The sequence below is a fragment of the Puntigrus tetrazona genome, chromosome 4, assembly GCF_018831695.1.
Source record: "Puntigrus tetrazona isolate hp1 chromosome 4, ASM1883169v1, whole genome shotgun sequence".
NCBI lineage: Eukaryota > Metazoa > Chordata > Actinopteri > Cypriniformes > Cyprinidae > Puntigrus > Puntigrus tetrazona.
The window spans coordinates 13264742-13373135 of record NC_056702.1 but is presented as its reverse complement, the minus strand read 5'-3'; the positions used below and the strand labels follow the sequence as shown (position 1 = coordinate 13373135).

General features: G+C 39.6%; 8 protein-coding genes and 1 long non-coding RNA gene across 28 annotated transcripts; 4 read left to right on the top strand and 5 right to left on the bottom strand.

The window, feature by feature from the left end:
• The first annotated feature begins 11197 nt into the window (after positions 1–11197).
• tmcc3 (transmembrane and coiled-coil domain family 3) lies at positions 11198–56204 on the top strand. 5 transcript variants are annotated; one of them, XR_006250597.1, is made up of 8 exons: positions 11198–11455; positions 18940–18984; positions 22513–23465; positions 24239–24374; positions 40993–41125; positions 47502–47725; positions 47823–48003; positions 55965–56204. XR_006250597.1 is itself a non-coding variant. In XM_043236432.1 (5 exons), the coding sequence occupies exons 1-5, from the start codon at positions 11393–11395 to the stop codon at positions 25884–25886; spliced, it is 1500 nt and encodes a 499-aa protein (XP_043092367.1). In that variant the 5' UTR covers positions 11199–11392; the 3' UTR covers positions 25887–27181. The 5 variants fall into 5 exon arrangements, 2 of the variants coding, with proteins under 2 accessions (XP_043092367.1, XP_043092368.1); XR_006250598.1 differs by lacking the exon at positions 47502–47725; XR_006250596.1 differs by lacking the exon at positions 55965–56204 and having other exon boundaries at positions 47823–48611.
• On the bottom strand, positions 28075–46771 carry lamb1b (laminin, beta 1b). 2 transcript variants are annotated; one of them, XM_043236430.1, is made up of 33 exons: positions 46580–46771; positions 45647–45819; positions 44612–44747; positions 42733–42806; positions 42324–42512; positions 42142–42205; positions 41790–41989; positions 41565–41685; positions 41285–41473; positions 40079–40255; positions 39853–39965; positions 39700–39779; positions 39487–39622; positions 39074–39232; positions 38858–38979; positions 38660–38780; positions 38259–38448; positions 37871–38014; positions 37551–37782; positions 36903–37066; positions 36589–36813; positions 36237–36451; positions 36057–36153; positions 33973–34342; positions 32833–33017; positions 32507–32748; positions 31524–31724; positions 31098–31242; positions 30711–30915; positions 29743–29884; positions 29486–29662; positions 29062–29221; positions 28075–28980 (listed from the first exon to the last, which is right to left on the bottom strand). In XM_043236430.1, the coding sequence occupies exons 1-33, from the start codon at positions 46680–46682 to the stop codon at positions 28844–28846; spliced, it is 5388 nt and encodes a 1795-aa protein (XP_043092365.1). In that variant the 5' UTR covers positions 46683–46771; the 3' UTR covers positions 28075–28843. The 2 variants fall into 2 exon arrangements, with proteins under 2 accessions (XP_043092365.1, XP_043092366.1); XM_043236431.1 differs by lacking the exon at positions 44612–44747.
• Positions 28879–29410, top strand: LOC122342564. The gene is made up of 2 exons (XR_006250599.1): positions 28879–29019; positions 29123–29410. It is a non-coding gene; the product is annotated as an uncharacterized LOC122342564 (long non-coding RNA).
• Positions 47177–67392, bottom strand: LOC122342559 (bile acid-CoA:amino acid N-acyltransferase-like). Of its 6 annotated transcripts, none has more exons than XM_043236442.1 (12): positions 67372–67392; positions 66678–66783; positions 50535–50737; positions 50306–50405; positions 49998–50188; positions 49700–49863; positions 49399–49518; positions 49228–49310; positions 48878–48971; positions 48716–48796; positions 47801–47942; positions 47177–47688 (listed from the first exon to the last, which is right to left on the bottom strand). In XM_043236442.1, exons 2-12 carry the CDS (start codon positions 66692–66694, stop codon positions 47585–47587), a joined length of 1299 nt encoding a protein of 432 aa, XP_043092377.1. In that variant the 5' UTR covers positions 66695–66783; positions 67372–67392; the 3' UTR covers positions 47177–47584. The 6 variants fall into 6 exon arrangements, with proteins under 6 accessions (XP_043092377.1, XP_043092375.1, XP_043092376.1 ...); XM_043236440.1 differs by lacking the exon at positions 67372–67392 and adding an exon at positions 67013–67035; XM_043236441.1 differs by lacking the exon at positions 67372–67392 and adding an exon at positions 66861–66883.
• Positions 55066–59244, bottom strand: LOC122342558 (bile acid-CoA:amino acid N-acyltransferase-like). 2 transcript variants are annotated; one of them, XM_043236435.1, is made up of 12 exons: positions 59136–59244; positions 58943–59047; positions 58216–58418; positions 57989–58088; positions 57703–57893; positions 57405–57568; positions 57104–57223; positions 56933–57015; positions 56642–56735; positions 56466–56546; positions 55762–55903; positions 55066–55649 (listed from the first exon to the last, which is right to left on the bottom strand). In XM_043236435.1, exons 2-12 carry the CDS (start codon positions 58957–58959, stop codon positions 55519–55521), a joined length of 1326 nt encoding a protein of 441 aa, XP_043092370.1. In that variant the 5' UTR covers positions 58960–59047; positions 59136–59244; the 3' UTR covers positions 55066–55518. The 2 variants fall into 2 exon arrangements, with proteins under 2 accessions (XP_043092370.1, XP_043092369.1); XM_043236434.1 differs by lacking the exons at positions 58943–59047; positions 59136–59244 and adding an exon at positions 58519–58790.
• Positions 62718–66783, bottom strand: LOC122342560 (peroxisomal succinyl-coenzyme A thioesterase-like). Its single transcript, XM_043236443.1, has 11 exons — positions 66678–66783; positions 65902–66104; positions 65666–65765; positions 65348–65538; positions 65063–65226; positions 64768–64887; positions 64597–64679; positions 64307–64400; positions 64131–64211; positions 63416–63557; positions 62718–63307 (listed from the first exon to the last, which is right to left on the bottom strand). Exons 1-11 carry the CDS (start codon positions 66692–66694, stop codon positions 63177–63179), a joined length of 1326 nt encoding a protein of 441 aa, XP_043092378.1. The 5' UTR covers positions 66695–66783; the 3' UTR covers positions 62718–63176.
• A 3789-nt stretch (positions 67393–71181) lies between the features above and the next one.
• On the bottom strand, positions 71182–80148 carry il15ra (interleukin 15 receptor subunit alpha). Of its 4 annotated transcripts, none has more exons than XM_043236448.1 (10): positions 79757–80148; positions 77173–77367; positions 76664–76693; positions 76490–76513; positions 76075–76098; positions 75446–75544; positions 75154–75357; positions 72607–72645; positions 72098–72164; positions 71182–72012 (listed from the first exon to the last, which is right to left on the bottom strand). In XM_043236448.1, the coding sequence occupies exons 1-10, from the start codon at positions 79824–79826 to the stop codon at positions 71793–71795; spliced, it is 972 nt and encodes a 323-aa protein (XP_043092383.1). In that variant the 5' UTR covers positions 79827–80148; the 3' UTR covers positions 71182–71792. The 4 variants fall into 4 exon arrangements, with proteins under 4 accessions (XP_043092383.1, XP_043092384.1, XP_043092385.1 ...); XM_043236449.1 differs by having other exon boundaries at positions 75154–75354; positions 79757–80147; XM_043236450.1 differs by lacking the exon at positions 75154–75357 and having other exon boundaries at positions 79757–80142.
• Positions 71807–91953, top strand: rbm17 (RNA binding motif protein 17). 4 transcript variants are annotated; one of them, XM_043236444.1, is made up of 13 exons: positions 71807–71941; positions 83864–84011; positions 84236–84352; positions 84632–84798; positions 85364–85476; positions 85610–85660; positions 86410–86536; positions 87316–87467; positions 87728–87775; positions 89066–89142; positions 89364–89462; positions 89550–89622; positions 91575–91953. In XM_043236444.1, exons 2-13 carry the CDS (start codon positions 83889–83891, stop codon positions 91676–91678), a joined length of 1251 nt encoding a protein of 416 aa, XP_043092379.1. In that variant the 5' UTR covers positions 71807–71941; positions 83864–83888; the 3' UTR covers positions 91679–91953. The 4 variants fall into 4 exon arrangements, with proteins under 4 accessions (XP_043092379.1, XP_043092382.1, XP_043092380.1 ...); XM_043236445.1 differs by lacking the exon at positions 71807–71941 and adding an exon at positions 83430–83535; XM_043236446.1 differs by lacking the exon at positions 71807–71941 and adding an exon at positions 83471–83587.
• A 5708-nt stretch (positions 91954–97661) lies between these two features.
• On the top strand, positions 97662–105061 carry pfkfb3 (6-phosphofructo-2-kinase/fructose-2,6-biphosphatase 3). Of its 3 annotated transcripts, none has more exons than XM_043237036.1 (16): positions 97662–98487; positions 100167–100295; positions 100408–100504; positions 100588–100654; positions 100959–101033; positions 101114–101170; positions 101536–101660; positions 101735–101942; positions 102199–102345; positions 102436–102540; positions 102624–102753; positions 103324–103386; positions 103473–103537; positions 103624–103803; positions 103944–103966; positions 104323–104602. In XM_043237036.1, the coding sequence occupies exons 1-16, from the start codon at positions 98406–98408 to the stop codon at positions 104375–104377; spliced, it is 1608 nt and encodes a 535-aa protein (XP_043092971.1). In that variant the 5' UTR covers positions 97662–98405; the 3' UTR covers positions 104378–104602. The 3 variants fall into 3 exon arrangements, with proteins under 3 accessions (XP_043092971.1, XP_043092970.1, XP_043092969.1); XM_043237035.1 differs by lacking the exon at positions 104323–104602 and adding an exon at positions 104785–105061 and having other exon boundaries at positions 97669–98487; XM_043237034.1 differs by lacking the exons at positions 103944–103966; positions 104323–104602 and adding an exon at positions 104785–105061 and having other exon boundaries at positions 97755–98487.
• The last annotated feature ends 3333 nt before the right edge of the window (positions 105062–108394 follow it).

Here is a 108394-nt window from a genome sequence, read left to right as displayed (position 1 = left end):
GCTTGTTATTATCTATATATTATAAAATGAAATAATTTATATTGAAAAATACAGGAAATTCTAGAATATTAGAAACAAGACATGATGTTGGAATACTTTAAAACTCCAGAAGTTGCCAGTAATGAACGAGTCATTGAGTCGTTTATTCAATTCGATTCGATGAAAACTTTGACTCAACTGATTCGTTCAAAACACTGAATGCGCCGTGCTTACGTCTAAAATATCAGTGTAAAATGTAAGTTAATATTAGATACATTATTAGATTTACATTTGGGAAGTCCCAAAAACATGTTGATTTGCATGCAAGGTAATTTTATTCCATAATATCCTTTTTATTTGACATTGTTTGTTCAAAGACTCCCAAAACGATTCGTTCAACGATTCGTTTCCAAACCCCTCCGGTGATTGGTCGGTTTCATTTAAAGCACCTGGCAGAGTCGACGCTTTCTTTTCAGCGACGGTATTTTTAACTATACACGGTGAACTGCGTTTTCATTCACGACTGTACGTCTTCAAAACTCGGTAAAAGCGAAATGGACGCGAAAATAAGCAAATAATTGTGTTTTTCATAATCTGACGTGAAGCCTCTTTTTAGGGGCCCTCGGTCGTCCAGTGAGAAGATTCTGCTTCCTGGCCGCCTTGTTTCCCAAAAGAGGGGTGAGTGAGTTTATAGTCGCTTAACTTTAAAGGAGCTCGAGGTTGACCAGCAGAAGGCGCTGGTTTTACGTTTTTCCGGATTTTGCTCAAAGTTATGAGGCGAGGTTGAAGAACCAAAGGTGAAGTCCACTCGCAGGTCACGCTGAAGACAGTTATAACATCTGTTTCCTATCAAGAAACACAGGGCCTTCTACGGGGGTTGCTTATCTACCCATCGCCATGTATCGTGCCACTCATAATGTTTTTCTTTCCTTTTTTAAACGTACCGTGGTACATATCATTGTGTTGCTTGGGGTACATTGGAATATTTTTCAATACCGTGAATATGGGGATCAATACTTAGACCTAAGTGCCGTGATACCATCACTCTGCCGTGGTATCACCGCAGGGCTGCAGCATTATCACCAAGTTTACAATTTTGCAAGAGTAATGTGACACTGCAAACAGTGTTAATACACTGTGAGCTTTTACTGTTCACGCGAGAAAAAAACATAAGAGGAAATTGACACCAGCAGAGGCTTATGGTTAACACACTAATAGGGCAAAGCTGTTTGTTACTCGTCTATGTAAAACAGACAATGTCTAGTTTTGTTATCCATTGCTCTCTCTCTCACACACACACACACACACATATGCGCACACAAACAAGTTCATTGCAAAATGGATTGGGGTAATGAATTATGGATACGCACATTAGCATGGTGTCATTTCACACCGCCGAGTGGTTTAAATTTTCATATCCCCGTGGATAAGCGGCTGTTAGAGTAGTGTATAGGGTGTATTCGTATGTCAGATAAACGCCAGGTCTCTGGATTACAATGTGCCGTGCTTTACACATGCGTTTACTGTTGTTGTTGGTGAATATTTAATCCTGTCTATGTATAATAGTTTTTATTTATTAGCTCTGTCTGCAGTTAGTGGTTGTCACTATTGATATTAGATTATGCTGTGTTCGTGCTGTGCTTTATTACCCTAGTAACTATGTGGAACACCCTAGCAACACCCCAACAAAAGCATAACACTCTTACAACTCTATAGCAGCATCCTAGAAACCGTCCAGAACACCCAACTGTATATTACCCTGTAAACACATAGCAACACCCTAGAAACGACAACAACTCTAACTGTATATTACCCTAGCAACACCCTGACAACCACCCTGAACACACTAGCAACATCTTGATGACTACTCATGACACCCATCATAGTAACTCCTCATAACATAACACCATAGCAACTATCCAGAACACTACAATCCCAAATTATTACAACCTAGTAGTTGCATAGCAACACCCTAGAAACAACCAGAACACTTGGGCAAATGTATATTGTTATGTATATGAACAATAGGGATGCACAATAATCATCAGCCGTTAAGTAGTCCGCATTTTGTTAGTAATGCCGATTCTGTAAATCAGCTGTAAATGCTATCAGGTACCCAGAACACCCTAGCAACCACCCAGACCACCCCAACAACACCCTGACAACTACTCATGGGTCATGATACACATCACAGTAACTCCTCATAACATATTCTTATAGCAGCTATCCAGAACACACAACCACATTGTAAGCAAAATTTATCACACCCTAGTAGCTGCATAGCAACACCCTAGAAACCACAAAATAAAGACCCAAGTAGCCATATATATGCAACACCCTAGGAACAACCAGAACACTTGGGCACCTGTAAATGATCCTGGTTGGTATATCAACAATACCAACACCAGAACTCCATAGCAACACCCTGGCAACCACCCAGAACACCTGGAACACTGTATATTATCCTGTATATCAACAATACCAACTACCTAGCAACACCCTGGCAACCACCCAGAACACCCTAACAACACCCTGACGATTATTTAACACACTTCTTTTAATATAGCATCTATCCAGAACACAACCACGCTGCAAATCTGATTTATCACACCCTAGAAGCTGCACAGCAACACTCTGGTAGGCACCAAGTGCATTCAAGCATCATTATGGCCATTCATATTCGCTTCATAAACGTAAAAGACTAGCATTTGTAAAATACGGTGGGTCCGGTCCTGTGTTATTCCATCAACGTGCGGTCAGAATGGTATCGGTTTTACAGAACAGTAATTATGCCATGCATATTTTGAATCTCACCGTAATGCTGGGTCATGTTATGAGAGATTCCATATGTATTTTGAGACGCCTAACGTGATAAATTTAGCGCTGACCCAGATAGTCTGTAAAAGCACATCTCTTTTTCTTTTTTTTGTAGCACTGAAGGGCGTAAGAGCCTGTGGGATAGGAACGAGGTTTTATCAACAGGAAGAGGTACAAAACAAATAGCTTTTCCAATCTGGAACACGCCGATGGACGCCACACACTCAGCAGTCTCTGAACACGTCTAAAAAGATATATTATTATAGTACGGTTTCACACTGTTGTCGGTGCGACACAAAGACTGCTTTTAGATGCGAGCTGTACTTCATACAGTTCGTCCCCAGAGCCCCCGCTGCCTCGCACAGTCACAGGAAGCGAAAGGAACACAGTGTCAAGTCTGTTTATGATCTGTTTAGATCGCACGCTGTTTCGTGTCGTTGGTACGTAATGTACCAAAAACCTATCAGCTGTATCCATGTTGTCACAGAAAATAATTATGACTCATTTCTTATAACAACTGCAACTGCGTTCTAAGTAATACGCTTAAAGTGGAAGTGGGGCTAGGTAAGTTAAAAAGTTAGCTTTGGCCTAACATGAGGGTCAGTAGTCAAATGCATACGCTTTATATTTATTTATATTATATTTCTACCGTAAGTGGATTTCTATGAATGCGATTTTTGCTTCGGAAACCTTCAGGGCAACGCAGGCGGAAACTTCCCGTTGTGTTTCTTCCCGCTGTAAAGATGACGTAAACCGAGATTAGGTGTCGTAACCCATTGTCAGCACTAAAACGACAGCCAATCCGTCCGTGTTCGAGGAATCACAATGCCAGTGACTTTGTGGAAGTTAATTTCGTCAATTAAAGGGGAGCTATGTTTAGACCCACGTCTTTGGTCATTTCACACACACACACACACACACTGTATTCATCAATAATTCACTTCTGAATGGTAGTCAGGAAGATGAATCATTAATAATGTGACAGCAAGACTTCCAATGAAAGCTCCTCTAGAGACTGCGTGTGCTGGTTATGCCCGTGTATTAGATTTATTGAGCGAAAGGTTGCGTGACATGTCAGATCTTTAGTTTTATTTCAGTTCTTCTGATCTTCTGAGTGCAACAGCAGGGTTCCAGAACTAAAAAAAACGGATTTCTTGAAAAACAAAACAAAACAAGAACTTTCAGTGAACTCTGAGATCTCATCATTCTTCTACGTATTTCTGAAGATCACGTGGAAAGATTTGGCAAAGCACTCTCAATGTGGACAATCAAAGCGTACCTGATAAAGTATTAATAGATTATATTTCAGTGGTCACGAAAGCATTGCGGTAACCCTGAGAAACGCTGCAGTCGTTTGGATTCTCTTGCAAAACTATCGCGTTCTCCCGAGAAACTCTTCCTTCGCTTGCAACGACGCTGAAATAATTTTTCGGCAAACTCCCATTTCCGTCAAAAAGGCTGAAATAAACCCTCCTGCATTCAACTTTTATTTCCAGCACATTTCTTACCATGTTTAAATGAACTAAACATGATATTCGACTGGTTACATCTGCAGTCCTCTACGCAGCTGGACTATGCCATCATCCTCCTATACAGGAAGAGAACCACACTGAAAGAGAACCCGCCAAAATATCCTTATGGTGTTCGCAGTATAGTATATTTGGTCTTTTTCTGCACCGATGTGATCTCAGACCCTTTCTTGTTTATGCGAATACTTTATAGCGAGCGCTGTTGGTGAAATTTTGATGATGAAGTAAACAGGAAAGTGGGTGACGAAGATGTCTGAGATCACTTGGTTTGTTGACGTATAAGAGATGAACCACTACGAGAACTCGAAAGAAAGGTCGTAAATGAACTATAGGCGTAAAAACAAGTTTTAATGTTCTAAGTTGTAATTGCATAATTTTGGAAAAAGAAACTGAAACAATAAATACCATTTTATGGCTCTTTAATGTGTCACGAGTCATAACAGATGACTCATAAAGTGATCATCTTCTCATATGTATTTAAAGCACAAAATAAACACAAATGTAGAAATACGTCAATACAGACCATTTTTCAAGTCTAAGTGAAGCGAAGTTAACGCCCTCCTGTTTGATGTGATTGTTGGACAAAATGTCGTATTCTGCGTTACGATTGGTCAGACGGCCTGTCAATCAAGCTCAATGCTTCCCAGTGGAACACAAAAGCATTGAAACATGGCCATGCTCTGTAACGTTTCTCTTTAGTTTACCCCACAATTAATATTTTGGAATTAAAAATCATCTTGCTATCCTAAACCCATACTAGAGCAAAACAGAATAAGTGTTTCACAGCAGCAGTCACGGAAAAGATCTATTTTTGCTTTCAGAGAAGGAAAATGGTGGCGAAATTTCCATTTTTAAGTGCACTATCCCTTTAAAGTGGATGCTTGTTGTTGCGCTCTGCTCTTTATAAATAAATAAGGGAGGATTTGATGATAGCTGTCGATGGAGAGTAAAACCGTTTCTCTGCTTCTTGGTCAAAAGGGATGAGGTTTTTGACGCTAACTCCGGCATGTGTCATGAAAGAAAAAGCAGTTATTGCCTGAGATGAAAGGATGACCAACTGATGCATTCCTGTGTGTGTGTGTGTGTGTGTGTGTGTGTGTGTGTGTGTGTGTACCAGTTCTTTTCATCTCATCCTTAGAGGATCAAAACTACACAGTAGTGATGTCATTTCCAGCAGGGGGGCTGAGCGAACTGAAAGGGCGAGGGTCATTTTTCTTTCTTTTATCTTTCAGTTCTCCGCGTCTTTGTCTTTCTGTTTTTTTTTCACATACAAGAACAAGGGAAAGGACGAAAGAGACCTAAGTGGGTGTGTTAGAGAGACTAATGAACAGGACAATAAAAGAGGGATAGAGATAGAGAGGGAGAGAAAGGGAGTGGTATGATAAAAGGTAACAGAGTGATATTTCAAGATCCAACTCATAAGCTTGCTTGACCTGTTGTAGTTGTTGCTAAAGGAATAATTCGGCCAAACTTACATTCACTTATATTTTCGGTGTAAAACGAAATGAGAAGCTGTGCAAAATGTCCGTGCCGCTCTTTTAGGTGTAATGGAAGTGAACGGGGACTAGGGCTGTTTGGGTGTTTTTAAAGCTTTGACATTTTTGAGTCGAGACGTGGGTCAGACTCAAAGGAACTACTTTACCTCAATACCTGAAAGAAAAATAATGTACACTTACTATGCTCTTACTATGTACTTAAAACACAAATTAAACGTAAATGAACATTAGGATATATTTCAATCCAATCCGCCATCGTTTTACAAGTTTAACAATTTTCGAACAAAATGGTGGATTCCGTGTTATGATTGGACAGACCACCCGCCAAATAAAACTCTTTGCCTGCCACCTGTAAACCGTTAAACTCGTGCATGTGAAATAATTATTAACGGATCATAGCACGGGCACATCGTTTAAACACATTCCGATGAAGCTTATTCGAATTTTACACAATTATCTTCATAACAGGGTATCCCGAAACATGAACATTTCTTATTTTGCTGAGTTATGTTTTTCTTCTTCCACCTACAATCCCGTGTAGGTTTTAAATCTAATTTGCACGCACACGAGCTTGGCGTCGTGGAAATGGTTGAAAGGTTAACATTTAGCTAAAGCCTCATGCCGTCTGTACGCATTTCCTCTGTGGAACACAAAAGAAGAGGTTTTGAAGAATGTTCATCCTGCTCTTCGGTAAATGAAAGTGAATGGGGACTAGGGCTGCATGGGAGATGACGGCCCCAGTCTCCATTTACTATCAATTCAAATGACATTATTCCCGTCCTCAAGGTTCAAATCGAATTTGCGCTCACGCATGCTAAGATCAGAAAACTTTAGAATGAAATTAGCCTGAGTAAGTGATAACGGAGCTCTATTATTTTGGGTGAACTGTGCCTTTAAGACAGCCGAATGCTTACGTGATCCTGGACTATCTGCATAGCTTGACATGGAAGTGTTCATTCCAGAACAACGAACCCCACTTTCTGCCCCTTTTTTCCATTTTGTCCCGTTACCAAACCTGATTTTATTGTGCTCTTTTAATGCGGTTTCTCCACGATCAGCGCATCGGGCAGACTCCTGTTTCGGCTTGTTTTTTTTTTTTTAGTAGAAAAGCTTTCAGCTAGACAGAAACAGCCTGTGGCCGTTCTCATGGATTAGGTTTTCCACTGATTGTTAAAAATAGAAGTCATGGCCTTTAAAGCACCTATTGTCACACTTTGACATCTGTGTGTGTGTGTGAGTGTGTGTGTGTGTGTGTGTATGTGTGTGTGTGTGTGAGTGTGTGTGTGTGTGTGTGTGTGTGTGTGTGTGTGTGTGTGAGTGTGTGTGTGAGTGTGTGTGTGTGTGTGTGTGTGTGTGTGTGTGTGTGTGTGTGTGTGTGTGTGTGTGTGTGTGTGTGTGTGTGTGTGTGTGTGTGTGAGACGGGGCGAGAGAGCGGGGACACGTAATTTAGGAACAGAAACAAAAGTCTCTTCGGAAGTAGAAGGGAACAAACTGGACCTGTTGCATAAACACCGAGCTAGACATGAATTTATACACTGGCTTACTTTTAGCAGCAGTCTCTTAAATCTGTCGAAACCTCCCCTGAACATCATCAAAACTGATTTATAAATATCATTCAGAAACATCTCTACTTTAAATGTTTTCTTTTAGGGGTAGGGTTATTTATTGATTGCAATAGAAATGACCAAATAAAAGCTGACATCTAACACCGTTAATGCGAATCAACCTCTTGGACTGTAGTCGACCTAAAATGTGCTTATTATATAAAACATCTACGCATCTCTGCTTTAAATGCGTGCTTTTTTTAATTTTTTTTTTAGTAATAGCTCTGTTCTACATCCAGTTATTTAAAATCGACGCTGTGGGCGTTGCGAAAGGAATGCATTTCAGAGACATCCGCAGACTTCGGAAGCAGTTGTGAGTTTATGTCAGGGCAGATGCGATGATTCATTCATTTAATTATGTTTGGCAGATACAGTCTGTAGGTCACTAAAACAGCTTCATTTCCATCTGTCTGCGTATGAGTGATTTAGGTCATGATATTAAAATGCAGCTCCGCTCCGCTGGCTGAGAAATACGGCTGCTTCAGAACAAAAATGGATAGACGATTCACAAAAAACGATGACGCCGTATCACCAACAACCAGCCAGAATGCTTCAGCAAAGCGCATGACAACGATCTAGCAATCGCAGAACACGTCAATGATAGCAAGGTTAAAGTAATAGCAATGCAAAGAATGTAAAACTAGCATTAATAATAACAACAAAATAGTAAAACATGGGGCCAAGATTGACCCCTAAAGTGCAATTCCCTAAAAGCGCTCTGATTTCCTAACACTGCGCACATTAGAGAACGAAGATGATGACCGGAGCAAGAGCAAACGATCGGCCAAATTACAGCCCGCTTTAAGAAACCCTTTTTTTTTTTTTTTTTTTTTGCTGGTTAAAAAAATAAGCCGCAAATACCGGTGCAGTTCGACGAGCGCAGACGTCAGTTTCGATGCCAAAAGACAGCTTGCAAGCTGACGCAAGTTCAGACATCGCACAGTTAAAAGTTTTGCCTTGCCAGTTTACGCTATTTCAGACCATTCAGGTAAAGAATCGGGACTCTCGCACCGTTTTCCAGCGAACACACTGGTTTATGTCCATGCCCAAGTTAATGTGCAGGTGCTGACTAAGAAAGAAACTATTAATGTGCATTTGATTTTAAAGAGACAGCAGCCTAGAAACATCTACATCAAAGATTAATCGGCCTTTAACTTATGCAGTAAGAATTGTCGTATTGTTAACTATTACATTTTTGCACCTCAATACTGTTACTGTCTTTATATAGCTATGGCTCGTCATTTAAACTGCTTCTGCTGGATGTATGAATGAAACGAATCTGAAAATGATCCATCGAAATCCACGGGCTCTTGACGGTCAGCCATTGGCGGTCTACGCTGTGCTTTGGGTCGACGTCGCACGTCGAAATGCTACTTTAACGTTACGGTAACAACATCTGAATAACCCGCCTGCATTTTCGCACACAGCTGGCTCTCGTACGAACGTGTGTACAAGCTCTCACAAGCAGGATAAGTGCCGGCGTGATTGTGCGTGTGTCTCCAGCGTGTGTTAACATCAAGTTAAAAGGCCCAAGTGTGTGTGTGTGTGTGTGTGTGTGTGTGTGTGTGTGTGTGTGTGTTACCGGCGGGGCTATTTCACACAAAAGCAGGCCTTTGGGAGCGGCACACTTTCTAACGGTGAATATTTTATGCTTCTGTTTTCGAAAGCTGCCAGGGGTTAGATGCCTTTTGCTGTAGATCTTCCCTAAATAAAAAGGAGGAGGAGGCTGCGGTCGCATGCTACAAAACATTTGATGTAGTGTAAGCGAGAACATTATTTTTATGACTTAATGATAAATCATTTACAAGACATTAACCTGTCGCTGATCTGTGAAGGTGGAGCTGGGGAAGGAGGAGGGCCTGTGAACGTGATCTGCATTTAATATCCTTCTGATTTTTGGCGTAAAAGAAACGTTTAGCCCCGTATTTTCAGCTACTGCTACATACAGCCCGGTGACGTCTTGCGGTCGCAAATGAGAAAATGTAACAGAAACACGTACTACACATGAGCTGTTTCGTTAATACAAACTTTTTTAAACACCGAGTTTAAATAATTGGCTATATAAGTGTGTATATAAAAAATGAATTCCAGTTCTTCCCAAGGCCAGTGTCTTATTATTAACCAACATGTCCCTGTTTCTGCATAACATCTTTAATGAGGCAAAATGCTTCACATCACAACATTTTCTTTATATTATAATGCTGTTTTGGCGCTATTGTAGATAGCTCTCCCTGGCTGTTTACAACATCCAACTGTCATAATGCAAGCATCAGCGTTTTTTTTCCCCATAACCGCACATTACTTAAGCAAAAACGACATCGTTCTACCCACGGAAGCGGCGAATCAAACATTTTATTGTTTTATTCACGCCTTAAGCAATGGTGGATCTAGGATCTAGAGCCTGCTGTGACCTTCAGCCATCAGAACCGCATGCTTGAACGCAATTAGAGGAGCGATAATTCACTGTCGGGGATTTGCGCGTATAAAAATGAGATTATTTAGCTTCACAGCGGGGCAGATGAGAATAATTGTAACAGTTCCTCTGGGGAACACATTACTAAGCCCATTAAATTAATGACAGTCTCATACAGCAAAGTAGCTTTGGTGTATTATGTCATTATAACGTGTGAGGCATTCTAAGCTGAACTATTATTATTAAACGTTAAAATGATATGGGCACTGATATTTTAAGGTTTTGACCTTGTGGTATTGACCTTTCACCTTGACATAACATTGTATGTGTTTCTATGAGAGACAGAGATGCACAGCTGACGCACCCCGAATGAGCTTGACGTCTTTCAGACCAGAAGATGTTTAAATATTCAGGACTCACTTGAAAAGGGTTCTCCTCTGAAACACTAATGCCGTAAGATATGATGATTATTTATGGTTCGAGTGACGTGTTGGGAATTGCAGCTGCTGTCCAGGTCAGATAAATAATTACTTGCTTGAGAGATGCTGCAGCTTATATATGGTAACAATTTTTAGTTTTATTACTGGAATATATGTATACATACACACACACACACACACACACACACATAACATTTGTTGTGGTTTTGAACAACCACAATAAAAAATGAATACACTTATACAAATAATCTATTTCCAGCCCAAATTAATTCGCTCAAAAACAAGAAAGAATAATAAATGGCTAATATTCTAATAATATGCATGTTAATAAGCAACTAATAGGTGTAACTGTAAAATAAAGAAAAAAGGACACCATATATGTGTATATGTGTATATATATATATATATATATATATATATATATATATATATATATATATATATATATATATATTTTATAGACTTTTATTTTAATATATATATTCTATTATTTATTATTATTTTTATATATATATCGCGTGTAATTATTATTTAGTAGTTGCTAAGGCAACGCTTCTAATTTTGGGTTAGGATTTACGCCCGTATTTCAGCTTCATTTCAGGTGTTTTGTTTAAAACCGGGATGATTTATATTTATAAAGTTTTTTTTTTACATTATATTATAAAACGCATATTTTTATCGTTTATATATATAGTATATATATATATATATATATATATATATATATATATATATATATATATTTTTTTTTTTTTTTTTTTATGTACCACCTGATTTATACCTTTTTTTTTCATTATACTCAAATTTTTATCGGATGTGAAGTAATATTTGATCCCAAAACGGCTGTGACGTAATGATGCGCTCGTCCCGCTCCTCCCTCCCTCCCTCCCTCTCTCTCTCTCTCTCTCTCTCTCTCTCTCTCTCCAGATAAATGCTCACGAGGGCCGAGTGAGCGACCGAGTGAGTGAATGTGTCGCGCAGATTACAAAGAGGAATCCACGCACCGAGAGCGCGCGCGGCGGCGCCCCGCAAACCCGCGACACAATGTAGCTGACCGAGCCGCTGCAATCACACGCGGAGAGTCCAGTTCGAGCGGACCCGAGTGAGCTGAACTATGCCCAGCGCCGAGAGAACTTTACCCGAACTCGAGAGGAACTCTTTCTTACCCTGCGAAATGGTAGTTATGCTTCAAGTCTTTCTAATCCATCCGTGCGGCGCGTTATCTAACCCCGACACTGTGCATGATATGTGTGTGTGTGTGTGTGTGTGTGTGTGTGTGTGTGTGTGTGTGTGTGTGTGGATATCGTACGATCAAATGCGTTCATGCTGTTCTCGAAAAGATGTTTTTTTTCCGCCTGCTTCCCCGAAACATCTACAATTTCACTCAGGCGATGCTGAAGTAACCCGCATTGTTTCGACGTAAACAATGCTTTTGTTTACATACGCGACACGGCGCCGCTGTCTCATTTGAATAATTATCCTTACTGTCGTTTTGATGTAGCAACGATCTTTTATTAACGTGTGCATCTTTAACCTAAACGGTGCTGTGTATGTGCACCTGCAACGATATCAACGTGAAACCCTCCAAAATGTAATACAGCTATTTACTGCTCGGTTTGGTTTTTCGAAACATAGCGCTTCAGGTCAAATATTATAGTTTGTATATGGTTATAAAATCGCATTTACCTCGAGGTTAGTTGACATCCCGTAACGTAATGGCACGGCGCAACCAAAAGTTTTGGGGTCAGTAAGGTTTTAAAGAAGAAATGTGATTTTGTAAAAATGTTTCGCAGTGTTTTTCAGCAAATAAATGTACACTTATCTCTTATCGCCCCCAAAACTATGCTGCTCAAGCAAAAACAAACAACAACAATCCAAAAGGAATGCTAATGGAATTTCTATCGTAAATTGGAACCGGTCCTAAAGGCGTAAGGTGGGATTCTGCCGTTCATTTCCTTGTTAATTATCTTGTTAAAAAGTTTTTTTTGTGTGACTAGGACGGGTGTAAGCGTCATAAAATATGCTCGGCGTGAAAGTGCTTCGGTAATGCTGAAACCGTACTATTGAAACGGCATCTCTCCCGTAAGCGTGTTTACAAGTCATCAGATCAAATGGTACTTAACCCCCGGTTAAACCGGTTCTGCTGGTGTTTGCCGTAACAGAATGAGTTAACGGCGGGGCTTCAGCGTTCGTACAAATAACAAGTATCTGTTGCACACACACACGCCTAAACCGTGTTGAAATGCATTTGAAAGGCTGGGGTGATGGTGGCGTGCTCGGGTCTTGAGTTGGTCCGTTGTAAGCAGAACAAGTGCTTCTGTGTCCCATGTGTGTGTGTGTGTGTGTGTAGACCCCCGACCCCTGGCACCGAGGCGACGTGCCAGACTGATGCCGCTGCTGCTTCGTCGAAGGCCCTGTTGGTTTTGTCACGTTGAACCACAAGAGTGTCCGTGTACTTTTTTAAGTTTAAAAAAAAAAGGACATTGGCATCAGTCTGTGTCTAAACGAGGTTCTTGGAGGAAAGGCGTCCACACGATTTATCTCTGATTGACTTAATTGATTGTTTTGAATGTTGGATGGAGAGAAAGAACGTAAAACGCGTCCGATTAGCCTTTCGTGATTAAATCGCTGTGTGACGCGTTGGCGAAGCTGCTTTTATGGACCTCCCCATTGGATGAAATGACGGAGCACTGATTAAATGACAGACCAAACGGAAGCTGAGTCGAGTTCATATGAATTATTTTTTTCCGCGTGACAATATTCTACATTTCCGAACTACTTAACAATTACCTTACGGACTATTAATAAGCGCCAAATGAGTAATTTATTGAGGGCAAAAGTCATGGTTATCGGTGAGAATTGGACATTAAGTACGTTGTGACCAAATGCGAATACATTTTTAAAATGGGAAATTTAATATTTTCGGTTTTTGGAGCGGTTGGAAAATGTTGGCAGGCGTGTAGGAATTTGGCCTACTAACCCGAATCAGTCAGCGGAAAAAAAAAAATCCAGTTTTCTGCTAAAGTCTAAAAAAAATGTAATCAATTATTTCGAGAATGTCTCCAAAAGGAGACGACGTTATTACTTCTTGAGACGATATTGTCCCTAAAATATAGCCAATGTGCCGAGGACGTTGTGGTGGTCATGGGCATTCCTGTTGTTTCCAGGGTAACCCGTAGAATCCCCCCCTCAACCCCCTCGTCGGCAATGTGAAGCATGTCTGGATACTGCACTGATGCAATGCTAAGAAAAAACTAGAACGCTCCCATCAGCGGTGCTGTTCACGTCAAGTGCTTGCAGTGCTGACACGCTCTCTCGGTCTCACTCAGAGTTATTAGTGTTCCTGTCCCTGTTGTGACACTGTCCGATGTGGCCATAACTTACTGCTGTACTATTGTGTGTGTGTGTGTGTGTGTGTGTCACAAATAAGATTGTGGAACTGGCTGTGCCCCAGAATGCTTTCTGGAAAGACCAGAAGATTTGTGGATGAGGGTGGATTTTATCTTCCTACTATATTGGAAGTGATATACAATGTGTGTACTGGTGAAAAACAAATGAAAGGAATGTACCGGGCTTGATTAAAATTGAAATCCCGTGGACAGAATCTGACATTGTCGATCACCAAAGTTCGTAAAGGCAAACACAAAGGGGGGCTTCGCATATTCATTTCTCTGGGATGTTTAAACATGTATTTTGTGAATTGCGTACATATTGTGGCCATGTGAACGCACAAATTTATTAAATTAAAACGTCTTGTTGTGCGACGATCCAAGTGATTTCAGCAATTTGTTATAAAAACTTGGAAAAATAGATTTAATGTGTGAGGAAAATGTTAATGCTCCTTATATTTGGTTATGCCATATGACATTTTAGTCAACATTTGGAAATCTTTCTTGACAATGATAGAAGTGTATATTTATTTATTAAGCAAGTAATGCAAAAGCCACCTGAATGCATCTCTAAGATCACGAACGGAGAAATCTAAACGATCTCGATCCTCTGACATGTGGCCGTGGACCACAAAACCAGTCATAAGGGCCATTTTTTAAAATCATAAATAAACTTTCGGATGTGATGTGTTTTTCGATGCATGGTTTAAGATATAGCTATTTGAAGCTGTGCAAATAAAAATATTGAGAAAATTGCCTTCTGAAGTTCTTGGTAATACATATTACTAATGGAATATGTAGGACGTTTACAAAATGTCTTCATGAAACATGAGCTTTATCTCAATGGTTTTTGATATAAAATAAAAATCAGTAATTTTGGTGTATTGTTGGCTGTTGCTACAAATATACCAGTGCTCCAGGGTCACATATAAGAGGTCAGCGTACTATAAAACATCCTGTTTTAGAATTCAAAACATCCTTGTACGTCTAAAAACAACTTTTATTGAGGGCAACCTGTAAAAACGACAGCTTGTGGAATCTACCACTTCTTGGTGTGGATGGGCGCCACCTCCACCGACGATCATCAACACCTGCTTCCACAGCGCTGCCTGTTTAGCCCCGCCCCCCTGATGAATGCTTACCAGGGTGCGAACGCTTTAAAGACGACAAGACGCTGTATCTAGTTAAAGCAGACCCAAATTGCGTCGATAAGAACTTGGTCCTTTGCTTCACTTAAAGATCCTTTAACTAACAAGACACAATTCCACGCGGGGTTTTCAGAAAGATTAAGACCGAAAGACGACGCTGAAAGGCGACTACAGATCCAACACGAGCGTGAGCAACCGTTAGTGCTGTCGACCGATTAATCGCATCCGAAATAAAACCGTGAGCGTGACGCATTCAGAGAAATTTGAACATGAAGCGCAGTCAGCTTTGAAGGCAAACGTGCCTTCGCCCTCTGGCCCTCGAGTTCTTGTGCGTTTAGTCACGTGACGAGCAGACGGAGCAAGTTTCTGCAGGACCCGCATGCTGGACACACCCGAGTATTTATGTGCTTCTTCATGCAGATACGTGTTCGCAGATAACGGAGCGCTTTTGACCTGTTGTTTACAACACAGAATTTAAGGCACTCGCGTTATTTCTTGCAGTTTGGTTGCCTTTTCTTGCGTTTATAGTTAGTTTAGAGAGCCACATGCGTCTGTTTTTACTTTTGACACTTCAGTTGAAGGCTTAAAAGATATATTTAGTTTCTGAGCATTTCTCCGTAGTTTGAGCCAGTGTGTGCGATCCTGATGAGTCCGATGTGAGATGAACTGACCCCATTAACAAGTGCGACGGTGTACCGCGCCGCATGCTTCATACTGTTTGGTATTTTTTTTTTTTATACTGTGTGACAGATGGGACGTGCAGAAAATCGAACTACGTCTGTCACGGCCGTTTAAATGGAAGGGGCGCAATTTTGCAAATAAGTTGCTATTTTTATTGTAAAAATTGTCTTTTTCTAAAGAGCAGTAATCATGCTGTTACGTGTCTATATAATATGTGTGTGTTTGTGTGTGTGTGTGTGTGTGCTGTCAAGTGATTATATGCATACATATGTGTGTAAAGCGTGTGTACATAAATACACACACACACACACACACACACACACACACAGCTTAGGTTATTAACGTTTTTACATATTAGCGCGTATGTATTTATCTTCATGCCATTTTATATTTAATATATAATTGTAACATTTATATTAGATTTTCTCTTTTGTTTCTCTCTTGTTTAATATAGCAAGAAAATCAGACTGCTGTCACTTTAATTGAATTAACTGGGAGGAGACTAAATGTAGATCAAGAATCGCAAGATCCCACAATCGGATGCTTTCCCACCTGCGTGTACAAAGTATATTTGCAAAGATGGCCACTTTTGTATTTTTAACACATTTTTGCTGGAAGCATTTAACCATTCAACGCCTATAAAGCGTCTCGGACGAAATACTCCTTTAATTCAACATTTAAGTGCATGTGATATCAGCAATTACGTACACCCCCTACAAAAACAATGGAATTCTGTAATTAAATGAAAAGACATTATTAATCTCAATTGCTTGTTCAATTCATTTTGAGCAGCCTTAACGCTGTAGTGAAAAATCTTACCGTAACCGTAAGACATCTAGTCCATTATTAATGCTTCTTCCTGTTACGCTAAAACAACGCTTTTTGGTTTTTTTTTATGCGTGTGTGACTTCCGTATTACAACATAACCGTTTCCTGCGCATTCCACAGTTGGAGAAGAAACCAAGGCATGCCAAATAAACATTTCAACTACTAGCGTTTTTTTGAATTTGACGCTTTTCTAGTTCTTAATGCAAGCAGATATAAACCGGGTTTGACGCTCGGCGCCCTTTCCTTGGAAAAAGGATTTGGCTGTTTGTACGCGTGCGGTTTTGCTATTGGTTTTATCACATTACCTCTAAAGCAGGGCTCTTTTGACTGGATTAGTGCTTAGCCGACACACACACACACACACGTTAAAACACAGCCGCACAACTCTCTCCCGCTCAGTGTGTGTGCCTCTTTCCAATAAAGTTAAAGAGAATAAATCTGCTCGGAGGGGATTTGGGAAAGAAGTCAGAAGAAAGCGAGTGAACGCATCTTTTTGGGCTTTTTGTTTGTGGGAATTATGTTATGGACTTAGCTGCTGTGTGAATATAATTCTTGTTTGCCGACATGATGGGCTTGTGAATTATGCAACTCCACACTGGGTTGTGCTAAATAATTATGATGGCGATTAATCGTTACCCTCGCCGACTTGACGCAAAAACAGGGGCTGCAACTGATATTGCATTATACGTAGCCAAAAAAACGACCGCGAAAACAGTATTGTATGTATTCCCGGTATTCTTAAAATACTGCTACTTATAAAAAAAAAACCTGTTACTTCCAGCGAGATACTGAAGTGTGTATTCGCGCTAAAAACCGACACTTAGTTGGAAATACAGGTCATGTGACAACGACAAGAAGAGGTCCATTTGTACTACAGACATTCACTTTACATAAATGAACTTTTTCTAGCATCGCAAGTAGGATCTCTTATTAGCATGCATATTGCTAAAATATCAGCCATTAGTTTTAATTAAGCACATTTATTCTACACGACCTTATTCTGCATCCCTGATCCTACCCTTTCCTAATACCCAAACTTAACAACTACATTACTAACTATTAATAAGCAGCAAATTTGGGATTTATTGAGGGAAAGGTCGTAGTTAATAGTAGGAAGAGTTCACCTAAAAATGTAAATTCTGTCAAACTCGTACGAACAAACTTTCTTCAAAATATCTTCCTTTGCAATCGACAAAGAAATTCATTCAGGTTTGGGAACGCTCGAGAGTGAGCGAACGATGACAGTATTTAAATTTTTGGGTGAACCATTCCTTTTAATAAGTGTTAGCTAGTCTAAAGCGTTATCGTGAACCGCATTCAAAAAAACGAAACAAAAAGATCTTACAAACGCCGTTGTTTCGTTCAAGTATGTAGGATGAGGCAAATGCAGATTCGTGTAGGAAACCTTTTCAAGTATGCGTAGTCATGGCCCGCGTATGCAGTTTAACCAGTTCAGTCTTATCGTTCATCTTTAGGGGATTGCCAATAGAAAAACTCGTTCTACTTCTACATCCCTGGCCTTTGAACGTTCGATTTCAGATTACGCCGGAGTTTACAAAACACCGGCTCTCCTACGAGGGCTGAAAACCGACACTCTTGTCTTTGTTTTTCGTGCGCGCTGTAAGTCAAGTGTGTATGCAGCTGCGTTCGAGATGAGGTTTAGAAACTGCCGTCTCAGCCCTTTGTCATTTTTACAGTATTGCTGGCTTTTTCATTTCCTCATCTTCTCCGTCTGACACTCAAACCGCGTTAAACGCGAACGATGAAGGCCTTTTGCGGTCCGCTTGTTTTGAGCGCGTCACAAAGGAATTTCCATTACTTGTGATTTTGAAATTTCACGCAGTTTCATTTCGGCAGCGCTCCTTCTCATAGACATCAGCATTATGTAAAGCTTGCGAACGAGCATCTCGCGCGCATGCACAAGGGGTTTTGTAAGTCTTCTGTGCACAGAGCCGTTCTGTGCTCAAAGGCTGAGAGCTCTTCACATGATGTGAGGTCACTTCCACCGGCCACATGCTAACTCTAATCTTTTTATCTTAACCCTCTCTCTCGCTTTCTCTCTCGAGTAATAATCCAGGGTTGGATTATACAATCTCAGTACACACATTCTTTGTCCAGTTTGTGGGAGTGTAAACCTCAGTCAGGCATTAGTTGTACGGAGATATGATCTTTCATAACCCACAATAGGCGCACTTTAAATTTAAATTAATTGGGGTTGAGATACATGATGCACACGTGCTTCATTTAGACGTTCCTTGATCATTTACTCACCTCCATGTCATCCAAGACGTTCACGTCTGTCTTTCTTCAGTCGTAAAGAAGGAGGGAAAAACCTTCTGAAGGTCCAAACTGCAGTTTCTGTGCAGCGTCAAAAGCCTTTTGAAGCTGCAATTTGGACCTTCATCCCATTGGTCTCTGTTGAAGTCCACTATACGGGAAAGAAAATCCTCAAAAACCTTTTAACGAGAGGAAAAACTTGAATGTCATGGATGACGGAGTAAATTAAAAAGGGGGAAAATATTCTGGAAGTGAACTAATCCTTCAGGTATTATTATTCAAGAACAAAGTTACATGCCAATAACATTAGATATATTTGTGTGTTTTTAAAACTCCAGATTCCAGATTTGCAGAGATACCGGATGACGCGAATCAGACACCAGGTGTGTGTATGTCTCACAGGAAGGAGAAAGTAAGGAAGGTTAGATGAGCAGAAGGCCTGCTTTACACGTTTGATCCGACTGACCTAGTTCTCCAGAGCACCGTTTCTGCCCTGAAGACACCGATACAGTCTGGTCAAAGTTAGAAGAGGTTCAGAGTTTCTTCAGTGACACGTGTGCAAACACGATTAGAGCTCTTTTACAAGCATTAATCATTAAACGCCGTTTGACAGGAAAAGCCTTGTTCTTTTCAGAAAGGCCAATTAAGTGGATGATATTGAGCTGTTTTGATATTAAGAGCGTCATGATCGTGCTTAAGTGCACACATTCATGCTTTTTGAAGTACGTATTGAATAAAACAACGAATGCATTTAGTCAAACGATGTTGGCATATATCCTCACATAAAGACACATTTTTAGATTTACCGAGCTACCTCGTCTACCCACAAGTTATAATGCTACCTTGGTGACAAATTAGTTGCGTTTTAAAAATATCCGAGGCATTAAAAACAACACTATGACTTAACATGTGGTTAAGTTACAGTTCAGTCCATTTCGAAACCCACACACTGTCTTCAGGCTGAAGAAATAGTGAAATGAAACCGATGAACGGCCTTGGTTGGGTTTTCAGAAGTCCAGAAGTCATCATCGCGTCAAATTAAAGAGCTTTCAGAGTTTCGAGCGTGAAAATGCCCGTCTCCGACGCACTTTTTGATTCGCTGGATGCGTTTTATAGACTGACGTCTGGTCAGATTCACAGACTTGAGTCGACATGGATTCTCTACCCGTGTTCTGCAGCTGCGCGTCTTATCTTCGCCCTCCTCAACCGCAGTCGAGTCATAAAAGCCTGCGTCCCTGATCTCTGTCGGCCTGTTGCCGCTTGATGGCTAGCTGCCATGGTAACAGACAAATTAAATTTCGTTGCAAATATCTGACATTTGGACATCTGAATAAAGTTTTATATAAGCGTGCGGAGATAATTCGCCCCTAAGAGCTGATAATAATAAGTATTCTGCTCTGAAAAGAGCTTTTCTAAAGCCACGGCGATGGCTCACAAGTTTGAAAATTGCAGCCTCCATCTGTCTCTTGTTAGTGTTGCTTGTACGTGTTGGGATGCTGAATGTAGCTCTTAGTAATGCTTCAGAACGGCCTGACGAAAACGAAACAGAGATGATTCATTCATTTAAAAGGAGAATTCAACCAAAACGAACGTGGCGTCATCATTTATTCGTCCTCGTGTAATTTCTGTTTCAACTCGTTAGCTTTTGATTCGTTTCCACTTTAGCTCAAAAATCAGATTTCTGCTTTGAAAGATATTTAGACCCAGCAGCAGGGAAGATTTTGAGAACTGAATGAATGAAATGAATGAATCATTTAGATTGAAAAGAAAAGCTCCACTTGTTTATAAACTAGGCTCATTCTCCAACTCCCCCAGAGTTAATAAGTTAAGTTTTTTAATGTTTTTTTTTTAATCCATTCAGCCGATCTCCGGATCTGGCGATAGCCCTTTTAGCGTAGCTTAGCATAGATCATTCAATCTGATCAGACCAGAAGCATCTTGTTTAATACAAAGAGCCATAGTTCGCTAGACAGACCTGTTTGACAGTTGTGTTTTTCGTCTTTGGCGGTTTCACACATGTTGTCGTTGATCAATCAGAAGAACCCGGAGGCGGGGCAAGCGTTTATTTACAGTAGCGAAGTTGCCATTTCTACTATTGCATCACGTTCCAAAGTGGAGTGCTGCATTTTTTTTTTTTAGCATTCCTGAGTGCCGTGTTTGCATTTTTAGAGGCAAAAACATGTTTTGTGTTGACAGCCGCTAACATTGGGATCTCTGACCTAGTTCATTTGCTCACTTCTATGGCTGGACTAAGGCTGTGGCAACCGGGACTATCCAAGTATTATTGGGCAAACCGGCCCAAAAAAAAGACGTGAAACACACATTTCAGAAGAAGAATCGCTGTATTTCCCACTGTTTTCTCAGAGAAACACATATAGCAACTTAACATGCTAACTAATCATCTGTGAATAGCACAGTTTAAAAAAATTACATACAGTCTCTATAGGTTTTTTGGGGGTTTTTTTTAGTAGGTGTGCATACAGAACATGGCGGGCCGCTAGGCTACTTTAACCTGGATTGACTTGTAAATTATGTTTTTTTTTTAGCCTTTTAGTTTGCCTGAATGAATTCATGTTCTTCAGGACTCCGGGGATGGCTTATTATTATCAGCCCATTGCACAGGTTCATAAAGTGACCTTATGAAGGGCTTTATTCATTTCCTCATTCTGAGAGGAATTCCTTCCACACCATTTGGTCCGTGGCTTATTTCGGTCTGAAAATTGTTGACCCAAATCTTTATTTACTACTTGGGTACAAAAGAACCATTTTCTACGTCCATGGCCGTTATATTGCATAGCTCAACATTTAAAATAGCCCAAATGGATTTTTTTGAAGGGAAAAGTGAAAGAGAATTTTACTTGCTAGACAGGTGTAGGCTGATTTAAAACGTAAAGGGCTTCTCTGTAATAAAAAAGAACTCGAGGTACTAAAACTTTGACAAGAATGTAAAGGTAGAGGTAAATCGGTCATGCACTAGTCAAAGGATAAGCACATGACAGGGCTTGTCAAGCTCTGCATTGGAGAAATGCTGAATCGCTTTGTGGATTTCAGTTCTCTGTAGTGCCATATGACCGAGTGACTGAACAAAAATGTCTACTTTGCTTATTTCCTGTTCCAATAAAGTACGCCGCCTTTGGTTCTTTTGTTGCTAAGGCAGTTTAATTTTTAATATATATATATATATATATATATATATATATATATATATATATATATATATATATATATATATATATATATATATATATATATATATATATATATATATATATATAAACATTCAAAATGCAGTTAGTAATCAAGGACTGATTCATTTTTATGAACTTGTATTATGGTACTTTAAAGAACAATTAAATGTTTTAATGTTTTTTAAATAAACTGAAATGCGCAATTTAAAATAATACTTTGTCAAAATCAAATTAACAATATTATCTGTATCTTTTTAGAGGTTTAATTTATTGACCGTTTAAAAATCATATTAGTTTTTTTTTTTTTTCTCTTAATTATTTTTGACTTTTTATACAGATTATAAAATAAGATGCAGACTCTACTCACATAAGAGTGCTAATATAAAAGGATATTCCCTTTTTTACGGTAACTAAAACTATTACACATTTTTGGGTTAATTTAGATAAAGCTGAAATAAAGTGATTCCAAAATAAAATGTAAATGCTTCAACTTAAATGAGAATTGTTTACCTTGGCATTGAACAAAACATAGTACATTTAAATGATTAAAATATAAAAATGTATTTATATTCAAATTAAATAATACTAAAACATACACAAAAATAATACTAAAACTATTTTGTATGGCCAACAAAGCACTTGTAACAAAGTACTTAATGTGAATGCAATTTTTTTGTATCCATCCAAAAAGGTATTTATTTTATTCTCTCCGTTTGTTTTCAGGCGGAGAGAGGTGGTGGTGATGTGAACACCCTCAACGTGCCAATTGTCATGCGTCGAGGAGGCTCGGACACGTGTTTAGATCTGGATTCTGATCTGGTGGTACGGGACGCCCCGCGATCGCGCAGCGGTCTTGACACCCTGCAGCAGAAAGTGCTAAAAGTGAAAGAGCAGCTGAGAATCGAGCAGAATCTACAGGATGAGAACGTGGCCGAGTACCTCAAACTCATCAACAGCGCGGACAAGCAGCAGAGCGGCCGCATCAAACAGGTGTTTGAGAAGAAAAACCAGAAAACGGCGCACAACATCGCCCAGCTTCAGAAAAAGCTCGAGCAGTACCAGCGCAAGATGAAGGAGTGCGACATCTCGAACGGCACCAAACACACGCCGCCGCACTCCAGAGAAAGCGACCCGCTCAAAGACCACCTCAAGGAAAGCGTGGTCACGGGAAGCGGCCGCCACCCGCATTTGGACAAAGTCAAAACGATCGGCCCGGGTGTTTCGCTGTCGCCGCCGTTCTTCTTCAGCAAATCCAGAGAGATCGCGAACCTCATCCGCAACAAATTTGGTAGCGCCGACAACATTGCGCACCTGAAGAGCAGCATGGAGGCGGGCGGCGGGTTGCAGGCGGAAGGAGGAGCCCGAAATCTGAGCGGCAGCGCCACGATAACCCCCAAGCCCAAATACCCGAGCGATGACGAGTGCTCCACGGAGACGTCGGTGTCGGTCGAGAGCAACGGTCACGTGACCGGATCCGGTGTGACGGGGCAGCACAGCGCGTCTGGGAGAGAAGGAGGTCAACCGGAAAACAGCAGCCGGCTGGTGGAGGCTTGGGAGGAGATCAGGGAGCTGAGGGAAGCTCAGAACCTACTGTCAGAAGACATCGACACCCTGAAGACCCAGTTTAGATGTGAATTTGACAGTATTATGCAAACACTACAAGAAGAGCGGTTCAGGTAAATAGCCTTTCCTAATTACATCGTGCCTAAACCGATAGATTGATGGTCAGTGGTCGACGTTGGATTGGATTTTTTAACGTTTAATGTTGTTTCGTCGTGACAACTCTCGTAGAGTTTAACGTGGTGACATACGTGGCAAAGTTAATGTGTTTTGTCTTGGTGGAATAGATCTGCTATGCTCCTGCTGCGGCAGAGCGAGTACCGAGACTTGCTACTGCCGGCACAACCATGAGCATGTAAGAAATATAATTCCCACATACGACGCATGCGAAATAACCAGCCATTTTATAACGTACGTGAATCACCCCGTGGGAGGTCTATGCAGGTGGAGCTGGGGAAGGCGGGGGGTTTCTGAAGCGCACTGCTACAACAAACACTAGCTGAGCTTTTATATGTTGAGCGGCGAGCTCGTTAGACGCTGATATAGGAGAGAACCAATCAGCTGTGCCATATGATAAAGATCGAGCTGGAACCTATCGGCCTGCGCCATCTAGAGTCTCATGATAATGTCGTTGCGCTAAAATCCACTTGTAACGCTTTTATTGTTATATTTATTTCACGATATCAAATGTGTGTTTCATCATCGGCCATACCGTGTATGCAATTATTAGCTTGAATATCAAATATCATATGTCTTGCGTCCGTTTGTAGCACGATGCGCCGCTAGAGACCAACGTATAAACCTCAGTGTCAGACGGTCTCTTCAACTCTTCGTTTCCGCTCTCTGTATTTCTCACGCACTCTCTCTCTTTTTCCTTGTTCTTCTTTAGGTGCGAGCGCTTGGAAGAACAACTGAACGACCTCACAGAACTCCATCAAAATGAGACCGGAAACCTTAAACTGGAGCTAGCCAGCATCGAGGAGAAGATGGCCTATCAAGCCAATGAAAGGGCTCGGGATATACAGGTACAGACCTTCGCAAAAACACTCACAAACTCTTCAAACGTAACAGGATTTATCCTAAACTTATCCAGATGCAATGTGATAAAGCAATCAAGTCCTTTTTTTAGCCCTATCCTTACAAAAAGTAGTATACTTCAAGTTTATTTTATTAAGTAAAGTTCAAGTATATTGTTAAGTATACTTTATGTAGTAAGTGTACAAATATGAGTGTATACTTCTAAGCGTACTACTATTTCAATACTCCTTGGGACTAAATATACTTTCTAGTACACTCTTAAGTATACTTTATGTAGTAAGTGTATAAATATGAGTGTACTAGTAGTATACTTCTAAGCGTACTACTATTTCAGTACTTTCTAGTGTACTAGAAAGTAAATGTACTTTCTAGTACACTCTTAAGTATACTTTTAGTATAACAATAGCAAACTTTGAGTGCACTTAACAAGTGTTTAGCTTGTACTGCAAATATACTAAAAGTGAACTTATAGGTGTACGGATAGGTTACTAATGAAGTATTTTTAGTACAGTTTTAGGTATAGTCTCAGTAAACTACTAGTTTAGTAGTTTTCTACCGCAAGCATGCTTGTTTTCTTTTTAAGTGAACTTTACATCATACTTAAAGTATACTAGTATAACCCTATTTAGGTATTAATCCTACACGAACAGGGTATCTGCTTTTAAACAAAAACATTTTATTCCAGCTTCATACATTTCGTCCTAAACACTTGAACGTGGCTAGGTTTCATACGTAAAAGAAACAAACAACATTTTGAACAAAAAGCCGAAAAGAAGACCATGATGAATGATCTTCAAAATATAGATGGAGCCGATCAACACGCTTAAGCTCGACCGTCATTATCGCCTCTTGATTGGTCAACATTTGATTCCATGAGGTCAAAAGCGTCTGTTGTTTTCAGGTTACTTCTTCACTTGGGTTTTTGGGAAATTATGTGTACCAGCGCCCCCTGCCGTATAACAATGAAAACACACACAAGTACAACTCAGATATGTTTAGGCAGTTTCTATTAGTCAAGTACACTTAAATGTCAAGCACAAGTACGTAAAAGCACTTCTGAGAAGTATGTAAAGGGTGTGAGCGGCACAGTTTTCATTTCCGGGCGAACTGTCCCTTTAAGCATCTGCATTTTTGTGTTTCAACGCTCGGCAAGTCAGAGCTGAAAAGCGCGCCTTTTTCCGTCTCCCTCCCGGCAGGACGCTCTAGAGGTTTGCCAGACGCGAGTGAGCAAGCTGGAGCTCCAGCAGCAGCAGCAGCAGGTCTTGCAGCTGGAGAGCGCCGACGCCAAAGTGCTGCTGGGAAAGTGCATCAACATCATGCTGGCCATCGTCACCGTGATCTTGGTGTGCGTCTCCACCGCCGCCAAGTTCTCCGCGCCGCTCATGCGGAGCCGTCTGCACATGTTCGGGACTTTCGTGTGCGTGTGTCTGCTGCTGTACGGCTGGAGCAACTGGGAGCATTTGCAGTGCGCCTTGGAACGAGTGCTCCTGCCCAGATGAAGCGCTCCTCCTGGGACGTTCCCTTCATAATGTGACTGTCCCGAGATGATGGCTTTAACACTTTCTGTGTTTTTTTTGTGTGTCCTACGACGTACTGTAGCAGAAACGGGTCCATCTCTTGACTATATCGCGTTATTTCAAACAGCTTTTGTTAGCTGCGTCTTAAAAGTAAAGGCTGACCACCTTTTTTATATACGTTTTATGTTTTGTTTTTTGTTTTTTAGATGGCGACGGTCGTCTCGCAAAAACGCATCCGGGTAATATTTCACTCTACATAAGAAAAAAAATAGTTGGCATAAAGAACATGAAGACTAATTAGAGACCGTAATGTTATTTTATTATAATTTTTTTTATCACTATTAAACTTTTTCATGGGTGGTGAGTAATTATTATTATTCTCAATATTCGTTATTCTCATTAGATTCTTATTACTGTGATGCATTTGATTCTGATAACAATAGTTTTTCTGATTTTAGAATATTTTTTTTTTATCGCAGTAATGAAAATGTGTTGAGGAATGCGTTCGATTACATCGTTAGAATACAAAAAAAAGACGATGGTCTTAAAAGATGCTTCATTTTCTTTATGCGGTAAAATGTACGCTTTTTTTTTGACATTTTGGGTGAAATACGAACCAACGCGCACACGTTTTAGACGGGCTCTGCCGTTTTCTAGCATCATTTGTACTATTGAAATGGCCTGAAGTTCTTTTCACTGGCACTTTAAACACAGCGCCCAGGTTTATGAGATCCTGTGTGGGGTTTTTTTTGTTATCATTATACTTTTAGTCTGAGCCGTGGAGCTCTACAGTGACCACAAAAGATGGAAACGCCGTCTTTTTGTTTGTTGTGTAATAAAAAATGCCTTTGGGGGGGTTATAGAAACTAGAACATGAGAAGGAAACAAACGTCTCCGTCGAGTTTATGTAACGTATTCTGTTTCTCGTGGATGTTAGAATGACTATTTTTATACGCATTTTTAATTTGCTTTGTTCAATGTACGCTTTTAATGATTCCCACGATGCAAACTGATTTCAGCGTTATTACCACTGTCCCTCGGAGTGTGTGCCTACCTGTGGTTTTGACTGAAGATTGTATAAGCCACAAAATCTGAATTCACCCATCAACCTAAACGTGGTGTTTAACTAGAGTTTTAGAGGCCTTTTTACCTTTTTAAGCATGGGGGGAAAGTGATTTTTATTTTATACATGCTTCAGTGTCCCTGTGGTAGGAGACTGGTCTGATCTCAGATGTGATCTAAACCTAAAAATAAAAACGGCCTCATTTTTACTGAAACCTGACTTTGTTTATTCTTTACGTTACATGCATTTCTCACTGGAGGGGATCGTTCTTCTAAGCGGCTTTTTTTGTGTGTGTGTGTGAAAAGGCACTCGTTGGGTTTGTTTTTATATGCGCTTTTTGACATTAGCTACCCGAAAGATAATCATTTTGCGAGATCTGAAGCGTTGAATGTCTTTCGTGGTTTTCAAAGGTCGCTGATAAGGCGCCGCTTCGGAGAGTTTTAAGATGGTCGTCGCCCTCTTGTGGTCGAGGAAGGAAACCAAGCATGATGAAACTACAGAAAAAAACATGTTATCAGACTCATAGGAATGATAAACTTAGGCTACACTACATTATATTTATCAAAGCTCTGAAAAGGCCTTATACTCGACGTATGACTTAAGCTGCTTTCGTTCTTATAGTGAAACTGCTTGACTTTTATTTTTTTTACTTCCGGTTTTTTGACTTAATTAGTTACCTGCGTTTAGAGTTGCTCTTCTACTGAGCTTGCCAAGAAGCCGGAAGTCAAGTGATTGGAGTTTTAACTTTAAAATTAGAAATATTTATCTTACAAAAACCCATCGATGTGCTTCAGAAAACACGTGTTTACCCCTCTGAGTCAAATTAGGGTAGTTTTACGACGGATATATCTGGTTTATGGCGCTTCAAAATAATGGCCACTGTCCACCAGCATTAACAAGTTAAGAGTTTTGTTTTTATTAAGGAGAAAGTCATACACACCGAGGATGGCTTGTGGGTGAGTAGATTATTATGAGGTAGATTTAATTTTTGAGTTTATTTATTCCTTTAAGTCTGAGCCTCAGACAGATAGTTGACTGTTTTTGAGAAGAACTGACCCAAAAAAAGCAAACACTGCTAAAATATATCGAGTTATTCTGACGACGCTGTGAAATGGTTGGTTGGTTTATTGGGGAAATAAAGTAACTATAGTCCTTTCCTTGTACGTTTAAGATAACAGCGTAGTTTGCTGCTTCACAACGCTAACGGTTTTCAGTCAAGGCTATCGTTTTTGTAGCACAGCTAGCAAACCTGTAACCTTACTTTTCGAGTTAATCTCTCTTTGTTTTCTATGTTTTAAATAGGTTTCGTGTCTCAAGTCGATAAAAAAAGTCCATTAAAATCGAAAAAAACAAACAAACAAAAAAACGACCGTTAGAGATGATTGGGTCACAATGTAATTGATATATTCAGTTTACACAAGCTTTATTATTACTAAATGCTTATTGTATCATCAATTAATGCGTTTAAATATTTAATAACCGTCGTACAGTAGGCCTAGCTGTTTTCAACATTTCGCTGTTTCATGAACGGATGGGCTAAAATAAAAAAAAATAATAATAATTTTCCCATTTCATTTGTCACCATTAGTTTTATCAAGCAAACCCAAACTGATTTGCTGTTCACAGCGGACTGGGCTTCCTCTTATTCCACCCAGAGGAATGTTTAAGTAGCACAAAAAAATATAAACCACGAGAGCTTTTTGTAGTTTCATAGAAAAAACCATATAGCTACGATGAAGGGTCATAGCAAAACCTTGGCTTTTCAGTGCGCTACACTACGCGAATTGTATTCAAGGCGACATATTTGGATAAAGCTGATGCATCTGGTTATAATCTCAGGTTATAACGGTGTTTATTAGTTCTTGGTTATAGCAGTTTAAGCGCAGGTGCTGTAGATGGCGACTTTCTGACTGAGCTCCTGCAGAACGTCTCTGGCCTTGTCCTCCAGTCCATCCAGATCCTGAGCTTTCTCCGCCAGAATGTTCTGATTTTCCACGAACGATCGCTCCAGCTCTGGGAGAGTTAAAGGGGAAGAAAAGTGAGGAATCGCAGGTGAATGCAGCATCTAATCTTCATATATGGGAGCGGTTTTACCTCTTAGTCTCTGTAGTTTGCTTGTGGCATCCTTTAATAGATCTTTTGCCTCCTGACGTAGCTGCTCGGCCTTCTGACGCGCATCAACTACACCTGCTGCCTTCTGATCTATCAGACCACTGGCCAGTTGGTACTTCGGCTGCACAAGTGAGTCAAACTCCTAAAATACGCACACACAAAAAATCCACCTGTGAGGCTCGAAAGCGTGCAAGAGAGTATAATATGTATTCAAGAACATCATGTATTTAATGCCTGTGTCATTTCTCATTTTTCAACATTTTCCTAACACTTTATGTTCCCCAAAACAATGTTTTCCAATACCTAAATTAAAACCATGTTCAGCATAGCATTCAAGTGTATGTGTAAATGTCATTAGAAAGGATTTTTGAATTAACAGAGCATCACTGTTAAAAGCCGGTTTTACCCCTTCCGTGCGTTTGATTTCTGCTTCGATGTACTCGGTTTGTCTCTGAGTTTCATCTGCACTCCTGGAGGTTTCCGGAGTTTTCTGTTGGAGTTCTTCAAGCTTTCTCTCAAGATCCAGAAACCTTCCTGTGCTGCTGCTCAGTTCGAACTCAGTCGCTTCGATTTTTGACTGTACCTGTAGACGCAGACATTTTTGTTAAAAACACTGATTGTGTTTAAAGGATGCATAGGGATTTTAAAGGTATAAATACTCACGTCAGCGTTTTGTAGTTTCGTTTGGTTCATGTCTCTCTCGACCTCTTTGAGTTTTTCGCCGGCAGCGGTCTGAGCGCGCTCGGTGTCCTCCAGGGTTTCCCTCGTCTTATCTGTGGCCTGTTTCAGTGCTGTAGCTCTCTCACTGTGATGCACACAAAACACACGCAGTTATGTAATCCAGGATCTTTTCATGATGCAGGGGTAGTTTTTATTACAGTACAGAGTTAGACTTGTTTCTGGTTTGTAAGGTCACATTAAAATATTTTTATTTATTTATTTTGGGCTTTTTTTGCCATTGCATTGTGTATTTTTTAGTGATGTCAAACGATTAAACGAAAGTAATCAAATCCAAAAATCTGTTTACATGATATATTTGTGAATTATTCATATACAAATACACACACAGGCATGCACATATATATATATATATATATATATATATATATATATATGTGTGTGTATATATATATATATATATATAAATAAAAACTTCTTTTGGGATGCAATTAATCATGATTAATTATTTGCCACCATTTATTTTTGCTACTTTTCAAATGCTTTTAAGCTTAGACCGCTTCAGACCCAGTTATTATTTTAAAAAAATCAATCTGTGATGCTCGTTAAATTATTCTATCGGTTAAATTATTCTAACTTTTAGTAAAAAGGTAAAAACTAAAGAACAACACTAATATAGTACAAAGTACAGCATTAAACAGACATTTATATATATATATATATATATATATATATATATATATATATATATATATATATATATATATATATATATATATATATATATATATATATATTTTTTTTTATTTTTATTTATTTTTTTTTTTTTTTTACCAGAGGTAGATCTCAACACAGATAGAAAGATTGAAGTCCAAAAAACCCGAGAATTTAGTTGTAGTTTTTAAAAGTACATTTCGAAAGGTTTATATCTAATAGTGTGCGTGATCACTCACTTGGCAGCCTGTGCTTCTTGCAGGAGTCTCTCTGCGTTATACGCATTCTCTGCCGTCTGGCTCAGAATATCATCCACCTGGGTCAGTCTGGCCACATGGTGGCGGATCTCTGTGGTCACGTTCTTCAGTGCACCGGGTGACACGGGCAAACTCAGTTTCATCACCTCATCAGCTACTTCCTCTATACGCTTCGGATCAGTTTCATCTACACAAACAAACAGATTCAAGTTTCTAACATATCTAGATTTCGACTACATTTGTGACACTTATGCATGATACATTACGGTTCGCCAATAGTAGTACACACTACACGTACTATGTTTTTAAGAAAATTTGTTAGCGTGCTATTCTCAAATGCGAGCGTTTACTGTATTTGGCGGTTCATACTTGTGAGGAAGTCACGTATTTGCTGAATGAGGTCTCTGAGATCCTCGTTGGTCTGTTCCACTCGTGCTTTGCTCTGATTGGCTCTCAGTAACACATCCTGAGCGCTGAGCTTAGCCTCATCCGCACGTCCTCGAGCGTCTGACACCTAAAAAAAAAACACGTCCACGTTCTTAAACATGCCCATGCTTATAGAAGTATTGTTAAAAGGGTCATAAATACGTTGCAAAAAATAATTATTTAGTGTATTTGGTATTATTCAATGCGTTTATGTGGTTTACGTTCGTATTGTGATGCGCCAACAGCACTTCCCTTAACTGCTCAAAACCCGTGAGAACGTAACGTACTTAAAAGTTGTGAGTCAGAAGCGCCAAACGGTTATTTATATATACATAATAAATATACACAGTACACATAATGGATACCTACCATCTTGTTTAGTTTGTCCACTTCGTTTAAAGCATGCAAGACCTCTTGGTCTGAGGTTTTGGCTACAGTCAAGGCCTTTTGGGATCGTGTCTGAATAGTCTCACATCCTTCCCCGCCACACTGGGACGTGCCATCCTCGCTCACACATCCCAGACCACCGCAGCTACCGCAGCCATCTACACCTGACGCCCCTCCACACACCTGCACACACATTTACACATCCGATATTATAACTCATCAAGCACATTTTTTTGACTATTCCTCAGAAGGCTTTGTTTCTGAGAACTGATTAGCATAGGTTTGTCAAGCACCAGAATAGTAACACATGCTGATTCCTTTAAAGTTGCTCAAAAATAAGTCTAGTTCAGGGTCATAATCAATAATAAAGTCGAACAATTCTAAAAAGTTCTGAAATAAATACTAAAATGACTAAAACTTCTTCAAAATCTTCAAAATGTGCTAATGTCTACATGTGATCGTTAATAGTTTCAAATATTTGTACTATATTCGTACACTCATTGTATCGCTTCAGAAAGCATTCCTACATCGACAAAGGTCATACAGATTATCGTCATATTCATTTTGCATGTTTTTTGAAGCGGCAACGTTTAATGAAAACGTAGAGGTAAGTTAACCCAAAAAAGTGCGGCATTAATTGCTTCCCCTAGTTTTGCTGCAAACCTGTAAGACCTTTGTTCTTCTTTGGAAAACAAATTAAGACATTTTTAATGAACTATGACAGCTTGCTGACAAAAACAATAACTTAACTTCTCAAATTCTCTGTTGTGTCTGTGGAGTCAGAGAGCTCTCAGATTTCATCAAAATATCTTGAAGATGAACAGGTTTGGAGCGACACCAGAGTGAATAATTAATGGCAGAATTTTCATTTTTGGGTGAACTATCTCTTTAAGACCAACTTCTTGATTAGCCATTTAGATAACCCACTTACTAGATCTTTTTTTTTTTTTTTTTATGTAGTTTACCTGATGGCTTAGTCTTGAAAGGTCTGCTGAGTCCAGTTCAGAATCAATTTTCTCCAGCCTCTGTAAATGCAGCTGATGTTTCAGGTTAAATTCTTTCTCAGTGCTGTCTAGTTTGGCCTCTGCGGCTTTCCGTATCTGGGCAGACTCTTTGACTGTGCTTCCCGGGTCAGAGACGGCTTGATTGACGCGAAACTCTGCCACACCGGATTTCCTGAAATATTCTCTGATGCCGTCAGCAGCACCTACAGGAGATGAGAGAACTTCAGATAACACCACATGCGTCTTAAATTTAAACCCGTACGTTTTGTTTCGAGCGCTCTGCTCACCTCTGGGGTCCGAATGTTTAATATTCAGAATCTGCTGCTGTTTGTCAGAGGAGATCTCTTGTAGGTTTTGGGCCTCCTCAGTCAGGCCTTTTAGGTTCTCCACGGTCTGCTGATGGTCAGCAGATACCTTCTCCAGATCTGTTTCAGATCGATCAATAGACTTTCTCAGGAGGGATGTTGTCTCACTAAAATAAGAAAGAAAAACTGTGATTGAAAATAAATTCCCCTACAGAGACAATGAATGTGATTTTTGCTTCAGGAAATTTGTCCCTGTCTGATAAAAACAGCATATAAGCTGGTTAAGTAGGTTTTGAAGCATGGATGCTTTGGTTTAAGCACACGACCAGCTACGGACTAGCTTAAACCAGCTCAAACCAGCATCTATGCTTCAAAACCTACCTAACCAGCATACGTGGTTATATAAGGTTTTCACAGTTTATTTACACTAAAATCTCTAAAACTGTATTTGGCTGAAAAATCTTTTCAACGTTAACTGAATAAAACATTTTCTCACAGGGTTAAAACCAGCACAATCTAATAAAACATGATTCACGGATAAAGGGCTTTGGCAGAGAGAACATGTTGGAGGATCTTCTCCTAGTATTAAAAACTTGGAATGAGCTATTCTGCAGCGAGTATAAACCATCTGGTCCCATCAGTTGGAAAACCGTGACCCTGAACCACGTCTTAAGTAGCTCAGGTACATATGTAGCAATAGCCAAAAATACATCGCATGGGTCAAAATGCTAGATTTTTCTTTGATGTCAAAAATCATTACGATAATAAGTAAAGATCATGTTCTATGAAGATATTTAGTAACCATGAATATATTAATATGGTTATATATATATATATATATATATATATATATATATATATATATATATATATATATATATATATATATATATATATATATATTTATATATATTTATGCAAAATATAAACGTAATTTTTGAATTTTAAATTTAAAGGCCAAATATTATCCCATAGTTCCCAACAAACCATACAGCAACGGAAAGCTGATTTTCGAAAAACTGACCCTTACGATGGTTTTGTGGTCACAATAGCTAGTTTCTTTTTCTGTTTTAAAGGCGAGACGAGAGATGGAGTGATTTTAGTGCGAGTTGTGATACACACTTGGCTTGCTTTAGCGTCATCTTCACGTGCGTGAGCGTTTGCTGAACTCTGTCGTCTTCCAGAATCTGCCTGAGTTGTCTAGTTTCATCGTCCAGACTCGATATGATGTCTTTGTAGGGCGTAGCCACACCGGTCTCTTTAATTTCCTCCACGGTATCCACCAGCCTCTGCGTGTGATTGGTCAGCTCTCCCACGTTAACGTCCCATTCGCGGAAACACAGATGGCAGGCCTCGCAGTCGGGAAAGGTCCCGACGTAGCCTCGTCCGCACGAGTCACACCTCCGCCCGGCTACACCCTCTACGCACACGCACTCGCCGCTCGTCTTATTACACTGCTGAGCAGCAATGCCTCGTGGGTCACAGTCGCATGCTGGAACGCAAACATGCACAAATGATTTAAAAAATGAAACGATGCCAAAAGTCTTCTGGGACCTGAGTGCTGGAAGGAACGGTGAATTCTTGTGTGTGTGTGTGTGTGTGTGTGTGTGTGTGTGTGTGTGTGCGTGCACTAGAATGTGTGAGAACACATCTGCTTTTTACCACGCATGATACACTATGTAAAGAAATTTGGGTGAATCTTCTGACTGAATTTTCAGGATCATATTTAAACCCAAAACTATAAAAAAAAATTAAAGGTAAATTATAAAGGCCTTAGCATTAATAATAATAATTATAATAAATATTTTGAGATTACATTCATTATGATACGAGATACAAAATGTCCCAAAAAAATTGCACATGTAAATGCAGTTATTCAAACCATTATAATCTATTTGAATCACGAGATGATGCATTAGTGCTTAAAGTGTACCGGGGGGAAAAAAAAGCAAGAAAAGAGATGGTTTGTTTGATTATAGTTCAACAAGACTCATACACACTTAAGCTTTAAAGCAGCAGCAGAGCCTTATTCAAATAAACACTGGGTCTCGTGAACTCTATCTGTAGAATATTAGAGAGGGGAAAATAAATCACACTGACACAAATAAACACATTTGCATACACTTTCCAACCAGTTTAAACTTTTTTTTTTGTAGCAGCCCGGTCTCACAAGGGAAACTTTGTCAGCGTACAATGGAAACATTGTCTGGTAACTTTTTAACTGTTTATGGGAGAAATCCATTATGACTTCAGTTGCATTTGAGTAGCACAAGTATATGAAATACTGAGAAACCAGATAAAACAGATGACATTAAAATCAAGTACTTGCAAAAGTTTTGGACATGATTAAGATTTTCTGGAATTCTGTGATATAAATAATAATATAAATTGCATTAAATGCGCGAAATAAGCATTTCTATCTTTAAGAGAACAAAAAAAAATAGCTTCCAGAGAAACAATTGTCATTTAAACAATAAAAGTCTAAATAGGGCCCAATGGATGGACACACCAAGACATGACTAAATATCCAAGGTAAAATCTAAAAAAAAATAGACTAACATTTCTATTTTGGATCAGTTTCAGGAAGTCTCTAAAAACTTCACCTAGCGTCCAAGCAAATTTGTGAATAAAAAAGTTTTAAGAAATAAAAAACAGTTGCGAAAAGAGAAATAAAAATGAAAGGGATGCTATTTTTCAGAATTAAAAAAAAAAAAATTATTTGCTTCTTGGTGTTCCCATCCATAAACAAATTTGCATACAAATGTGTTCATGAAAATAAAATGTGTGTAAATGTTTTTGGTTTTTTTTGTTTTTTTGCCAACCGTTAGTTTAGAACATTTCCCCTTACTGTTTCCATGGCAATGTGTCGTGACATACTGCGACCACAATAACGCTGTATGACGGATGGGTCGCTTTTCTATAATTTTTAGTAATTTAAACACCGCAGTTCAATGCGATCTTTAAATTTAGTTCCGAGTCCTGTCATCAATTTCTCCAGAAGAGTGAACTTTATAGTTTATAGTTACTCTATGTGCGATTGATATAAATAAAACGCATAGACGAAATAAATGAATGGATGGATTGTTACCGTTGCATCCATAGACACATGCGTGTCATTTACAAGCTCTAAATGTATTGTTTTACTAGTATTTAAACGTGAAACCTGCATTATTTGGTTAAGAACAAGCTAGCGCCGGCAAACTCACCGCGGCACTGGACCTCTGGGTTCCCCCAAAATAGCTCCCTGCACTCCTCGCACGTCCTGCCTCCAAAACCGGGCTTGCAGGAACACTGACCGGTCAGCTGAGACGAGCATGAACGCGCGGAAAATGATGTTTAGTTTGCGATCCGTATGTGATTTGAATGAAGATGCGCGGCGTTCGTACCAGATCGCACGAGGTCGTGTGAGAATGCTGGGGGTGGCACCGGCAAGGTTGGCATCCTTTGCCGCTGTTGATGTCCCATGTGTTGGGGGCGCAGCGGTCGCAGTGCAGACCCACCACGCCGGGCAGACACGGGCACTGGCCGCTGACCCGGTCGCACTCGCACAAGCCGTCCACGCATCTTTGCCTGGAACTTCCCACGAGATGGCACATGCATCCTCAAGTCCAAAACGTTAAGTTAATAGAATTGGACAATCGAAATAAAGTGTAATCCAACTAACATATACCACATATTACTGACAAGCAGATGGATTTTGAAACAAAAACACGCACTCGTTTTAGACCGTATACTCACTCCTGCAGCTCTGAGTACGGGCGTCTCCGTAATAACCGCGGCTGCAGTACTGGCACGCATCGCCGTCGGTGTGAAACAGGCATTTGAGGCAGGCACCAGTTCGGGCGTCACACGATTCGGGGTCCTGCATGTTAATATTTCCGTTACACTGACACGGATGGCATCTCCTTCCCGGTACCTGGGGGTTGCCGTAATAACCAGAGGCGCATTCCTCACACTTGAGTCCTGTAGGACGAAACGGGAGCGAGGTTCGTTTCATGCGAGTTTTAAAAAAATAACTTGTTTTGCTCGTTTCTCAAGACTGCTGCGTTCACCTTTGTAGCCTGAGCTGCAGACGCACACCATTTGGAGAGAACTTGGATTCTGATAACAGCTCTCAGCGAACTGCATCCCACTTCCTGGTCCGTTAGGACACATGCAAGGGCGGCACTGCTCGCTTGAGCCCAGTAGTGTGTTGCGGTGATAACCGCTTTCACACCTGGAACAGAGGGTTGAAGAAACGCAAGCAGCTTTATTAAATATTCAATGTATCAGTAATAAAAACAATTGATATAGGATATATTTGAAATAACTGGCTTCTCAAAAGAGCTTACTGAGCCCAGAGCCAGAGCTGCACTATGTGGCCCACTGGGCCCAGACGCTGAGCTGCACCATAGAGCCCACTGAGCCCAGAGGCAGAGCTGCGCCATAGAGCCCACTGAGCCCAGAGGCAGAGCTGAACCACAAAATACAGAAAACAGTGATCTTTGTCATTGGTTTTTAGTAATGTATCAAATTCTACATACGTGCACAGCGCTGTTTTTTTTCACACTTATATATGGTTAAAAAACATTATTTTAAACATTATGTACTTTTTTCAATGATGTGTTGTTTTATTACACTTCGAAGAAATAGTCTTGAAGAAGCCCTATTGTGGCTTTGGGATAATATTTAAGTTTCTTCAGCCATTTTGACAGCCCTACCTCTCGCAGCTGTGGCCTGTGGTGTGACCCCTGCAGTTCAGACACTCGCCCGTAACAGGGTGGCACTGCTCACTGTTCCTGTTACAGAAGCAGGGCTGGCACTGAGGGAAGCCCCAGTGGTTGGGCTTGCAGCTGCCGCACTGCCGCCCGTACGCCCCTGGCACACATGGACACTGGCCCGTGGTGGGGTGGCAGAACAGGTTCTGAGAGCCCAGGGGGTTACAGTCACATGCTAATGAGGAAGTGATCGGAAAAAACATTGTTGACGTTATTCCATGCTTACAGCTGTGTTCGCGTACGCATAGTTTTTTTTTACTCACGTCTACATCCCGAGGGTCCGAACAAGTAGGTGGCCGGGGCACAAGTGTTGCAGTTCCTTCCTAAAACGTTGGGGCGACACTGACACTGCCCGCCGATGCCGTCACACACGGTGCTCAGTGAACCTTGGGGGTCACACTTACATTCTGCCAGGGATAATATAGAGACAAATGGCTGTTATTCAGCAGAACTCTGAAAAAAGAACAGCAAGTTCATTTCGGCATCGCTAGCTAAACACTAACGATTAGTTTTAAAATAGTTTACCCAAAAACTGCAGCCAAAGACTGTGGAAGTATGGATAAATCCAAAAAGCATAAACGGCTGCTTCGCTCGAAAATCTGGAGCATTAAATGCATTTAGCTGCATTAGTCATTCTGCTGTCTTTCTCACCCAGAGCTCCATTGTGTAGCAGTGCTGACACGCTGAAGATGTAATCTCTGCAAATATCCGTCAGGGGGATTTTAATAACACTCTGGCTGCGTTCCATGCATCTGTATTTCTGGAACATCTCCCAGTCTTCCTGCTGCTGGGGTCCGCCAGAAAACAGATCCAGGTCTTGCACCTCTGGCAAAAGCACTATCTAGAAGTCGGAGGTCCAGGTTTGAGTCCAAACGAATAATTAAAAGGTTTTTGTTTACATAATGCATGCGTGCACTGTGTATAGTTTATGTATGTAAAGTTAACCATAACCATTAACCCGATTAACCATATAAAAATTACAAAATTCTAAATGCTGTTATGAATAGTGTCCATTAAAACCATATATTAACACATAAATGAAATGCACCTACTGAATCAACAAGTGTGTGAGGAGAAGAGTGATAGCTGTATGATGAATACTGTGGGAAGCTGATTTTTACTGTGTAATTCTGACCCTTTTCCAAACACACTGGACCGGGTAGAACTACATATCTGAAACACACAAACACATCAGAAGGTTATACATAACCCATAACCTAAACTCTGTAAATGCATTAATGCAACCTTACCTAGATCCAGGGTGCAACGAGACGGTCTGTTCATCATCGTACGTAGAAGTGCAGTGTGCTGCTGGGTAAGTGCCTCTGGGCCGCTCAATCTGCACCACAACCTGCTCCCATTCATCTGGCAACTACAATAAATGCATCAAACGCACGTTTTCACTTGTGCATGCCGCCTCTGTAGCAGAGTTTTACAGTGAAAACGGTATGGTCTGTGTTTATTACCAGTGGTTCATAGCGGATCATTAAGTTGTACTCCATAGATCGTGGTAAATTGTAAATGTTGAACCTCAGCGTTTCGCCCTCTGGTACATTCGCAAATCCTTTACCCGTCCAGGTCGGTTTGCGATCCAAAGGCAACGGCCTCTGAAGCACTTTTACTTCCTGCATACAACCAATAAACACCAATAATCTACTCATACAAACTACGCACAACGGTTGTTTCAATTTTTTTACACTCGTTTCGTACAACCGTTCTTATGTAAATGACCAAATGAAAACTATCAGAAGTTGTTTTGAAAAATTACACATTTTTATACAATCGTCGTTGCATTAATTGTCACGTTCAAATATATAAAAACGCTAAATTCTTTTTCTTTTTAAATGCAAAAAGACGTCAAGCCAAACGTGGCATTTACCGGTCCGAAGGAAGCATCCTCGGCTTCGTAAATATAGTGGTCCAGTCCCGCAAAGTAATACCCAGAATGCATTTGGTCACATCGCCTACCAAACATATGCTTCTTACAAGCACACTGTCCTGTCTCCTGAGAACAACTGTAGAGGGAACGAAAATATAAGGACGAATGATATTGAAAATTTATCGACACTCGGTTGTTATTGTGGCTACTTACTTATTATTCAAAGCCCCGCCTACGTCGCAGTCACATGGTCTGCAGCCATCCATATCATTACTGAGACCCCAGTGCTGCGGCTGAACAGGAAAACCGTGTCACGCGCGAGCGCAAATACCCATATTACATAAACGTGCAATACCGCTCTCTTACCAGACACTGGTTACAGTTTCGTCCAGTCACAAGACGTTTGCAGTAACAGCTTCCTGTCTGTATATCGCAAGGGCTTCCCGCAGGGAGTGTGCCTAGAGGATTACAGCTGCATGCTGGGTTTACAAAAACACGCGCAAAAGAAAGGATAAAAGCCAGGGGTCAAAGCTTTGAAAAGAAAACAATGAAAAAAGCCACGGGTATGTGAATATGTCTGGGTTTTACGCACAGCGACAGCCCAATGGGTCGTCCCCGAGGCCGTAATGTCCCTTTTTACAGTGGTCACAACGCTGTCCCTCCACGTTGGCTTTGCAACGGCACTGTCCGGCAATCGTATCTCTCAGAACATCCGTGGCGCTGTCGCATAAGCCTCCGTTCAGAGAACCGCGTGGGTCACAATCGCAGGCTTAACGCAAATACGAAATTAAATTCAGTTGTTTAAAGAAACACCGAAATTTATAAGTAAATTCGTAAAAGGGTGTACAGTATACAGAGCCACTCTACTTTTAAATTGTTCTTGTTAGAGTAGTTCACTTCCACGCTAACTTACTCGCTTTCATGTCATCTACGATGTTTGTGTCTTTTCTTTCTTTGGTCGGAAAGAAGTAACGTTTCGTGATTCCAGAAAAGGGCTCCATCTGAGGAATATAGGTCTTATCTAGTGAAACGATCTGTCGTTTTCTAAAAAGAAGTAAAAACTTAGTCTAAATGCATCTATCCCTAAGAAAATATGCTATTTTCACTTAAGGTAAACAGCATCTATTGCAATTTTTACTTCGTGCACAAGCTTTGCGATGCCCGTCCACAACATCGCGCCATTTTCGTAATCATGTTGGAAAGGTCACGCAGTCTCAAAAAATGTTTGTACTCCAACTTAAAAATCTTCCAACGTTGTTGTTGTTTTACTTTTTTTTTGTAAAAAGTGTGTTAGTTTTTTGCATGTTATTGCACGTTATTTTGTAATGCTTGAGGTCGACCTAGTGCAAGATAAGCATTGGTGGTTAATATATATATATATATATATATATATATATATATATATATATATATATATATATATATATATATATATATATATATATACTTATGTTTTTTAGAAACTGACCAATCGATAAATAAGACCCTTGCTTTATTCCTCTGCAGTTTGGACCTTCAACCCACTGGGCCACCTTTGAAGTCCACTATATGGAGAAAAATCCTGGGAGGTATTCCTCAAAAACGTACATTTCTTTTCGAATGAAGAAAGAGAGACACAAACATCTTGGATGGCACCGGGGTGAGTAAATGATCAGGACATTTTTATTCTGGAAGTGAACTAAACCTTTATCCCATAAAATGCTTTCAAGCAACGCATATCATGAAAAGCTTTAGAGCGTCCCTTCTGTTATTTCAACTAAACAGAACCCATCCACTTGAAAGAGTTAAACACACTCACGCTCGCAGATCCTGGGGTCTCTGATGTTTCTGCCAGAGTGCTTGTAGTAAAAGGGTTTGCAGTTCTCACACCATTGGCCCTCTGTGTTGTGCTGACAGTCATCGCACACTCCTCCGCTCTTATTTCCCGATGACAGATACACCGCCATGTCAAAGTGACACGAATACGAGTGATGGTTGCACTCGCATCCTGAGAGAAATTAAGCAAACGTAAAGCGGTTAATTTCGTCTCAGAATGTCAGTATGTTTAGCAAAAAAAAATACTGTGGGGGCTGTCGTACTCTTGCACGCATTTGTCTCTCGGCCCACTGCCGGTCTCCAGGGCAGATCTTGGAAAAATTCCTCACACTCTTCACAGTTCAGTCCGGTAGTGTGGTGATTACACATGCAATGACCGTGAACCTGCGCACGTAAACACACACACACACACACACACACACACACACACACACAGGTGAAGAGTGTAAGTGAATCTGGACTGCGATTGCTGCTGCTGGTTTACTCACCATGCCCTCGACCCCTGCCTCATTGCCAACTGGTGCACACTTGGAGGCGTGGCCGTAGCAGAAACAGTTGCCACGGACGACCATATCGTAGAGGGCATAATAGTATTTCTCTTTCACCCCGTCTCGGTCGTCAAACAGATCATCACCTAGAGTGTGCAACTTTTCCATCCGTACGCGCAGGTTTGTGATTTTCAGCAAGTCTACATGCAGGTAACGCACATATATACAAATATCAGCGGTCAGATCAAAAATATATACACGCGCTCAAAGAAAATTTGCAATCATTCTCGTAAAATTTTGCAGAAATCTTTCCAAAAACAAGAGGGTTGCCGCCAGTACTTTGAATACTTACTCTGAATACGTGGGCTGTAAGGGTCAGGAATCTTAAACGCGGGATCAAGCGCCTTAAAAATGACCTGCGTACAAGTACACAAGAACAGTGACTCAGGAGTTACTACTAGTACGTGCTACTTTTTGCATAGTATGTATAAATACGCGCGCACGCGTGTGTGTGTCTGAATGAGTACTACACACTTCTCCTTCTGTGGATGGCTCAATGGCCGAATAGCGGCTGTCACAAATAACATCATCCACTTTTCTGATTGGCCCCTGAGGGACGCGCGGATAGGATTCAGCGCAGTTGAAAGCGTAGTAACGGTACACCTGCCAGCTTCGGCCATAATCTGCAGAACGCTCAATCAGCATGGCTGCCGGCCGAAAGGTCTGTGGAAAGAAGCGTTCGGTTTTAAATGTAAGATTAGATACTAAAAGTTTCTTAAAAGCATAGTGGCCGCTTAGCGAGGAGGTCAGTGGCTTCTGCGATACACTTAGAATCAGAAACGCAGCTGAGGAAAGAACTTCAAACATATCTGCACGTATGCTCTACATTTCTCAGGAGTGCTCCATTTCGATGTTTATGTGCGCGTGAGAGCGTCTTTCTCACCTTAAAGGTCATGATGAGGTGCGTAAAGTGGAATTCGGCTTCCAAATCCAGCTGAATGGTCACATTTTCAACTCCTAATACAGAAGAGTGGATAAAGAAATGAACAGGGTTAGAAAGGCATACTGAAATTTACTGGACTCTAATATTTCATGCAACAGTTCGTCTAATTTGATTGGCGAAGTCCGTGCTGATAATGCTCCCTGTTGTTGATATTAAAGTAAAATGTTCTAAACATTACATTGAAACACGGAATATATTAAATATTTGTTTGTATTTGCAAAAGATCTGATACGGATGGTTTCCTGGTCCAAAATATCAAAGCCAGTGGGTTATTTCGTGAAAAAAAGAATTTCCTTGATCTTTTAAACAAAAGGCTTCGCTGTCTTGTATAAACACACTAAGTTTCAGAAGTCTAAACATCCTCTTGAGTCTAAAAAGATCCCTTTGTCCAAATATGCCTGCTTCTCTAGCATGTAGTAAGCGAAAATTAGGAATACGTCTGAATTCATTTTAACGCCCATAACTTTTTAAGCCAAGAACTTGGAAGAAGTGCAATCAGTGGGTTTCTAGCACAGAATTCCATATGAACACACGACAGCCCACACTTGCACACCGACGACTCTTGTTTCGCGTTGAGAAACACCCAGTCACAAGTAGGATAGAAACCAGCAATCGAAAACCCCAGAAGAGGATAATGTAAGTACAGGGAAATGGAAACCATGCTCGGTGAATCATGCTCAGGAATGCCGAACTCCAACATAGTCAACATGGTGGTTCGTGGCAACTTAGTTGGACCACATTTTAAATCGAGTTTGCAAAGAAGGAGGACCAGGGCTGCTTTAACAATAATAGATGCTGTGGGTGTTTCCATCGCAAGTGAATAAATATTATAAATGATTTTACGTGCGTAGATACAGAGCTTTTGCATTCACTCAAAACTTGTGCGTTCTCTTCCGCGTCTTCTTCTTTATATTTAGTGGGAACAAGGGTGCAACAAAACGGCAGCGCGATGCCAAATAAAGCATCCAAAGTCATAAATTCCCTGAATTAGTGATGCCACGCCACACCCTTGCATTCAGTTCGGTAGCGTGACTGTTGAGGAAGCCGGTCGCTAGGGAGAGAGCAGGCCAGCTGTTTCCCACGCCCAGCGGCTGCATTCATCCCAACTCTTACTTTCTCATTCCCACTACTTCCTGTCTGCTCTTCTTCTCAGCTGTACTTTTTTTTTTTTTTACTGCAGGGATACACAGTACTGTACGTTCTTCCAGCGCATATTCTTTTGGGACCAATGATAACAGTGTGTTTGTGCGAGCCGCGAAGACGCATCTTTAGTTTTTCGAAATATTCGAACGATTCGCATTTTATTAACTTTTCGTTTAGGGATAATTCATTCAGATGTACATAGCAAACCTCAGATAATTTAGTCTTTGAAAGGTTGCGTATGTAGGATTTGGACTCTCCTAAAGCATAAAAGTACTGTAATATGTTTGCAGTTATTACATAGTTAACATGCTTGTTTAACTGAAAAACTATGCCGCAGTCTGTTATTTTTCTTTGAAAATGCGCGTTCCGGCCCGGAATGTCGGCCTCTGGTTTGGTCTGTAAAACCCGCCCACCTGCAGTTTAACCAATCATGTTTCGGAACCCCGGGTTGCCAGATGGTGGAACAAAACGTATTTCATTCCAGTCATGGAAGCTGGCAAACAAAAGGGGTCAGAACGGGAAATCTGGCAACCTGCGTGTGCAGGACAAATTTAAGCTTTGTTGAAACTCTGAAACGCTGCAGGAAATAAATTAGACGACTGAGAAATCTGTCTAGAGGAAACCGACATATTAACGAGATGCCGAGTGTGACAGTTACTGTTGTGTTAGAACGTACCGTTCTCGGACTGCCACCAGGTTTTGAGGCGGTTGGGAGTGAAGGTCGTCACCACATTCTCAATGGTGTGGCTGTCGGGGTTGGTGAACTCATTGTACATCCGCCGAGAATCGCATTCAAAACAGTCTTTCGCATCCTGACGGAGATCGAGATGCAGATGTTAGAAGAGCGTGTGAGACATACAGAGCCTTTTGGGGTTCGGCGAAAAAAAGAAAACACATTCGTGCAGACAGCAGGAATCCAGATGTTCTGGACGTGCACCTGTTTTCCTCACCCTCTCACACGCATGACTCACTAACGTAAACGCATGTATACACAGAAAAACTCACGCAGAAAAGAGAGAGTTCTGTGGTTTATCCATTGGTATCACACACATTAATGAACACAGACACAAGCCATTTCCATAGTGACCAACGCGAAGTACCAAGATTAGTTCACATCAGTGGTGGGTTTCTAAATAGCTTCCAACTTCATTTAATATTATTGGATGGAAAATAATCGCAAGGACATTCTGAAACAAAGTCTCCTTTGCCACAAAGAAAGTAAGTCATAAGGACTTGCAATGCCATTACGGTTTGATAGCATCTTATATTGGACTGTTTAGATTCGTATCAGAGTCACAGTTGAGATCGAACGCATATCTGACGTTTACAGTCAGACTTTAGTCTGAGCTTCTCACCATTGCTCAATTCAACGCTCACAATACAGAACTCAGAATAGACCAAAAACAACGGGCCACACAGATAACGTAATGAGCATAACAGTGGCCTAAGGGGGTCGGGAACATCTGCCATGGGGCCTTCATGCTCCCACCACTTCTCTTCACACAGAGATCTGATTGTTTATCCGACAGTGGATGAAAGCGTGGAAAGAAACCCAGCCGACAACATGGAGAGATTATGACCAAAGCAGACGATTTTAGCTTGTATATGTCATGCATAAAAGATGGAAAAAATAACTAAAAAGTATTATTACTACAATGCGTTTAGTGCAATAAATTAAGTGTATAGATTAAGTGCATTAACTACGCATTACCTGTAAATGGCTCACAATGCAGAATCTCTCGGCCCCGTCCAGTCCGCAGGTGGAGGAGGCTGCAAGGCGGTGTGCTCTTCCTATCAGCAGGTCGCCTGTAGCGGGGTAACAGCTCCCCTCTGCACACTTGTCATTGTGATCGGGTAACTGCGCCAGGGCGCGCAAAGCAATAGCTGTGGGAATCACATTTATCGTATCCGTCAGATTGCATCCTAATGCTTTTGAACACGAGAGTGTCACGAATCTCAAATGACAACCAGATTCATTAAAAAAAGCAAAATGAAAGTTAATTTATAGGAAGGAATTTGTCGTACTTATCACTCCATTGAATATTTCTCATGGTGTATATATAATATTTTTATATATAGGTTTATATAGTTTATGTGTCCCTTAGTTATGCAACTGGTACATTATTGTTATTCGACTTTAACGTGCATAGTATTTCATCACTGAAACATTGGTGAGCTATGTGCGTGGTTAATCATTTTGGCTTCTGGGTACAGTCTCTGGAGTCTGTTTCTAATTACTGAAATGAACATCACATGAGGACGTTTAATGACCCGATGCTTGGAGAGCTGTGGCATGCAGGGAACCAGAAGGGATGCACACAAACCTCTAGACACCAAACAAGTATATAACGACAAAAAAAAAAAAAAATGACATGCATTGATACTGGATGCTGGCTTTGGACCAGTTAACATTTACAAAAACAACCATTCACATTTAGGTCGAAATCGCGGTTTAAGTTCTGAATCATGACAGGAACTCATAAACGACTTTTATTCTCTGGCTCCTTTAAAAATCCGCTTCACGGAAAACCAAAACCCAACACACACCCGATCTGCGTAAAAACAATAATATTTCTGGGTCGCCGTCAGAGCCTTTTATATCATTTGCGTTACAAGCGGAAGAGTACCGATAAGTGAAACTTACATATCGAGAGAGCTGTAATCTGGAGGATCCACATTGTCGCTGTCGTTCTCCAGTAATGTTTTCCAGAGCTGAGGAGCGTGGGAGAAGCGGAGCTCCCGCCCATGATATATTAGACGACGCTGGTTTACTCGTGTGGTGAAGCTACGGACCCCGCGTTACTCCAGGCTTTCTCTGGCACGGTCTCAAATCCCTGTAAGCCGCCTACCAAGACCGCTTTTGGGGCAGCACTTTAGAATAAGCGCGATTTTTTTTTTTTATGGCGCAAGCGCGAACTTTGTTTTGGTTTAGGGTTTTTTTTGGCGTCGCACCGACGTTTATAGTTTAAAGAACAGTTAGTTATTACGTTCAAACGTTTGTTTCTGGAGGGAATAATACGTGATAAATTACGTGAAACGTTAGTTATTTTCGCTACTTTGAGCCTCGTGTTGAGAGAAGAAACTGTTAGTACCTAATAAGTGATTTTATGAGGTAATATTTGAAAAAAAAAAAGATCATGGTTAATCAATTGAGCTGCTCTGCTGTTTAGACTTTAAAAAGCCAAATGCTACAGTGCTGACATTTCTGAAATAATGATAATTATTAAAAACATAGGCCTAATTGTAATTGTAATTAGAAAAAAAAAAACCCATAGCAAATTTATTCATCCGCAACTTTGAAAAAAGCAAACGTATTACAATTGAAGTTAATCAGCCTACATTACAATGTCACATTGCTATATACCTTCTATAATTAGGTAATAATTACAATAATCGCTTTGGAAAATACTTTTTTTTTAATCAAAATTAAATTAGATAATGGATTAATATCAATTTTGCAGAAAAAGTTGGATTAGTGCATCAAAAAATACCCTGCTTTAAGCTATTGTCATTATAATCTCTATACATCATTACAATACTTACTGTCCATTTTTTATGTCCTACAGATACCAAAGTGAAAAGCAACAAATGCTGGCATTATTTGAAATAAAGGATGACACAACTACAGTTTGGCTTTTACGGCAAAGCTTCAAGTGAAGTATAGGTGCTGCCGCAGAAATGCTAAAATCTTCTCCCATGCGTCCTCTTGAGCGTATGCGTGTGGTTTCGTCTGTCCACCCCACAGCATGACAACTGTAGGAACAACAACACATAGAGAGTATTCAGACAGGTACATACACATATACAGCATTGAGGAGGTCTAAACATATTGATCTTGTACAAGACTGAAAAAAAAAATGCTTACTCTTCTCCTTCATATCCTGCAGGATGTAGTTGGATGCTCTGACGTGAGGAGAGTACGGAGGTTCGATCAGATGACCTGCGCCAGGATACGTCAGGGCCGTCAACAGGTGTCGATTTCCTGCTTTCTCCATCATCATCTCCATCTGAGGGTACAAGACTCGTATCAAAGATCCAATTCAGAGCAGAGGATTTCAGTTATAGCAGGTGAAAGCACCACACCAAGACTGACTGCTGCAAATAATTTAAAGGGACAGTTCACCCAAAATGGCAATTAAGTTGCAACTTGTATGTATTTTTTGGAATACTGCACATTTCAATGCATTTCTTGCATCTTTTAATGGTTAAAATGTTTTGTAAACATATTAAGTTTTTTTTTAACTAATAATAATTTCATTTTTGAATAATTTTTGTAAACAGTAAAGCCCAAGTCACACCAAAGATAATAACTATAAGCACACTTAAGACAATATTCACACCACACCATTGAAAGATGTTGTCTGTATATTCTGAGCACACACAGGTTTTTTGTCACTTTAAATTCTCAAGCTTACTGTAGAATGGATTCTGATTGGCTGTCAATATTTGTATCGTTCATCAGCTGAATTTTTTTTTTTCTGAAAGTGAATTTCTCTGTGCCTTTATCTTTATAGTTGTGGTGTGGCCTCTGCCATTCTTCTTGGTGTAAATGGGCCTTACAACTGATAGAATTAAAAAAAATAATAATTTAATTAGCTCATGTGCATGTGCATATTCAAATTCACAAGAATTGTATTTTTTTTGTAACTATTTCATTAATAAATCGGCTAATGTTTTGTTTATTGTCTTACAAGGGCTGTCATTTTCAGGTTGTCTTCTAAAATCATAGAAAATGTTTAGTAATATGTTACATTTGCCCAAACTGAAATATGGGACTCACATCTTCAGCAGATTCAACAGAAGCCCAGTTCTGATCATCATCAGCATTCACCAACAAAAGAGGACACTTTATTCTCCCAACCTTTGTGTATGTGAATAAAAAAAAAATCTTTAAAAACGACAACAATAGATGAAGAAAAAGACTATGTATGATTGTACTCACATCCACTTTGAGAGCTGGGTCTGAGGGAATGGGCAAGATGATGTCTCTGTATATTACCTGGTTCTCTTCATTCACACGTACCCTATTTCTATACCTGCAAAAACATTTCTAGTTACTGTTTATCATTAGGATCAGTCTTTTACTGTAAAAGTTTCATATGGATAATTTTCTATCTTGGTAGATGAAATGACTTAAATCTAATAGTCTAGCAATTAAATGCATGGGTAAATATTCTTCTATTCTGTTTTATAATACATGTTTTTGGTCCTACTGCACTCTCATTAAACAAGAATTGCTATAGCTTTAATTAGACAAGGCTCAAACCCTAAATATGTTTAAAGTTCACTCACTTTCTAATTTCCTCAAAGACTTCAAAGATGGATTTATCTACAGGACACATGTGACTTCCGCTGATACACACACAGCACCGGAGCTACAAACGAGGAATGTGACATTTAAAAACCATAAAGCTGTGTTTAAATGTACATAACTGTGCGTGTGTGTGTTTAGGTCAAGCAAACCTCGATGACTTTGGAGTAGGCTGCCATACTGAGTGTGATGGCACTTCCAAAAGACAGTCCAAGCATTGCCACACGGTCCCTCTGTACCTTCGGATGATTCTGCAGGATCTGGTATGCTTTCTAAAGGAACAATGCATATGCACAAACACAAATCTGAGTATTGTATGAGTATGGGAAGAGGGAAAGCGGAAGTGCAAGAGAAGGCATGGGTAACAAATCCAATGACAGTTTGTTAACAGTTGCAGATCATCAAGGATGTTGTGTCAGAGTTGAGACGGTCAAAAGATTTGTGTTACAATACCTCAAAGTATGACACATCGACATCAGCTGTTCTCAGCTCTTCTGGAGCGAGGTATTCAAGTGCCATGGAGGCAAAGCCGTGAGATGCAAGCAAGCCAGAACGATACTCAACCAAACCACCACCTCCTCCCCATAGGTCCAGCACTCCTGGGTACGGCCCTGGACCTTTAAAAAAACACAGACACTTCAAGATATTTACAAGCAATTTACAGGATGCAAAAGCCTGCTACGTGACAGTTTACAATCAAAGCATCAAATATATATATTTTGAAGTATCATCAATGCATGGTTTTGTTTACCTGGAGGAAGAAGTAGAGTTCCTCGTACTCCGTTCTCCCTGATGTTTTCCCTCTGAACACCTGGTGCAACATACCAGCGCTCAATGACACTGCTTGTCAGTGGTGTTTGCTGCCTGAATCCTTGAGATAGATGTCCACCATATACTGAGATGTGAACTACCATCGGTGTGAGCATATTCATCTTACGCAGCCTTCAATAAAAGAGACAGTGGAGGTTAGTGGAGATTACTGGAGGAAAATGCTTGAAACTGATGACTTTTTCAAGACTTATCTCACGCTTATCATCAGATTTTGCCAGCCTAAGTTACCTGAGTCCAGGTCGACTTCCTGGTATGGGCCTCATGCTCCACAGCAAACCCATCTCTTCTGTGCCTTCATAGGTCCCTCCCAAACTTTCATCTTTGGCCACTAAATTTTTTGAAACCAAAAAAATCATTTTATATGTTGGTCAAAGAAGAGTATTCATCATCATTCAAGGAAGTTTGATAAACTGGATTATTATCTGGCCTGGCTGTAATAAGTTTATGGGTCATGCACCTGTCACTGTCCCCTGTTCATCACTGATGTAGTGTCCAAATGCCTCCCAGAAGTCCTTGTCCTCTGACTGATGTAAAGAGTGTAGCGTCACCTTTTGATTTGGCAGTAAATTCATTATGACAATCTGAAATTTCTCGTCCACCAGTGCTCGATTGGGCCGAACAGACAGCATGGGACACGCCGCCCTCTCAGTGCCCATAGTCCTGTACAAAAAAAATGAGAGAATGAAAACTAACCAATGTCTTGTATTCTATTTCAGCATGATTATGTATTACAGGAATTTGTGATTGCTCTTCAAACTACTGTTTTAAAATGACTTTCGATGACTTGGAATACAATGAGTCACGTTGACCAGATTTATGCTGCTTCTGTGGTACTCCTCGTCCTTTTTGAGGTAAGTCGTAACATTCAGTCAACACTGACATTTATTGGCAAACAATTTGGCAAGGAAGACTTGGGGAACAAAGATGAGTAAATGATTGCAAGGCCTGCTGAACATGATGTGATAAGTGTTTCTGAATTAACTACACCATGACTGTGGTAAGTTATTTATTATATTTCCTGCCGCAACATGCTGCCATTTAGCCTGGTATTAGCCATCACTGTCTCATCTTTGTTTCATTGTATCCTTTCTTTTTTTTACAAACTAAAAATGTATTTATATTTTTACTGTAGTAAAACGGTTAACTTTTTGATAAGAGACATGTGAAAAATGCCTGTACATTACCTGACAGGTGCCAACATGATACAGTCCAGGTGTTTAGACCAGGTGTTTCTTCTGGGAAGAGTTTTAGATATTAAACTGATCCAAATATCGCCGGGACAGAAATGTCTGGAAAAACAACAACGAAAAAAGATGCAGTACTATCATATTACCACAGGAGAAATCTGAACGAAACCAACAAAAACTTAGCATTCTCACATGAACTAAAGTTGTGCTCTGCCGTGTTTGAGACCCAGCCGAAAGGAAAATAGTCAGAAGAGGGATGATCTAGTCAGATTGTCATAGAAATACTTGCAATAATGAATAACGTCTTGGTTTCATGTGTAACCCTCGTACCCTGAAGGAGGGAACTAAGACGTCACATCAATGTCTGACTAATTGGGATCTTGCTTATCCTGTAAAAAATGCATTTCAAGTTTATTTTGAATTTGATGTTTTTGTCTTTAAAATCATTTTGTTTCTTCGTTTTTCTAGGAGTTATGTTTATTAGGGTTGTATGTTTAATTAATATTTATAGCACATTTCAGTTTGATCAGTCTCACCATGATAATGTTTGGTGTTTGTGTGAATGGCACCGTGCACCAACTATATGTTACTATTTAAAAGCTGCTTGTGATGGGCTTTGGTTCATCATGTGACTTTCTCATCACCACCTGCTTTTGGTGATTATCAGTGTATTTCAAAGTTACAAAACAGATTTCAGTACTTTATTAGATTGATATATTGACGTTATAGTGAAATTACAGTATTTAACTGTAAATTTAAGTTTAAACCTTAAACGTTTTTGCAGTGTAGGGAGACCAGTCCACTTTGAGTCTAAACAAAAAAAAAAAGCCAATGCATATTGGTAACCCGGTCACTCAGTAGTGGTACAGCATCTGACCATATGGACAACCGTATAGGCGCATATGGAAGATTACAGGTGATTGTAGACCTCATAAAAGATAGCAGAAAGTCTGCTGGGAAAACATGGGCTCTGAGGCTATACTGTGGACATTACACACAGGATCTGTTTAGGTCACTACATGTGGACCCCTGCTCTCTACCAGTTCTTACGGATTTACTGAGTGAGAACATGGTGCCAGATGCTCCACCACATCTGACTGCCAAGGGGAAGGAAAAGCTCCACGGGGTCTACTGCATGGACTCGCCGGAGCAGTTAGAGCAATCCAAAACCGAGGCCTCTCAATGTTTCTAGTCATTTGAGGTGAGAACATAGGAGGTTACTCACAAAGGTTATTGAATCTGGTGAATGTTTTGGAATATATTTGCTAGCGAGGAACCGTGAGCCAACTTGTAGTACACTTCTAGTACATTTACATTTAGATTTAATCATTTTGCAGACAATTTTTTTCCAAAGCAACTTACAATTGGTTAATACATAAAGTTATTCATCTTAAACAGAAATAGACTGAGGAAGTGCTCGTAACACCAGCCTCAGGTACTGGTCAAATAGTACAAGCTGGAATGGAAAAGGAATAAAGATAAATTTAGGATGAAGTCAGGTAGTATTAAAAGAGTTTTCAGCTGTCGAAGATTGACAGGGATCCAGCATTCCAGAAAGGCTGGGAAGACCATCCCACCAGAGAAGGAACAATGATTGAGAACATTCTAGAGAGTGACTTTGAGCCTATCTGTGATAGTACCATGATGCTTTGCTGACTTGCAGATCTCAGACTTCTGTAGGGGATGTAGATTTGTAATAGTGAGTGGACGTAGGCGGATGCTGAGCCTGTGGCTGTTCTATATGCAAGCATTAGTGTCTTAAATTTAATGTGAGCTGCATCCGGGAGCCAGTGCAAAGAGATAAAGAGAGGTGTAATATTGGCTCCTTTGTGCTCGTTGAAGACCAGTCGTTTGTAGAGGTTTGATTTTTGCTTTCAGGAAGTCCAGTCAGAAGAGCATTGCAGTAGTCCAGCCAAGAAAAGACAAGGGCCTGGACAAGAAGTTGTGCACCATGCACTGTTAGGAAGGTCTGGACTTTCTGATGTTGTGTAATGCAAACCTGCAAGATCGAGCAGTCTTTGCAATGTGCTCTTTTCAAGGTCAGCTGGTCTTTAAAGATTACACTAAGATTTCTGACTGAAGTTGATGGGGTAATTGTAGATGAACCTAGCTGGATGGTGAAGTTGTGCTATAGAGTTGGTGTGACAGGGAAGACAACATGCTGCATGAGCTGCAGGATGAGCTTCAGGTGGTGATCTTTCATCCATGCCAAGATGTCTGCTAGGCAACCTGAAACTGTGCCGCTACCATTGTATCATCTGGTTGAAACGAGAGGTAGAGCTGTGTGTAATCAGCTTAGCAGTGATTGGAGAATCCATGTGCCTATATGATGGGACCCAGCAATGTAGTGTATGTGGAGAAGAGAAGGGGTGCAAGAACCAGTCCCTGAGAAACCCCAGTGACCAATTGATGTGTTTTTGATACCTCTTCTTCCCAAGCCACCCTAAAAGACTTGCCAATTAGATGGGATTCAAACCAGCGAAGTGGAATCCCAGTGATCAGATGATTGACTCTCAAAAGCAGCAGATAGATCCATCAGAACAAGAAATGATGATTTGTAATCCGCTTAAACAGTCCGCAAGGCTTCAATGACTGAAAGTAGAGCGGTCTCTGTTGAGTGGCCATTCCTGAAACCTGACTGGTTAGCGTTCAATTTGTTGTTCTGTGAAAAAAACAATTGAAAAGAACTCGTTCAAATGTTTTCACTATAAATGGAAGGAGAGAGACAGGTCTGTAGTTTTCTATTAGAGAAGTGTTTAATGTAGGTTTTTTTTGACCGTGATGTTACCCATGCCTGCTTGAATGCAGTGCGGAAAATGCCTGTGAGGAGATATTTGTAGATTGATCTGTGCAAGTTCTGAGTGTGGGAGAGATTGCTTGGAGAAGGTGTGATGGGATTGGGTCCAGAGGGCATTTTGTAGGATGGCTTGAAAAAAAGGAACTGAAATAGGGCTTGGTGGCACACAGACAGCAAAATGTAGTTTTATTGGTTGATGTGCACAGTCACAATATTTGTCCATGTGAACCACGTGTGCTTTGTAAGTGCCCTCTGAGATGTTTCAAGGCAAGGCATATCACTAACAACTCTAGGCTGTTGATGTTCCATTGCAGTTACGGGTCCTTCCAAACCCCAGACACCAGTGCAAACCGCAGCATGTCTGGAGACCTGTTCTAGGGGCACTATAGCCTGGAGGTCTGACCACAGAATGAGGGATTGATGGTAGGCTGGTGTGCTTGAACGCAGTCAGTGCCGTGTTACCATGCCCACCTCGGGAATTGGCCATTGAGCTAGTGTCAAAACGATCTCATATAAAACAGCCTCAGCATTGTAACTGATGTTACAGCAGTCACATGCCCCAGGAGCCTCTGAAAACTGTTTCATTGAGACTGCTGTCCTGCTCTTGAATATACAGACAGTTCAACAAAGACTAAGCATGTTCCTGCGTGAGGCAGCCCCTCATACTTCCATGTGGCGACCTTCGCCAATAGGACTGAGGTCTCCACAAGGAAGACAGGAGCATCAGTCACCTTTACTGATGTTAAATTCCGATCTTAGAGCTCTTCCTTTAGACAGCAAGCCAAATTTGCATACTGTTCATTCAATCAGATTACGCTTTTTAATTTAAATCTGCTTTTAATTTACTCAATCCCAGGTCATTAATATTGCGGCAAGTTTATTTATTCAGTAGAAAAGATTTTTAGGTGAAACCATTGTCTTTGGTGATTCATATGATATTTTTGCCTATATTTGGCCAGGTGTTCATGTGGGCATACTGCCCACTAGTGGTTGGGGAACCACAGTCTTTTTAAAATAGCATATTTATTCATCCACAACTTTAAAAATGACATGACATTGAACATAGCAAACATACATATTACATTTTGAAGGTAATTGACCTACATTACATTCCTATTTTAAAATCTGATGGCTTTTGCACCAGTTCTTCCGTTCAAAATAATTAGGTGACATTTACAAAAATCACTTTGGAAAATAGATTATCAAAATAAATTTTAAACAAAATTAAAATCAGGCAATGCATTAATTTCAACTTTGCAGTAGTGGGTAAAAAAAATGAAGTAGTGTATCAAAAAAGTACTGCCCAATATACCCTGTGCTTTAAGTTATTGTCATTATAATCTCTATACATCATTACAATACTTACTGTCCATTTTTATGTCCTACAGATACCAAGGTGAAAAGTAACAAATGCTGGCGATCATTATCGACATTATTTGAAATAAAGGATGACACAACTACAGTTTGGCTTTTACGGCAGAGTTTGAAGTGAAGTATAGGTGCTGCCGCAGAAATGCTAAAATCTTCTCCCATGCGTCCTCTTGAGCGTATGCGTGTGGTTTCGTCTGTCCACCCCACAGCATGACAACTGTAGGAACAACAACACATAGAGAGTATTCAGACAGGTACATACACATATACAGCATTGAGGAGGTCTAAACATATTGATCTTGTACAAGACTGAAAAAAAAAATGCTTACTCTTCTCCTTCATATCCTGCAGGATGAAGTTAGATGCTCTGACGTGAGGAGAGTACGGAGGTTCGATCAGATGACCTGCGCCAGGATACGTCAGGGCCGTCAACAGGTGTCGATTTCCTGCTTTCTCCATCATCATCTCCATCTGAGGGTACAAGACTCGTATCAAAGATCCAATTCAGAGCAGAGGATTTCTGTTATAGCAGAGTAAATAACTGAGTGACTGACTTGGTTCCCAGCCAATATTTTTTACATCATACTTTTAAATCTGTTACAAAAACCCATCCATAACCCCTTGAAGGCGTATGGGTTATTTTTTAGGGCAGGTCACCTAAAAATTACAATGACTTACAGATAATTTTTTGAAATACTGCACATTTTAATGCATTGTTCTGTCTTTTTGAAGGTTAAATTTATTGTAAATGTATTAAAAGTCCTAAAAAGTTTTTGTTTATATTGATACTGGCACTTAGTGACCAAGGTTAATACCGCATGTTAAAAGAGCAGTTCAAAAATGTACATTTTGTCCTTGTATACACATCCTCAGTATCCTCAGATATTTTAGGTATAGTCTCAGTCTTTTTGCGTTTGTCCATTTACTGGAAGAAAATACATTCTCATTTTTGGTAACCATTCCTTTAATATTGTCTTACATGGGCTGTCCTTTTCAGGTTTATCTTATGAAATCACGCATGTTTGTGACTCACATCTTCAGCAGATTCAACAGAAGCCCAGCTCTGATCATCATCAGCATTCACCAACAAAAGAGGACACTTTATTCTCCCAACCTTTGTGGCATGTGAAAAAAAAACAGACCTAATCTTTAAAAACAACAACAGATGGAGAAAATGTATGGACAATATAATCTGTAAATGTTACTCACATCCACTTTGAGAGCTGGGTCTGAGGGAATGGGCAAGAAGAGGTCTCTGTATGCTACCTGATTCTCTTCATTCACATGTACCCTATTTATATACCTGCAAAAATATACGGTAAACCATTAGAATCGGTCTGTAAATGTCTCATATGTATAATTAATGGACTGTTATTTTATTTCTAGGTACATAAAATTACTCAGATCTTTTATATAATACATTCTGTCTTAGTGCACTTTCAAGAAATTACTATAGCTTTAGATAAGGAGTCAGGTTGTAAACTAATAATGGTGACTCACTTTTTCATTTCCTCAAAGACTTCAAAGATGGATTTATCTACAGCAAACACATGACTTCCGCTGATACACACACAGCACCGGAGCTACAAAACAGGAATGTGACATTTAAAAACTATAAAGCTGTGTTTAAATGTACGTAACTGTGCATGTGTGTGTTTAGGTCAAGCAAACCTCGATGACTTTGGAGTAGGCTGCCATACTGAGTGTGATGGCACTTCCAAAAGACAGTCCAAGCATTGCCACACGGTCCCTCTGTACCTTCGGATGATTCTGCAGGATCTGATATGCTTTCTAAAGGAACAATGCATATGCACAAACACAAATATGAGTATTGTATGAGTATGGGAAGAGGGAAAGCGGAAGTGCAAGAGAAGGCATGGGTAACAAATCCAATGACAGTTTGTTAACAGTTGCAGATCATCGAGGATGTTGTGTCAGAGTTGAGACGGTCAAAAGATTTGTGTTACAATACCTCAAAGTATGACACATCGACATCAGCTGTTCTCAGCTCTTCTGGACCGAGGTATTCAAGTGCCATGGAGGCAAAGCCGTGAGATGCAAGCAAGCCAGAACGATACTCAACCAAACCACCACCTCCTCCCCATAGGTCCAGCACTCCTGGGTACGGCCCAGGACCTTTAAAAAAACACAGACACTTCAAGATATTTACAAGCAATTTACAGGATGCAAAAGCCTGCTACGTGACAGTTTACAATCAAAGCATCAAATATATATATTTTGAAGTATCATCAATGCATGGTTTTGTTTACCTGGAGGAAGAAGTAGAGTTCCTCGTACTCCGTTCTCCCTGATGTTTTCCCTCTGAACACCTGGTGCAACATACCAGCGCTCAATGACACTGCTTGTCAGTGGTGTTTGCTGCCTGAATCCTTGAGATAGATGTCCACCATATACTGAGATGTGAACTACCATCGGTGTGAGCATATTCATCTTACGCAGCCTTCAATAAAAGAGACAGTGGAGGTTAGTGGAGATTACTGGAGGAAAATGCTTGAAACTCAAGACTTATGATCAGATTTTGCCAGCCTAAGTTACCTGAGTCCAGGTCGACTTCCTGGTATGGGCCTCATGCTCCACAGCAAACCCATCTCTTCTGTGCCTTCATAGGTCCCTCCCAAACTTTCATCTTTGGCCACTAAATTTCGAAACCAAAAAAATCATTTTATATGTTGGTCAAAGAAGAGTATTCATCATCATTCAAGGAAGTTTGATAAACTGGATTATTATCTGGCCTGGCTGTAATAAGTTTATGGGTCATGCACCTGTCACTGTCCCCTGTTCATCACTGATGTAGTGTCCAAATGCCTCCCAGAAGTCCTTGTCCTCTGACTGATGTAAAGAGTGTAGCGTCACCTTTTGATTTGGCAGTAAATTCATTATGACAATCTGAAATTTCTCGTCCACCAGTGCTCGATTGGGCCGAACAGACAGCATGGGACACGCCGCCCTCTCAGTGCCTGTAGTCCTGTACAAAAAAAATGAGAGAATGAAAACTAACCAATGTCTTGTATTCTATTTCAGCATGATTATGTATTACAGGAATTTGTGATTGCTCTTCAAACTACTGTTTTAAAATGACTTTCGATGACTTGGAATACAATGAGTCACGTTGACCAGATTTATGCTGCTTCTGTGGTACTCCTCGTCCTTTTTGAGGTAAGTCGTAACATTCAGTCAACACTGACATTTATTGGCAAACAATTTGGCAAGGAAGACTTGGGGAACAAAGATGAGTAAATGATTGCAAGGCCTGCTGAACATGATGTGATAAGTGTTTCTGAATTAACTACACCATGACTGTGGTAAGTTATTTATTATATTTCCTGCCGCAACATGCTGCCATTTAGCCTGGTATTAGCCATCACTGTCTCATCTTTGTTTCATTGTATCCTTTCTTTTTTTTACAAACTAAAAATGTATTTATATTTTTACTGTATTAAAACTGTTAACTTTTGGATAAGAGACATGTGAAAAATGCCTGTACATTACCTGACAGGTGCCAACATGATACAGTCCAGGTGTTTAGACCAGGTGTTTCTTCTGGGAAGAGTTTTAGATATTAAACTGATCCAAATATCGCCGGGACAGAAATGTCTGGAAAAACAACAACGAAAAAATATGCAGTATTATCATATTACCACAGGAGAAATCAACGAAACCAACAACAACTTAGCATTCTCACATGAACTAAAGTTGTGCTCTGCCGTGTTTGAGACCCAGCCGAAAGGAAAATAGTCGGAAGAGAGATGATCTAGTCAGATTGTCATAGAAATACTTGCAATAATGAATAACCCTGAAGGAGGGAACTAAGACGTCACATCAATGTCTGACTAATTGGGATCTTATCCTGTAAAAAATGCATTTCAAGTTTATTTTGAATTTGATGTTTTTGTCTTTAAAATCATTTTGTTTCTTCGTTTTTCTAGGAGTTATGTTTATTAGGGTTGTATGTTACATGTAATGTTGTTTAATATTTATAGCACATTTCAGTTTGATCAGTCTCACCATGATAATGTTTGGTGTTTGTGTGAATGGCACCGTGCACCAACTATATGTTACTATTTAAAAGCTGCTTGTGATGGGCTTTGGTTCATCATGTTACTTTCTCATCACCACCTGCTTTTGGTGATTATCAGTGTATTTCAAAGTTACAAAACAGATTTCAGTACTTTATTAGATTGATATATTGACGTTATAATGAAATTACAGTATTTAACTGTAAATTTAAGTTTAAACCTTAAACGTTTTTGCAGTGTAGGGAGACCAGTCCACTTTGAGTCTAAACAAAAAAAAGCCAATGCATATTGGTAACCCGGTCACTCAGTAGTGGTACAGCATCTGACCATATGGACAACTGTATAGGCGCATATGGAAGATTACAGGTGATTGTAGACCTCATAAAAGATAGCAGAAAGTCTGCTGGGAAAACATGGGCTCTGAGGCTATACTGTGGACAGTACACACAGGATCTGCTTAGGTCACTACATGTGGACCCCTGCTCTCTACCAGTTCTTACGGATTTACTGAGTGAGAACATGGTGCCAGATGCTCCACCACATCTGACTGCCAAGGGGAAGGAAAAGCTCCACAGGGTCTACTGCATGGACTCGCCGGAGCAGTTAGAGCAATCCAAAACCGAGGCCTCTCAATGTTTCTAGTCATTTGAGGTGAGAACATAGGAGGTTACACACAAAGGTTATTGAATCTGGCGAATGTTTTGGAATATATTTGCTAGCGAGGAACCGTGAGCCAACTTCTAGTACATTTACATTTAGATTTAATCATTTTGCAGACAATTTTTTTCCAAAGCAACTTACAATTGGGTAATACATAAAGTTATTCATCTTAAACAGAAATAGACTGAGGAAGTGCTCGTAACACCAGCCTCAGGTACTGGTCAAATAGTACAAGCTGGAATGGAAAAGGAATAAAGATAAATTTAGGATGAAGTCAGGTAGTATTAAAAGAGTTTTCAGCTGTCGAAGATTTATAGGGATCCAGCATTCCAGAAAGGCTGGGAAGATCATCCCACCAGAGAAGGAACAGTGATTGAGAACATTCTAGAGAGTGACTTTGAGCCTATCTGTGATGGTACCATGATGCTTTGCTGACTTGCAGATCTCAGACTTCTGTAGGGGATGTAGATTTGTAATAGTGAGTGGACGTAGGCGGATGCTGAGCCTGTGGCTGTTCTATATGCAAGCATTAGTGTCTTAAATTTAATGTGAGCTGCAACCGGGAGCCAGTGCAAAGAGATAAAGAGAGGTGTAATATTGTTTCCTTTTGTGCTCGTTGAAGACCAGTCGTTTGTAGAGGTTTGATTTTTGCTTTCAGGAAGTCCAGTCAGAAGAGCATTGCAGTAGTCCAGCCAAGAAAAGACAAGGGCCTGGACAAGAAGTTGTGCACCATGCACTGTTAGGAAGGTCTGGACTTTCTGATGTTGTGTAATGCAAACCTGCAAGATCAAGCAGTCTTTGCAATGTGCTCTTTTCAAGGTCAGCTGGTCTTTAAAGATTACACTAAGATTTCTGACTGAAGTTGATGGGATAATTGTAGATGAACCTAGCTGGATGGTGAAGTTGTGCTATAGAGTTGGTGTGACAGGGAAGACAACATGCTGCATGAGCTGCAGGATGAGCTTCAGGTGGTGATCTTTCATCCATGCCAAGATGTCTGCTAGGCAACCTGAAACTGTGCAGCTACCATTGGATCATCTGGTTGAAACGAGAGGTAGAGCTGTGTGTCATCAGCTTAGCAGTGATTGGAGAATCCATGTGCCTATATGATGGGACCCAGCAATGTAGTGTATGTGGAGAAGAGAAGGGGTGCAAGAACCAGTCCCTGAGAAACCCCAGTGACCAATTGATGTGTTTTTGATACCTCTTCTTCCCAAGCCACCCTAAAAGACTTGCCAATTAGATGGGATTCAAACCAGCGAAGTGGAATCCCAGTGATCAGATGATTGACTCTCAAAAGCAGCAGATAGATCCATCAGAACAAGAAATGATGATTTGGAATCCGCTTAAACAGTCCGCAAGGCTTCAATGACTGAAAGTAGAGCGGTCTCTGTTGAGTGGCCATTCCTGAAACCTGACTGGTTAGCATTCAATTTGTTGTTCTGTGAAAAAAAACAATTGAAAAGAACTCGTTCAAATGTTTTCACTATAAATGGAAGGAGAGAGACAGGTCTGTAGTTTTCTATTAGAGAAGTGTTTAATGTAGGTTTTTTTTAACAGTGATGTTACCCATGCCTGCTTGAATGCAGTGCGGAAAATGCCTGTGAGGAGAGATTTGTTGATTGATCTGTGCAAGTTCTGAGTGTGGGAGAGATTGCTTGGAGAAGGTGTAATGGGATTGGGTCCAGAGGGCATGTTGTAGGATGGCTTGAAAAAAAGGAACTGGAATAGGGCTTGGTGGCACACAGACAGCAAAATGTAGTTTTATTGGTTGATGTGCACAGTCACAATATTTGTCCATGTGAACCATGTGTGCCTTGTAAGTGCCCTCTGAGATGTTTCAAGGCAAGGCATACCACTAACAACTCTAGGCTGTTGATGTTCCATTGCAGTTACGGGTCCTTCCAAACCCCAGACACCAGTGCAAACCGCAGCATGTCTGGAGACCTGTTCTAGGGGCACTATAGCCTGGAGATCTGACCACAGAATGAGGGATTGATGGTAGGCTGGTGTGCTTGAACGCAGTCAGTGCTGTGTTACCATGCCCACCTCGGGAATTGGCCATTGAGCTAGTGTCAAAACGATCTCATATAAAACAGCCTCAGCATTGTAACTGGTGCTACAGCAGTCACACGCCCCGGGAGCCTCTGAAAACTGTTTCATTGAGACTGCTGTCCCGCTCTTGAATATACAGACAGTTCAACAAAGACTAAGCATGTTCCTGCGTGAGGCAGCCCTTACGTACTTCCATGTGGCGACCTTCGCCAATAGGACTGAGGTCTCCACAAGGAAGACCAGAGCATCAGTCACCTTCACTGATGTTAAATTCCGATCTTAGAGCTCTTCCTTTAGACAGCAAGCCAAATTTGCACACTGTTCATTCAATCAGATTACGCTTTTTAATTTAAATCTGCTTTTAATTTACTCAATCCCAGGTCATTAAAATTGCGGCAAGTTTATTTATTCAGCAGAAAAGATTTTTAGGTGAAACCATTGTCTTTGGTGATTCATATGATATTTCTGCCTATATTTGGCCAGGTGTTCATGTGGGCATACTGCCCACTAGTGGTTGGGGAACCTTTTCATACTTAAAATAGCATATTTATTCATCCACAACTTTAAAAAGTGACATGACACTGAACATAGCAAACATACATATTACATTTTGAAGATAATTGGCCTACATTACATTACATTCCTATTTTAAAATCTGATGGCTTTTGCACCAGTTCTTCCGTTCAAAATAATTAGGTGACATTTACAATAATCACTTTGGAAAATAGATTATCAAAAAATAAATTTTAAACAAAATTAAAATCAGGCAATGCATTAATTTCAACTTTGCAGTAGTGGGTAAAAAAAAAAATGAAGTAGTGTATCAAAAAAGTACTGCCCAATATACCCTGTGCTTTAAGTTATTGTCATTATAATCTCTATACATCATTACAATACTTACTGTCCATTTTTATGTCCTACAGATAGCAAGGTGAAAAGTAACAAATGCTGGCGATCATTATCGACATTATTTGAAATAAAGGATGACACAACTACAGTTTGGCTTTTACGGCAGAGTTTGAAGTGAAGTATAGGTGCTGTTGCAGAAATGCTAAAATCTTCTCCCATGCGTCCTCTTGAGCGTATGCGTGTGGTTTCGTCTGTCCACCCCACAGCATGACAACTGTAGGAACAACAACACATAGAGAGTATTCAGACAGGTACATACACATACAGCATTGAGGAGGTCTAAACATATTGATCTTGTACAAGACTGAAAAAAAATGCTTACTCTTCTCCTTCATATCCTGCAGGATGAAGTTAGATGCTCTGACGTGAGGAGAGTACGGAGGTTCGATCAGATGACCTGCGCCAGGATACGTCAGGACCGTCAACAGGTGTCGATTTCCTGCTTTCTCCATCATCATCTCCATCTGAGGGTACAAGACTCGTATCAAAGATCCAATTCAGAGCAGAGGATTTCTGTTATAGCAGAGTAAATAACTGAGTGACTGACTTGGTTCCCAGCCAGTTTTTTTACATTATACTTTTAAATCTAGAAAAACATTTGTTACAAAAACCAATCCATAACCCCCTGAAGGTGTATGGGTTATTTTTTAGGGCAGGTCACCCAAAAATTACAATGACTTACAGATAATTTTTTGGAATACTGCACATTTTAATGCATCGTTCTGTCTTTTTGAAGGTTACATTTATTGTAAATGTATTAAAAGTCCTAAAAAGTTTTTGTTTATATCGATACTGGCACTTAGTGACCAAGGTTAATACCGCATGTTAAAAGAGCAGTTCAAAAATTTACATTTTGTCCTTGTATACACATCCTCAGTATCCACAGATATTTTAGGTATAGTCTCAGTCTTTTTGCGTTTGTCCATTTACTGGAAGAAAATACATTCTCATTTTTGGTAACCATTCCTTTAATATTGTCTTACGTGGGCTGTCCTTTTCAGGTTTATCTTATGAAATCACGCATGTTTGTGACTCACATCTTCAGCAGATTCAACAGAAGCCCAGTTCTGATCATCACCAGCATTCACCAACAAAAGAGGACACTTTATTCTCCCAACCTTTGTTGCATGTAAAAAAAAAACAGACCTAATCTTTAAAAACAACAACAAATGGAGAAAATGTATGGACAATATAATCTGTAAATGTTACTCACATCCACTTTGAGAGCTGGGTCTGAGGGAATGGGCAAGATGAGGTCTCTGTGTACTACCTGATTCTCTTCATTCACATGTACCCTATTTATATTCCTGCAAAAACATACGGTAAACCATTAGAATCGGTCTGTAAATGTCTCGTATGTATAATTAATGGACTGTTATTTTATTTCTAGGTACATAAAATTACTCAGATCTTTTATACAATACATTCTGTCTTAGCGCACTTCAAGAAATTACTATAGCTTTAGATAAGGAGTCAGGTTGTAAACTAATGATGGTGACTCACTTTTTCATTTCCTCAAAGACTTCAAAGATGGATTTATCTACAGGAAACACATGACTTCCGCTGATACACACACAGCACTGGGGCTACAAAACAGGAATGTGACATTTAAAAACTATAAAGCTGTGTTTAAATGTACATAACTGTGCATGTGTGTGTTTAGGTCAAGCAAACCTCGATGACTTTGGAGTAGGCTGCCATACTGAGTGTGATGGCACTTCCAAAAGACAGTCCAAGCATTGCCACACGGTCCCTCTGTACCTTCGGATGATTCTGCAGGATCTGGTATGCTTTCTAAAGGAACAATGCATATGCACAAACACAAATATGGTATGAGTATGGGAAGAGGGAAAGCGGAAGTGCAAGAGAAGGCATGGGTAACAAATCCAATGACAGTTTGTTAACAGTTGCAGATCATCGAGGATGTTGTGTCAGAGTTGAGATGGTCAAAAGATTTGTGTTACAATACCTCAAAGTATGACACATCGACATCAGCTGTTCTCAGCTCTTCTGGAGCGAGGTATTCAAGTGCCATGGAGGCAAAGCCGTGAGATGCAAGCAAGCCAGAACGATACTCAACTAAACCACCACCTCCTCCCCATAGGTCCAGCACTCCTGGGTACGGCCCAGGACCTTTAAAAAAACACAGACACTTCAAGATATTTACAAGCAATTTACAGGACGCACAAGTCTCTGAGATAATAACCTGCTATGTGACAGTTTACAACCAAAGCATCAAATATATATATATTACCTGGAGGAAGAAATAGAGTTCCTCGTACTCCGTTCTCCCTGATGTTTGCCCTCTGAACACCTGGTGCAACATACCAGCGCTCAATGACACTGCTTGTCAGTGGTGTTTGCTGCCTGAATCCTTGAGATAGATGTCCACCATATACTGAGATGTGAACTACCATCGGTGTGAGCATATTCATCTTACGCAGCCTTCAATAAAAGAGACAGTGGAGGTTAGTGGAGATTAGTGGAGATTAGTGGAGGAAAATGCTTGAAACTGATGACTTTTTCAAGACTTATCTCACGCTTATCATCAGATTTTGCCAGCCTAAGTTACCTGAGTCCGGGTCGACTTCCTGGTATGGGCCTCATGCTCCACAGCAAACCCATCTCTTCTGTGCCTTCATAGGTCCCTCCCAAACTTTCATCTTTGGCCACTAAATTTCAAAACCAAAAAAATAATTTCATATGTTGGTCAAACAAGGGTATTCATCATCATTCAAGGAAGTTTGATAAACTGGATTATTATCTGGCCTGGCTGTAATAAGTTTATCAACTCTACGGGTCATGCACCTGTCACTGTCCCCTGTTCATCACTGATGTAGTGTCCAAATGCCTCCCAGAAGTCCTTGTCCTCTGACTGATGTAAAGAGTGTAGCGTCACCTTTTGATTTGGCAGTAAATTCATTATGACAATCTGAAATTTCTCGTCCACCAGTGCTCGATTGGGCCGAACAGACAGCAAGGGACACGCCACCCTCTCAGTGCCCATAGTCCTGTACAAAAAAAATGAGAGATTGAAAACACTATTCTACTTCAGCATGGTTGCTTAATCAATTAGCATGTGGTATTTATTGGCAAGTTCACCAAAATATTAGCCAACTTGACCAAATTATTTTAATCAGATTTGATTCATTGAAAAGATCAGACACGCAAACGGTCATTCGGGCATCGCGCTCAGAAAAAAAGGGCGAAGAAGAGCTAAGATGGATGGATGCTGGAATTTCTGTCGATACTTTTATTTCGAGAATTTGTGATTGTTCTTTACAATAACAGCTGTTATGATATGGCTTCTCACGACTTGGGATATAAGGCAAGAGTCACGTCCACGTTTATGCTCCTCGTCCTTCGAAGTCGTACAACTTGTCAACACTGACATTCATTGTCAAAGAATTAGATACTAATATATAACAATACTATTTTATTTCCCGCCTCTTTGGGGTATTATGCAATACTTTACCTGGGATTAGCCAAAAAAAAAAAAAAGAAATTTACATTTGTAATTTTACTATAAAAAGTATCAAGTATAGGTTAACTCTTTGTTAATGTATGAAATGCCTGTACATTACCCGACAGGTGCCAGCATGATACAGTACGATAGGTTTAGACCGGGTGTTTCTTCTGGGAAGGGTTTCAGATGTTAGACTGATCCAAACAGCGCCGGGACAGCAATGTCTGGGGGGAAAAACGACGAAAATTGAAAACCAATTAGGTCTCAGTATTATATTTTACAGAAAATAGCAACATTTTACCCCAGGTGAAATCTGAATGAAACCAACAACAGCTTGGCTAAAGAGCTAACGCTGAAGTTGTGCTCGGTGGTATGCGATTCAGCCGGAAGGAAGAGAAGTCTTCAAAACTGCGAGCTCCAACAGTTACTTACTACAAATATTTAAAATCTTACCTTGGCAATTTTACCTATCTCTTGCCAGTGTGATCAGACTGTCGTAGACATGCGTGTAATGATGAATAACTGGAAAAAAAAGTGCAGCTCGTGGGCTAACGCTGATGACGAAATCTTACCTTTGACACGTTTGTTTGTGTGCTTGCGACAGCAAAGGTCGATTATAACTTTAGAGTATACGTCTTCCGTTTGAATGTACAGTGTAAAACCCATAATTTAGCGTGTTATTTTGTTGGGGAGAAACATCCTAAAAACTGCAAGACGCTTCACCGCCATGGCAGTAGCTTTAAGAAAACGAGGCGATATCATTGCAGTAATCGGTACGTTATCAAGTAAGAGCATAACGATCGATAACATACCATGATAATGTCATTTTAATCCATGTGTTTTTAAGTCCTGGTACAGTTTTCCTATATTTCCCTCTAGTGTTCACCCACTTCATAACGCAACTGCGGGGTTGCCAGATTCTGTGGAAATCCGCTTAAACGGACGAATTTGTCATGGCTTGGATTTTTCAAAGGAAAAATGTTAATTGCTCGAAGCTATAGCTCTGGTTCAGTGTAAGTTAAAGAGTAGCTTTTAAGAACAAGCTAAATTGTGGGATGAGGCATTATGAAAGTGTCATACCCTGATATGAATTTTGACGGACAATTCATATTTTAGAGCAGCGGTTCCCAATCTTTTTTCCCAAACCTTTATGGGGCCCTAAGCAGAACTTTATTTGGAGGCCTCCTCAGTGCCAGCAGTATGTTCGTTTATTGTTTTATTTGTTTATTCACACAAATAGAACACAGCATGATCAGTTTTGCTTACATCATAATATTGTTTGCCTGGTATGCTTTTACTCTTCTGTGATTTTATTTATTTTTTTATTATAACAGTTGCAAACAGGTGTTAATTTGACCTGAACATTCAAAGTCTTAACATTCAACAAGTCTTAACCAAATTAACCAGGAGACAATGCATTTACGGAACAAAAATATTAGGTAAAGTTGTAATTTTATTACAAGTTATGTTTTATAATAAATATTAAACAGCAGAGAGCATCTGTAAAACAACAACTCTTGACCTATATCTAGCTAACTATATTCTAGCTAATGATATTCGTATATATAGTACCCAAAAAGTAGGCTAAGGTACAGAATGAGAATCTGTTATCTGTTTATGAAACAAAAGCTTATGTTTTATTACACGATTATATACCCAGGAAAGTTACTTTTACACAGAAGACAAAAACTTTAAGAAAAATGTTATATTAAAATGTCTATTTGCTTATGTTTTAATGTTCATCTATGCCAAAACAAAAAGACGTACGCTATGCTAATTAACTAGGATCTGATTTGATCAGGGGTGCATTTTCTAAAAGCAACTATGGTCTCAAGTTCTGATGCTAGCTATTAATAGAATTCAATGGGAATAGCGAGAATTACCACATTTAGGAACCCCATGGTGAATTTGCCCCCTGGACGATGAAGCAACCATGAATGCTCAGGGAACCAGGATAGAGAGAGACACCAGGCTGGAGCTGGTAGAAACCAAGGCAGAGTTGGTGGAGCAGGCCACCAGGTAGCATGAGGCCTTGTCTGAGCAGAGACACCTGGCTGCGACAGAACAGGCAGAGAGTTTGTGAAAGGCCACCTAGCCATTGCATGGAAAACAAAGTCCCAGAATGGGTTCTGTGGCTGTGACATGACTGGCGGAGGTCTCAGAAAGAGCTGTGGTGGTCACCAGCACCTCTGGAGGAGCTGTGGTGGTCACCATTGCCACTGGAGGAGCTGTGGTGGTCACCAGCACCTCTGGAGGAGCTGTGGTGGTTGCCATTGACACTGGAGGAGCTGTAGCATTTGCTGTCACCACAAATGTGATATTGCTGTTATAGAATAGCTCAACAAACTAGCAACTTACTAGTATTTCATTTTCTCGATATTTGCTCCTTCAATGAAAACAGTTACAAAGCCACCGGGAAAGTTGTACATCTTCCAAGCAACACAAAAACATGTTTTGTTTCGTCCCTGAATGAATCATTCCAAAAATTCCAGATTTGAAACAATGGTTTACCCTGGTGTTTTGCGGAGACTTCGTTTATTCAGCTTCATTTGTTGGCCTTTACTGATTGATCAATCAAAGCTGGCACGTCTGCTCTTGGGTCTTTTTTCTGACTTCTTACTGGTATTACACTCTCACAGGGAGTAAGGAAACGAGCAGATGCAGGAGATTCTTCAAAATAAACAGTCTTTATTTATACGTATAAGACTGGATACAGGTTAGGAACACATTTATCAGACTTCTGGTTCCACTGATATGGCCCCAGCCATAGAGGCTGCTCCACCATGGCCCTCATAAAACGTGACTGCTTTCTGAGTAAATTTTCTTTCATCTTTGTAGGACTGTAATATAAAAAGTGTACAAAGTACATATTGTAGCAAAAGGAGTGAAAGTGAATAGCACAAAATACAAACATTAACAAATATCGGTAAAATACCTGTGTGTCATCTGTTTGAGGCAGGAACTCTTTTCTAGCCACCCTTTTCCAAATGAGAACCATGGCCTCAGCTGACTTTCATCCCAGCCGCTTTACACTTGGCTGCAAACAGCTCCAGTGCCCGCTGAGGTCCTGGCTTGATGGAGCCAACAGGACAACTTAATCCGCAAAAAGCAGAGACGTGGCCCCCAAACCGGACCCCTTCTGGCCCCCGGCTGTGTCTAGAAACCGATGACAAACGGCAGCCCTGCCGTAGTCCACCATGCACCGGGAACAAGTCTGATTTACTGCCGACAACGAGTTTCTCAAAGTATTTTTTCCACCTCCCATCAATGGCCCCCAGAAAAACACCCAATGCATTTCCATTTGCTCCATATGGAGCTGCATAACAGCAGACCAGTCAAAATTATGACCCCTGTCCACTGTCAGAAGTACCTAGTAAGAACGTGTGAGCATCAAAACTGGGCCATTGAGCAGTTGAAGACTACTAGGTCTGATTAATCAAGTTTTGTTTTAGATGAGGTGGACTGGTGGGTGCATGTGAATTGCTAACCTGGGGAGATGGCAGGAGGAGGCACTATGAGAAGAAGGTAGTGTTATGCTGTGGTCAATGTCCTGCATTAAAAAAATAGTTAAAATTCTGTCATTCCAAACCCGGAAGACCTTCATTCATCTTTGTTGTTATTCTCGCTCTTATTCTCCTGGTTACTTACCTACAGCATCTAATGAACCTGGAATCTCACCCATGGGCTTGCTTCCGCATTGAAAAAAAAGGTGGATACCCTTAATATAGGTAAGTTGAACTGTATTTAAGTATGGTAACAAAATGAGTTTGCTAAAATAGTAAATTAAATACAAATAACTCGAAACCAGAACTGAGAAACCCAATGCAATGCCTTTGTAAGGGACAAGACGTACAACACAGTAAACACTTGGTGGTATTGAGTTTAACCACAACAGAATGGATCAGTCCAAAATGGTGGATTGTACCGTCACCGCAATACACTCCCCTCCAAACGTATTAGCACCGTGAGGCTAATTCCTTCATTTTTGCTGTAGACTAAAAGCATTTGGGTTTGTCATCAAAACATGAACATCATGAGACTGGATCTGACACACAATCTGATAGCACCCTTTGTTTGAACCCACCATTTTTTTACGTGAGCAAAAGTATTAGAACATGTTAGGTGTCCCAGGTAAAAAAAAACACAAGTACCATAATTCCATAATTTAAATAAAGTGCTCTATTTTCGTGCACTAAAATAAAGGAACTGGCGTCACTTCCCCAATACCTTCGGAGGGGAGTGTGTATCTAGGACAAAATGCTGTAGTGAAACTTTGTGTTTGATTTCCAATTACATTACTAGCCATACCCACAATCTATTTTTGATGCTTACTGCATGTGATCATTTCTGTGAAGCACGATCATGATTTCATATTTCAGTGGAACAAATGATTCGAACGAAAAGCTGCCAAATAAGAACCTCAATTCAAGCTGAACTGCTGTTAGGATGAAGAAGATCTTGCCTAGGGTATCAAAATATCGGTTTCCGAACCCTGATTAACATGCACAATAATTTAATGCTAATTACAAAATGTACAGTCACAAGTGTGCTCGCATACAAATGATCGCCGTTGAACGACCATATTATTTTGCGGCCACGTAAAAAAAAAAAAAAAACTGATGTAAAAGTTCCTCGTTTTGTTTGCTCATTGAACAATATACATAAAAAAATGTATTAAAAACGATATAAACACTTTATTCGTTTTATGATAACATTAAAAGAGTGAGATGAGGTACATTAGATGGATGTTGTCAAATATGTGCATTTATGGTGGTGTATTGTGGTATATGTGCATTTATGGTGGTGACTGGACTCTGATCTAAGTATCATAACTGTTCAGATTTGATTTTTATGTCCCATGATGCTCTTTGTTTAACGGAATATGCATTGTGTGCATAAAGACGTTGTCTTGCAATATGTCAGTGTTGCCCTTGGATTATTACCTACAGTATTTTTACTGGATTATCTGTTCTGGGTTATTATGTATCATTACTTTCCTATGAGGTAGTGGCTTTATATTACTGTCTCCACTATTCTCGATTCAAAGAAGTATCTAGCAGTTTATCGAGCAGTTCATTTCTGCTCGACTTCCACTTCAAAACAGCCAAACCTTGTTCTCTACAGTATTTACATTAAACACGGCTTGGACGAATGGCTTAATCCAGTCAAGCGGGTTCTGACATTAATCCGATTTCCAGAAATGTAATCTGAACATTTTTGATTTTTTTTTTCATCAGGTGTCCGTTTGCGGGAGGAGCTTGTCGCAAGCGTCCACTTCTTGGGGGGTGCCTGGATTTTTGTAAACGACGGAGCCCTCTGTGGCGTTTTCAGCTGTCCTGTTTGATTGAGCCGAACTGAGTTCAGATCCAATGACTGATACAGGTATGTAGGAAGCGGAGGGATCTGGTGTGGAGTTATATACGTTCTGGTTTCTATGATTCCTCCACCTTAACCTGTGGGTTACGAGGTGCAAACAATTAACAAAGAGGCCGCAAGAAGTCTAAATTTCAAACCGCAATAGATTTTATAAAAACGTACCACAAGCAAATGAGTACTGCTGTCACCAGGATAATGAGAACTGTGACTGTAACTCCACTTACTGTTGCTAAAAGTTGAATAAAAAAAAAAACAAAGAAACAACATACTTTAAGGGAAAAAAAATCAGCACAGAGTGGATAAATACAGTTAGTGTCAAAGTGCTTAGCAGTATCAAATTGGAGAATAGAGTATCAGGTAATGTATTATAGCAAGATTACACATTCAATTTTCGACTAAATGCATTTCATTATTGGATGCAGAGATGTCATTGTCTAGATCAGCTCAGTTTCAATAGGACCTTTGTAATCAAAAGCGACAGTAATCGCTAGAAATGATGTGCCCCCAACTAAGCAAGCCAGAGGCAACAGCGGCAAGGAAAGAAAAAAAACCTTGAGAGAAACCAGGCTCAGCTGGGGGACCAGTTCTCCACTGGCCAGACAAAACCAGAAATACCTGAATGAAGTAATAACCAGCATAGAAAAAAATAAACAGGAATAAATGGCACTCACGTGTAAAACCATGAGATAAGGCTGCCACTGCATTTGTTCCTAAATTAAAGAGATTTTGATTAGGTTAGTTTGCCTAAAAATCACATTCATGTTTCAAAAAACAAATGACTTTCTATCACCAAAGAAATACAGCCCGTGTGATTTCTATGCTATAACTGTCACGTGGCTTTGGGAGACTGCTTCTTGGGTGGTTTTCAGCATTTTGGGAGCTTGACAGCTCTTTAAAAATCAATGAAAGACATGATGTCAAATATTTATTAAAAAGCGATTATATCCTTAAATGCGCTTTTATAATAACGATCTCGCAATCATGGCTTTATTCTGTGTTACTGTTTCTACTGGTCTTGAATTTCAGATTATAGCCACTAGCACTACATCGTTTTAAGATAGTAATTGATTATATGGGTGACAGAGAATATCGATAAAGAAAGAACAACTACTAGTAAATTAAATTATATTCAGAAATATTTGAGGTCCTCACAGATGCGTCGACTCCTAATAAAAAAACACGGAAAAATGGAAAATAGAAAAATGAGCTCAGTAGTAGGACAAAGTTTAATTATAATGAAATCTTTCAGAAAGATAGTGGCAAGCAACTCTAGATCATGGACTGCAAACCAACATAATGTATATAAAATGTAATATAAAATATAAAGGGGCAGCGGCAAAAAGACCTATTTATTTTAACATTTCTTCAGTAGCTGTGGAAATCCAGCAGGTAAAGCTGTCAAGGCAGTTTGATTCACTTTAAACACCAGATTAAATCTTTTCTCTTTAATACAGAAGATGGAGTCATTTAATAAAAAAATTACTAATCAAGTAAGAGACATCCTCTGTCCCACACTAAACCTAAAATATTATGTTTACTTAGCAGGATATGACGTGGGTTGTATTTTGTATGTGGTTATGTACGTTGTGGGTTTCGCAATATGGAGGCGTGAAGATATTCGTAGACATTTTTTCTAGAAAACGGCGAACTCAATTGCTATGCGCGGATAAACTGAACTGCGTCAGGGCCTCTACACAAATCCCCAGTCATCGCTAAATCAGATCGCTATTAGAAAACGTTTGAAATTGAGCTACGTAGAAAATTATGAACACTTTTAGCAAATTGTTAAAAATACAGACTAACGGATACGCTAAGAACGTTTTGCATGCGCCAACAGTGCCGATTTACGTAAGAAATATGTCGATCAGCCAATGGCACGAACCACGAGTTGCAGAAGCAAGGGAAGGTACTCAAAAAGTACTCAAAAATGTGAAAGAAAAGATACTCAAAGAAAATGTTACTCAAATAAAAGTATCTGGCCAAAAGCATACTTGAGTAAAAGTTAAACTCAAGTATGCAAATGTCTGAAACTTTTACAAATAAAAATGTTATTGTCATGTGTTATAGGCGGATAACTGACGCAATAAAATAATCGTTATTCGCACGTAACAATAAGAAAATCATGATTTGTGGATCTCTGGCGTGCATTTGTAGGAGGTTTTCACTCCATAGCTTTCGTGCTGCCGCTGATCCAGAGCAGCGTTCATCATGTAAAGCTTCAGCTTCGAAACAGTGCAATTTAAGTCTAGTGCAATAGTCTACTACTTCAGAGTAGGGTCTAAAAAAGTACTAGGAACTATCAGTGACGTACGTGTACGCTTCTTGGCTAAACGTGTATGAAGATGCCCTCACCCGCCATGAATTAAAACGCAGTGTAAACATATACTGTGTAGACATTGTATCAACTTGTGTAAACGCTTCAAACGGTACTGGGAAATAATTAGCGCTAAATCGTTTCAGTGTTTTAGTACTGTACTTTTATATCTGGAAGTAAAACCAGAAAGGCCCTATTATTGAGCCAAAAGAGGGTGTATTTGCATGAAAAGAAATGCCATTGACTTTACTAGTTCACTTCAGCCCTCCTGTGTAGGTCCATTAAATAGTGCAGACAGGAGATTACTCATGGAAGTTTAGCAATAACACGAAATGTGTCGAAAACCTTCACTTTTTCAAGACAAGACAAGCTCTGCGGCGAAACTTTGAACGTACTGCGGGAGTATTGAAAGATGCTAGTGTGCTAGCTAATGTCAAAGTCAAAAGTCAAATGTGTGTGTGTGTGCGCGTACGAGAGTTGAAAAAAATCAATGAAGATTCTCTTCATGGGTGTGCTGCAACCAGATTTCAAGTCTGAGCCTGGATTAATAAGCGTTAGGGCACATTTTTATACTTAAAGAATGATTAAGCTTAATGAAGATTAATATGGAATTTCTGTCGTCATTTATGCTTTTCCAATTTCTGTGACTTTTTCAAACTCGTTGAGGCATGTCTTGCTGTAGGAAGATTGAACCTGTAGGCTAACATGGGCAAATTAAGTGCTTGACGGCTTTTATATACCATATTGAAAAGAGCAGCTAAACGGCTCTTTTTGCGTTCTGTGGAAGAAAGAAAGTCATGTTGGCTTGAGAGGACGCAAGAGTGAGTAAATAATGACAGGATGTTAATATTTGCGTTTACTAGTTAGTCCCATGCACCTTAACCCATCATAGTAAAGGCTTCACCTGTTGTTGTAGTGAAAGAGCCTGACAGGGTATGTGACGACGTTGTTGTCATGTATTCTCTGCTTGTGTAGTTGCTTGTTGTCTCATTGGTTGTAATAGACTCTGTCTCTTTTGTTGTGCTCATCAAAGTTGGCTGGGTGGTGGTTCTTCTCGTTTTGGTTGCGACAACTTCATTTGTTGTTGTCAAAGCTATGTGCCCTGCTGCTGGAGCGTGTCATGTAATTAATGTAAATGTAGGCGTACCGAAACAATATCAACGCATACAAGCATAGTATAACATATATATATATACCTGTGTTTGGTGAATTTGTGCCTTGAAGAGTGAGGCGCTTTTTTGCTGTTGTTTCTGTGGTGCATAATGTGAACTGTTGACGAGGACTCTGGGTTTCTGCTATAAAGCAAAGAAATAATGCCGGACATTTAAGTCAACCAACCATCTTGGCGATAGGGGGGCAAGTGTGAGATCTGCAGAGTCGCGAAGCTCAAAATCTCCCACAAAAGAAGTTATTCGATCTAAAAGATCATTTAAACGCACGTCTACTTCAAGATGTGGTAGTATTTCTAAAAAAATGGTTCTGACTTTGCCCTGATAGTTTGGTTGGTTTTGGTTTAAATATTTGTTATTGGCTGTTCTAATGTGGAGATCTGCACTCACGCCATGCAAACCATGGCAATCAATGGGTTTAATAAAGCAACGCATTCCACACTGGGTCAGATAGCCAAGCAGTGCAGCCTTTGTGGAAAACAATATGTCTGAGAGAGACTGGGCATAGACCAATTACAATAAGGCACAGTATTTGAACATTAAAGCACGTCAACATATTCTGTTACACAAAACCAAGATCTTTAATATAGCATACTATGGCCCCCTTTTCGAGAATATACAGAAAAGATAAAGGAATTAGGAAAGATGGCACTTACTTGTGGTCACGTGTGGAGGATCAGCTGCAAAGAAGAAACAATAAAATTACTACATTGATAATCTGATATCCGTTAGGTTGACTAAACAAAGCACATGCATTTCAGGATCGTGTCATGTTTACTAAGGTTGTTGTGAGAGGTTGAAAATGCATGGTTATTTTCAGAGGTCAGCTGGCCAATTAGAGCAGGTTGTGCTCGTTGGAAGAAAAGCCTTTGTGGAAAACAATGCTTTTGAGATAGTTGGGGCGTAGAGGAGTTTTTTATCATTAAAGAACATCAGTGTATTTTGTTACACCAAATATACCAAGTAATGGTAAATAAAATAGCATCCTATGACCTCTTTAATCCATTAGGTGTTGAGGTGCATAAATTGCACCAATAAGGATAAAGATAAAGGAATTAAGAGGGCACTTACTCGTGGTCACAATTTTGGGATCACCTGCAAACAAAAAATCACTACGTTGATTATCTGATATCTGTTACAATTACTAAATCAAGCACATACATTTCAGATTGTTGAGGTGCGTAAATTGCACACTGCGCTATTACCAATATACAGAGAAGATAGAGGAAGAAAGAGGGCACTTACTTGTGGTCGCATGTGTAATTCTGGGATCACCTGCAATATAAAAACATGCAATACATTGATAATCCAATATCTGTCATGATGACTAAACCAAGCCCATGTGTCATGTTTACTAAGCCTGTTATTTTTAGTGATTTTCATTTGCAAAACAACCATTGCTGTGGTTGCTAGAAAGTGCCCTCGAACGCAGAGCAAATTATTAAAGAGTATACACAGTATTTATTGAGCCTAAAGGAGGCATGTTTGCACAAAAAGGAGTCTTAAAAGACAGGATAGTGATGGTTAGTGAAAAGGACTTAATACACTGAGGTACAGTGTAGAAACAGTATTTTACCGTTTACTGAATTTCCTCCCAAAAGGTTAGAACAGATATAGATAAAAGATATAACCAAACATAGCTTTAGCTTAATGAAGATTAATGTGGAAATTCTGTGACCATTTATGTTTTTCCAGACCACTATGCCTTTTTGTTGCAACATGTCTCGTACTGTATAGGACAACAAGACTCTTACGTATACACTTGAGAGGAAGATCAGAGTGCCAGGCTGCACTGCCATTTGGTTGCATAACGCATCGAATCAGGTTGGACGTTCCTGCTTTCCTTAAGTAGCCCTCTACACACTGAATGCGAACACGGGCACCGAGGTTATGTGATAATTCTGTCACAGGTACTGTGTTTTCTCCAACTTCTGGTTTTCCGCAGCCATCTGAGACGAAAGAGAATTTGTCACAAAAATACCACATATGAAAGTGATGGACGCATTCAGATTCACCGACACATTTGAGGTGTTCCCACTTAATGCATGGCAGCACTTGCCCTGTGGGAAATATATATGTACAAGTACGCCACATTTTGACTATCAAATATTCCATTTACTCAATGAAGTCCAAGCCTTTTGGAAAATGTGCTTGTGGCAGTCCGTTGGTATAGTCTCTCGTAGGCAGACCTTCAGACTGGCGGCTGAAGGTCTGGAATACATGCAGCGTTCATTGACCAAGTCCCGCCCACGACGCCTTTTGACTGCCACGTCAAACAACCAATCACAGTTCATTCAATCAGCATCACCTTTCGTGGCGTGGAAATGTCGCCAACAATAACAGACTGGTGTGTAAAACTCTCACTTTTTTTTTTTAAAGAATCTATACTGTAAACTTTAAATATCTCACATACTTTTGATCAGAAACTTCGCCTGTGACAGTGATACATACATGAACACGATTCTGTGTTTGGTGTAGCACCTACAGCTCCGCATATACTTCCAAAGGATCTCACAGTTCGAAACGATCCATGATTGTTAGTCTGATTATTGCCACAGGTTCTATGGTGACCTTGTGGCAGTGTAATGCTAGACTGGACACCAAAACCATTGCCAATGGGTAAGTATTTTGCTCTCATTTCACATGTATTATAAGGGACTTTTTTGAGGGCAGTCTGTTTGTTAGAGTTTATTTTGGCTGGTGCGAAAGTTGACACACACCACAAACACAAGTTCATCTGAAAAAATGTCCTAATGAGAGCAACGCGAATACGACAAAACGACACGCTTTTTTTTAAGTCATCAAATCGAGCATGAAAAAGTAAAACGGTCCAATTAAAATAAAATAAGAAAGTAATTAAACTAAGACTACATCTGTGGGGTAAAGAAAAATCTTCAGTACATTTTTGGACAAGACGATACACATCGGTTAAAAAGGAGAGGTTAAAGTTACAGTTTGGAGGGGTTCGGCATTCCCCCTCTATGGGAACGAGAAAACGGTGGGACACTACTTGACACCTACGTATAAAAACAGCTGTGAAACACTCAGCACCTCAAAATATAGCACTTATCTCAACAGCTTTCTCTATGTTCGGAAAAAAATCTCACTGAATTGAACGTGATATTTCTTTGGAAGAACACACGGGGGAGCATTTGTGCATTAATAGATGCTTTTGCAATCTGTGGAAGTGGTCTTCTATGATACGATTGATTTCATCCAGTGTATGATACAAATACAAGATGGTATTAATGAACTGACTTTTCCGCTTTAGGTTCATGCTTTGCTGCAAGATGTGCTTTTTGATACACCATTGTGAAGCACATCAAAAATGCCACATCCTCTTGTGCGTTTCTGAGAATGTTCTTTGTCTAAACCAAAAAAAAGTCTGTTCTGAACTCATTAACTCTTGAACGTCAAAAGAATAAAAGTAACAATGACTATTATGTTCACTGTTGCTATATAAATATTTTAATAAATTTGTTGGCTTAGTTTTAATGAAAGGTAACTGAAACTGAAACCACGAACAAACGCATTCTATTTTTATTATTTACGCATCCTGATATTTACAAGTCTTCACCGTGTTTTTCTTTATCAAGATAATTAACCAGTAAGAAGAACCTCTTTAAAGAGCACAACGGTTGACTTAAAATTAATCATAATTAATACTGAGAGGGAAAATTTTTTTTAATGTCTTGCATTTCATTGTTTACCAAGCAAACACACTGCATGTTAGTCGTGGACTAATTTTACGATGTTTTTTTGAAGCTATGCTCACTGTGAACTGCTGTTGTATTGAAAAAAACTGAAATTCCTCAAAATGATCATTATGTGTCCAACGTAATAGCCACTATGAAGGAGAGTCAATATTACCAGAAATCTAGTAATTCCTTAATATATAAATTAATACTTTAACAATTTCAATTTATAATTTCTGAAGAATCAACTCGGGTAATAAGTACATAAAAAGTGCTTTGCTTAAAAACAAATTAGAAAAGAGAAACAAATAAATAATTAAATTGCTAAATTAAAAGAATATATAGAATTATTGCATCCATAATCTAGGGACTGGTACATGGTTTTCACAAGGCAATTCCATATTCACTTTAAAGTTCCTTTACTAGTTTCTTTTTCCAAGACCTGGTTTCGGTTTTATTATTTATTTATTTACTTGAAGGCCCTCGTGGAGAACGTGCTTTAGCCAAGCTCTTCGAATCGTTAACGCAGAATCCGCAGTTAAGCGGTAAAGCCCAACCTCAACGTGATAAATGCAATATGCATTAACGCTGTTCAGGATTGCTCAATGCGTACGTCTGTGTTTTTTTTTAAATCCAGACTTACCGCTTGCTCTGGCAATGTGCGCACATGCCGCCGTTATGAAAATGAAGTTAACGAGCGCATGCATGTCCATTTGTCACGGAGAACTCCGGGGTAACGCCGAAGGGTGGTCTAAATCCTCATCGATGTGTGTGAAATAACAGCGACTAACAGAGAGGTGCGACATTTGTACGCGTTTCAGTCCAAACGTCACGTTCTCTTTCACTTTCGCTTTTGGGCGAGTCCGTGCGAGCTGCTTTGCAAAGGAGTACGCGGTTCCTCATGAAAGTGCTTACTGGGCGCTTAGCGTTCAGATAAGCTACGGTTAATGGCTGCATGTTTTAAAACGCACGCGCTCTGTATGCTATGAATGAAAGCCTGCACATGTATGGCTGTCGCTGAGTATGCATTTTCTCTCTTATGTTCGGACTAGATGTCAGATAGAAAGAGGAATATGCAAATACATGCAAAAGAGAGACAGAATCCTCAATGCTTATTGGATTAAAAAAAAATAGCGCAATGTAACGCTTAACATTAACCATCACTTGTTCTCTCGATTAGTGTAGTCCACTTAAAGACTGAGACACACGGAGTGATTTCCCAGAAAAAGTTAGCCTCACGAAACTAGGAAGATGCACAGTATTTGCTTCATTCTCGCCGAGCAGTGCTTTCTTGAAATCTCAAAGAGTCACGCGACAACTGGGTTTATGTTTGGGAGGTTTAGGTTTACAATGAGTGTTCGGTGCTCGTACGTCAGTGTCATTCATCTAGCATTTCCTCTGATTTTAGCCATCACTCGTGGGTAAGGTTAGGTTTAGGTTTAGATATATGGTCAAGACTACATTTTTGGATTGAAATGTTGTTCCAGGGTCAACGAAGTAGAACCACCCAATGTGCCCGCTAAAGGGCGCTTCATTTAAAAACGTACATATAGGTCGTATAAGGCACAAATGACCAATAGGGTTGTGTTTTTGTTGGAGGACAGGCTGACGAAATATGTTGACCCAGGAACACATGGAGCTCAGTCCCCATCCCAGAATCAATCCCAGGCACAATTTTCCAGGACCAACATGCATTGTGAAAGGGTCGGCAGTAATTCGTGAAGTGCGTCTCAGGTGACCTTTCGAACCTAAAATCTCTTAACCATGTTAGGCTCGAAACATCACCTGTGGTAAAAATACGCTGGTTGCTGACTCTGCTCTTCCTGTTTGAAGTCTATGTGGTTGACCACGCGCATTCAACTTTTGACCTGTTGGATGACCGCACTTTGTACGCTAAACATTTTGCATCCGTACGATATGAAACACTTTGTTTGATTACCAAATTGTATGTAATATCTAAGTATTATTAATATTTTATTTCGCAATGCAAAGCAAATTGCCCGACGCCATCAAATAAAGGACAACAGCCAGACACCTCTTAGAGGGCAAGAAGAAGACAGGACTTCCTATTAATAAAAAATGCAGTTTCTGATCTTCACCAACCAACAGACCGACTCCAGAGAATTTGGACTTTGACCACTATATAAAATATCTGTGGGTAAAACAAAGAGTTCCATTCAGATCCTTTCGTAACTATGTTCTCAAACGGATGCAAACTACACCACACTCATACTTATTCCAAGAAATAAGTATAATCTGGGAAATGGGGTTGTGATTTGGTAAGTGAGTAATGCACTGAAAAAACTTTAGTAACGTTATGTTTGGACTGTGTAAATAGGTTCTGAAAGAAATAGCCAATGACAGCATGAAAACTGCAATCCCCTCCTCATCGGGAAAGAGTTACCTTCTTGTTTTTAAGTCTACATCATGAGGTACAGACTCATCGACATTCTGAGTCTCTGGCCCATATGTCCTGATTCCTGATTCTCCAGCTTGTAAAGCAGCAATAGATACAACCACATTCTGAGCCTCCAACCTGTGAAGAACGAGATACCCTATATGTTCACCCTGCTGAAAAAAAACAATGGAGCCCTGCCCGAAACACAATAGAAAACGTATTGAATGTAATGGTGTCTACTAGTATGTGATTGATTCTATTGGTGGGACGCTAAGTCCTATTGGACAAATGGCCAAAACACACTACAAAAGGAGTTTTGTAATGGTTTTACTGGAAAACATTAATGGTTCACAATGGTATTTTAATGGAAACCTAGAATTTCTGTGATGGTTTTTATTGGGCTTCTGTTGTTTTGTTTTGTTTTTAGCAGAGACTCTGTCCAGTGAGAGACATCAATGAGTCTCCATAGTTAGACAAAGCAGATTGACCGAGTCTCTGGGTCTCTGGCCTAGGGAGGCTCGTAAATATTAAAAGATGCATTTCTACAGCCCTGACTGGTTTCAGAATGTGATTTCGGCAGCCCCTGAGCAAAGGTCATAGGGACATTCCTGAGCGGTAGAAGAATACAAGTGCTTGTCCAAAGTCTTGTTTCGTTTCTGAAAGACTCGATCGAGTCAATCTGAACGAATCGAATGACCGAATGACTCGCATATTGGCGCCACCTAATAGCGCTTTTAGATTTTTACTTAGACAATTTTTCTTTTAAAAAAATTATTGTATATTTCACAATATATATTTGTATCTTTGTATGTTGAATTAAAATAATAAATATAGATATAATAACCATCATCAAATTCAACCACAACAATTCATCTTAAATAAATCAGCACATGATAATTCATTTATCATGTTATTTTGAGAAATTTTATTAATTGGCACGTTATGTAATTCATTTGATTTTTAGTCAAGTCACCTTTATTTATACCTTTTAACAATATAGATCGTCAAAGCACTTTACAGTATAAAATAAGAGAATAGTGTCAGTAATGTAAAAAATATTACTATACACACACACACATATATAATAATAATATATAATAATGTTATGATCCTTACAAAATAAGGCAGCAATAAGCAACATACATACAGGCTTCTTTGGCTGGAAACTGTATATTAATGCAAACAAACAAACTGCTGTAAATTATTTAGTAACAAATGAATGCAGATTATTATATTAATAAAACGGGCTACTATAAAAATATAATAAGACATACCTGTTGTTGTCATGGTGTTTGTGTGATGCTGTATCTAAAATTTAAATAAAGAGGAAAGTATTACACCTATTATTGTTATTATATTTTTAGACTCAAATAAAACATTATGTACACGCTTTATTTTAAGGTTCGGTTATCGATATTAACACACGGATCAAACTTTGATTTCTGCCTCAATAAACTTATTAACAGTTACTGAGGTAGTTGTTTTGTTTGGGAAATGGGGAGGTTTATGGATGCAGAATATGGTCATGCAGCATGTGCTTTATGATAAACAGCCAATACGTTATCGATAGCCATAATAAAGTAACTAGTAAGGTGGTTGTCAAGTTTAGGTGTTTGATAATATTAGGTAGCTATACAGTATATGTGCCTTATAAGTACTAATAAACAAGTTAATAAGCATGTTAATAGTTAACTATTTAATAGCGAGAATTGGTCGCTATAATAAAGTGTTATCAACATTATTTACTTACATGTCCGCAGATTCAATAACTTATGGATATTGTGAAAACGTTTTTTGTTTTTCTGTCCGCTGCGACGGAAGGCTCTGCACAATACACAAAACAATGAAATTAAACAAAATTAATAAAAAAAAAAATAGAAAAGTGAGATTTAAAATTCGAGACGTCGTGACTCGGCGGCGCGTTTGGACGTGGTTGGTGACGTCATCCGTCCGCGACCTCACACTGGTAGCATGCTATGCTAACCGACAGAGCAAAACCAGTAGAGGGTTTATTTTCTTTAAAGGTGTGTTTCTGACTTTATTCGTTTGACAGTTAAAGTGGATTAGTGATTTGAGGTTAGACGATATCCGTTGAGTATATATATGTTGTACAATAATCGTTGCAAGCCGCATGGAAATGAGTGCTACAATTATTCTTTATTGTAAACGATATATTATTAGTTTTATAAGCGGCGTCTCTTTAAATGCAGGTTCGATTAGAATGCGGTTTCATTTTTAACATGTACGCAAACGCCAAATGTACTTATTTTGTGTACGCTAGCTTTTGTTACATAGCACGCCGATGTTTTCAGTACGTTTAAAGGCGTGTGTGTGTGTGTGTGTGTGTTTCAGAGTTTTTGGTTGGCAAGAAGGTAAAATGTCTTTATACGATGATTTGGGGGTCGCGACAAGCGACACTAAAACAGAAGGATGGTCTAAAAACTTCAAACTGCTTCAGTCTCAGTTGAAAGTGAAGAAAGCTGCACTGACACAAGCAAAGGTAGGTCAGCGTGTATGTCATGCTCGAAAATGATCATTGTTACGGATCCTCATATCCGTGTGTCCCATTGTTATTTAAAACGAGCAATATTTCATTCAATTAGTTATATGTTGAATGTTGAATTCTCTCTCTCTATGTTTTTACATAATTATCCAGCAACCACAATGACTGGAAACGTTTGGAAATTAATTCTTGTGACATGTCAAATCTGTCATGTTTTGCAGACCCAGAGGATGAGACAGTCCAATGTTCTCGCTCCGGTTATCGATCTGAAGAGGGGAAGTGCTGTAGATGACAGACAGATCTCTGATACGCCTCCACACATCGCTGCAGGGATGAAGGTAAACGCTCTTGATATTGGCATAAAAATGCTCCAGATTGACTTTGTATGTTAGTAGAGCTGCTCAAATTTGTCCCAAAATACTACTATGATAATGATGAATATTGTTGTTGTTGTGCATGCGTTTAATGAGATAGCAGCCTTTGCAAATTGATAACTGCGCTGAGCCATGATTAACTTTTTTATTATCACAATGGGTTCACCCATCAAAATGTTGTATTTAAAATGAACGAGGATCACATTTTACGTTTTTTTTTTTGACTGTGCATGCTTATTGCAGGACTCGGCGTCAGCTGGGTTTTCATCCGGTGATGTGCTGATCCCATTGGCTGATGAGTATGACCCCATGTTTCCCAACGACTATGAGAAAGTGGTAAAGAGACATAGAGAAGAACGACAAAGACAGAGAGAACAGGAGCGACAGAAAGAAATTGAGGAGCGAGAGAAGTATGCATCTATGATTTTTCCATGAAAGTGCCTGTATTTGTTATATCTGTTAATGGATTGGCTTAAAGATTAGTTTCACAAATATATATGATATCAAAATATTTAGTTTAACGTTTGTTAAAAAAAAAAAAAAAATACAACCATGGGTTCAAAACAGATGGATAGTTTCGAATTTGGTAAAAACCGTAATACTGCAAAATGATGTTACAATCATGTTTTGACGTTTCTATCCATAAAGGAATCCTGAGAAAAAAGTATCATGGTTATTAAGTTACCGATATTAAGCATCCAAAAATGTTTTTCTGTAACGATAATAATGAGAGGAAATGCATTAATAATTGAACGATGATCGCAAATCAAAGAAAGCGGTTATTTTAAATGGTAATAATATTTCAGTTTTACAAATTTTTACTGGATTTTGATCAAATGAATGAGGCCTTGGTGTGCTCAACGGACTTATTTAAAAAATAAAATATTTTAATTATTCCAAACGTATGGCGGGTAATGCATGTCTGTTTGCATAGATGAGCGTTGCTTTGTTGAATTTTGTTAAACTGTGTGTTAGGAAACGTAAAGAGAGGCACGAAGGAGGTGCAGCGCCAAGCGGATTTTCACGTTTCCCAACAGAAGGTGAATCGGACGAGGAGGAGGACTATGAGAGAGAAAAGAGGAAGAGGAGTGAGTGCCCTTTAATACATTTCTTTACATCCCTTTAGTCTTTGTCACTTGTGATTTGAATCCAGGTTTCTAAGTCTAAGCAGGGCAACTGAACTTCAGTGTTGTTAAAATACATTGTTCACGTGGCACTCAGGTTTGGGAGGAGCCGCCATCGCCCCGCCGACATCACTAGTGGAGCGAGACTGTAAGTACATCTCTGAAATCAAAGCATGTAAAACTGCCCGAGAAAGATGCAAAAGTCATTCTGTAAGCACAAAGAGCAAGAGACGGTGCTGAGAACAGTGATAACCCGTCACTGACGTTTTTATGCATTTTTGCGTTAAACGTTCTCCAATCTCTTCCCGATCTAATTTTTAAATCTGCTGTTGTTAACGAAAAGGATTTCCTGTGGGTTTCTTCCAAAATAAAAGCTGAGAAAAGCAAAAAGTCCCCATCAACGTTTGCTCACGTTTGTATTGCAGTTTTACCGTTGTTCTGTAAAATTAAATTTAAAAAGTAGTAGTAATAATAATAATAAAAATAATAATAATGATGGTGATTATAATAACAACAAATATATTAATACATTTTATTATAACATTTGCGCACGGTGTTCATATTGGGAAATGTAATAAACATCAGTGTAAATAAACAGCATTTACTTGTACAGTAAAAATACATGCTTCATTCAAGAAGACGAGAAAAATAGCCAAACATTTTACTTTACTAACTCATTCATTTGAAGTTTTATTGTTATATTGCTTAAAAATGTTCAGGTGCAAGTAAAAATTGCTAAATCGCTCTTTTGGGATCGGTTTGTTTTTATTTGAAAAACAGTAAAAAGCACATTTTGGCACATTTTTCAAAACCCACGGGGAGAACAACCATGTTCAATGTTGGCGCGTCCTTAATGATATTTGTGCGTTGTTGAGTCTGTGTTTGTCGCCATGACAGCGACGTATTCGTATGATGAAGAGGGTCGGCAGAGGTCGAAAGCAGCAATCCCACCCCCTATTTTTGATGACTCCGATAGACCGCGGTCTCCCCCGGGACCAACGAACTCATTCCTGGCCAACATGGGGTAAGAGAGCTAGAAATGAAGACATTATTGTTGACTCATTAGATCCAGGATCACCTTATTGGCTAAATGGTGTTATGTGAGATTGGGAACATTTTAGGTTGCATAATTAACAAATAAATGTTGTGATGCTTATATTAATAATTATATGGATGATATTTTTTTATAAATTAGCCTTAAGGGAAAAATTTTACCACAAAACATTTTGATTTACTATTTACTTATTTTATATTAAACTAGTACTTTATATATACATGTTTGTGTATTGTGTATATTGTGCGTATGTAAATACACACAGATGTCATATTTGTATATCAAATATTTTAATATAACATAAATTATGTCATTCTAAATATATGCTTGCACACACTTGCAAATATTTTGCATGCTTTATGAATGTGCGTATATATAAATGTTATTTATTATGATAATATTTGTTAAATGTATTAAGAAAAAATCTATATGCATAATAAATACGCACAGTGCACAAACATGCATTATGTAAAGCAAAACTTATTTTGGATGCGATTTAATCGTCTGACAGCACTTAAAGATTTGAATTGAAATTTAACCAGAACATTTCGACAATATTAAAAGTTATATAAACCTTATAACATTTTAATATAAAAGAAGATTCAGACTGTCAATTAACACACAAACGTATGTGTTTTTAACGAAGAGTTTGAAGCGTTCAATTTGAGTACGCTTGTATATGAAGTGTATTATATGATATAATTGAGCAAAGTCCAATGCTTGTGTGTGTGTGTGTGTGTGTGTTTCAGCGGTACTGTGGCTCATAAAATCATGCAGAAGTACGGATTCAGAGATGGACAGGGACTGGGGAAGCACGAGCAGGGGTTGAGCACGGCCCTTTCGGTGGAGAAAACCAGCAAGCGCGGGGGCAAGATCATTATTGGAGACTCGACGGAAAAGAGTGAGATCATATACACCTGCCCACACACACACACACACACACACACACACCCACACTGAAATATGTACAAAACCACACATCACAGGTCCAAAAATAAACATCCTCTTGATTTGTTGTTATTTCTTTGAGTGTCATGTTTGTTTTGAACCCCATGTTAAATCATTTGCGCAACCATGTTGTACAACCCATTTGAATGTGTGTGTGTGTGTGTGTGTGTGTGTGTGTGTGTGTGTGTGTGTGTGTGTGTGTGTGTGTTTCAGCATCAGGATCCAGTCAGAATGTGGCTGATCCACATGGCTCTAATTCAGGTTTGACTTTATTTCCTGTTTCCCATTTTAGTCATTTACTTATTTTTTCCATCTTGCTCATCCACATGTGTCCCATTAGTCATTAAAAAGCAGAAACTACGCACATTTGTGGCATCCCTAACACGGGCAGATATTAAATAAATATTAAATAATATTAAATAAACACAGCACTCCCTCGAAAAGTATGTAAACAAACATTTATTTTGAATGCAATTAATCACGGTTTATCATTTCACGGACATTATTTTGATATTTTAACTTTTTTACTATTTTTAGTCCATCTTGGTCTCTCACAGGAAATGAGAAAGCGGAAAAGGAAGCTTTCAGGAAGTAAAAAAATGTCAAATTGCTCCGTCACAGATCAGACCTATTATTAAAATATTTTTTTTAATTTGATCAGTGGGTGTTTAACGGATGCTGTTTAGGTCATGCAAGACGTTGGAGACCAAACTCGGTGCATGTTTGGCAAAATTCCCCTTCCTGACACATTTTGTCCTGTCCTGCTTTTGCTGTTCTTATAAAACTCACTTAAAGAGTTTAGTGTCATTTTTGGCAGAAAAAAAAAATCGGAAAAAAACTTTTATATATATATATATATATATATATATATATATATATATATATATATATATATATATATATATATATATATATATATATATATATATATATATTTCCATGAAAATACTTACATGATACTACATGATTCTAAATAAAAATAAATACTGTATTTAGTAAATTTATATTATGGCTTTTTTTGTGTTAGGACCGTCATTTTGACCAAACAGACATTGCATTTAATTTTTAAAACGTGGTAAAAATTTGGTCAAAATAATCCCAGTGCTTTTTCTCAATGCTTTTCGCCACATTAACAAGAATCATATTAAATCATTGTCATTTGTATGCACTAAAATTACCATACATAGTCAGTAACCTTTACCTGCATATAGACTGTTGTTCAATCTTATCCCTAAGATTGTACTTGTTTATTATTACTATTAATAGCAAACGGCTGTACTGTTCTTTGCACGCTCTTTAAATGAAACCGACACACTGCCTCACAGTTTCGTCCGTCGCACAATTTTCAGATCAGGTTTGATTTCCTGCGTTTTCACGTCCTTAAGGATAAACAAGGGGGAAAAAACGCATAGAAAAACTTCTTAATTGATTTTTTTCCCCCCTCTTTTGGCTGTTTTAGCCATTTCGCTACACCTTTTTATTACTGTTATCATCAGTAAAAAGTTGCCTGCGCTGGTGAATGAAGCTGCGCGTGTGCTGTCTGTTTTATAGCGGACGCCTCGAAGAAAAACGAGACCAACCCTCTTACAGAGATTCTCAAATGTCCCACGAAAGTGGTGCTGCTGCGGGTAAGTGTTTTCTTTCTAAACCCAAGATTGAACGTTTTTACGGGTTTGAAACAACATCAGTGATTAATGACGTGGGGTGACCCTTTAATTTGTGCCTTTTTGACAGAATATTACACGAAAAGCAGCTGATATTCAGGAGTTTAGTCCAAACCGTTCGTTGAGCTACATCTGCACATAAAAACTGTCTCTCTCTCTGTGTGTGTGTGTGTGTGTGTGTTCAGAACATGGTTGGCCGTGGAGAAGTGGATGAAGACCTGGAAGCAGAGACTAAAGAAGAGTGTGAGAAGTACGGCAAAGTCGTCAAGTGCGTCATCTTCGAGGTGAGTGTTACGCCACTGGAAGCGGCGGGTGTCATTAATATCTGCCGCTCGCGTGAAACCTGTGCGTCTGGCTTTTTGTTTTTACAGATCTCTGGAGTTTCCGACGACGAAGCCGTCCGCATTTTCCTGGAGTTCGAACGAGTCGAATCGGCCATTAAAGGTGAGCGGCCAAAACTTGAGGAGTGTGTGTTCCGGTGGTTCTTATTTCGAGCGCCCCAGATCTTACTTGATAAAGCAGGTAAGTGTGTGAAGGCCGTCCCTTAGGTGTTACATCACCTGGCCGGTTACATCACTTCCTCGAGGGATAGCAGACCAAACCAGTTTTCCCTCCCTCGCTTTCAAACACTGACCGAAATATTAACTCGTCCTTCAAAGCGTTTTTATCCTTAACAAGGTCATCATATTAGATTTATCTGCTTCTGTTCGTGTTGTGTTGATTTGTGAAATATGTTATACGTTAAAAAAATCTCGCTCAGGACAGTACTAAATAAAAAAGGGGTGCCAAAAGTTTTGAAAATTAGAACGACACGCTTAGATTTCCTTTGGGATAAAATAAAGTTAAACTCTGAATGGCTTTGAATGTTTTATTTATATTATAGGTATTAATGTATTATTTAGAACCCAGCCCACGCCACCCCGGCTAAACTTCAAGAAATAAAATAAATAAATAATAATAAATATAATAGATAAATAAACAATAAAATGTTTTTGCTTCTATGATTTTAGAAAAGATGAAATTAAAACCTGAATGCCTTAAATTTAGTTTTGACATTAGACAAGTTTAGACAGACAGATAGATAGATATTTAACATAAGCATACATTTTTAAAAAGAGATTAATTCTGCAGCTAACAGCTAAATCTCTGATTATTTTAATTATGTTGAAATATCACTGCTGCTTAATATTTTTACGTTATATATTTGAACACGGGCACAATTTTTCCTGTTTTAGATGTTGACCAAACATGGGAGAGAATACAACAGAAACAGGAAAAGGAGAAACGTGTTCAAACGCAGTCATAACTTTTGCAGTCCTGCGGCTAAAACTACACGCTTTAAGGCTCCTAATACTGTTTTTGTCCACCGTGTGTCAGGCTAAACCTGAGAAAAAACGCTATGGACAGCTGTTTCACTTCTCAGGGCTGGGCCAAAGCTCTTAAGAATGCAACAAAACAAACACATTTCAAAGCAGTTTGTTTGCATGGCTTTTGTTAGTGGTTTGTTTAAATGGGCTTTTTAGAGAAGCTGAGTGTCGCCAGGCGACCGAGGGGGGTTTTTTGAGCATAGGTCCTTATTAAAAACACTGGTGAGATCATGCAGGGGAAAAACCAAAAACTTTCTGTAGGGGGAAGTTTTTAATTATGTATTAATAAATCGTTCCTATTTGGTGCTCAGGTAGCCTTTATTCAACGTTACAAATTAACGTTGAAAACAAGTGGGCTTCTTAATATCTGTTATGAAGTGATAGACCGGGTTTCTTTGATTTTAATAAGCTTCAAAAGAAAAGCATATAAAAAATACAAATCTTTGTAACGCATACGGTTGAGGTCAAAAGTTTACATACACCTTGCAGAATCAATGTTATTTTCAATTATTTTACCAAAAGCATGCTATATTTATAGACATTTAACATACGATTGTGATGTTTATAGTCCACAAATAAATATTTATAAAAAGGACTCTGCTCAAAAGTTTACATACCCTTAATTCTTAATATTGTGTTCTTACCTGAATGATCTACAGCTGTTTTTCTTTTCTTTTTGTTGATTGTTGAGTCCATGCCCCAAGTGACTGTACAATGCTTTAGGACAGTGCCATCATCTGGTCACAAGTTATAATTCATGCTAAATTTGTTCATAGCCTTTGAAATCCTGGTCCTGATGTCTGGTCCAATTCTGTTCCACCTATAACTTGTAATTAGTGCTCAGCCTCATTATTGCAACTTCATTGGAAATGCAATTATTATTTTACCATGTACTATAAGTTTGACTTTTTCAATATACATTTTGTGCATTATTTTATGTACGTTAAATGTAACCGATGACCCAGTGTAATATTACATTCACAATTTAACTTGCTCTAAACGTAACTGCTGTTGTTTTGTCCTCCTCAGCCGTGGTGGATCTAAATGGGCGCTACTTTGGAGGTCGCGTGGTGAAGGCCTGTTTTTATAACTTGGACAAGTTTCGTGTCTTAGACCTGGGAGATCAGGTGTGAGTGGGAGAACCAGACCCGCGCAACCAGGAGAGAATAAACACCAGGGGGAAGTAATCGGTCTTTCTGTAAATAGCATGAGTAATTTTATACACCCTTGTAAAACATTAGTTTATGTGCCCCTTTTCCGCAATACGTTTTGTAACGAAAATTTAATTTGCTCTTTTGTGAATTGCTTCTAGTCTCTCTCACACCTCACGGTTAAAATATCCTTTTGTCCTTGTGATTTAAGATGTGACGAAGATCCCAGAAATAAAAAAACGCTTTTGGGAGAATAACTTGGGTTGGTTCTGTTTTAAAGGTGAATCTTGGTAACAGACTTTTTCTTATCTGAGATTAACATGCGTTGGCTGCGAGTAAGCCGTTTTAGAGTCTGCTTCCTAAAGAAAGAGTACTGTGGTGCTTTCGAAACAACCAATTGCACGAGTTTGCGGCGGGTCTATTCGTTTAGCTGAGCAAAGGAAGACGAGAAAGGGCTTGCCGGTATTGAACGTTCGTGTTTATGCCCATGGAGTTACTACATGGTTCTGAAAAAAGTAATGAATGAGTCCTGGTTCGTGATTTATATAATCAGACATACAAGTCCCTGTGCGACTCTAGAAAGTAGGAAACCTACATTCTTCTGTTGTGACATAACAGCGACTCCCATGAGCCCTCACTCTCTGATCCACGGACTATTGATAGACTTAAAGAATGATACTTTTTCGTAATGTGTGTCTTGACCTGAGCAGAAATTGGGTTTGGCGTGTTACTCAATAAAAGGTGATTTCGTAACTTGTACTTTTTTTGTGCACACAGCGTAGTGATCTGATTTTGTTCGTTTGCCTGCTGACAAAGAAATCAGTCAAAAACTTTAACGGTAGGATTATTTTAACAGAGGCAGTCAATCAGTTAGAATCCGAACTCTTCGCCATGGCCAAGACTAATGGGCCATAAGGCCATCGCCAAGCAGCTTGGTGAGGAGGTGACAACAGTCGGTGTGATTATTCACAAATGGAAGAAGTCATGCAAATGGAAATCTCCCTCTGTTTGGGACTCCATGCAAGATCTCACCTTGTAGAGAACGGGAGGAATCAGCCCAGAACTACACGGGAAGATCTTGTCAATGATCAGCTTGGACCATATTCGCCAAGAAAACGATTGGTAATACGTGAAGGACTGAAATCCCACAGCACCCCCAAGGTCCCACTGCTCAAGAAAGTCTGTCTGAAGTTTGCCAAAGAACATTGGAATGATTCAGAGGAGATCTGGGTTAAAGTGTTGTGGGCTGAGGAGACTAAAATCCATCTTTTAGTTTGGAGGAGGAGGAATGCGGTCTATGACCCCAACAACACCATCCCCACCATAAAACATGGAGGTGAAACATGCTTTGAGGGTGTTTTAATGCTAAAAGGTTAGGACAACTGCACCGCATCAAAGGGATGATGGACAGGGCCATGTACCGTCTGGGCCAGGGCATTGAAAATGGGTTGTGGGGTACTCCAGCATGACTAATCGCTCGTTCCAAAACCGTAAAAGCTTAGATTGTCTTCGTAACACAATTTGGTTATCATTCAAAATGTCTTGAATGATGTTCTGAAGAGGAACAAAGCTTTTACCGGTTTGGAATGACGTGGGAGCAAAATGTTCATTTTTGGGTGGAGTAACCATAGCCGCTCTTCAGACCTTAATCCCATAGAAAATCTGTGAAGCTGAAGGGTTTGGGGACAGAATCCCTCCTGAAATGGTTGCAAACCTGGTGGCCAACTACAAGAAACCTCTGTGATTGCCAACAAGGGTTGCGGCACCAAGTACTGTCATGTTTTGAGAAGGTGTCAAATAATGCAAATCAATGCATAACTATTTTTGAAATGTGTTTTTTGGAATATTTTTGTTGCATTATTTGTTAGTTTTTTTTTCTCTGTTTAAATAAACCTGCCATTAAAACGATATGCCGATCCTTTCTTTGTCAGCGTGCAGATCAGGCAAAAAAATAACTATCTGCAGGATAACTTATTTGCGTATGAATGCATCAACTGCATACTATTTAGCGTTTTACCAGTTAGACGTTCATGCATAATAGGTTTTTTTTTTTGTGTGTTAGACTGGGTCAGTGACGGTGCGATGTTCTGGTTTGGTGAGAAAACGCACTTACGCAAGACGAAGGTGCTGGGGAATAAAGTAAAGAATAGACTGAACTCCGTGAGGATTCATTTAAACAGAACACATCCTCGTCAGATGACTCTTAGATGAACAGAGCATCTGAAATCTTGCAGAACGGGGTTGAGTTGTTCAGGTCACAAGTTCAGAGCTGGGTATTGGGCTGGTACACTGTGCAAAAGTGCCGAATCTTATTTATATGGCAGCTGGAGGTGAAGGTTTTGTTGGGTTTAGTGCATTTTGGATGCTTTAATTCATGCTGGTTGTTGAAGCAAGATGTAGTATTTTTGAAAAATTAAATTGCGTGGTAAAACGTAGAGCAGTGGTTCTTCATCAGGGCCCACTAGAGGGCCTCGGCAAACTTCTACAAACGGCACATTTTAATCCTACGTGTATGTACTTTATAACCGTTATAAATGATTGCATGCAAGTAAATCTAAGCCAAACCCTAATCCCAAACGCATAGTAAGTCCTTATAGTAAATAAATATTATGCTGTACTTAAAAGTATAATTACACTGAAACAAGGGCACCTTAAAATAAAGCTATATTTTACCAAGGGTTTCCTCGATCTTGGGAAACTTATAGAAACACGGTGTAGCCCAATTTTAAAAAATGTAGTTTGTAGACGTGGAAAATTCATGCTCCATTAGCATTTTCATAATGAATATTCTTTTTCCTTAACGTTAAAGCCATAAAACTACTACGCTACTCTGAAAAGACTTTAAAGCACTAGGCGACATTAACTTGCAGACCTATAAACTAGACCTTACGCTAAACGTCAACATTGTGAACACAACAAACTCGTATAGAAACGTGTGCATTGTAGCTACATAAGGTTTTAGCGCTGAATATCAAATATCAAGACATCCTCCGACTGTAAGGATTCATAGAGGACGTGAAGATTAAAGAATCGTAATGCGTGCATGATTTCTGTAATTTGCGTTAGCGTGTGCGTATAGGGAAATAATTGTAGAGGCGGAAGGAGATATTTACAGTTGTGGGGGTTTATGCAGTTTTACGACCTACTATTTTAGATATGCTGGATTATTTTTAGGTTTGCCCGCTTTTAAATGTTCTTAACTAAAGGGATAAGTTCGCCCGCGTGCTGTTCCAAACTTTTGTGTTCTTGAAACAAAAGGAAAATATGTTTGTTTTGTTTCGTTTGGGACCCCATTTGCTTTCATTGCAAACGGTTCCCTGAACAACGCTTTTTATGCTCCACAGATGAAATAAAGTCGTAAAAGTTTGGAACAACACGAAGGTGAGTTTAGTCTAGTTAGCTATGTTAGGAAGGTGTTGATTGGCTGCTGTTTGTTTTTGACTGTGCTTGCGCGTGTGGAGTGAGATTTCGAGGGGTCGGGTTGCCAGGTTCGTTTACAGTAAACAGTACATCAGGACACTAGCCTTGAAAGTGTTTACCCGGAAATGACTCCCTACACTTCATCTTATGAAATTAATTTACGGCGCATGACTCCGTTTGAACAACCTTACAGTAACGGCGGAGTATTTCCGTAGAAACACGCCTGCACTGCTTATATTAACCGTCATGTGCGTTGTTTTTGATGTGCTAGGTAACGGTGTGCGCTTACTCTAAAACCCAATCTTAAAAGTTCGGTGAGACACGGATTCCCTCCTTTAATAAAAGGCCCATTCATTGCTGAGAACGTTAAAAAGTGTGTGACTTGGTGTGCACTTCGCCTGCGTGTGTGTTTGGTGTTCTCTCTGGTCTATTCCTGGTTTTGACATCTTATCCCCTGTGCAGAGTGAATCGGCTTCGGGGACAACTTCAGGATCACTTGCTATTCTCGCTTTGCTTGTCAGTCGACGCTTTGCGGTAACGGCGTGTATCACAACAGCCCTGTTTACCACTTAGTGTTTACTTCTTATTGTGGGTGTTTGTTCTCGTTCGTATGCATGAAGCAATCCACGTTTCCGCATCTTTCGCGTGAAGCGTGTCCACTTGACTGAAAAGCCATTGACCTTATGTATGCCGGTCAGTAACCTTCTTGCGTGGAGTGGACCGAGTGTGTCCATTAACGAAAATCCGACTCCTTAAACCGGTTTAAAGGGTTTGTTTTGTATTGCTTGTTCAATCCAATCACGCGAGAAAGCGTGTGGAAATGTACGATTTGTGTTAAAAAAGTGAAAATGCGTCCCTCAGCCTGGCCAGATTAGGCCTATAGAAAAACGTGTGAAAGTCGTACGAATTTGCTAAGTTTCGAAGGTGTTTGGGTTGTTTGTCAGAGCATTGTTATGCGGCTGCTAAGATGTTTCAGAGCTTTGTATGCGATTTCTAGGGAGGTTTTAGGTTCTCGCAAACCCTCCCGAGATGAAAGAGCCCAACCTCCAAATTTTGGGCTTTGCGTGGACAACTATAGCCTGTTATTGTTTAAAGTATTCATAGCGCACTCAGTTCAAGCACATTATATGCATAATTTTTTGGGCGTGTAAATAGCACGCCAAATAAAAATTTTAATTCGTGTTATAGATACGCAAAAAGAGACTCTGGCGTGTATATGGTACGTTGAATATGATTGTAAGAGCTAAACTGCGTGTTAGTCTAAATGCACGCAGAGCACGTGCGTGTCATATATACTCCTTTTCATCGGACCTTCTGTTTATACGCATCGGGTTGGAAAACTTAGGTTGCACCTAAGCACACAGTTAAGACTTGGGCCTACATGTTATAGTTTATTATAGCCGTGTAACATTTATATTTAGATTTAAGCAGACAGTTTTACCCAACGGGACTCGATGAGGACAATAGAAGCAATCCAAGCAACAAAAGAGCAGCTTTCCCTCAAACACTCCCGGGATTTTACTAGAAGTTGCACACATTTATAACGATATTGATTTCGGCTCGCCCAGTGCGTCCCGCGCAAATATCAGCCAAAGGGAAAAAGAGAGAGAGAGAGAGAGAGACGGGGCCAGACAGCGATCTGGGTCAACACGGCAAGCCGATGGGAAACGGGTTCATTGCGCGCTAACTGAGTAACAAAGACATGAAAGAGTGGGAAAGTGATACCTGCAATCAGCTCGGGGAAGCTCACGCGCAGTTAACTCGCTTTCTTTGGGTATCGCGTGTCTGCGTGAAAAGAGGACGGATAAAACCGATTTGTTTACCGATGTGGCTACGAAAACCTGCGCTGCGCGTGTCCTAAAGCGCGTCCACGTGAAAACTAGACACAAAAAAAGTAGTTTTTTTTTTTTTTCATTTAGGGACGGTTGTAATGTTTTGTGGACAGATGATGTGTGGTCTGTGGAGCGATGTCACGCCCTCGGTTTTCATCCTGTACGTGCAGATGTGAGAGTCACCAACAGCTCTCGGCATTCACCGAAGATCTCAAAACCAACAAAGGCTTTAAAAACAAAATTAAAAAAAAAAAAAAAAAAAGATGGAACGCACCGCAGTCTTTTGTTTCGCGCGTTTCACTTTTATACTCCTAAGCAGCCTGCAGGAATTTGCTAAAAATTAACAAAATGAAAAGGAAAAAATAATGCAAAATTATTTATTCCTGCTGCACTGGAACTTTAATTAAAAAAAAAATAAATAAATATATATATATATATATATATATATATATATATATATATATATATATATATATATATATATATATATAATGCTCCAAAAAGAAGTGCATGGTTTAATTCAGAAGATCTTTTTTTATGCTACTATAATGGGTTTGCTTTGCAAACATTTTTGTCAAAAAATAACCCAATAACCATGCAATCGGTGATTTTATTCAAATATCTAGTTGCTGTCAATGTAAAAATAAGCTTTTTAAATCGCATGCGCGTTAAGTTTCATCTAATTACCCATTCGCCGGTTTGCAAAAATAACTCGATACGGAAATAAAACGCGCTTATTATTTTACGCTTAGCCTATGAGTTCGCCCTTGCATCCATTATTAATTTATTGCTTTTTATTGCCGGAAATAATCGTTTAAAAATCAACAAGCTTGGGAATTTACAGCCCGAAGACGCTTGCTATTATTTCACGGGTTTATGGAGATTGATGGATTGATGTAGTGACTCCCCGCACGTAGGCAAGCGGGGATGCCCACTCGACGCGTGACCTGCATCTTTAATGCTCTCGAGCGCGCAGCGCCTTACAAGCCCTTTTTAATCATTTGCGCGTATCACGCGCGTCTAGAAATGTGACAATAATAATAAACAATAATAATAAATGGCATGTTATTGAAACGCGTGGATGTAAATTGTGAACACCGTAGCCTTATATTTATTTTTTTCGTAACGACCAACATCCACCATTCGGCCGCAAAGCGGCGCACGTGGACGCCGTGACCGGCAGGCCCCGCCCTCCGCCAGCGCGTCACGGCATCGTGTCGCCGGTTCCGTATTTAAAGCGCGGACGGCGAGGGACGTGCCGTTAGAGATTACCGGGAAGCAAAAGAGAGGAGGTCTTCGAAATTTTTAACTGATACAAGTCGGCGCTAGTCGTTCGAAGAAGAAGGTTTGCAAAGAAGGGCGTCTTTAATTCTAGACGTTTTGGAGTTTCCGAAGCCGGTGTGTAACGTGCTGCTGCTGCTGCTGTGTTCCTGCTGATTTTTCCCAATCCTAAAGGAATGCCAAGGGAACTAACACAGAACAGGATCCAAAAAATCTGGATTCCCTCTAAGGATGACAAACCTTCAATGCCCCGCACATGTAAGTAATTATATATATTTAACATTATATTTATATATTATATTTTATATTTAACAGATCATATATATATATGATATGATATGTTAAATATTCCCGAGCACATATTATTATTTGTATTATTCAACATTAGCCTAAATTGCACTTTACATATGACCTGAAATATTTCGCTAATACAATAGCACTGTACTTTATCGCATGCACTCATCAAACGGTGACATAGCCGCCTTAAGGTGATGGTCATCGGTAGCCATGACAACAGAATGATTCGTCCCTTCAACATTCTAAAGGTTGTAAGAGCGCGGTCTCGAGCGACTCGGTTGTCGTGGAAACCCACGCGCATCGCCTTTGTAAAGGTCTTCGAACTCAGTGGCACGCCGGTGACGCGCCGGGCGCCGAAACGCGCTCTGAATGAGGATTCGTCAGAGAGGAATGTGGGAATATCGCGCTTTCCCATCACGCCGGCCTCCGATTGGTCGACCGTATCGGGAGCGCGCTTCCGGCAGCGGATGCACAGGAATTACTCATCAAAGTTTAATACCTGCTGCGTCAGTGATATCGCCCGCATTTAGTTCGTTTACTGAAACAACGGACATTCGGCGCGTTCATATTTGCGAAGGCTGAAAGAGGGGGCATTTGAAAACAAAATAAATCAGCAAAATAACATTTTAAATGAAATGAAAATTATATCGTTGTAATAATTTATGCAGCGATACTTTGGCTTTTGTATCGCATTTTATTTATTTATTTTTAATTTTATTTGTTTTTATTGCAGCATTACAATAGATTTTAGAATAAAATCACTACGAAGGTAATAAGTAAATAAATGTAATTCCCTTCTAAATTTCCTTCTCTAAATAAAAACTTCTTAAATACACACACACACATATATATATATATATATATATATATATATATATATATATATATATATATATATATATATATATATATATATTTTTATTTTTTTAAATTTTGGAGTGAATCCTGACCTAGACATGTTCTCCGTAATATTCTGTCTGGTCAGTGTACGTAGACGGCCAGTAAAAGCCTAATCAGATCATCGCCCGTCTCTGCTGACTTGTTTCCATCGGGCATCTTCTTAAGGATTAACCCCGAATGCGCCGGTTCACGTTGCCCGTTCACGTGGCCGCCTGCCAACAGACGTCTGTAACCCATTGAGAAAAAAAAACATCCGCGTACTTTCTCTCCGACAGGAATTACCTCCATAAATAACACGACGAAACAGAAATACGCAAAACGTTGAACGCCAGCCTGATGCATACGTTTCGTTGCCGTTGCCGTTCCCGTGAAACGTCAGACTTGTGCTGAAACGTTTACTTCTCTCTGTATTTATGTGTCTGTGTGCGTAAGGGAAAGTGAGACTTATCTGCGCCTGACCCGGTTAACGTCTCTCCGCCGGCGGCGTGGAATGCGCGCGCGCATTTAAGTGCGGTAAATGTTTAGTTTAGAAAGCGCGTCTGCGCGCACGCGACCCCGGCGCGCGGCCCGGACCGTGATTGGCTGGCGGGGAGGGTCGCCAACATGCCTGAGAAATCACGCGGAGCGAGGGAAATAGAAAAAGTGCGTCCCCATGATTCTGTGTATGTGACTTTTTTTCAGTGATATGTGATTGTGTGTGTGTGTTTTTTTTTTTTTGTTGTTGTTGTTGTTGTTTTTAGCACGCGGAGGCCCCCACCTGGCGAACCCCCCGACAGTGATAGTGATGGTAGGGCTCCCCGCTCGGGGCAAAACCTACATTTCAAGAAAACTCACACGCTACCTCAACTGGATTGGGATTCCCACAAAAGGTACAAAAAAAGAGCGAGCGAAGTTAAATAAACAAGATATTTTGCGTTATGTATTATTGGAATTATTACACGCGTTTTGCATGAATTGTTGTGTGTGTGTATTTTTTTTTAGTTTTTAACGTCGGAGAGTATCGACGAGAGGCTGTGAAACACTACAGCTCTTATGATTTCTTCAAATCGGACAATGAGGATGCTGTAAAAATCCGACAGTAAGTTGTGTGCCTGAACTACACAATGCGTCATATGAAAATAATGTATGAAATAATTCATCTTTTTTTTTTTTTGTCTTCAGGCAGTGTGCCTTGGCCGCTCTGAGAGATGTCAAGAATTACCTCACCGAAGAGGAAGGTCAAGTGGCTGTAAGTACTGGATTTTTTAGTTCTGTCAAACAATTAATTGTGATTATTCACATCCAAAAAATTTATTAAATATATATATATATATATAATATAAATTTTAGAATTTTATATATATATATATATATATATATATATATATATATATATATATAAATATATATATACTGTGTGTGTTTATATGTACTCATAATAAATAAATTTTTTTGGATGCAATTAACCATTTAACCATGAAGATGTATAAAATTGCTTAAAGAACATTTAGTTAAAAAATTTAGTAGATTCTCACAAGTGTATCTTTCTTCAGGTTTTTGATGCTACAAACACGACCAGAGAGCGACGAGATATGATTCTAGATTTCGGTGCAGAAAACGGCTTCAAGGTCAGTCACGATATCTTGAAAATGAGTTTTTGATGACAATAAAAAGGACGAAGACCATTAATACAAATGCACTTTTGCAGATCTTCTTCATTGAGTCTGTTTGTGACGACCCAAATGTAATCGCCTGTAATATCTTGGTAAGTCGCACGATTAAGACACATAATTTAACTTTATACATTTTGTCTATTGCCGACAATAAAGTGTGCAAAATAGTGCTATCAAATAATATATGGTGATGAATCGCATCCAAAATGTTTATGTAGTAAATGTATTTATATATAATACATATACATGTATATATTATCAAAATATATACTGTATATGTGTCTCTTTATATATACATAATAAATATACACAGTAACACACACACACACACATATATATATATATATATATATATATATATATATATATATATATATATATATATATATAAAAATAAAAACTTGAATGTGATAAATTGCTTAACAAAGCACTAAACACTGCGTTAATATTTAAACAGGAAGTTAAAGTGTCATGTCCTGACTATCAAGATTGCAACAAGACGGATGCCATGGAGGACTTTAAGAAAAGAATCGAATGTTACAGAATGAACTATCAGCCACTCGACCCTGACCAACATGACAAGTACGTTAGCAATACACACATCTAAAACGTGTGCCTTTAACATTCCAAGATTAACCCCTCGCTTGTCCTCACAGAAACCTGTCCTTCATCAAAGTGATCGACGTGGGTCGTAGATTCCTGGTGAACCGCATTCAAGACCACATCCAGAGTCGGATCGTCTACTACCTGATGAACATCCACGTGCAGCCGCGGTCTATTTATTTGTGTCGCCACGGCGAGAGCCAACACAACCTGCAGGGCAGACTGGGCGGAGACTCCGGACTGTCTACACGTGGACGCAAGGTACTACGCTCATAAATCTCGGGGGAAAAGAACGACAATAATGCAGGAGGGTCGGGTAATTGCTTTTAAATAGTTCTCGACTCATCTTAAAATGACTTATAAACGAGCGTGTTTTTGCCAGTTAGCCCAGCTTGGCGCCAAGGATGCTATTTGTAAAGTTTGCAGCGGCGTCCTAGCTAAGCTAAGAGTACTAAATCACCCATGTGTCCTGATTCGTCCCAGACTCTCCAGAATAACAAACCGTCCCACTCTGTAGTTCGCAGGAGCTCTTGCTAAGTTTGTGGAGGAGCAGAACTTGAAGGACTTGAAGGTTTGGACGAGCCAGCTGCGCCGTAGCATCCAAACCGCCGAGGCCCTCAACGTGCCGTACGAGCAGTGGAAAGCGTTGAATGAGATCGATGCTGTAAGTTCTGCAGCACGCATCTGCGCTTTTGGCGTTCCTGCGAAGGTTCTCCGTTTCGGTCTCCTCAAGATGTTCATGTGTCGTCTACAGGGTGTGTGTGAGGAGATGACTTACGAAGAAGTCAGAGAGAGGTTTCCAGAAGAGTTTGCTCTCAGAGATCAAGATAAATACTACTACCGCTATCCCTCTGGAGAGGTACAGGCAAATGAGATACCCTTGTTTCAAGACAAAGCATAAGGAAGTGTCTCGTATAATAAAATGCTTCTGTCTTTCTCCAGTCATATCAGGATTTGGTTCAGCGGGTGGAACCCGTGATCATGGAACTGGAACGACAGGAAAACGTTCTTGTCGTTTGCCATCAGGCAGTGATGCGCTGCCTGTTAGCCTACTTCCTGGACAAAAGTGCAGGTGAGATTCGTGAATAAAACTGTGTCATCATTCTCTCACCGCCGTGTCATTTCGAACTCATGTAGCGAGTGTCTTTCTTCTTTGGAAAACAATAGAGGTTTACCGGAATATCCTATAGGCTCTTTGCACACAAACAGAAGATAAAGTTCCCCTTGCGTTCCAAAAATAGTCCATACTTCCTTGTGTGCCTTTGACAAAGAAATGCACTTTGAGTAGGTGATGCTTTAGATTAGAGAACACTATTCACTATCAAATAGTATTGTATCAAAATTACTAGGTTATTGGCTGTTTATTAGTACTTCTATAGCTAAATCCTAACTTTTATACAACCTGTAAACATGCTGACAAATTAGGAGTTCTATATTCCTAGTACATAGTTTTACATGATGGTGTTTATTTTATAGTTCAACACAGGCAGCATGAGCGTTCACCATAATGTCTCCTTTTGTATTCCATAGAGGAAAAACACAGCCATAAGGGTTTGGAATGACATGAGTCATAAGTAAATGACCCCCGTTTCCATACTTATTTGCAGTGCTATCGTGCTAACCTTTCATTTCCTGTCTGCAGACGAAATGCCGTACCTGAAGTGTCCTCTCCACACAGTACTGAAGCTCACCCCAGTAGCTTACGGTAAGATCATTATCCCAGCTAATATGTTACCCAGTGAGAATAATATCGAATATAGTATAACCAACTGCGTGCGGGTTTTTTTTAAGGGTGCAAAGTTGAATCCATCTCTCTGAATGTGGATGCCGTGAACACACACAGAGACCGACCGGAGGTAAGCACAAACATATATGCACACCCGCCGTATACACTCCACTCAAACGCCGTTTCAGTTTCTAATCTCGGATCTTCTCTTCGTAGGAGGTGAAGAGAGGCCCGAGCACTTTGATCAGGAGAAACAGCGTGACCCCTCTCACCAGTCCTGAGCCCAATAAGAAGCCCCGCATCGAGGGTCTGGATGAAGCGATCTTCAGAGAGGTGACGCCCGCCCAGCTGACCCTGTGCTCAGCGTCACACACCACTCTCGCTCTGTCCACGCAGGTGAGCCACGGCCACTGTCCTTACACCCGTGTCACATCTTCACCCCGTAACCCTGTAGAGACACGCTAATCATTTCACGCTTCACACTTTCACGTTCTCGTTCTCATTTACTCTTCCTCATTCCACTTTACGTACTGCAGCACTGGCTTAGCGAAGCTTGTCTGTAAGTATTTCCTCCTTCTGTTTCTTTCGTCTTAATACTTCCTCAAACTTTCCCAACTTGACATCAGATCCTTAAAATGGGCTGTACAATGGATTTTCCTGTACTCCGACAAAAAAAAAATCTTTTTGGCTGTTGACGTCCTCTCGGTCCGTCGCTAAAACTAACCAATCGGATAAGATTACAACCGATTACGAAGTTTTAAATGTTAACATTTTACAAGGATGTATTAGTGAAGTTATAATCAAGTACTGTAGTTGCTCTGCACATTATGTTTATATCTTTATTTATACCCACTTTCTCGTTTGTTCTGTTAATGATTGCTGTCCGTCTCTCGCTCATCTTTTGCATGCTCAAAGACGTACTTTTTTACATTATCTACAAGTGGTGTCGGTGCTGCTCTTTCAGAGGTAATAGTCGTTGAAACTAGCGTGGTGGAGTAGCTATTGCAAATTCGTTTGAATAGTAAATAGTATTTGCAGACTGCGAACACATTTCATGCCTGATTTAAATGTTAAACTGAGGCAGAATGGGCCCTGTTTACACTTGATTTTAACATCTGGTGTTTATCGCTAACACAGATGCTAATACCGGAACAACAGGGTTACAATTAGCTAAAAGCATTAGCCAAAATAAACTCTTAAAGTGTGTTCAAATTCCCTGTAAATGTTCCCTTTTTGAGCCTGGCCTAAAAGAATAACAGCGCTATGCTAACTGCTGCAATGCTAAAATGCTCTCAGCTAACTGTTAGCTTGTTGAGTAGACCAGCCGTTCAGTAATTAACCGAACAATCTACTTTGTTTTTGTTTGTTTGTTTACAGAACCTGAAGAAAAGCCCCACAGAGTGCCACGAACCCCCTCAGCTCTGCCTGTGAGATTTTAAGGCTACGTTGCTTTTATTCAGCGCGGAAGAGTTTCCTGCCGAGCTGCTTCCTCCCGGAGAGACGCTGTGTGTCCCTCTCCCAAATGTGGACACTGAGCGCAACCCGGGTTTTTCTATTTCTCCTTCACGAGTTCGTGATTTAATGTGCGTATGGCGTGGTTTGTCCTAGTAAGGAGTTCAGTGTGGTTTTTTTTGAGTATGAAGGGAAATTAGAGCCCAGTGGCAGGGATTAAACGATGTTGTCAACCAACCCCCATATTTTTGGACACTGTTACCTGTTTATGTAACAGGATACCACTTGTAGATGTTTTTCATTCTGGTCCAGGCCAATTTTTTTTTTTAACACTGCCGGTAAGAATATGCCCCGAACTTTGAAGGACGATGCCGAAACAGACCAAAGATCACCCGCAAACGCTCACGGGCTGATTCGTGGCTTTTTCTTTTGCACTCTCTTTCAAACACATGCTGCAAATAAATTGCACGTTATATAATTGCACATTGAGACAATTCGCATTTATCTGTCTTAAATTCTGAGGGCAATAACGAGTCTTACCGTTTGTAATGCTGCTCGCAGTTTTGAACGCTGTTTAAAAGTTCTCATGTTGTCCGCTGCGGTTTCACGTGATTTGTTTTATGGATTTACGAGGTTTTGTTTTTTGGTTTTTTTTGTATGTAATGTGTGTGTTTTTGAGACCAAATGACGAGGTCGATGCGCGAGGTTATAGGAACAGGGTGTTTTATGCGTGTTTGGATGGGACGAAGTGAAGCAGTGTTTATATTTGTTGTTTATATTTAATGTATTTCATGGCGTGATTGATCGGATACGTTTTTATACCGTACATTTATTAATTCCCTAGAGTGCCTAGTGCTTGAGCGGTCAGGCCAGAGCTGCTTTTTTACATTCTAATACGAGAATTATATTAGGGGGGGAAAAAATAACATTTTATTGTACTTTTATCATTTCAGTTTGGTTAGCATGTCGAAGCCTGATTAAGAGATTAAACTAGTGTTTAATTTGAAATAGTGTACGTACGGATTTACCCCGGTAAACCAAATGTTTACAGTTTGAATTTGTTAGAGATTTTATAGGAAGGGGGTAAAATTTTAACACTTTTGAATCTAAGTACCAGCTTTAATTGTACATACACACTTGTGAGAAGACATCTAGTTGCTTCGAACGGCCATTTCGGCTCCATTTTAAAACATCGTGTTCATCACACGACTAGGTGCAATGTTGTATATTGGCTCTTAACGGTAATTCATCTGATCGCTTGTGATACTTGAACCTCATTTTGTAATATCTTTCCTTTTTTTTTTTGTAACAATAATATTTATTTATTTGTACTAGGCGTTGTGTTTCAAGCACTTTCTTCATTACCGAGATCGTACAGCATATCGACGAATCTAACAATCGTCTCTTTCTGAAGAAAGCGGATCATTTATTTGCATTTACCGAATCAATAAACAGTCTAAAAAAGTCTGTTTGTTTGTTTGTTTTCTTGACATTTTTCCATAAATGGTCAAATACAGGACGACAGTTTCCCATCCCACCGAGCATCCTGCGTTTTTTTTTTTTTTTTTTTTTAGTTAGCTTTCTGTTTTTATTTAGTCACACGGCACTATCACCCCCTCATTCGATTCACCCGTAACCACATCCGTCTCATTTATACTGAGCACTGTCTGTGTTTTGAGGCCCTCCAGGCTTTATTTTCACCTGTTCGAAAAGATGGCTTCAATGGAAACTTGTGGTTTAACCAGTCAAGCCTTTTATTTACCATTCAAATTATTGTGAAGTGATGCAATTTACATGAAATGCTTGTCACACGGCATCTGTCACAATGCAACAGGAGCGCAATATCCTACAATAAACCTGAAAGCATGGAATGCGTATAAACAGTGTATATTAACCTTCGTAAACAAAAACAACCATTGGTTGCAGTTACATTTATATAAAAAACAACAAAAAAGCAAGATAGCATTGCGTGGACGGAATATGTATTTTTAAATGTTCATTTATTTATTTGATTACCTTTTATTTTAAAAAATACCCATTTAAAAAATTTTTTAAATATAAATTAAAATATTTGCTAATGAACTTACCTAATTTTCCCTTCTTTTTAAATAAATGTTTTCAGTATAAAAAAACATTATTAATAAAATAAACTGTACTAAGGATTAATTGATTAATTTACGTACATATTACATTTGATTGTTCTTATGTTTGAATTATAATAATAACAACAACAAATCGAATACTTTAATTGATTAACTAAGAAGTGTTCTACTATTGCATTATCATAGAAAAACAACAACAAATATGTATCAGCTCTGTATGATTTTCCTCCTTTTAAAAGGTCAGCATCGTAATAACTAAGAAATGATCTAAAGTCCTAAAACAACACGCTACTGCTGCAAATATGATTTAAAATCACCAGGCAGTCCTAAATGACACCCCGTGTAAAATCACCAGGCAGTAAATGACGGTGTAGATCAGGGGCGATAGTTATTCATAGCTCAGTGTTGAGTGTGAGCTTCAGGCTAAAGGGATGCAGGACACACATGGGCCCGCAGCAATCAGATCAGTGCAAAGTCAATCAGGCCGTCGATGTCCCAGCTTATCACATGAGACAAACCCAACGCCCCCCAGACATTCCTGCTGCAGCTTATCCTGCACGTTATGGAAATGTCCCACCAGCTGTTTCCACTGGTTTTTAGAAATGCCTATAACATCTGTAAAGCAAAACGAAATTATAGGTTTGTTATCATTAGGACCTGACCAAATGTAAGCCCGTAGAAGAATTACGATGAGTATAATTTTCTTTCCTTCGCGGACGTTTATTCAAACAGGAAGTGGAAGGGATCAACATTTGGTATGTCAGGATTTTTTTAAAACCCGTTCACGGAGGAGGCTATTTTGTTTTATCCTAAAAGGCAGGTTTATGAAAGTCACCCTCCACTTTTCAGGCCGGTCTCACGAAAATGCATACGCCAAATAAAAACACGCGCTTTGCGTTCATATCCATATCGCGTAAATATGATACGCATATACCCGCAATTTTTGTTATTTAGTTATTTTATTATATTATTGAGATTTTATTCATGCACCCTTTTTGTCTTTTTCTCTTTCTTTCTCTTGGCCATCCTGTAGTTCGGTTAAAGTTTATTGAACAAAATTCCGCACGCCGCCGATGCCATGGCAACCAGGCTGCTAGCTAGCCGCTAGCTATGCTACCCGTGTCTTTGTATTTCTGAGAACTTATTGAAATGGTCATTAATATTTCCGCGACGATGCAAACTTGAGTAGTCGGAGGGCATTATATACGTTCTGGTTTATAGCTACGGCCATTTTAAATTTGACCGTTGACTCAAAAGGCACCGTGTATTTCTAGAGGACGTTTTACATGCGCACATTTTCACAATGTCAAAATTTCCGTAAAGCCTTAATGACTCAGGCGCTTTCATCATTAACCTTCACAAATGAACTTTTAAGAATGTTAAAGCCTGAATAAAATCACCAAAAAGTAGGCAAGTAGGCGCTGTAGGCAAAC

Bases quoted from the DNA above. Each gene is read 5' to 3' on its own strand.
- tmcc3 (XM_043236432.1), top strand. From the start codon at position 11,393: ATGCCCAGCGCCGAGAGAACTTTACCCGAACTCGAGAGGAACTCTTTC. The intron at 23,466-24,238 runs GTAAATAGCCTT...GTTCTTCTTTAG, and splicing joins CTACAAGAAGAGCGGTTCAG to GTGCGAGCGCTTGGAAGAAC. The intron at 24,375-25,583 runs GTACAGACCTTC...CCCTCCCGGCAG, and splicing joins AAAGGGCTCGGGATATACAG to GACGCTCTAGAGGTTTGCCA.
- lamb1b (XM_043236430.1), bottom strand. From the start codon at position 46,682: ATGGGCGGGAGCTCCGCTTCTCCCACGCTCCTCAGCTCTGGAAAACAT. The intron at 37,783-37,870 runs GTGAGTAAAAAA...CTTCCTCATTAG, and splicing joins CGGACCCTCGGGATGTAGAC to CATGTGACTGTAACCCCCTG. The intron at 31,725-32,506 runs GTAAACTACATA...ATGTGTGTGCAG, and splicing joins TTTCAAGACTAAGCCATCAG to GTGTGTGGAGGGGCGTCAGG.
- LOC122342559 (XM_043236436.1), bottom strand. From the start codon at position 50,959: ATGTCAGTGTTGACTGAATGTTACGACTTACCTCAAAAAGGACGAGGA. The intron at 50,738-50,837 runs GTAGTTTGAAGA...TTTTTTGTACAG, and splicing joins TCGAAAGTCATTTTAAAACA to GACTATGGGCACTGAGAGGG. The intron at 49,311-49,398 runs GTTTGCTTGACC...CCTCGTTTGTAG, and splicing joins CCTACTCCAAAGTCATCGAG to CTCCGGTGCTGTGTGTGTAT.
- LOC122342558 (XM_043236434.1), bottom strand. From the start codon at position 58,640: ATGTCAGTGTTGACTGAATGTTACGACTTACCTCAAAAAGGACGAGGA. The intron at 57,894-57,988 runs GTAACTTAGGCT...CTTTTATTGAAG, and splicing joins GGAAGTCGACCTGGACTCAG to GCTGCGTAAGATGAATATGC. The intron at 56,736-56,932 runs GTGAGTCACCAT...ATATTTTTGCAG, and splicing joins GTCTTTGAGGAAATGAAAAA to GTATATAAATAGGGTACATG.
- LOC122342560 (XM_043236443.1), bottom strand. The intron at 65,766-65,901 runs GTGCATGACCCG...TTTGAAATTTAG, and splicing joins TGAACAGGGGACAGTGACAG to TGGCCAAAGATGAAAGTTTG. The intron at 65,227-65,347 runs GTAATATATATA...GTTTTTTTAAAG, and splicing joins AACTCTATTTCTTCCTCCAG to GTCCTGGGCCGTACCCAGGA.
- il15ra (XM_043236448.1), bottom strand. From the start codon at position 79,826: ATGGACATGCATGCGCTCGTTAACTTCATTTTCATAACGGCGGCATGT. The intron at 75,545-76,074 runs GTAAGTGCCATC...TTTGCTTTATAG, and splicing joins TCCTCCACACGTGACCACAA to CAGAAACCCAGAGTCCTCGT. The intron at 72,646-75,153 runs GTGAAGCCTTTA...TCTTTAATTTAG, and splicing joins CTCTTTCACTACAACAACAG to GAACAAATGCAGTGGCAGCC.
- rbm17 (XM_043236444.1), top strand. From the start codon at position 83,889: ATGTCTTTATACGATGATTTGGGGGTCGCGACAAGCGACACTAAAACA. The intron at 84,012-84,235 runs GTAGGTCAGCGT...CATGTTTTGCAG, and splicing joins CTGCACTGACACAAGCAAAG to ACCCAGAGGATGAGACAGTC. The intron at 86,537-87,315 runs GTAAGAGAGCTA...TGTGTGTTTCAG, and splicing joins TCATTCCTGGCCAACATGGG to CGGTACTGTGGCTCATAAAA.
- pfkfb3 (XM_043237036.1), top strand. From the start codon at position 98,406: ATGCCAAGGGAACTAACACAGAACAGGATCCAAAAAATCTGGATTCCC. The intron at 98,488-100,166 runs GTAAGTAATTAT...TGTTGTTTTTAG, and splicing joins ACCTTCAATGCCCCGCACAT to CACGCGGAGGCCCCCACCTG. The intron at 102,541-102,623 runs GTACAGGCAAAT...GTCTTTCTCCAG, and splicing joins ACCGCTATCCCTCTGGAGAG to TCATATCAGGATTTGGTTCA.